Source organism: Myotis daubentonii, chromosome 6, assembly GCF_963259705.1.
Source record: "Myotis daubentonii chromosome 6, mMyoDau2.1, whole genome shotgun sequence".
Taxonomy (NCBI): Eukaryota; Metazoa; Chordata; class Mammalia; order Chiroptera; family Vespertilionidae; genus Myotis; species Myotis daubentonii.
The window spans coordinates 41,638,084-41,782,262 of record NC_081845.1 but is presented as its reverse complement, the minus strand read 5'-3'; the positions used below and the strand labels follow the sequence as shown (position 1 = coordinate 41,782,262).

Here is a 144,179-nt window from a genome sequence, read left to right as displayed (position 1 = left end):
ATGGCTCCACATATTCATTCAACAAAAATTTCTGAGTGCTAAGGTATGCCCTGCACTGTGGGCCTAAAGAAAGGTAATGGAACTGGCTGAGCCAGCATAGGTTGCTGAACATAAACTTTTCTATGAAAGTAGAGTGTTTGTTTCATTGGAATATAATTTGTAGAAACTCCTATCATACCAAGGCTTTTCCTTTGGCTTATACATGGAAAACTTCCAAATCTGTTTTCTATCTCTCCAGTTCTGAATACCCTTATAAACTTTTCTTCTGCATTTCCAACTGCCTGGCGGACGTTTAAACTTTTCTCCTCCTCACCTTTTTCCATTATCATGTTTCAATTCTCCCACCTACTGGAGTGTGAAATCTTAACACAATCCTTGACTCCTCCCTCTACTTTTTCCTTTACATCTAATATTGAGTCTTCTCTCACACTGTTTCTGCCATCTGGCTGTGCCTCCCCATTCCCACTGCACCTTCCAACTTAAGACATTGCATGACTGGCCTACGGCGATGGTTCTCAGTGCTCTTGCTACTCCCAGCCTCTTCCTCAACTAGGCCATTGTGCTCTACAACTGTGTTTTCACCTCCTCACAAACCCCTGTTGCACCTGGCAGGAATAGGCTTAACCAGCCCTACAACCTGAATCCGTTGAGCTGTGTCACACCACCACCCAGTCTCTTAAGTAAAGACTAAGCGGTTTGTGAGCTTACTGAGTGCTTAAAACATTCATTGATGAACAACACAAGTTTTATTGTATTAAGATTATATCTTCTCCATAAGTACAATCATACTATTTAGTTGTAGAAAGAAAATATTTATATAAACATAATATAAAATATAAAAATATATCTTGACAATACAAAAAATAGTATCTTCTGTTTGGTAATTATATTTATATCTTCCATGTTGGTCTGTAGGTTGATTCTGAAAATTGAAAATACATACAATTTTTATAGCATGATTATGTAAATATTTCCTTTCTAGAACTAAATAGTATGATTGGACCTATGGAGAAGATATAAACTTAACATAACAAAACTTGTGTTGTTCATAAATGAATGTACTAAGCACAAAGCTCAAATGGACAATCTACAATTTGTTTAACATCATTGCTTTTTATTTGGACCACATTCTTTTCTGATTTTTTATGATTATTTTAGTACTATAAAAAACAAAACTTCAAGCCCTCCACACATTCCTCCCCTCCAAAAATACTGCTGCCCTAACCCCACCTTTTATTATAAAAGAATTCAGAAAGCATCACTGGAGCTTAAAGTATGCTGGGATTGATAAGCAACTCACCAGAATTCTATAATTCATTACACTTACATGGGTGATGAAGTAAAGGATTCTAAGTTTTTACGTTTTATAAGATTTTGTAATATTAAGTGGGAGAACAAGAACTTATGGGCCAAGTCATGCAACATAGTTATAATGTAAAAGATAAGAATAATCAATCATAAACCATAGATGTTCTTACCACTAAAAAAAAACAATGGTAATTATGTGAGATGATAGGAGTATTAAGTAAACCTTTTATGGTTATTATCATTTCACAATATATGCTTATATCAAATCATCATGTTGTGTACCTTAAACTGACACAATCTTTTATGTCAATTATATCTCAATAAAACTAATAAATAAATAAAATTCAGTCAAAGTGATAAAAAAGAATGATCAATGACATTTCTTATCTTCAATATACTTTATAAGTTATAAATTGTACTTTTACATTTCAAAGGTATTGAAAACTTCCACATTTCTCATATAGTATATATTGTACACCAAAATCTCTTTTGGAAGTGTGTTTATCAACTTCAAATTAGCCTCAGGATAGTGCATATTATTAAGATAACACAAAATGCATCCATTTCTGAGTCTTTTCTATAAGCTCCCTGGCCAGGTATTTTGCAGGCTTGTCAGCTATCCTAGTGATAGCTAAAGAAAGATTTGAGATGAGGAAGGTTAACCTCTCTTTTGTGAGTCACAGCACTGATGTGCTTCGGCCTTAGAACACAGCTAAACTTTTAATCATTGTCTAAGTTAGTTCCTTTTTCTTCTTTTCCTCGATGTATTTAAGCTGAGTTCATTTTGGCACATTGGTTTATTAACACATGGACCCATATATGGTAAATTCATTTCCTCCCAATCCCTTCATACTAAATACTGAAGTTTGGTTAGAGATGAGAAAATGTTGCTACCCACATAAAACACCAAAATCCAGCCCTCTTCCCCGTTGTGAAAAGGGTTCCTGTGTTATTTGGGTGTCCCATCTCCTCTGTGTATCCTGTGCTCAGGAGAGGTAGAAGGGCCCACTCCACATCCCCTGGCTTCCTTTTCCATGGCCAAGGATTAGTCTGGACTTAGGCATGCGGTATAATTCTGGGTACTGTGATGTGTAGGAAATCTTGGAAAGGCTCTCCTTATTAACAGTGAAAATGATAGTTGAGGCTAAACATTTCCTGCTGCTGGATGTCATTGTCCCTATGACGATTCCTGGAGCTGTAGCAGCCACTTTGCAACAATGTGGGATACTAGTTAATAGATCCAGGAGGGCAGAACACAAAGGTACAACGAACTTAAAAGTTCTTGCTCTTGCTGAGCAATGCAGCCAATCTGGAGCTGCTCCTCATTTGAACTTCCTATTATGGGATAACAAATGTTCCTCATTGTTTAAAGCATGTTGAGTGAGGATTTTCTCTTAGCAGATATGCACATCCAAACTGGTACCCATGGATTAGTTCTGTTATCTCCCTTTTTTCCTCCACCCAGCCAACATTTTAAATGTCTAAACATACTTCAATTGGTATTAACAATATTACACAGGTAAACTTTAGCTTTCTTCAGTGATATATTTAAATGTATCCTCGTTTTATACTTTACCTTGGCAACCTATTTTAAAAAACTGAATTTTATCAAAGATGTCTGGTTACTATACCCATGGGCACTCATTATACTCTTAAGGCAGTGGTTCTCAACCTGTGGGTCGCGACCCCTTTGGCGGTCGAACGACCCTTTCACAGGGGTCGCCTAAGACTATTCTGCATATCAGATATTTACATTACGATTCATAACAGTAGAAACATTACAGTTATGAAGTAGAAACGAAAATAATTTTATGGTTGGGTCACAACATGAGGAACTGTATTTAAAGGGCCAGAAGGTTGAGATCCACTGTCTTAAGGTCATGGAAATAGCAGTAAGAGATTACAGTGGTTTTTGATAGCCCAACAAATCTATTTTGACCAAAGACACTTTTCCTGTATTAAAAAGAAACTAAGAAAGAAAAGAAAAAAACTGTGTTATATGTGGAAGATTTCTAATTCTTATTGGAAATTTTTTTATAGACTTTATTATAGCAACTTCTTGGAGCCTGACTGTTGGGCTTTCAAAGTTTAATTTCTTAGCTTTGAGCTAATATTATTTCCTTAATCTCACTAATTCCCTAAGGACGGTGACCATAATGGGAAACTTCATATAAGAAATATTCTATTAAATTTTGAAATGACTAAACTGTATACATAAAAATAAAGTATGAATCCACATTGAATTTATAAAACTTCCTATGCAAATTCCGAATTGTAAGCCATTTTTTCCACCAATACCACCTCCAAATGTCTTCCTGCTTTATGAGCTACTTTATCAAGACAAATGTCAGAATTCATAAAATCAATCACAGCACTTGAAAGGCCTATGTTAATTATAAATGATAACACAAGTCAAGATTAATTACAATTAGGTTTCAAACATTTTGCTTGGCTATGTTAAGTTTCTTTAGTCTGGAACACATTTTTAAAAATTAAATGCTTATGTATGAAAGATGTAATAATATGTCTACTGCAGCTGTGGAGGTAGGGGAAGGAAGCACTACCCAGCACTATGTAAACATTACATATTCACCTCAAAAGTGACAGAAATAAGCAGTTTGAATGCAAATTAGTCTCTGGAATTTTTGGCTCTCAAAAGGAAATGTAAAGGCCATAATCTCTTAAGCGCTTCTGGGCACTAACAATTTTGAAAAATTCTGAGATGAAGCTAAAATGACAGCATTCACTTCTGAAGTTTGCAGCCAATTTTGTCATACACAGAAGTGCTTTACTTATATTTTTCACTTCTGTGTTCTAAGAAAAAGCCTTTAGTTCAAATCAAAGAGAAATTATTAATAAGCCAACCTACCATATTTTTAGTGGCTCTCTAGTTTCTTATAAGGAAAATTACTGGAGATGGGGTTAGAACTTTTAGAGGCAGCTACGAGAATGTAATAGAGAACAATCTTACCCAGTCTGGAAAGCGGGCACAGAATTTCTAGGGTCCAAGAATAATGGACAGTCTAATATGAAAGTGAATAGATACATCCCTTAAGAAAAAAAGTGAAGCCCTTTTCCTTAAGGAAAATTTGAAGGAATTTTTTAAATTGTACTTTAGCTATACAAGAAATAAACATCTAGGGGATCTGGGTGGAGGGTGTACAGAGTTCTTATTTTTCTAATTTTTGAAAAGTCCACAATTATTACAAAATAAAAGGTTTATAATGTTTTATAAATATTACTATTTTGGCATGAGAAACTAATTCAATTGTCTAAAGCACTTTCCTTTCTGACCAGGGTGACACCAGTTAACAAGACCACTGTGCTGGAAAGGCCTCAGTGCATGTCCAGAGCTCAGGCTCTCACCTTGGTTCTCAGCAGTATTTAAGGACATCAATCTCCCTAGACAGATAGATTTTTATTCTCACAGAGCAGAGTTCTACACAGAAGAAAAACCAAAATACTACATGTAGTGTACATCAATTATTTTCCAATAAAACTGGGGGAAAAGGTTCATGAACATAAGCCTGAGTTTGGTTGGTATCTGAAATCTGACTTAAATACATTGTTCTTCTATTTGGTGGTTTATCAATTCCTGTCAAATTACTTCAAAACATTCCTACTTTTAATGTTCCTTAAAAATAAATCACAAAATTATAGGCCTAAAATGCTCTATAATTATAGACTCATAGACTCTCAGAGCTTAAAACAATATTATTAGATCATCCTATACCACCCACAGATATGAAAGCACTTACCCAAAGCCACGTAGTACAAACTAACACATCACATCATACAATCACTTGTCAGCCAGTTGCAGTGTGGGAACCTAGAATGCATCATACAAAAGACATTCTTGTAACAGCTGGACATATTTAAATGTGAAACAGCTACTGAATAATGTTAAAAAATCATTGTTAATTGTCTTTATTATAATAAAGCACTTCCATTGTCTTTGTTCTTAGATGATACATGTTAAGGTATTATGACTTTGGAACTTATCACAAATGTTCAAATGGTACAGTACCAGTGTGTGTGTATGAGTGTTAATGTGTGTGTTATTATATTGAAAGGGCAGGGTAAAGAAGTTGTGGGAAAATGTTAACAATTATTTTATTTAGGTGAAGGGCACATGGGAATTCAGATTTTCTGTATGTTTGAAAATACACAGGACTGTACTTTACCAAAACCCTCAATGACTCTCAGAAAGATTGTATTAAGGACTTCGTTTAGAGATTTACTAACACTTTAAGCAGTTGTTAGAAAAGTTAATTTTTCTTTTTTCTAGAGTATAACAGATTAGAAACAGGAAGTTAAAAGAGAGAAATAGATGTAAGAGACAGTCAAGATCCATTAGACAAACATTTATAAAGCATCTACTAGACTTAGGAGACAGAAATGGCTAAGATATTATCCTGACCCTGAAGGAGCCACAATCCAGCTGGCAACAGAAACATGTAAACAAGTAGCCATAATGGTAACTAAGATACCTAATATAGAGAAAGAATATTAAGAAGTAGATACAACCGTATTTATATCCAGTGAGCAATGAAACTCACAATGATAGTCCCAAGTCATAAGGAAAAGGTCAAAATTTATGGTAAGTCATATACATTTAGAAGGTTAGGGAAATTAACATTATATTTTATAAATATTATTACTAAAATATTATCTAAATGTCTAAAGCTTATAGAGAAATGATTTTACATATTAAAAATATATTTCCCTGAATAGAAAGACTCAATATTCTTAAGATATAAATTCTTCCCAAGTTATGTACAGTCAATGTAATCCCAATCAAAACTCTAGCAAGATATTTTATGTCAACAAACATAAAGTTTATATGAAAAGACAAAAGGCCCAGAATAACTAACACAATATTAAAGAAGAATAAAGTCTAAGGATTGACACAATCTGACTTTAAAATGTATTATAAAGTTACTAGAGGCCTGGTGCATGAGATTTGTGCACTGGGGGGGGGGGGTCCCTCAGCCCGGCCTGCGGGCTCTCTGCAGTCCAGGACCCCTCGCTCCTTACCACCCGCCTGCAGCGGAGGTGGGAGACGCTCCTGCCACCGCCATTGCACTCGCCAGCCATGATCCTGGCTTCCGACTGAGCGGTGCTCCCCCTGTGGGAGTGCACTGACCACCAGGGGGAAGTTCCTGCATTGAGCGTCTGCTTCCTGGTGGTCAGTGTGCTTCACAGTGACCAGTCGTTCTGCTGTTCGGTCTATCTGCATATTAAGGTTTTATTATATAGGATAATTATCAAGGAAGTGTGGGTATTGGTAAGAGAAAAGACAAATGGATCAATGAAACAGAACAGAGAACTCAGAAATAGACCCACACAAATATAGTCAACTAATCTTTGACAAAGGAACAAAGACAAATCAATGAAAAAGGGTAGTCTTTTCAACAATTGGTGTTGTAACAATTAGATATCCACATGTAAAAAAAAAGTTGAGACACTAGCCTTACCTCTTTTATAAAAACTAATTCAAACATAAACTAATATAAAACTTCTATAAGATAACATAGGTGAAAAATCTATGTGACCTGGGTTTGGTGATGAGTTTTATATTGAACAACTAAAGCATAATTCATAAAAGAAAAAAAATTATAACTTGACTTCAAGAAAAATAAAAAACTTCTATGCAAATGAGAATGTTATAATAAAAAGACAAGCTACAGACTGGGAGAAAATATTTATAGAACATATATGATAAAGGACTTGTACCTAAAATATACAAAATGCTTTTTTTTAATTAATGATTTTAGAGAGAGAGGGAAAGAGACAAAGAGAGAGAGAAAGAGAGACTAATTTGTTGTTACACTTATTGATGCATTCATAGGTTGATTTTTATATGTGCCTTGACCAGGGATCAAACCCGCAACCTTGGTTTATCTCAATGATGCTCTAACCAACTGAGCACCTGGCCAAGGCAAAAGTCTTAAAACTCAACAATAAGACGACAAACCCAATTACAAAATGGGCAAAGGATCCAACCAGATACCTAACTAAAGAAGATATACAGGTGGCAAATAAGCATTTATAAACATGTTCAATGTCATATATTATTAGAGAACTGTAAATTAAAACATCAATGGGATACCACAACATACTTATTAAAGAGGCAAAAAAGAAAAACAAAACAATATCAAATGCTGGCATGGATGCTGAGTAACAGGAACTCTCATTCATTGCTGGTGAAAATGCAAAATGGTACAGCCAATTTAGAAGAGAGTTTGGCAGTTTCTTACAAAACTAAACATAGTTTTGATCATACAATCCAATAATCACACTCCTAGGTATTTACCCAAATGACTTAAAAAAAACTAATATCCACACACAAAAAAACTATACACAAATGTTTATAGCAGCTTTATTCATAATTTCTCCAAACTAGAGGCAAACAGACATCCTTCCAAAAGTGAATGGAGAAACAAACTGTGGAATATATGTTATTTGGCAATAAAAATAAATGAGCTATCAAGCCCTAATAAAAATAAATGAGCTATCAAGCCAATATAAAACATGAACGAATCTAAAATGTATATTGCTTAGTAAAAGGAAACCATCTGAAAAACCTACACACTATATGGTTACAACTATATGACACTGGAAAAGTTGAAACTATAGTGGTAATAAAAAGACCAGTATTGCCAAGAGTTCAAGGAGAGGAGTGGGACAGGGAAGAATAGGTGGAACACAGGATTTTTAAGGCAGTAAAACTATTCTGTAGGATACCATAATGATAGATATAAAGCATCATGCATTTGTCAAAACCCATAGAACTATAGAACACAAAAAGTGAAACTTAATGTAATCTATGGACTTCAGTTAATAATAATGCATCAACTATTAACCATATGGTATCAATATTGGTTAACTACAACAAATATACCACACTAATACAAGACATTAATAAGAAGGGAAACGTGAGATTAGAGAGGGAGTATATATGGGAAATCTGTACTATCTGCTCAATTTTATGTAAACCTAAACTACTTTAAAAAAAATGTCTATTAATTTTTTAATTTGTATTTTTGTGTGCGGGTAATACTCATTTTCCCCAAATGCCAAGTATTAAGCTCTATTTTAATAAGCATGTGTTGCTCACAGTTAAGTCTTTATCTATACTAAACTAACTTTTTCTGAATTGTCAGTCACTTTTGGATATGCTCAAATAATGAGCACATAAATTATGAGTAGGCTCTGGGCAGGGTTTCAAAATGTATGGTCTTCAAACTACCTGCACCAGAATCATTTGGATGCTTGTTAAAAATCATATACCTACTAAATCAGAACCTCAAGGGGTGGGCAATCTGCATTTTTAACAAGTTCCCTGGGGACTGTGATACACGACAAGTGTGGAAAGCACCACATTAATAGGGTATAAGGATACTTAAGAAATACTATTTTACTGCTTATAAAAAGCAAACTATTAAAGCACACCAGCTGCCCAGTAATTGAGAACAGGCTTCCCTTCATCTCCCTGGCACAAGATGACAACCAGTGACTCACGTTGCAGTTCCAGGAATTCCGGCCGCAAGGACTAAATTCTCTAGAAGCACTGTATTATATAACACCACGTTTTTATAAGTGCTGGTCGTTCAAGAAAGAAATAACTAGACAGTAAAGACCAAAATGATGCTTATCGCCCTTTTGTATGTTTTACTTGAAGACTTATAGTTTTAATAAAGGGTTAAAAAGAATCTTTCTGATGCTTTATCATTTATTATTTCCAAACTGAATAAATATTATAATAAAATTTTGGATGGCATTGCCAATTTCTTTTATTCTCCAAGAAAACTAATTTATATTAAGTAATTTTGGTCTTGCCCTTTTCAGAAAGATAAAATTTTACTGCATCTACATCAAAGAAGGTCACAGAGCCAGGATACAGGGCAATGCTTCATGACAGTGCCCTAGACAGAACAATGATAGAGTGGGCCCAGGCAATCCTCGCTGTCATCATTTCCTTCAGACTTTCCATCTTGAGTTTTTGTGACCTTGGCAATCCACCTTTAAGCTTCATAGTATTGTTATTACCCCCATTTACCCAGTGGTCAAATGTCAAGCAATCTTAGCCATTCTGAACACAGCAGAGAAATGTGTCTTTCAAATGTATGGCTTACCTTTCTGCATCCTTTTTCCTCTCCCACCAATACTTCAGTTATTGTCTATCTTAAGTGGAAACAATCTGATGTTAGTCATTTATACGTACGATTGAATGCAACACTGCTCATAATCACCTGGACGGTTTGTGAAAACACAAATCACTGGGCTCCACAAACCCCCAAAGTTCCTGAGTCAGTGGGTCTGGTATGAGGCTGGAGAATGTACATTTTTCTTTCTTTGTTTTTTAATTGATGAGAGAGAGAGAGAGAGAGAGAGAGAGAGAGAGAGAGAGAGAGAGAGAGAGAGAGAGATTTATTGTTCTACTTATTTATGCATTCATTGGTTGATTCTTGTATGTGCCCTGCCTCTTCCCACCATATACCCAAGCCCCCTCTGCCACCCTGCCAAACCTATCCTGCGTTTCTGATCTCTGGATCCTTTCCATCTTGGCTCCCTGAGGAGTTACAGCACACTCCTTCCAGGGTTCCCAGGATTCTAGATATGTGATGAATTTCTGGCATCAGTCCTCTTTGCTGCCTCCCCGAGCAAGATTTAGAGAAAGATGTTTACTCTCTTTTTAAAAGAACCAGAATGCCAGACCTAAGGTGAGGAAAGGGCCACACTGGGAATTGGTAGGTGAAAGCGCCCCCTCGATAGATGGCAGGAGAAAAGGTAGCTTTCATACATGAAGTTGACTGTTGAATATTAAGTCCTACTTTTTAAAATGTTCTGATCTTTTCCATAAGTGAAATGCCAACCAAAATAGTTTTTCACTTTCATATGAGAGGCACTCTCTGCTGAAAGATGTTGCATGAGATCAAGATTAAATCCAGAGGAAACCAAGCAACAAGAAAGTGCAGGCGTCCTAGCTGGTTTGGCTCAGTGGATAGAGCATCAGCCTGCAGACTGAGGGGTCCCAGGTTTGATTCTGGTCAAGGGCACATGCTAGAGTTGCGGGCTCGATCCCCAGTGGGGGGCGTGAAGGATGCAGCCAATCAATGATTCCCTCTCATCACTGATGTTTCTATCTCCCTCTCCCTTCCTCTCTGAAATCAATATATTTTTTAAAAAGAGACAGTGGGGGCTACTTTGCCAGCATAGGGTGGCAGACCACATTACAAGAGGGACCCCATCCACAAGCAGCACTTCCCACGGGTCTGTAACTGCTGGTAACTATGGGAACACTGAAGGAAGTATATTGGACTATTATTCTTGCTTCCATGTTACTATTCCTCATGGTGGGACTACTAACAAGGAAATGTCAGCATCATATACTAGGTGTGCCAGTTAATAATGCGGATTTTCAATAGATGAGTTACACATATGTTGACGTATATGTGATTTGATACGTATGCTATTTTGTTGTATTGATAACAAGCTTCAAAACTTCATATGTCAAATTAGCTGAAGGTATTAACATCATAGATATTTTTATGCTTAAAAATGTTGAATTTCATGCCAAAAAAAAGAGCATTTGCAGGAAGTTTTAATACATTACTTTATTTTGAAGAAAAAGTTATATACTTCAGGAAGCTTATGGTGAACATGCTCCATCTCAAGATACTTGTGAATGCTGGTTTAAAAAACTTTAAAAGTGATGATTTTGATGTGAAAGACAAAGAACGTCCAGGACATCCAAAAAAGTTTGAAGACCAACAATTACAAGCATTATTGGATGAAGATGCAGGTCAAACTCAAAAACAACTTGCAGAAAGATTAAACGTTGCTCAAGCAAACAATTTACGATTGTTTACAAGCAATGGGAAAGATTTTAAAGGAAGGAAAATGGGTGTCACGTCAACTGAATGAAAGACAAATGGAAAACCGAAAAGTCATCAGTAAAATGTTGCTTCAACAGCATGAAAAGACTTTTTCTTTTAAATTTCTTTATTGATTAAGGTATTACATATGTGTCCTTATCCCCCCTTTACCCCCTCACTCATGCCCTCACCCCCCGGGTGTCTATGTCCATTGGTTAGGCTTATATGCATGCATACAAGTCCTTTGGTTGATCTCTCCCTCCTTACCCCCACCCTCCCCTACCTTCCCTTTGAGGTTTGACAGTCTGATTGATGCTTCTCTGTCTCTGGATCTGTTTTTATTCATCAGTATATGTCGTTCATTATATTTCATAAATGAGTGAGATCATGTGATATTTATCTTTTTCTGACTGGCTTATTTCACTTAACATAATGCTCTCCAGTTCCATCCATGCTTTTACAAATGGTAAGAATTCCTTCTTTTATACTGCAGTATAGTATTCCGTTGTGTAGATGTACCACAGTTTTCTAATCCACTCATCTGCTGATGGGAATTTAGGCTGTTTCCAAATCTTGCCTATGGTGAATTGTGCTGCTATAAACATGGGGGTGCATATATCCTTTCTGATTGGTGTTTCTAGTTTCTTGGGATATATTCCTAGAAGAGGGATCACTGGGTCAAACGGGAGTTCCATTTTTAGTTTTTTGAGGAAACTCCATACTATTCTCCACAGTGGCTGCACCAGTCTGCATTCCCACCAGCAGTGCACCAGGGTTCCTTTTTCTCCGCAACCTCGCCAGCACTTGTGGTTTGTTGATTTGTTGATGATAGGCATTCTGACAGGTGTGAGATGGTACCGCATTGTCGTTTTGATTTGCATCTCTCGGATGATTAGTGACTTTGAGCATGTTTTCATATGTCTCTTGGCCTTCCTTCTGTCTTCCTTCAAAAAGTATCTATTTTTGCATCGAATTGTGACTGGCCATGAAAAGTGGATTTATTTTGAGAATCCCAAATGCACTAAATCATGGGTTGATCCAGGTCAACCATCAACATCGACTGCAAAGCCAAATCGCTTCGGAAAGAAGACAATGCTCTGCATTTGGTGGGATCAGGAAGGTGTGGTGTATTATGAGCTTCTAAAACCAGGTGAAACCATTAATACTTGTCGCTACCAACAACAAATAATCAATTTGAACCACACTTTGTGAAACGACCAGGATGTGCCAGAAGACATGGCAAAGTAATTTTGCTTCATAATAATGCACCATCACACACTTCAAAACTAAGTTAAAGACACATTAAAAGATCCTGCCTGGCAAGTATTAATCCACCCACCGTATTCACAAGACCTTGCTCCTTCAGATTAGCACTTGTTCCGATCAATGGCACATGCACTTTCCGAACAGCACTTCGAAACGTACGAAGAAATGGAAAATTGGGTCTCTGAATGGTCTGCCTCAAAACAAGAAAAGTTCTATTGGGGCGGTATCCACAAGTTACCTGAAAGATGGGGAAATGTGTAGCTAGTGATGGACATTACTTGTAATACAGCATTTTTGATGTTTCTCTTGAAATTATCATGTTTTCTTTTATTACAAAATCTGCCATTATTAGCCAGTATACCTAGTAAGAGAAGAGTACAGGACTTGGAGTCTGAAAAACTGGATTCTAGCATTTTCTAGCTGTTAGACTTGGTCAACAACCCAGAGCCTCCATTTTCTTATCAATGGAATGGGGGAGGGGAAAATAACAAAAACCAGTAATGATTACCTGTGACTCATCAAATGCATAGGCTTATTGTGGGGGCTAATAAGTAAAAGGAAAAAGTCTATACACACTAACATTAGTTATTTCCCAGGTTGTGAACTCAAAACAAAAGCAGTATGTTAACCCCAAAAGGTCATCTCAGCTCTTCATTCCACAGGTTCTGATGCCTGAGAATTCTCTAACCTTATCACAACTGTGGGAAGATATTCTGGCACTAGGCTGCAGAGATAAAGGGGCTTTCTAGAGTAGGAGTCCATTCGGAGAAACAACAAATCCCACTCAGCAATTAGGGGCACAGACCACTCCACCCCAATCCCGGTTACTTAAGTGAGGCTGACAAAAGAGAAGCCAAGAACCACAGTACAGAGAATTAATGGGAAAAGCTTTAAGAGAAAGACTTAATTGAGGGCTGTCTCTTCTAAACAATCACAAGAAAATACAGATCCAGTCCACCCCAGGAAACCTCAGGGAAAATATCATTTTGATTGTGTGTTTGCATCTTTTACAGAGTATACAAGAGCACTGCTGGGCACTGCAAAGCAGAAGCTAAGCGACCCTGAACTTATATTATGCCGTTATGGGGCTATTATGCTTAGCTAATGTTGAAAAAAGCACACAATTTAAGTGCCGAAGTTAAAATCACAAATTCTGAGCTAAACTACAAGACAGAGTTCCACATGATTTCATTCTATTTTTATTTGACAGGCTATTAATTGCAATCACTGAACAGATTTTCATCTTAGGACAATTAAGGTTTCTCTTGCCACCAAGTCCCAAAGAACATTGTCCTCTCTCTTGGAGAAATTTCTCTGACCAATCGTCCTATCATTTGCCTCACGGGCTTGTTTAAATTGACACTTGAGAGTAAATTTACACCTTCCTTTTTTAGAAAAACAATCCCAGATGAAGGTACCAAATGATCTATCCTATTTGAATTAAAAGTATAAATTCTGCTATGGATTATATAAATGGGAACCCTTGAGGGGGAAGTTCAGATAAAGTGGAAATTATTTTTTTAACCTGTAAATTATTTTCTCATCATATCCATACTGGTTACTTTTAAATATCCTTTTATCTCTTCCTTAAAATCCAGCCAACAAACATATCATTATAAATAGTACCTTTTTAAGGAGACAAAACAGATCACCACTAAATTCTTCTAAAAGGAAGTCACATGACTGAGTTAGAACAATCTCTAGAACAGGCATTTTTTTCTGAACCCTTGAACAAACTAGTAACTTTTAAAATTGTAGCGAATAAGTATTGGAACTTTTAAAAACTAACTTGTATTTAAAATGAATAGTTTTCTTTTGAACACATGTGGTATTGTGATATTTATTGACACTGTCTGCTGCCCACCTTCCAATAACATGGTAAGAACCCACTTCCCCTTCCCTGTGAAATTAGGTGGGGCCAAGTGAATCGCTTGGGCCAATGAAATGCACACCTCACTTCCTGTCAGAAGGCTAAGAGCAACTGTCTGGCCCATTCCCTTGTCCAATCACAGTGTCCCTCTATATAGCCTGGGCTCTGAGTGAAGAAATCATGAATCAAATGAGCCAAAGATGGACACAGGGGGCCAAGTATTGATGGAAAATAAATCTTTGCTGTTTTAAGCCACTGAGTTTTGGGGATCATTTCTATCACAGAAAAATCCAGCTTATCCTGATGCCATATCAGAAAATTTTACCTCAACAATGCACCAGGCCACAGGCCTCTGTACCTGGCAGAAATCAGAGAAGGAGTCACCAGGCAAGATCGCAGAGCGGTTTTGTTCTCAAAAAAAAAAAAAAAAAAAAAAAGATCGGAAACTAGGCTTTCAAAATAGAGACAGTCCAGGTTCAAAATCTGAATCTGATACTTACAATCCTTCATTATACTGGCAAGTTCTCAAATTCTCTGGGCTTCAGTTTCCTTTGCCATAAAATGAAAATACTATTACCTTTCTTAAATGAGAACCTACATGCAAAATACCTCTCACAGCAAATTTTCAATACAGATTAATAATAGCTGCTATTATTATCACTTGTTCTTATAGAAAAGAATCAGTACAAGATGGACAGTACAAGGACAGAATAAACATTTCCACTTGTTCATCTTTGAAAAATGTTATGTTAAGCACTGCCACTTATATTTTCTAATTAAACAAGCCCTGTACAGGAAATACAAATTTAGTACTGACATCTTCTGAATGCACAAAATAATGAATATATAGATGTTAAGTACACATAAAGTCATGATACAGAAGGATTTATTTATTTACTCGATTTATGAAACTCTTATGCAAAAAAAGCCATTAATCTCAATTTTTAAAGTACATGAAACTAGGAGCAAAGTAGTAACAGATAAAGTATGACACAAGAAGAATTAGAATGGCTTTTAAAGCAACATCTGTCTGCTCCCTTCTCATTAAGCCTGTTTTAAAAGGTGAGGTATATTCCTGACCCTAAAAATTAAAATTTCTCACTCCAATCAATCTGGTTTTGTACATTGAGATATATTGCCTTCCTCCACAAGCTAAAAGATTTCATAAACCCCAGGGTAACTAGAGATGAAGTTCTTAATAAAAATTCAATTTGTAGGCTTTGATACTATTTACTTCTTGATTGGAGAGCAACATGTGAGCCTTATCCAATATGGCCAATACCGTCTTCCTCTGGCAAAGGGAGTAAAACTGATTGGATCTTTTCACGGAATAACACATAGGTTGATCTAAATTTTTTGCTCTCACATCTTACATATCGCCTTGCTATTTATTTTCTGTCAAAATAATCCTAGCTTACCAAGCAAAACATACATTTTTATGTAAGAATTTTCAATTTTGTTTAGTAAATGATTCTGTCTATAACAGGTTCTTTCTGCTCACCAAATCTACAGAAAGAAAAAAAGAACAGATAACAGGCCTGTCCATTTGTTTCACCTTAGTCAAAAGTCACTGTGTTTGCTTCTCATTTGTACTAAGAACTCCTTTCCTTATTTTGCACTTTCAAGGGCCATTGATTCTCCTCAATAATCACTTAATTGTACCCCCAGAGCCAGAAGATACATCTACAAGCCACAGCCATGTCAATTACACCAGCCAGTTGGAGGCCCTGACTCTTTGGACTCCATGTATCATGAAGCACTGGCAAGACAAGATAGACCATATGGTCACTGAAATGCATGGTTTTCAGAGCCTAAAGGAAAGTAAATCCTATTATGTTCTCTCCGAATTCATCAGTTCAGGTTATAAATACGTGGACAGAGCCCCTCTTTCCCATGAGGGAGTTGCTGCTGAAAATGGTAAGCATGAACACATGCAGCTCTGCAGTGGCATTCTCAGTAAGCTGTGCCCCCAAATGACCTCTCTGACCAACTGTTAATCATTCAGCTAAACTTAAACTAAAAGACTTCAATCTCATAGCACCGTTTAGGGGAGTTTCATGCAGTACCCATAAGCCAAATAACGTAGGTAGCTATTTCAACATTGAAAACTGCCCTTGCTTCTCTCTGGGGCTAGAAGAGAGGGCACAGAAAAGACTAGATATCTAATTGAAACTGCCCAGAAGCCCCCAAGTGCTTCAGGCTGAGGGTCACAGAGCATGATTAGGGGACTGGCAGAGTAGTCTGCATTTCCTCTGGGCCACGTCCTAGGAATCTGGTTGTAATCATGATTGTTAATGATCAGAACTGGACTTTGGTTGATGATGTATGAAGTGGCATGAGGATGTGGGCTCTTGTGTGCAAATGTACACAGTTCACTGACTTTACCCTCAAATTCCCACACTGCAATCATCAAAACGGTATGGGAGCTGCCCCCGAGATGAATATCCATCCAAAACTGTCAGTTACAAGATAGGCCGAGGAGACTGCAGCCAGAGAAAGGAATTCCAACATGACAGATGTTTGGCTGTTAAAAGTTCAGGAAAAGCAGAGAAAATGAGAAACAGAAGCATGAAGCCAAGGTTAGAGAGGCTTCTTTCCTGGAGGCCTCAACCACAACAGCAGCTGCTCAGAAGGCACCAGTTGCCATAAGGCACCTCTAAAAAGATAATCAGTTAGAGTGTTTTCCCGAAATGCTAAAGGTCAGAAAGCTGTCGACGTTTTGATCCCAGCCTAGCACACCATAGGTCAGAGAGACCTGGCTTAGAAGCCTCTGGGAAGAAATGTTAATCATTTATTTTGAGAGCATGCAGTCCAAATAAAGTGCCTCGTCCTGCTTTAGAACAAGCCTCACTACAGATCTATTTTTTAAAAACAGACAAGCAAAAGCCTAACTCTGGATGGCTACTGAAGATTTTCATCAAGGGGGCTAGTTGGGGAGCAAGAGGTATAAATTACAATACACAACACACAGTAACACTTTCGATAAACCCTCTCTATTCACCTTTGTCCCCCAAGTCCTTCTTCTTGGCACAGTGGCCCCTGTTCCCCTTTTCTGTCTCTTAAAATACTCGAGCATCAGAAAGCTCTACTTCTCAGCAACCTGTCGGCATCTTTCCTCAGAGTGTTTCCGGCCCTTTCTTATGATTGGTCATCAATCCTCCGGGGCTTCTTCAGTTTTAAACTCCACCATGTCCCCAACTGAATCCAGTGGCTCTGCAGGGAAGAATTCTAGCTCCTGGTAAGACTGAAGAGGAAAAGGGTTTATATAAATTGCCTTTTGAATATTCATTTCTTTCTTGTACAAACACACACTGGCACAGACACTTATATACCACAGTTATAGGCTATATGGAGAAGCTAAAGTCATTAAAATATTCACTAATGAACTGATTTTGTTTATTCCACACTCTTCACAAACTCATCTATCCAATCCTGTGCTCTCTGAGGTAAGCATTTTGGTTAGCATCTGGCTGTATTCATTTCATATTACTACACCCTAAGTGCCTTAAAACACCACAAATTTACCCTGTTACAGTTCTGGCGGTCAGAATTTGAAATGAGTCTTGAGGGGCCGATAGTAAGGTGTTGGCAGGGCTTGTGCCTTCTGCACGTTCCAAAACAGAATCCATTCCTTGTCTTTTCTTACTTCCAGAGGCAGCAGGCTTTCCTTGGTTGGTGGCTGCATCACTCCAATATTTGCTTCCATCATCATATTTACCACTCACGCTGATCTCCTGCCTTCTTCTTATAAAGACCTTTGTGATTACATCATTCCTACCCTAATAATCCAGGGTAAAATCTCATGAGCCTTAACTTAAGTGTATCAACGAAGTCCCTTTTGTCATATGAGGTAACATTCAACAAATTCCACAGATTAGGATATGAACGTCATGAGGTAGGGTGAGGGAATTATTCACAATACCAGATGTCACAAACTTTATAAAAATCAGTACAAATTCAATGTACAACAACTGCAAAGTGAAATTGCCAGGCTTGCAAAAGATGAATGAATTCATAAAGTCAACAAAACTTATGGGTGAGAACTGCTAGAATTATGAGCAAAGCCATTGACAAATGGTGATTCAGCAGAGACAGAAGCCCTTGCAACTGAAAAAACAGAAAATCAGCAGGATAACAGCTGGATACAGCAAAGAAAAGAGTTATTGAAATACCACCTGATTAAGAGAGAATATTAGGAAAACTGATGAAACCCTCAAATTTTTGCTGTGATGAAAAATGGGAAATAAATATAATATATAATATAGAATTGTCTTGGAAAAATTGTCTACAAAATGAATCAATAGTGTCCTGATTACTTTCTTGTTCAATCTTTTATAATTATAATTATTATGTTAATTTGATTTTAATAAGAATTATTTTTATAATTTTTAGTTTCATTTTTCAAGAAAAATAAGCAATTTAAGCCTTTTTTCACTCTTTATTATAAAGTTTTGGTCCCTATTCTAAGCAGATCCATTTTAAATAGCTATTTGCTAGTAAAAATTAGTCTTAGAAATAAAGGCAGGGGTGGAGAGAAACCTCTCATGAAGACAGACTGTGCTCCAAAGTGCATGCAAGAGGCCCAAAGCCATACAGCAGCTGCACAGGGAAAGCTGGGAGAGCAGGGCCCTGTGCCACCTTACACAGAGCCCTTCCCCTATCTGAGCCAAATATTTTCCCTCTTATTACAGCCTGTAATTTTTGCTGTGGGGGGGAAATTTCATTAGTCTGGTAAACATCACGCTACAAAGTGATCCCAAAAATCAGAGTGTCACATGGGAAAATATTTCACATTTCTGAAGGAGGGGGAAACAAAAAAAAACAAAACTAACAAAAAGAAGAACCACCATTTATTGAGTGTCTCCAAAGTGCCAAATAGGATAGGGTACATTCTCAATTGTACCACCCTCCATTTATTGAAGAAGCTGAGTTTCTTTTGAATAATTTTCCAGAAATCTCATAGATAGGAAACAGCAAAGTCAGGAGAGAACTGGAGTCTTCCCCACCCTAAAGCTATCTTTACTACACCATGCTTTACTAGATGTACCAGTTAATAATGAGGATTTTTCTCAATCGATGGAGTTACACATATGTTGATATATATGCGATTTGATACGTATGCTATTCTGTTGTATTGATAACAACCTTCAAAACTTCATATGTCAAATTTGCTGAAGGTATTAACATCATAGATATTTTTACACTTAAAAATGTCAATTTCGTGCCAAAAAAAAAAAGAGCATTTGCAGGAAGTTTTAATTCATTACTTTATTTTGAAGAAAAAGTTATATACTTCAGGAAGCTTATGATGAACATTCTCCATCTCAAGATACTTGTGAATGCTGGTTTAAACACTTTAAAAGTGATGATTTTGATGTAAAAGACAAAGAACGTCCAGGACATCCAAAAAAGTTTGAAGACCAACAGTTACAAGCATTATTGGATGAAGATGCATGTCAAACTCAAAAACAACTTGCAGAAAGATTAAACATTGCTCAGCAAACAATTTCCAATCGTTTACAAGCAATGGGAAAGATTTTAAAGGAAGGAAAATGGGTGTCACATCAACTGAACAAAAGACAAATGGAAAACCGAAAAGTCATCAGTAAAATGTTGCTTCAATAGCACTAAAGAAAGTCTTTTTTGCATAAAATTGTGACTGGTGATGAAAAGTGGCTTTATTTTGGGAATCCCAAACGCACAAAATCATGGGTTGATCCAGTTCAACCATCCACATCAACTGCAAGGCCAAACTGCTTTGGAAAGAAGATAATGCTCTGCATTTGGTGGGATCAGGGAGGTGTGGTGCAGTGGTTCTCAACCTTCTGGCCCTTTAAATACAGTTCCTCATGTTGTGACCCAACCATAAAATTATTTTCATTGCTACTTCATAACTGTAATGTTGCTACTGTTATGGATCGTAAATATCTGATATGCAGGATGGTCTTAGGCAACCCCTGTGAAAGGGTCGTTTGACCGCCAAAGGGGTTGCGACCCACAGGTTGAGAACCGCTGTTGTGGTGTATTATGAGCTTCTAAAACCAGGTGAAACCATTAATACTGATCGCTACTGACAACAAATAATCAATTTGAACCACACTTTAATTGTAACACAACCAGAATGTGCCATAAGACACGGCAAAGTAATTTTGCTCCATGATAATGCACCATCACACACTTAAAACCAGTTAAAGACACGTTAAAAGATCTTGCCTGGGAAGTATTAACCCACCGGCTCTATTCACCAGAACTTGCGCCTTCAGATGACCACTTGTTCCAATCAATGGCACACGCACTTTCTGAGCAGCACTTCAAAATGTACGAAGAAGTGGAAAATTGGGTCTCTGAATGGTTTGCCTCAAAACAAGAAAAGTTCTATTGGGACGGTATCCACAAATTACCTGAAAGATGGGGAAATGTGTAGCTAGCGATGGACATTACTTTTAATAAAGCACTTTTGATATTTCTCTTGAAATTATCGTGTTTTCTTTGATTACAAAATCTGCATTATTAACCGGTATACCTAGTAGCATAATTCCATGCCACCACAGGTGCCCCCTTGGTCTCCAGAACCTGCCTCTCCCTGCCATAAAGGGTTAGATAGACTGAGTGTTCTATGACAGAGATCAAGAGTCTAAGGGAGAATACCCAGTCTAGACCCTTTTCAAGTCTTGTCATTTTTGTGACATTGAGGAATAAGGATGTTTGGAATCTCTCAGATCTCTGCTTCCTCTATAAAATGAGAATATAAATACTTGTCCTCATACTTTTGTTGATTTCAAGAAATGCACCTTAAAATTCAGATGAATAGTAAAACTCAATATTAAATTAAAGATATCCATTTCATACTATCCAAAAAAAAGACATCAACAGGAATTTTTGGAATGAAAAAGTTAATTCTAAAGTTAATATGAATAATAAACTTGCAATAATAGTCAAGAATATTCTGAGGAAGGAGAGTAATGAGAAGGTAAGCCCAACAGAGAAGGGGCAATATTATAAAGGTGTACTGATTAAGCAGTAAGGTATTACACCTGAAAAGACAGAACAGTAGAGCAGAACAGAGTCCTAAAATGGACTCAAATACCAACAGGAATTTAAGATATTATATAACTATACTTCTAAATCAGTAGGTAAAAGATGAATTGTCCAATGATGATGTCAGAACAACTGAGTAGCCACCTGGGGAAAAATATACATCTACTTCATACCTTTCACTAAATAAAGTAGGGATGGATAAGGGATTTCAACATACAAAATGAAACCATTATAACTGCTCAAAGAAAATGGGAGAAATTTCACAATCTTAGATTAGGATGGTCTTAACACTACTTTAATATTTTACCATAAAAAATAAGGAATTTTACAACTTTTAATTTCTGCTTGAAAAGAACTAACATAGTGGAGAAAAAAAGCCCACTGTTCTTTCTATTCTTCTTGCATACCTCAGAGTACTTCACTTGCTCTGAAAATGCTTTCTCCTGCTTACAAACAGCAAACAGGAGAAAATATTTACAATGCATATAAAGATTCCAACAAATCAGTAAGAAAATATCAATAACTCAAAAGAAAAAAGGGGGGCAAAAACAGTAAGTCACAGAAAATGAAATACAAATGACTTTCCAACATTTTAGAAGATATTGAACCTTAGAGCAAGTGAGTCTCTAATAATAGTCTGATTCCAGCTTTTAACTGTCAGATTAGAGAAAAACAAAAATTTTATTGTGTATTATATTGGCTACGTGAAGCAATCACTTTCATAGAATACTGGTGGAAATGTAAGTAGAACCACCTCTTTATAGAGAAATTTGGAAATATCTACCAAACATATAAACATACAAAATTTTGACACATAGATTACACTTATAATAAAATTAAATATCTATGAATATTTACATGTACATAATTCTAACCCTAATACATCCTATAAAATACTCTCATTTGTATACAAATCCTATCTAATAAAAGAGAAACATGGTAATTGGCGTACGACCGCTACCCTTCCCATTGGCTAATCAGGGCAATATGCAAATTAACTGCCAGCCAAGATGGCGGCGGGCAGCCAGGCAGCTTGAAACTAACATGAGGCTTGCTTGCTTCAGTGACGGAGGACTCCAATGTTCCCCGCCTGCCGCTGCACGCCTCTGAGCTGCAACTCTAAGCAACTACGTAACAAATATAGAAGCTAAATAAAACCCCAGAAACCTGCTTTAGTCCGCCGGGCTCAGCCAGCCGGATCGCAACATTGTAAGCAAAGGCCAGAAACCTACTTTCAGCAGCGGAGGCCTAAGAGCTGGAGCCAAGCCACAAAGCTAAAGCTGGTCCAGAATAAAAAAAAAGAAAAAGAAAAAAAGGAGCAGTTGGGAGCTTCAGTCACCCCCGGCCTGAAAACAGCCCTCAGCCCCTCACACAGACTGGCCAGGCACCCCAGTGGGGACCCACACCCTGAAGGGTGTGTGACCAGCTGCAAACAGCCATCATCCCCTCACCGAGGCTGGCCAGGCACCCCAATGGGGACCCCCACCCTGAAGGATGTGTGGCCAGCTGCAAATAGCCATCATCCCCTCACCCAGGCTGGCCAGGTACCCCAGTGGGGACCCCCACCCTGATCCAGGACACCCTTCAGGGCAAACCAGCCGGCACCCACCCGTGCACCAGGCCTCTACCCTATATAGTAAAAGGGTAATATGCTTCCCAGCACCGGGATCAGCGGAGCCGCGAGGCCTCCTGGCACCGGGATCAGCGTGACAGGGGGCAGCGCCCAAACCCCCTGATTGGCTCTGCTCTGTGCGTGACAGGGGGTGGCACCGCAACCTCCCCATCAACCCTGCCTTGAGTGTGACGGGGGCAGCACCCCAACTCCCCAATCGGCCCTGCTCTGAGCCCGACCAGGGGCTGCACCTAGGGATTGGGCCTGCCCTCTGCCACCCGGGAGCAGGCCTAAGCCAGCAGGTCGTTATCTCCCAAGGGGTCCCAGACTGCGAGAGGGCACAGGCCAGGCTGAGGGACCCCCCTCCCCCCCGAATGCACAAATTTTTGTGCACCGGGCCTCTAGTAAATATATAAAGGGAAATGAAAATGTAACTTTTTTGTAATAGAAAACAATGAGATAAAAATCAAATACCCTTCTGTTGAGGACTGGTTAAATAAGTGATACCAGTACAATGAAATATTCTGTAGTCATTAATAGGAGTGAGATATGGTATATTACCATTTGTGAGTATTTTAGGGGATAAAGTATAGTTACGTGTGTACATTATAGGATCAAGGATGGGTGAAAACTTGAAATTTTAATCATGCTCATATATTATCTATTCAAGAAATTAAGGAAAAAAATGTTCAAGCAAGGCCTTGAAACATTTGGGCAATTATCTGCGATTTACCATTGCTGGCACCACTAAGCTTTGTTGTTGACATAAATAATGAAAACTGACTATATATAACTTTTTATTGTTCACTGAGCACTCAACTCAGTGGAGTCTGAAATTCAATAGGAGACAGTATAATGTGATGCAAATGCATAGTAAGCATTTGGAGTTAGAAGACCTGTGTCTAGTTTCTAACTCCATGTCTTAAGAGCTATGTGACCTGAAAAAAAGGCACTTATATTTTGAACATTTTCTCAACTATCAATAGAGACAAATACTATGGGTGTCTCTTGTGAGGTTCCAATTGGGGATGATAAAACTAAAAGTGATGTGCAAACTTAATGTGACATAAACAAGCTAGTTAATATCTAATAAGTATCTTAAATTTTTCCTTTTTTTACTTTCTTTTCATTTTATTGTATCTATATGACAAGATGGATGTTAGCTGAACCTATTATGGTAATCATTTCACAATATGTATGAACTAGAGGTCTGGTGCATGAAATTCGTGCACTCAGGAGGGGGGTGTCCCTCAGCCCGCATTGCAAGAGAGTGCAAGCCAGGCCGAGGGACCCTACTGGTGCATGATCAGGGCTGAGGAGGGACGCGGGAGGGTTCCAGGGCATACCCAGCCCATCTCACTCAGTCCTGATCGGCAGGACCCCAGTAGCAAGCTAACCTACCAGTCAGAGCGTCTTCACAGCAACTGGACGACTGGTCGACTGCCCCCTAGTGGTAAGGGCACATCATAGTGAGCGGTTGAGCTGCCTTAGCATATCATTAGCATATTACACTTCGATTGAACAGCCAACTGGATGACCGGACACTTAGCATATTGGGCTTTTATTATATAGGATCAAACTATTATGTTGTATGCCTTAAACTTATACAGTGCTATATGTCAATTACTTTTCAGTAAAACTGAATAATAAATAATACCTGAGTAGTGCTATATAAACTTAAAGTGACATAAACAAGCTAGTTAATATATAATTAATTTTTAGGAATTAAGAAACTTAATTGAGAAGAAGACAATCATTGGAAAATCTTGATGAGACCACATAACAATGAGGATCAAGTAGATGTTCAATGTACCCAATCAGAGGGCGCTATTCATACCTATGTGCAAAAAGGGGTGAGAAGGGGGAGGAGGGTAGTGTGTGTGTGTTTTGGGATGGTGATGGAAGATATATATTTTTTCTTTTTAACTTGAACCCTAACCAAGAAGTTATTCTTCCTTGTCAAGGAATTCATCTGCCCTGGTAGATGCTGAATACAAAGAAATACAACCCAGAGGCAGCTGGCTACAGAGCAGAGAGCTCAATGAAAGGTAGAAAACGGACATGCCATTCAGGTGGGCCAGAAGCATTTTGTCAAGTAAATGTACAAGTCATATTTCCATAGAATTGTTAAAGATATTTTATTTAAAATCTAAATTTGACTAACCACAAATAAAAATTAGAAAAATATCTGCAAATAGTTCTAAGGATCTTAATATAAGGAAGAGGTAATATACATGCAGCAAGAGTGAAGAGAACAATCAGCAGAGCACAGAAAAGTCAAAGAAAGAAGGAATCAGAGGACTCTGGATGTGAGGATTTTAACACACATCTGCAAAGTGTCTGATACTCCTGCCCTTAAAAGGTGGGTTCTGTGTTCCCTCTGCTTGAGCCTGGTCGACCATAGTGACTGGTTCACCAATAGCATATGGTGAGAGTAGCATTATGTGGCTTTCACGGTCAAGGGACCTTTGAAGCCATAGAGGGCCTATGCTTAGAAAGATTCCATGCTCTTCTGTTTCAATCCTGAAATTCCTAAGAATTTTTGAACAAGGGACCCACATTTTCATTTCTCACTGGGTCCCACACATTATGAACCTAGTCCTGCTCCTGAGCCTGGGTATTGGAAGGCAATGCAGCTTCTGCTTGGTTCTCTGGAACACTTGTGGAAGAGCTATAAGCCTCAGGTGCACTGAAGCCAGAAGCCACCAGGCTGAGATGAAACCAACCGTCCCACCCAAGATGATCATGGGTGCTGATCAGAAACAGAAAGATAATAAAATGGCTGCTGATGTGCTAAGTCTTTACATTTTAGGCTGACTTTAACACACACACACACACACACACACACACGTGCACGTGCATGTGTGTGTGTTACCTGGATCACTGAATTATGTCATAAATTCTTAATATTTGGGGAGCTATAAAAGAGAAATGAGTGGGTAAAAAAGAGAAGAGACACTCCCTTTAGACTTTTTTTAGAGCTCTTTCTCTAGCTAGTAACCATTAAACAGGAAAGGGAGATATATGAGGGGAGTGCATGGGCCTGGAACCCAGGAAACAAGCCACAGCCTGCCTGACAAGTCACTGCCAGGGATGAAGCCTCTACCTGGCACCTGGCGAGCCAGGGGGTGCATCAACTCCAACAGCCTAATTGAATGAGGTAAAGAGAGTAAAAAGAGACCATATCTTATTAACCTAACTAATCTCCATTCGGTTTCCATGTCTCCTGAGATCAGCCCTCACACAGCGGAACCCCCTGCAACTCCATCCTCTGCTGGGGTCTGCAGGTCTAAGAGAAAGAGGCCACTGTTCATCAAGGACTCATCCTGAGCCAGACTCTCAACCGACACTAGTTCTAATTCCACAAACAACTCCATGGGGAGGTTTTATTGCCTCCATTCTAGGAGTTAGGAAAGGAAGCTAAGAGTAATGAAGCAACTTTATAAAGCTGACGTTCATTGAGTGCTGATTATGTGTAGGCTCTGCTGCGTGCTCCATATGCATTACCCCACTAAATGCTCATAGCTTCACTCTAAAGCAGGGAATAACGTCATCCTTGTTTTGCAACAGATGTACCTACTTTCAGAGGAGTTGGGTAACTTGCCAAGTGTCACAGAGTGGCCATTGAGAGAGTAGAGACGCTGGGTCAACACCCACCTCAGAACCTTTCTACTTTGGCAACGCCAAAGGCCAGGCTCAGCCCACAGAACAAGACCTTGTTGCCTCTTTGTAAAGCTCCCTCTTCAGGAGAGGGAAGCTGTGCCCTTGACATCAAGCAACCGAAGGACTTGTATGCATGCATATAAGCATAACCAATGGACACAAGACACTGGGGGCGGGGGGTGGTGAGGGCATGTGCCGGGGGGTAGGAGAGGCCGGGGGAAGGTCAATGGGGGGGAAAAAGGAGACATATGTACTACTATCTGTAATACTTTAAATAAAATGAAATTTAAAAAATAAAAATAAAGTATGGTCTTAGGAGGGAGAAGGGGGAATATCTCCCTCAAATCCCTTGGCCCTGTTATGTTTAAACATTGCAGGTTAGGAGATGCACGAAGGCTATTTGATAGCAGATATCACAAAACTCAATGAGTTCATTCTGTGCCCCACAAGGGCTCATCAATGGAGTGTGCCATTCAGACTAACTGTAGCAAATCGTGCAAGACTTGGCAGTGGCTTGGGGAAAGCTCTCTAGAAACATACAGGCTCATCTTGCTTCTACTTGCATGAAATGTCTTTGTATATCTGTAAACCTGACCATTGTTTGGTTCCACTTCTCTCAGAGGAGTGAGGCAGCACCTCTTAAAACAAATGCAATCAGCTACACTGTCCAGGCTGAGCCCTATCACCATTACAAGATAGTGTGGCTCAACAACAGAACTTAAGCCCTTCCTGTCTCTTTAGCTTATAGTCACAAGTTTGTTTTTTTTTATAACTTTCAGAGCTGATTATGCTGTCAGTTCCTAAGGTAGGCAACACCACCCCATAGACACCTCTTCTCCATGTCCTAGATGGGATCTTACACTATCTATTCCCAATCATGGCTTCTTGCTTACTGTGTAAATTGCATTTATCACTCTAAAAAGACGTGAAACATCTTGACTATTTTCTCTTATGTGGGACCTGAAATGCATCGATTTCTGTTGCTACAGCCCTAGGGATTGTTTATTATCTGTCAGTTCTAGTTTACTTAGAAGTTTCCTCTACACAACCTACCTGTCTACAACTAGCTCACAAAAAAAGAGAGAATTAAGAGCCGTATTTCATCCACATGTTGACATTTGCCATCCACCTTCCCAATTCTGCTCAGCATGTTTCTAGTGGAAAGGCCCCTGGCATCCGAGGGCTCTCTCTCTTTCAATGGCAGCAGACAAGCCCTCTAAATGCCTCCAGTTGTTAGAAGAGAACAAAGTTGTCACTTCTTGTGATCAAATTCAGAACTTCCTGTTATTGCTGCCACCATCATGAATGTATGTCACAGAGTAAAGCCATGTGTGCTGTATTCCCAGGAATAAAGTCAGGAATACACTTACTCCCAGACAGGTCCTGGGGAACTGACTACCTCAGAGAAGTAAAGGCAGGTCTACAGCACAGATGGTGGACTTTGCAGATGGAGACATGGTGCTGGCAAAGTCATTTAATTGCTCTTGAAGGGTAGTTTTCTTCTCTGTAAATGGTGATGATAATAGCTTACTGGCAGGGTTCATGTTAAAATTAGAAATAAAAGAAATAAATAAAAATAATAAAATTAAAAATGTCTGAAAAAAACTTATTTTCATGCTTAGCAGATAGGAAGTCCACAGTAAACAGTTGCTGTTATTGTTATGAAAAGAAACTGGTATGATTCTGGCTGGGTAGCATCGTCCCCATACACCAGGGTTGCAGGTTAGATCCCCAGTCAGGGCACATGCAAAAATTAACCAATGAATGCCTAAATAAGTGGAACAACAAATCGATGTTCCCCTCTCTCCCTAAAAATCAATAAATAAAAATTTAAAAAGAATGGACACCTTTCTTTAAAATGTTAGTCTTATTTTTAACAAAGTTACACGTGCACTTTTTTTTTATAATTCTTTATTGCTGAAAGTATATTACATATGTCCCCTTTTCACATGCACATTTTTAATGGTTAGATGGGGCTATCAGTCTTGTTATAAAAACACTACCCCTAATGTATGCCTACTATTTTTTAATGAAATGTATTTCATTTTTTATTTTTCAATTACAGTTTACTCTTATTTTGTATTAGTTTCGGGTATACAGTATAGTGGTTAAAATATAGACTTTACAAAGTGCCCCACCCCATATTTTCAGTACCCAACTGGCACCACACATACTTACTATATTATTATTTACTCTATTCCCTATGCTGTACTTTACATCCCCAAGACTATTTTGCAATTACCACTATGTATTTGTTAATTCCTTCACCTCTTTCTCCCAGTCCACCAACCCCGCTCCCCTCTGCCAACCACCAGTCCACTCTATGAGCCTGTTTCAATTTTGTTTCTACTGAACAGGCAACACCAAACTGTTTCCCAAATTGGTTGGATCTGTTTACAATCTGACAAGTTCATGGTCTCTTTGATTCTGAAAACTCTTGTCCTTCAATACTGGAAAATTGTTTTAATTACTTTTTGGTCTACATTCTGGCTGATTTCTTAACTTTATATTCCCAAATGTCCACTGAATTTTTATTTCTTCTGTTTTCTTATTTTTCTAGATCTCTTCATTTTCTGAATGTTACTTTTTCATAGACACTAGTTTTGTCTATGGCTGCAATATCTTTCTTCATCCCCCTAACTATGTTAATGACTTTCTTTGGTCATATTTTCTTCTTCCTATTGCCTTCCCAGTGCCTATCCCCACACCAACCCCATTCCAACTCCACCCCAGGTGCTATTTTTAGGTTGTTTCAGTCTCTGCCTTATCGAATGTTTTTCTAAAATGTCTGAATATCCCAGGTTATCTGCCTCTAAAAAGTTTATTAGAAGACAGATGTGCATGGGCGAAGCTTAGCAACATGGTTCTTTTGTGTAGTCATCAGTCTAGGCCCGTGGTCGGCAAACTGCGGCTCGCGAGCCACATGCGGCTCTTTGGCCCCTTGAGTGTGGCTCTTCCTAAGCCTTAGGAGTACCCTAATTAAGTTAATAACAATGTACCTACCTATATAGTTTAAGTTTAAAAAATTTGGCTCTCAAAAGAAATTTCAATTGTTGTACTGTTATATTTGGCTCTGTTGACTAATGAGTTTGCCGACCACTGGCCTAGGCTATTTCACTGGCAAACACTCAATGTCAATAGATAAAGATCTTTTCTCCTGGACTGGTCAAACTTTTCAGAGAAGACTCTTTCAGTCTCCTGCACATAGGTGCAGCCTGACTCTGCATGCTGGGACCAGGGGGAGAAGTGGAGGGAGAGTGGAGTCACAACTGTCAGTATGTAAGTATTCACTTTCTCCATGTTGTTAGTATAAATAAACCTGCATAAATAAATCTCCAGTTTCCTGCCAAGGTTGTACAGAGTGGGAGAGAAGTTTTTTAAGATAAGTTTCTATGTTAATTAGGAAAAGCTTCTTTCTCTCTCAAAATAATATAGTTCAGAAGTAGGCAAATGGTCCTGGGTATGTATGCTTGCTCAATGAGATAATCCAAAGATCCAAATGTATTCTATTTATTGCCCCCCTTCTCCTACAAGGTCCTCTTCATCTACATGGTCAAAATTAACTCATCATATGATATCTACATTCCAGCTGACGTGAGGAGAGGAGAGAGAAATTGAAGGGCAATTAGCTTCTTTTCTAAGGACCCAACCTATCATAGCCATTAGCTGGAATTTATTCATGTAGCCATATCTCCCTGCAAGAAAGGCTGAGACATGTAACTGCTAGCTGGGCATGTGCTCAGCTAAAACTGGGTGATGAGGGGGTTCTATTCCAAAGGAGAAAGGGTGATTGGGTTTGGAGATATAGCTTTCTCTGCCAGTCTCTCAAACAGATTTTCAAGCAGTCATCCTGTTCTTGGCCCCACCACCACTTCCTCTTATAGAAGAACCTGTGACACTGATTCTGTGGCTTTCTTGGGGTTTTACAGTGCTAATCAAATCACTTTTTTAACTTTCCCAATTCTGGGTCAGGGTTCAGATTCCTCCAATCTGCTTTGCCATTTGCAACTAATGGATCTGCTCTCCAGCCTCCAGAGTTTCATGGCTGTTGTCTTTCTTCTCCTTATCTCCTTTCCCTTGAAGATTTATTCCTTATTAAAGAAACCTTTCACTCTTATTTTACTGAGTAGGGATTTTTGGAGAGAGTGATGATTAAATATGTGTGCTTGGCCAGTTTTAAACAATTCCAATTTCACCAATTGTGACTTTTAATAGGGAGTAAAAGTGATAGGCATCTGGTTTTGGTCTTTCATTGGTCATTTTCCACTTATTCATTTCTTCATTCTATAAGCATCTATTAAATGTTTGTTATATGGTAATCACTGGAGAGAGAATGGCTTTATCAACCTCATAGCCCAAAGGCAGAAATAGATAATCAAGACTAAGAGGTAAACATGAAATAACACTTAAGAAACAGGAAACAAAGAAAACAAACATTACACTGGAACAGGAAATAAAGAGATAAATGCAAGGCATATATGCTAAACTTGCCTTGTTTGAGGAACTAAAAAGACACTACTGCGACTTTACAGCTTATCTTTACATCTTCTTGCCTTCTGATTTCTAAATAGTTCCCATAAAATTTTTCTTGTTTTTCCTTCCCAACTTATAGCTGGTAGTGTTATAATGAATAGAACATTATCCTTTGACTCAAAAGACAAGGGCTTAAATTCCAACTCTGCCATTTTCCAGCTATGTGACTCAGCCAAGTTATTTAACTTCTCAGAACTTAATTTTCTCTGTTGAAGAGTAAAAAATTATAAAAAGCTTATAGTGAGAATCAAATTAGATAATTTATATAGAAGTATCTGGCATACAGTAGGTACACAGAAATTGTTTGTTGAAAGTAAATCTGAATGTTGAATACATTCTCAGCTATTCAAATTGTATTCTCCCTCAAATAGGCAAAGGACTCATAAATTAGTTTTCTGCTCAGATAATGAGGAAAAAATATGTAAATATTACAAACAAAAACCTTAGGTAAAATCAGAATGGTTGGATCAAATCCATGGCTTCCTCCGCTTAGAATTATATCTGAAGGTGGCATTCATGCCCCTTGACATCTGTTTCAAGGGTAGGGATGTGACATCCCTATTACAAAATTATAGTTAATGGAGTATCTAATGTGTTTTGGGTAATTCATTCTCATTCTCTCCCTCTCTCTCTCTCTCTCTCTCTCTCTCTCTCTCTCTCTCTCTCTCTCTCTCGGATGGACTCTTGGGAAGCATAAGCTCCAATCTGAAGCGCTCTTATTTATTTTCCCATTACTTAATGTCTTTAATATAGTGAAATGCCCCTAAGAGATATTATTTAAACTTAATTCAACAAACCTTTATCATTCACTTCAAAGACACATGATGCTGTGTTAATGTGCTGGGAGGAATACTAACATAATCTTAATATTTGTGGTCTAGAATATAATAAAATACAGATTACTCCAAAGTCTTTTTTTCAGTGATTCATAGGGCACTTTATGATCTTACATTTCAGAGTAATTATTATGAACATCAGTTACAATTCTATATGGACCTGCTTATAAGAAAAGGCTAAACAAGGTCTAAAAGACACAAAATACTGGCAAAAGGGACTTGTTCTCTTCTCTGTGCTCCCATAGCACTCTGTTCTATATGGAACTTGGAGATTTGTGCTGTAGTAGCCCAAATACAGACTGTCCCCACCCCTGCTTCTAAAGTGTTCAGTGGGTAGATCTGCGTCCTGTCCATTTTTGCATCCTCGGTATCTAAAATGCCTCAGGTACATGAGTGTACATTCAATAAATGTGGACATTGGATGGATGGATGGATGGATGGATGGATGGATGGATGGATGGATGGGTTGTGGGTAGATGGACTGATGAATATCTAGAGGTTTTTTCTTTCTAATTACTGCCCTAGAAAATATACACTAGGTAAATGTTGAAATTAAACACTCTAGTAGCACAATGAAGCTTAGCATTTGCGTTGAACAGTGATGCTGCCATTTCTACAGCAGCATGTGTGAGCGTGAATAAAGAGTTAATATCAGATCTGGCTAAGGCAGGCCTGCCTGAGAATGACCTCAGCTACCACTGCCCTGTTTCCTTGGAAACAGTAGAATTAAGATAAATGGAGAACAGTTGTCTCTCCTTGTGTATTGTGTGAAACAAAAACCTGCTTTGGGGGATCTGCGAGTTGACATGCAGATTTCAGGCTTGATGAAAACCATGTATGAGATTTGTGGGGAAGGGGACTGTGGCCTCTCTGTGACAAGGTGACCCCACACACCTTGGCTTTCACACCTTGACCCTGCATGGTTGAGGGGGCAAAAAATGCTGTACTAGGATAGCTGCTGGGCCTCCTCAAGAGTTGATGATACTGTATCACCTTGTTGTCTCCTACCAGGTTTCCTTCCAGAAAGCTCAGTAAGGTTTGGCTGCTTTGGCTTAGTGGATAGAGCCTCAACCAGCGGACTGAGGGGGTCCTGGGTTTGATTCCGCTAAGTCGGGGGCATATGCCCCAGTTGTGGGCTCAATTCCCAGTAAGGGGTGTGGTGGAGGTGGCCAATCAATGATTCTTATCATTGATGTTTCTATCTTTACATCTCTCTTCCTCTCTGAACTCAATAAAAATCTATTTTTATAAATTAAGGGTAATATTAGATTAAAGCCTGTCTGTGTCTCCTGATTGCCAACTCGGACTCATAAGAGCAGCTAACTGTCTCAGTCAGTAGTCTTCATACCTGGCTTTCCTGCTCCCAAATGTCATTCTCAGTACAGAGAAGAGGAAGTTAAAAGAAGAGTGAGGGAGGGAGAGAGAAAGAGAGAGAAGAAAGATCTCCAATACTTTGTTCCCAAGGATGGAAAATAAATTGTTTGTAAATTTGGGATGTCATGAAACCCAGACAAAACCCAAACGGCTCCCAAGAGGTCAGCACTATTGTCCCATCAAAATCAGAATGGAAGGGATTAAAACCAATCCAAGTGACAATGTCTGAAGTAGGCACTGCATAATTTAAACTGCAGCACCAAAGAAAGGCCATTTGGGAAAGGAAGTGCAAAGGAGAAAAAGCAGGATGAAGGTAATTTGATGACTAGGGAAAGGTCAAAGGGGCATATTCACTGAAGGTCCCATTGGATAAGTGAAACAAGAAGGAATAAAAGCGAATGCATGTTCATTGAAATTAAAAACTTTTTTAGGTTGTTCTCTCTGCTAACTTCTTATGGCTTGAAAATTATTTTAAATTCCTGAAAGCAACTCTTTCTTCTCTGAGTAAATGTTTAGATGCTTTGACCTGGGAGTTCTTTGTGTGTTTTCAGCCAGGAAAAGAGTTGTAACAGGGTCTAATATCCCTTGCAGGCATATGTAACATTTTCAAGCACCAAAGAGTCCACAAGCTAATGAAGGCAAAAGAGACCACATAGGTGACCAAAAGCCATGCAAAGACCCTGGCTCAGAGCCCTTGGAACTCACATCCACTAGGCTGACCATTTTCACTATCATTCATTATCATTCTTTTTTTTTAATGTATTGAGAGCCCACCATGTGCAAACAAATTTGGCCCTAAATTTCTTATACTTCTTTAGTCCATGTGTTTAGTTCTAAAGAGAAGTGCACTAGATACCATTACTCTCTATATATTTAAAAACATTTAAACAATCTTTAGTGGGTCGGTCTAAGAAATATTGATGGTTTCAGTTATATCAACATAAAATAAAGGTAGATGTTAAATGGTACATCTTCCTACAATAAAATGATAAGTACAACATATTTAAAATAGACTATACATACTAATCTTGTTTTAAGTAAAATTGCTTATACTCCTACAGCCCTTTAATATGCCCAAGCATTTTGCATAAATTACCCCATCTGATATTCTCAATAACCCGGTGATATAGTAAGGCAGACATTATTATTACTACTATTCAGAGCTCTTGAAAACAAATAGTGGTTTAAAAGTATCCACAGAAACACAAAGTTGTTAAAAGACCTTAACCTACAACCTAGATATTCTGACCTCTAGCAAAATAATCTTTCTATCAAAGAACTTAATAAAAATAATGCAAATTTTTTCAGTTTACTTCTCCAAGACTTCAAAGTTAGTAAAGACAAATAAAAGTTGTTAAGCATTTCCCTTGATTATAAGGTAATTTGTACGCAATTAATTTAAAAATTCAAGCTTTTATAAAACATAGTTATTTTTGTGAAGCTACTGGGTGAGGAATTTATCCTATTTCTTTTTATCCCCCAGGAGAGATTTAGTAGGCAAATACAAGTTTAAAAATTAATATAGCTTAAGCACCAGTTCAAAAAATTTAATTCTATCAATTTGAATACTTTAATTTAGTCAGAATAAAAAATTTTTAAATATCAAAATTGAGACCCACTTCCTTTGGTATTCATCCTAACCATTCAATAAGCTCCATATTTTGTTTCAGAACAAATCTAGTGGGCATTTCAACCCACAAATCTTCAGATTTGCTTTAAATTCTTCTAGAAGATTCATACTTCTATAGGTAGGAAAGGAAATTAATAATTTCTGTAAAGGATAGAAAAACGTATTTATAAAAGGATTTGGGGGCAGGAGCTTTGCAATTAAAAATACCATTTAAACATTCTACTTAAATCCAACCAAACTGGAGTGTCAGCGCAATTCTATTCGTTAATTTTGACATGATTTACTGAGTGTAATCCCCTTAAGTCAGAAGCTGACCTCAACAGCATTCAAGCTTCCTGTGGGATCAAAAGGAATAATAAGAAACATGTTACTACTGTAAAATAAGCAAGTCTGGTGTTGTATGCACGTTTGTTCCTATGTTGTCAAGTAGACAAGCATGCAGCAAATACTCAGCAATAACAAAATAAATGTCCAGAGACCTTTTTTCACCCAACAAGCCGACAACTCAGCAACTTCAAACAGATTTTTTTCCTCTCAGAGCCAATTCACTTGCAGTGTAGGCTGATAAAGCAGTATTAATCTCCTGCTTTAAATCAAGTTTCTGTCACTGGGCTCCATTAATCTCCCCCCTGTTATCAAGTGTCTCCATGGCAGGAAATTATATTTCTAAATTGAATTTTGTTCTGGTTCGATGTAGTAAGAAATATTTTCCAGACTACTAATAGGATGCATAAAGACTGTGACTCTGACAATACTGTTAGATAAATAAAAACTATAAATTAAAACCACCTTCATTCTCGAACCAGCATAATAGCAAAATAGAAAGCACTGATTACCTGAAAAGAGTAATCAAATAAAAGATTTTAAATGAAAAGGTAGCAGATGGTTAACTTTTTAATTTACCTTTTTATAGCAAGTGCCCATAAAGGTAAAAAGAAAAAAAATCAATCCAATGAGTCTCTTTGTGCTAATAAAACACATATTGATTCTTAGTGCATATGCTTACTCTACAAGATGCCTGAACATGGTCCACCACCGGTAATGGGAGCAGAGACTGTTTACGAGCACTTCAGTGGAGACAAATTTACAGGAAAGAAATGTCTTTGAGCTGGATTTATTATGAAAGAACAAAAACTTATAACTATAAGCAACAAAGAGATTTCATTTTATGGGCAGAGATCCTCTCACAGTCGACCAGGACAATTCAGCCAAATGGCAGTTCAGTGACTAGGAGAGGCCTTCAAAATTATAGTCTCCTTTTTTGTCAGTGAACAATACAGTAATTTCAATAAAGTTCAGTTTATTTTCCATTGACATAAATGCTTTGTATTGCCGCCTTTAATGCAGGCGTAGGTTCTCTGACAGTAGCAATTTGGGGAAAATGTTTTCAACATGTTATTGAAAGCGTGGCCCCAAGGTGGTCCACTTAAAACTTCCCATATTTAAAGAAACATTACATGAAAGAAGCTTTTCATCCTGCATCAATGTAAAGAGTTTGTAGGACACATAATTAATTCTACCTGTACCAAGATGCTTGAAGGATAAGCAGGATCTGATAAATGCACAAAGGAATGGGGGGAGGGGAGTTTTGCAGAGAGCAGGGAGATGAATGGATACCAGCATCTCTTTCCCACTAGCCTATGCATCTTGGCCTGAATAGATAAGATATGTGGATCAAATCACTATTCCCTCTTCAACTTCACATTCAGAATATTTCAAACAGAATGATCGTGATAGATTTAAGTCACTGTTATATATACTGTCTTAGAATACCTTTAAAATAATACATAAATATTGTTCAAAACTAGAAAGCCAGCCGAAATTGAATAAATTACTTTCAGGAGAGAAATAAATACAGCCTGCTCTTTTTTATAAATAAAAGCAAGTGGTAAATGGGAAATCAGCATCTGAAAAACATACACCCTCCCCCTTTACCCTTTGACCCGATATTACCTATATGCGTGAGAAAGAAACAGCAGCATCCCAAAGTAGGGGTCATAAGTCACATTCTTGAAGAGCAACCAACTGGGAATGGGACGTTTGAAAAAACTATGAAGCTTCTTTTTAAAATTATTATCATTATATAACATAATTTTGACAGGAGAGCAGACAATAATATGCTCCTGGGAAGAATGGCAGCAAAAGAGGTCATTATTTTTCTATACGCTGCAATTTAACAATGGATTTTACATAACACCACCATATGCCTCTGGACTCACTTTTTATCAGAAAGGCCAGCCATCTCAGCAAGTGTGATGTACATTTCAAGCATTTACACCATGCTCCATTTAATGCCATTTGGTGGGGTTCCACGTGGAATTAATTTGTGATCCTGAAAGCCAGTTAAGGACAGTCTCCATTTTAAACTAAATCCATCTGCCAAAATGTTGCTTCACATATGAAATGCACTTTCTAGTGGCTAATTTTCAGAAGCATCTCATAGCCACCTATTCATATATATAAAAAGTACATTTCAATTGCTATTCATGAAAGGGGAAAAAATCTATATTACCTAAATGGAGTAAAAAAACAGAAGTCACACAAAAGCTCTTCCATCTTTCAGAAGAGATACTCTTATACAGCATTTATTACAGTTCTCCAGCATCAGACATTCTCTTGGGCTGAATGTTCAAGATTCTCATTTTTATCATTTAGTCCCATTTTAAGAGAATTGCCTTATTTGTCAAAACATATTTAAACATCCAGTTCTGTTGGTCCAAAAGCTTCTGGTTCTCAACCTTCTGGCCCTTTAAATACAGTTCCTCATGTTGTGACCCAACCATAAAATTATTTTCGTTGCTACTTCATAACTGTAATGTTGCTACTGTTATGAATCGTAATGTAAATATCTGATATGCAGGATGGTCTTAGGCGACCCCTGTGAAAGGGTCGTTCGACCTCCAAAGGGGTCGCAACCCACAGGTTGAGAACCGCTGGTTTATAGGTAGAAAAGAGAAGTGTCAGGAGCCTACTTCACCTTGCCTCTTCCTGATATCTGAAAAAGATTGACTAACCACACAGAAGAAAATCAGGATGCAATCAGAGGCTTCATTCTTCTGCCATGAGATAGTTTCTCAGGAAGGAAATCATCAGAAAGGTATCAGGAAACTAAGGACTATGGCAGTCATCTGTAAAGAGCTCAAAGTACTGTATTTCAGGAAGCGGAATGTTTAATTAGCTCTTTTTGTGAACAGAAAAATAAAATCTCCAAGTCAGCCAAGGAGAAAAAGATCACAAGAAATATCCTATCTCTAGCTCCCCCAAAATGGCACCCATTCTCAATTTTTTAAAATGTATCTTTAGGCCCTAACCGGTTTGGCTCAGTGGATAGAGCGTCGGCCTGCAGACTGAAAGGTCCCAGGTTTGATTCTGGTCAAGGGCATGTACCTTGATTGCAGGCACATCCGCAGTGGGAGGTGTTTAGGAGGCAGCTGATCGATGTTTCTCTCTCATCGATGTTTCTAACTCTCTATCCCTCTCCCTTCCTCTCTGTAAAAAATTAATAAAATATATATATATATATATAATATATAAAATTAAAAAGGTTAATGAGATATATGACTTACAAAAAATATATATCTTTAGTACCTTCCAACTATAGATTTGAATATACTGAGAGCGCTGCTTTGAGTGATGGTGCTGGATTCGCCCTGGGCAGGTTTCCCAGGCCTTCACCTTGACTGTCAAATTTCCCAGGATGCTTCTTTATGAGAGCCTTACTTCCAAAAGATACCAATCCTTAAAACTTGAGCTGAATAGGAGAATAGATGCTTGATTTTAAAACATTTCATCAAGTTCTATCTGAGCAGAAGGGACAACTCCCAGGGCTAACATAAAGTGTCTTTAAAAATCCAACTTTATAAATGACCAGTTAATCAAGCATGAACGCTTGAGGAGGGAAGAAGGTTCACTGACATGACTTCTTAATACCCATCTCGCTCCAAACAGCCAATATTTATTATGAAAAGACTGAAGCTGATAACATTTTTCTTGTCTGTGTCAGTCTTAAGATCTAGCAAGACCTACAAACTCCTAGAATGTTTTTAACTAAATTCTTCAACATCGCCAATCCACAGAATGCTGAGGACCAAGAAGAACGCAAATAAACAAAAAGAGCAGGAATCCGGACCTTAACAGAGTTTTAAGAGTGTTTAATTCACTGCTGCCATTTAAATTTTTGAAGATTTTCCATAAGTATCCAAATTTCTGGCTTATTTTTAAGTTGGAAGATCCAGCATCACTGAGCCCTCCTTCCATTCTGGCAATAATTGATTGGCACTGAGTAGCTGCTGTTTAATCCCCAGGCCAGATAATCTCCAAAATCCTTCTAGGAACAAAATTCTGAATATCTAAAGATGACTGTAGTTGTTTGCTAAATTTTTCATTCCAATAGCATTAACAAAATAGAATTCATAAGTGTGAAGCTCAGAACACTTCTCTGAAGTTAAAGTGAATTCCAGAATTGTGATTATTTAAAGTGACAGGATGTTTGCTCTTGTACTGAGCAGGATTACCATGGCAACAGCACATCATCAGTAGGGTAAAGCTAACCTGTCCCACCATAATCTAATTCAAACTCACATTCCCTATTAGTGGGTGAATAATCCAATGCTTGGTGAATTCTGCTTCACAGTGAACATGGAAAGATCACAAAGCAACCTCACTATGAACACCTGGCTGCCACCAGCCAGCTATCCCTATGGTAACTTTTCTGACACCTCCTGCTTAAAACCCAAAAGGTCACAAGGATCTGAGGCCCTGTTTCCACTGTCTGTATTCATATACTGAAAATGAAGATCAAGCAAGCCCTTCTGCTTCATGAGTTTCGAATTCATTGAGGTTTCTGTCCTCCTCGAGCTGGCTTTAGGACACCTGCACTATCATTTGACAGGTGTTCCTGCCTAGACTTGGGCAGCGACCTACTGGCCCACAGCGCCGAAGTGCCTGTTGAAGGAGATGTGGGGGAGAAGGGGTGGACTCGTACTCCATCGTGTCAAAGAGATCTGAGACACCAACTTCTGTCAGGTTCCTCTGCTCCAAATGCATGACCTTGAACTGCAGCCTCTGGAAGACCTCTGTCAGGACCTCACAGGTCTTACAGTTGAGCTCCAGAACCTCCTTCCTAAAACTCCACACACACCACCCCTGGAACTTCGGAAAGAGGTGGCCAGGAGCGACGAGGAGTGGCCCCAGGTCCGGTCAGGCCATCCTCAGGAACTCCACACTCAACAAGTGATTGTACCTACCTGACCTCTTCAGCACCTTCAACTCCACCGGCTTCATCAGTAGCTTGTGCTGCTGCTCTGAGCCTCGCAGCAGTGACAGGTGTCTCTGCCAAGTGTACGGAGAGTGACTCTGCGTGACCGCATCAATACCGACCACTGGAGGCTGGGGGATGGGAAAGCCCAACCCTGTGCCCAGCTTGAGTCCTACCTTGACGTGCTGAAGGTGGATGCCATTCACTACCTCTGCCGAAAGGTTGCAGTGGTGGTATTCGTCAAAGAAGCCCCTCACACCACACTCCTCCGGGGGGAGTCCAGCCTGAGGACCCAGGACGCCCACACTCCGAGCCTTAGGGACAGCGCGGCATCCCGACTGGCCTGGTGGGCAGCGCCCAGACGATGCTGAGGCCGCCGCGGAGGCGGGAACCGGCCCGGCAGCTGTCCAGGGGGCCGGCCGGGACCAGGAGGCGGACCAGGGGGCCCGGAGGCCGAGGTGCCGACCACATCCCTGACACAGCGAGCGCCGAGCACGTGCAGTTCCCGTGGGGCCAGGCGCTCCCGCGAGATCTTCTCAGGCGTGGGGGGAGGGGTCCCCGCGCAGAGGATGCCGGACCCTGAGCCCCTGAGGGCAGCGAGGCAGGGAGCCCCCTCAGCAGCCGCAGCGAGGAGGGGTCCAGAGCGGCGCCAGGCGGTGCGTGTGGCTGGAGCCCTCCCTCCTCCACCTGCACCCCTACTGCGCGCCCAGAGCGGCTCCGGCAGGCGGCTTACGGGTGTGGCCACCCCTGGACCTAGGCACGGTTCTGGTTCTGCTACTTCGTCATCAGTGTCCTCAGCCACATGGTCACCGCCTTGGCTGCCTTCCCGGTGCGGCGCTGCCCAGGCGGGTCTTCCCATGCGCCATGCTGCCTCCCCGAGGCCCAGCAAAAGCGTTGGGTGGCGGCCGCCATCGTCACTGAGCTCGCGGTAGTCACCGAGGGCCTGTTCTGGTTCGGTTCTTCCCTGGGCCAGCCACGTGGTGCCGCAGGATCAGGAGAACAGGCCCTGCTTCCCACCTCGGGTGCTTGGCCAAGTACATCTACGCCGGCCTGTCGGCCCACCAGGTCCACTTCCCCTACCCCACCCCCCCAATCCTCACCAAGAGGGGGAGCCCGTCCCTCCCTGCCCATGTGTACAGCGGTTTTCCAATTTAAAAAGTTTTTGTTTCTGCAAACGGACAAAAAAATAGAAATTTAGTTTGGGAAAGGCAGGCTCATGTCCAGTCTCTCAACCTCCTGGAACACATCCTTTCCAAGAGGGAGAGATGTGGGGGTTTCATTTGGGTGATGAAAATGGTCTAAACGTAGATCATCATGATAATTGTACAACTTAACAAATACACTAATAGATGGGCATGGTAACAATGCTTCTTGAGAAGACATTCACTATAAATTCATTAAAATTAAAACTGTATAACCACTGCCTTCTGTAGCTTATGTCCATGTAAGGATTATACCTTCAGAGGGCTTATATCCTAAGAAAGAAGAGAGGAGCCCATGAAGGCAGGCTTCTCATCTCCACTTGAAACAACCCAGTCAACTTCCAGGTTCAAAAAGACCTAGGAGCCTAAATAGAAAAGGAAGCTAGAATGAAAGGGAGGGTATGTATTAGACTTTCCTCTTAAACTAGTTTCAATACTCTATTTGCTGATCCACCAGAGATAGATTGCAGGTCAGCTTAATGTCACCTCAACCTCCATTTTATCTACAGCTCATTCATGCAGGCTGGGAATGTAATTTCAGGCATTAGGCTTAAATTTCACTTAAGTCAGATATTCCCTTTTTTTTAAGATTATTTAAAATTTAGCATACTTATATTTCAGTACCCTTGATGCGGTTGTTTCTTCTATTAAATTCCTGGGCCCATTCTGAAATGGGGAAGGGGATACCTACTAGTACATTCCCAAACACTTGCCATTGTCCAGCTCAGAAGACAACTCCTATGTACTCCAGTTCCAGTGGTGGTCAGTGTTGTATGAATATGGAACCAAGTGGGACTTCAAACATTGTGAGTGACTTAGCAGTGCACTGGGCACAGATAAAGTTGCTTTTAAAAGCAATATATTCTTCCCTCCCTCACATGTGCCTGCGGTCACTTTTGTTTGGCACCTACGCTCCTTCACGTTATTACAAAACCATACCCCGGAGTATTGCTAACTCAGTTTTCCCTTCACTACATGCGATGTAATTTTCACATCAAGGTGTTTCTATAGACTGGACAGAGTTAGAGTTAAGCTTCTTCTAGCCAAAGTGTTTAAATTTGACTAGACAGCAGCAATTGCTTTTTAATCTAAGCAAACTGATCTGTCAAAGGCAATCAACTCAGGGAAGTCACTCCAGGAGGATCCTAATAATCCCAATGAATCACACTGCCCTATATGAAACTCAGCCGCTGAACCTTGACACAGTGTGTCACAAGTACTTAGAGGAATAAGTACATTCAGCTGAACTCTGTGCCGACCCACACACTCTGGCCTCTCGTGCATAAGTTGATGATCACTGCATTTGGTCTGGTGGGGGAAGCACATTGTTGTGTGGTGTGGTGATGTCAATTCATGTTTAATGATGTTACATAACCCACTATCCTCACAAGCATTTATCAACAATGTGCTTGATTCCTCCAATTGTAAATAAAAGTTCGTTGTTCTTTTTAATCACCTCCCATCTGTTTTTGTTGTTGTTAATCCTGAGGATATTTTTTCCATTGCTTTTTAGAGGGAATGGAAGAGTGAGAGAAACATCGATGTGAGAGACATATCTACTGGGCCCCAGCACGGTTTGAGAGAGCCTGGGAATGAACTGCAACCCAGGTAAGTTTCCTTGACTGAAAATCAACCCACCACCCTTCCGTGGGTGGACCCACGCTCTACCACTGAGCAACACTGGCCAGGGCTCACCTATTACCTTTTAAAAAAGGGTTCCCAAACTCTTAATAATGCCCATACCAATGTGGGGCTTTATAGTTAGCAAGATCTTTTAAATACTTTATGTTGTTTAATTATCACAACAACACTGAGAGGTCAGTAGAGATGGAAACATCATTCACATCATTTATAACTTGCAGAACTGAGACTCAAACCTAGATTTGATGGTTTCATATTTTTAAGGTCTTCCCACTGCTGTAAGTCTCATTATTGAAGCTTGTAATTGCTCTAGTGTCAGGATTACAAGGGTTGGTGGAGTAGGGAGGGACAGCAGTGTTGAATGTCCTGCTCCTGAGTTGAGTAGCACTGTCAGAAGAGCCCCACTACCACCCCACAATGAACCCTACCACATTTTAGATAAGAAAACAGAGCAGATAGGGGGGCAGCAACAATGAGCAGAGTATGGTGGTCAGCAGGGCTGAAAATTCTCCCTAAGTGATGGAACAAGTATTCTTTGAGAAAGCCTTCCTCTTATGAACAGTTAGAGGAGAGCGTTAGAGAATAATAACATAATTCAGTCAAGGGCAATAGAAAGAGTAAGTTGGCTAGAAGTTAAGTTTGAAAGAATAATAACAGCAATAAGAATAGCTAATGTGTATTAAGCACTTAATATTTTCCACCATTCTAAGTGCTTTATGTATATTAATTTATTAAATTTTCATCACAACCCTATGAAACAGGTACTGTTTTTCTGATGAGAGAACTGAGGCAACAGGAGGTTCATAAACTTACCTGTGTCCTGCTGGGGTCCAGCCCCAGCGGGTCCAGGGGTCCCCAAAGGTGTGGACAGAGTTGGCGAAGAAGGAATGACACGGAGACAGCGTTCAGTTGATCAGCAGCCTAACCAGGATCTCCAGCCAAGTTCTGGTCTCGATCTCCAGAGAGGTTCTGCTTCGGATCTCCAGCGAGGTTCTGTAGCCATGTTCCCTCGCTAGGTTCTTCAGCCATGTTCTGTCTGAGATCTCCAGCCAGGTTCAGTCACCAGGTTCTAGTCAGGTTCTCTTGCCAATTTCTGTAGTCAGGTTCAGTCCAGGATCTTTTGCCATGTTCTCTCGCTAGGTTCTGAGGCCAGTTTCTGTCCAGGATCTTTTGCCATGTTCTCTCCAGCGAAGTTCTTCTGTCTCTAGAGAATGTTCTGTGTAGGTTCTGTGCCTAGGTTCTGTCTCTCTTGGTTCTAAGTTCTGTGTTCTAAGTTCTGTGTCTTTCTGTCTCTAGATTCTGAGTTCTGTCTCTTGCTGTCTTGTTACATCTGTATTTATACCAGTTGATTCAATCCTATCAATCTCTATTACAAAGGTTAGGGCGTTTCTTATCTCCATTCCAGGGAGTAAAGATTATGTAGCTTAAGCATGATTGTTCGTAGTTAAAGTGATTAATTACCCGCCTGGCACTTAGTTAAGAGGTTTTATTCCCTCCCTAACTTCAGGGGAAAATCCCTACCTGGGGATTCAACCTTTTTCAGAGAGGAGACCTTGGTTAAAACACATAGTGCCAAGAAGGTGAGCAAACATATTAAGAACCGTATGCCATATATGCCAGGTCCCTTGAAACAGCAAGGATTGACTGGCTCCCGGCAGTGTCCATACAGCTAGTAAATGTTAGAACCAAAATTCCAACCTAGGTAAACTGATTCTCCAACATGTGCTCTGATTATTGTGTAGCAATAATGATAAATTTGGAGACTTCCAGAATTGTTAGAAATTTTACTATTTTTTCTGACTTAAAAGTAGTAATGAATATTTCCATTTCAGGCAGTATTATAGCCTAGATAGTCTGACTGACCTTCCCATTGAAAATATCCAAAATTGCTGTATAAAATTAAGGCGGGGGTGGGGGTGGGGGAGACTTCTTTAAACATGTTAATAAGCTGCAAAGTCAGGAAGGAAAGCTGATGTACCTATAATTACATAAAAATTACCCAGACAGCCCTGGCCGGTGTGGCTCAGTTGGTCAGAGCATAGTCCTATGCACCAAAAGGTGGCAGGTTTGATTCCCGGTCAGGACACATACCCAGGTTGGGGGTTCAATACCCCATCAGGTCACAAGTGGAAATGGAAAGCAACTGTTCTCTCTCTCTCTCTCTCTCTCTCTCTCTCTCTCTCTCTCTCCTCCCTCCCTCTCCCTCTCCCTCTCCCTCTCCTCCTTTCTCTCATCCTTTCTGTGAAATCAGTTTTTAAAAATTTCTTTAAGTACCCAGAGAGACGAGCTGAACCCTGAAGTCAGTTTTTACTCTGTCACTGATCCTGATTACCTAGATCTTTGATTTTCATAGGGTCACGAGGTGAAAGTCTAATTGGAGACTTCACTACTCACAGGTTCACTTTGTACATTAGAAATAATAAGAAAAAACTATTTTCTCAGTCCCTAGTGCTAGTAGATGTGGGGGGAAAATCTCTCCTAAGAATTCAAAACCAAAAAACAGACCTTCATTTGGGTTTCTGGTATAAATTTACAGTACTAGAGTGGTAACAAACTAGGTTAAGAGTATGGTAAATGATTCTGGATTGGTAGTACACTTAGATGCCTGGCAGAATCAGAAGCAACCCCACCCCAAAGGGGTTAAAACCTTAAAATCAATTCTCAAAGAATTCCCACAGATAAACTACCAAAGGATAAAAGCTCAGAGCAAAATATCACAAAACACATAAATCACTATTTGTGCTTGAGTGTAGAATTTAGGGCCAGTAGAAACTACAGTCATAAGAATCAGGCCCCAAAATACACCAGATAGTGCAATTATGCAATAGAGAGTGACCAGTATAATCTGGTAGTGTTTTCTTCAGTTGTATCTCTTATTTCTTGCTCTCTGGACCTGGGCTTCTCTGATGTCAGTCGTGATGTCTTCAGAAACTAGCTAGGCACTCAAGCATGCATATCTGTAAGTACAGGGAAGTTGTCATTCCTGGGGCAAGCTTTGATCAATGGTGTAAAGGATAAATGCTCTCGTCTTTCACTCTTTTGGTGGACAGTTGTGAGATGCCAGCTCTTCTAAAGTTCCTGGTGGACTTGAGTTCCAGGTGCCCACAGTGGATCAATTCATAGGACACCTGTGTATTGGCTTTCTTTCTTTCCTTATTTCACTTCCTACTCCTGACAGCAGCTAATAGTGGGAACACTGGAATTCAAATCCATGCAGTCTAACTCTAAGTCTGTATTCCAACCATGATGCTCTACTGCCTTCTTTTGTGTTAAACCACTGCAGTTTAAGGATGGTAGCTTAGTCAGAACAACAGAAGTTGACTAAGATATATGCGACAGATATACTCAGCAAGAGTTGGAAATGGCCTGGATGTAGAACATGAGAGAAAGGGAAGAATAAAGAATGACTTATTGGTTTGTGTCTTAGAACATGAAGGTGGGTGGTGGTCTCCATTTACTGAGACAAGAAATTGGGATAGGGTGACAGATGGCAGGGGGACAATGAGAAAACAAGATATCCTCTCTGGACACGTTTAAGGGTTGAGATTGTTAATAACCATCCAAGCGAAGATGTCAAGCAGGCCACTGCATGTAGAATTTTGGAATTTGAATAAGAAAATCCATTTTGCTTTGTTCATCTATTCCTAAATATACCATATGAGAACACTGTACAGATACCACCTTAAGCACTCCTACTATAAGCTTTTCAAAAAGAACCAGATATTGCCACTATTCTGAGAGAAATGGAGAGCCTCCCTCAAATATGGTTGGTATATGAATAGTCTCCAAATAGAAATTCCCAGATCAGAATTCTCAAGGAATGACCAGAACCTAGAATTAAGCAAGCTAATAATTCACTTATTAAAAATTTGAAAACTCAATGACTGACACACATGAGCCTTATTTAACAGTGAACTTATCATTTTTAACCTTTTCAGTTATTTGTTCAATCAACAGGTTAATCAATTTATTAGTCTTGAAATACAGAGAGCAATTTAATGATTCAATTAGGTCAAATATTGGAAGCAGTTTTGGATACTGTTTCTATTAAAATCTTCTTTCCTGGCTTTTATATTTAATCATATGCTGTGCTGCACAATTTTAAAAACTGTTTCAAATATGCCTTCCATCTGCCCAACTGAATTTTATTTCCTTTGAGGGTAGCGTGTGGGTCACAATCCCTAAACCAGTGTTGAATACATACAAGGCATTTAAGGGAATTTGTTGACTTGATTTGAAGTTTTCTCCACTAAATGTATATTCAACACCACAAAGGAATACTTCCCCTCCATTGCATTCAATGAGACATTTAAGAGAATAATAACATAATTCAGTCAAGGGCAATAGAAAGAGTAGGTACACAAGTATACAGCACTAGTCATTATATTGCTTATGGTTTTAATGGTTTTGCATCATTAGATGCACAACATAATTCCAAGCAAGCACCAAGTATGCTTAAAATTTAACATTTTTATAAAGATAATAAAAGTTAATGATTGTCCATGATCTATGATCTGACAATACATCTGTTCTTTTTCATTTTGAGATGGTAAAATACCCACCCTAGCTTATTGTTGCACAGTGGGAAAGAAGAAATATAGTCCTATTAATCACTCTTAACTATTAGCTTATTAAGTTATAGTTTCCCAAAAGGCTTATCATACATGACTGTTAATAGGCTGCAGGTGTTTTCCTAAAAGAGTCTTTTTATAATGCAGTTATGTCATAAAGAGACAGCATGGAGTCAAGAAAACCCTTATGGACTAAGAATTAGACCATCTATTTTCTAAATTCCAGTTTGGTTAAGGAGCCCTGAAACCTTAAGCCATATACCACCTCATTGGACTCCCAATTTTCTGACCTATGAGATGAAAGGACTGATTATAATAAATTAAACAAATTTGTGCCAAATTGCATTGGAGCATTAAGCAGGTAATCATAAAGTAAGGCCTAAGAATTTCACAAAGGACATTTTAACAGAAATTTTTCCACATTACAATAGCTTCAACCAAAATGTAAAATTGGGATTTCTGTTACTATTGTTAACCTTAAAAGTAAAATTTTGTTGACTAACAACTGTGGAAGTGCACAAGAGCAAGAAGCGTGTTTCACATAAAAAAAAAATCATGACTGATTTATATTGATATGCCGAAATTGTGGTAAAAGCAAGCAAAATTATAATATTAGCTAAATACCTACCCATTCAAAGACAGCTGTTATATTTACATTGTCCAATGAGCTAAAAGGTTGCACTCCAAAGCTTATAAATCCACTTTTGGGAAACAATAAATGGAGTCTAGGGGTTTCTAGTTTAACTGATAAGAGCATAAATGACCCTCGATGTAGCTAAACTATATCTATACATATAAAAGCCTAAGTGACCCTTATGACTGAACAAGAACAACCGGTCACTATGAGCGCACTGACCACCAGGGAGCGACACTCAACGCAGGAGCTGGCCCTTGGTGGTCAGTGCACTCCCACAGCCAACCGCCCATGGTCTCTTCCCCTGGTGGCCAGCCAACCTCCCACAGTCCCGTCCCCCAGGCCAGTCCCCCCCCCCCCCAGCTAAGGCTCACCGGAGAATCTGGGTCTGGGAAGTCTGTAGAAGGAGAGTGACCCTGATACTGATCAAGACAGAGTAGCAGCTCAGAGGGGGCAGAAGGGGCAAAGCAGCAGCCTATCTGCAAAGACGTAAAGTAAGCACCACCACCATCTCTGCCACCGCACCACACCGCTCGCTCTTCTGCACCCCCCCAGCCACTTCTAGCTTGGTCCCGGGCCTTTCCGGGCTCCCAAGAGCAGATTGGCTAGCACTCCTATGGTGGTATACCACCATTGGCCGAAGTCAGCTACCTGTCATGCTTGGGGGCAGAGCCCCAAGAAAATGTGCAGTTGAGGTAGGAGAGACGAACTGTCTGTCTGTCAGCAACTCCACCCTTGGGGAGAGTGAGGCAGCCCCAGCATGGCAGCAAAGTGGAGCTGTATTTCCACCTCAGAGCATAGCTGGTGTTCAGGCCGTTTTGGGGTGCTCTGTCTGTGGTCTTTGCTTGCTGCTACCTCAGCACATCTACATAACTAGATCTGGGCCTGCCGGCGGATCTCCTGCAGTCCCCCCACCCCCCATGCACAAATTCATGCACTGGGCCTCTAGTAATGTAATAACAAATGCTTGAGCTCTGGGTTGTGAGAATGAGGCTATGTCATATAAAAGATTAATTTTCTCCCCTGTTCTTGGGATAAAGACTGAAAATAAGCAATTATCTAAACACCCTTCTACCACCCTTTCTAACTCTTTTACACTCTGATAGGGCACACATCCCTAATTGTGCTGCTGGAACAAGCCTACTCGGTCCCATCTACCCAAAAGGGTTCTGTGTTCCATCAGCCCTTCCTTGAGCCTTCCTACAATAGTAATTCCACAACCATGGAGCAACTTATGAACAATTCGACAAATAACCCAGAAAATGTTACCACTCCTAGACTATCACTAGTGTTAAGAGACCACTTATTATTTATAAAAGCAAACATATTAGGAATACCAGGTATGTGTTAAAAATTTTAGAAATATGGTCAAGTAAATTATGATGCATACATACAATCAAATAGACTATGCAACTTTTTAAAAAATATTTACAAATAAGCTATAATGACAGGAAATGTTTAAAAGATAATGTTGAATAAATAAGGGAGATACTAAATGCTATGTTCTTTGTGAACTGAACTATGGAAAAAAGTGCATTGAGAAAGACTAGAAGGAAAGACAATGGCTAGGGAGTAGAATTATAACTTACTGCTTTTTTCTAGTTAGTACACAAATCCATGAGTACCAAATTTTCCCATATTAAAAAAGTACTTTTATTATTGGGGGGGAGAGGGGGAATTGGAGAGAAAGTGCAAATTCAAGTAAATCTCTAATTCATAGAATTTTAGGAGACATTAACAGTGCTAATTATCACACAATGTGGAAATATAGTAGAGCTTCGTGGGCAAGGGAGCATTCGTTTTTTCACTGTTTGCAAAAGAGTTTAAGGAACTGCCGTAACCGGTTTGGCTCAGTGGATAGAGCATCGGCCTGCAGACTGAAGGGTCCCGGGTTTGATTCTGGTCAAGGGCATGTGCCTTGGTTGTGGGCACATCCCCAGTGGGAGGTGTGCAGGAGGCAGCTGATCGATGTTTCTCTCTCATCGATGTTTCTAGCTCTCTGTCCCTCTCCCTTCCTCTCTGTAAAAAAATCAATAAAATATATTTAAAAAAAATAAAATAAAATAAAATACAATATTGCCAAATTGCCTTCCAAAGTATTTGTACCAATTAACACTCCAGGGGAACATTTTTGGTCAACATAGATTTTTTAAAATTTATTTTTATTGACTTCAGAGAGTAAAGAAAAGAGAGAGAGAAACATCAATGATGAGAGAGAATCATTGATCAGCTGACTCTTGCATGCCCCCCAGTGGGGACTGAGCCCACAAGCTGGGAATGTGCCTTTGACCGGAATTGAACCTGGGACCCTTCAATCTGCAGGGCGACGCTCTATCCACTGAGCCAAACTGCTAGGGCTGCTCAACATTGATATTTAAAAGCAAACTCCAATGCTGTCAATGGCCAGAAAGGTAACATCTATTAGTGAAGCAGGCTGGGATGAAAAAACAGCAAACTGGAGAGCAAATTCGGTCACTGAAAGCAGCAGCTTTCACTCAAGCCCAGTCTCCTAGCAATGCCTTCCAGGAGTCTGTGCTCAATGCTGTTAGATTGTCTGATTTCTCAAAGGCCAAAACCCTGGACTTCTGCATGAACTCTCCAGATTTTTTTAAATGTTGATAACTCATTGAAGTTTTAGAATTGGCATGACTGATAAAACACATGTGAGTGGGAATGCTGGTACACAACCTTGGACGCTTCCCCAGTAAAATCTGAAACCAGCCCACATACACAGAGGGCAAGAATAGAGAAAAAAAAAAGGCAGATCACTCAAGTGGTAGGTGGCAGTTTTAACAAGCACCTACTAGTTCTGAGGCTTGTCTTGGACAGCAGCAAGATGAGTAGATCTTTTTCTATTATTATTTTACTAGTGGCCTGGTGCACAAAATCCATGCACATTAAAAGGGAATTAATTAGAGGAAGTATTTTAATATTGCTATTTTGTTTCCATCTCTCTATCCCAGTCTCTCCCAGTCTCTGTCTTTGTTTTTCTTAGCAGTCCTCCAGGCCTCCCTGCCTCCCTCTCTCCCTCTTCCTCTTTCCCGGCTGGGAGGAGGTGGGGCCAGTGGGGGCAGCTCCACCCTCTGCCCACCCTGGGGCCTCATTCTGAGAGAGGCTCTGAGAGCAAGCTGGGAGGGAGGGAAAGAAAGGGAGAAAAGGGTGTGAGCTGATGAGCGCTGTGTGTGAGTGTGAGTGTGAGTGCCAGGCACTGTCTCTCCTGGTGCCCCCGCGGAGAGGCCTGTGCCACGGGCACCATGGCGACCCAGGACTCACTGCCGCCATGGTGTGGAGAGGAAGAGGGACTTGGGACACCTTTGGAAGGCAGTTTGAAGATACTGGGAGTCTCCAGAGGGGAGGGCACCCTTCTCCATCCCTGCCTGTGGCTTTGGCTCCCCTGCTCACTTCTGAGCACCACACGTGAGGTGGGGAGGGATTGGTGAAACATTTCAGTTCCTGGCCCCCACAGGCCTCCCTTCCATCCAGGCCTCTTCAGGCCCCGTCTGTTTTGTTTCCATCTCTCCATCCCAGTCTCTGTCTCTCTGTTTTTCACAGCAGTCCTCCAGGCCTCCCTGCCTCCCTCTCTCCCTCTCTCTCTCTTCCTCTATCCTGGCTGGGAGGGGGCAGGGCCATTGGGGGCAGCTCCACCCTCTGCCCACCCTCTCTTCAGGCCCCGTCTGTTTTGTTTCCATCTCTCCATCCCAGTCTCTGTCTCTCTGTTTTTCACAGCAGTCCTCCAGGCCTCCCTGCCTCCCTCTCTCCCTCTCTCTCTCTTCCTCTATCCTGGCTGGGAGGGGGCAGGGCCAGTGGGGGCAGCTCCACCCTCTGCCCACCCTCTCTTCAGGCCCAGTCTGTTTTGTTTCCATCTCTCCATCCCAGTCTCTCCTGGGGCCTCATTCTCAGAGAGGCTCCAAGAGCGAGCTGGGAGGGAGAAAATAAAGGGATAAAAGGCTGTGAGCTGGTGGGCGCTGTGTGTGTTTGTGCGTGTGTGCCGCTGTGAGTGTGAGTGCCGGTCCCGCCTCCCCTGGCCCCGTCCCAGCTGCCACAAGTCTCCACCCACCTGAGCCTGCTGCCTAGGCATTAGGTCGAGCCTTCAGTCATTTTGGATGCAATGGACCCTGACTCTTTATTTATACATACATACATACATATATATATATATATATATACTAGAGGCCTGGTGCACAAAAATTTGTGCACTCGGGGTTGGGAGAGGAGGTCCCTCAGCCTGGCCTGTGCCCTCTCACAGTCTGGGACCCATCAGGAGATAAGGACCTGCTGGTTTAGGCCTGCTCCCGGGTGGCAGAGGGCAGGCCTAATCCTAGGTGTAACCTCTGGTCGGGCTCAGAGCAGGGCCCATTGGGGAGTTGGGGCCCCGCCTCCTGTCATGCACAGAGCAGGGCGGATTGGGAGGTTGCGATGCCACCCTCAGTCATGCTCAGGGTAGGGCCGATTGGGGGGTTGGGGCACCACCCCCTGTCACACTCAAGGAAGGGTCCATAGGGAGGTTGCAGCGCCACACCTGTCATGCACAGAGCAGGGCCGATCAGAGGGTTGGGACTCCGCACCCTGTCACACTGATCCCGGTGCTGGGAAGCCTCGCTGCTCCACTGATCCCAGGGCCAGAACGCCTCTCGGCTCCCCTGATCCCTGGCCCGGAGGCCTCTCAGCTCCGCTGATCACCGGGGCTGGGAGGCCTCTCGGCTGATCACCGGGGCTGGGAGGCCTCTCGGCTGATCACCGGGCCGGGAGGCCTCTGGACTCCGCTGATCACCGGGGCTGGGAGGCCTATGGACTCCACTGATCACCGGGCCGGGAGGCCTCTCGGCTGATCACCAGGCCGGGAGGCCTCTCGACTCCGCTGATCACCGGGGCTGGGAGGCCTCTTGACTCCGCTGATCACCGGGGCTGGGAGCCCTCTCGGACCCGCTGATCACTAGGGCCGGGAGGCCTCTCGACTCCGCTGATCACCGGGGCTGGGAGGCCTCTCGACTCCGCTGATCACCGGGGCTGGGAGGCCTCTCGGCTCCGCTGATCACTGGGGCCGGGAGGCCTCTCTGCCCTGCTGCTTCAGGGCTGTTTGGCTTCGCTCTGCTTGGAGCCTGAGTATGCAAATTAACCGCCATCTTTTAGCTTCTATAATTGAAACATTGTATCTTTTGGAGTTGTTGCTTCAGGAGCTCAGAGCCCCGCAGCTGCGGGGATCCTTGACTTTCTCCATCGCTGGGGCAACCAAGCCTCCTATTCTCAGCTGCCTGGCTGCCAGCCGCCATCTTGGCTGACAGTTAATTTGCATATCTCGCTGATTAGCCAATGAAAAAGGTATCGGTTGTACGCCAATTACCATTTTTCTCTTTTATTAGTATAGGATATATATATATATATATATATAAAATCTATATAGACTAGAGGCCTAGTGCATGAAATTCGTGCACAGCAGGGGGGTGTCCCTTAGCCTGGCCTGCACCCTCTCCAATCTGGGACCCCTCACGGGATGTCCGACTGCCGGTTTAGGCCCAACTAAACCGGCAGTCGGACATCCCTCTTGCAATCCAGGACTGCTGGCTCCCAACTGCTCTCCTGCCTGCCTGCCTGCCTGATTGCCCCCGTCTCTGCTTCCTGGCCTGATCACCCCCTAACTGGTCCTCTGCTGGCCTGGCTACCCCTAACTGGCCCCCTGCCAGCCTGGCCACTCCCTAACTGCCCCCCTGCTGGCCTGGCCACCTGCAAACTGACCCCTGCCGGCCTGGCCGCCACCAAACTGCCCCCCTTCTCGCCTGGTCGCCCCATAACTGTCCCCCTGCCGGCCTGGCCGCCACCAAACTGCCCCCCTGCTGGCCTGGTCCCCCCCTAATTACTCCTCTGCTGGCCTGGTCACCCCCTAACTGCCCCCTACCAGCCCAGTCATCCCCTAACTGTCCAGAAGATGTCCGGTCAACCCAGTCTAATTAGTATATTTTCCTTCTATTAGTATAGATTATTTTGAGAGAATCAATTTGTTGTTCCACTTATTTACCCATTCATTGGTTGCTTCTTACATGTGCCCTGACTAGGGATCAAAACTACAACCTTGGTGTATTGGGATGACACTCTAACCAACTAAGCTACCTGGCCAGGCCAAGACAAGTAGATTCTTGCACCCACCTGTCAAATTCTAAGTTTATATAGAGGCCTTAACTGGGCTCAGTCACATATACCTTACAGATGGTCTCAACACATTTCTCTCTCAGGCTATGTCCTTGAAAATGGCTCCACTGTGGGAATGGTGGGTAGAACATACATTCCAAGGACAGGGGAGGAAGTGAGGATTGCCCAGGTCCAGTTCTAAGCTCACCTGGTGGTTAAGTCATCTCCATTACTTCCTCAAACAGGGAATCATCGGTTGGCCCTCCAACTTGTGACCTACACTTTAAAACTCTCACTCCCACACGGAATAGGCTGTATTCAACATACTGTTTTAAAGCTGCATTTCCTTAGATTATATTACATTTTGGCTTTTTTGATGAATTAGAAGATGGATTTTATTAACTACACTAGGGGCCCGGTGCACGAAATTCGTGCACTCGGTGTGTGTGTGGGGGGTGTCCCTCAGCCCAGACTGCTCCCTCTCACATACTGGGAGCTCTCAGGCGTTGACCCCCATCACCCTCCAATCGCAGGATCGGCCCCTTGCCCAGGCCTGGCGCCTCCGCCAGAGGTGTCAGGCTTGGACAGGGGACCCCCATCTCCCCGCGATCACTGGCTCTGGCCCCCGCCCAGGCCTGAGGCCTCTGGCCAAGGAATCATGCCTGGGCAGGGGACCCCCATCTCCCTCTGATCGCTTGTTCCACCCCCCGCCCAAGCCTGACACCTCTGACCCAGGCTTCAGGCCTGGGCAAGGGGACCATCATATCCCCCCAATCCCCAGCTCCGCCCCCCGCCCAGGCCTGATGCCTCGGCCAGAGGAGTTGACCCTCATCACCCTCCGATCACCAATCACCAGATCGGCCCCTTGACCAGGCCTGAGGCATCTGGCAGAGGTGTCAGGCCTGGGCAGGGGACCCCCAGCTCCCCGCGGTTGCAGGCTCCGCCCCTGCCCCTGCAGGATGCCTCTGGCTGAGGCGTCCGGCCCGGGCAGCGGGGACCCGCAGCTGCAGCGGCCCCGCGATCGTGGGCTCCGCTTTAGGCCCAGGCAAGGGACCCCTAGCTCCCGGGACTGCCAATTTCGACCGTGCCCAGCTCCCATCGCTGGCTCCACCCCTACTTCCTGCTATCGCTGGCCAGGGCGGCAAAGGCGCCTGATTCTCCAATCATGGCTGAGGGGCAGGGCAAAGGCGGCCCCAGGGCCGCCGTTGCCCTGCCCCCCAGCTCTTAGCTCCCCCCTGGGTTTCCGATCACTGTCAGTGGCAGGGGGCTTCTTCCTGCTTTCCCTTTCGCCTCCCTGCATTGTGCCTACATATGCAAATTAACCGCCATCTTGTTGGCAGTTAACTGCCAATCTTAGTTGGCAGTTAACTGCCAATCATAGTTGGCAGTTAACTGCCAATCATAGTTGGTAGTTAACTGCCAATCATAGTTGGCAGTTAATTTGCATATAGCCCTGATTAGCCAATGAAAAGGGTATCGTCGTACGCCAATTACCATTTTTCTCTTTTATTAGATAGGATGGGCACTATCCACTCAAACTATTTGAATGACTAAACTTTCACCCGGAAGTTTTCATTAATGTTTCCTATAATATGCTCCCTTGACTTACATTTGTTTTACTTTAGAATTCTATGTTTCTGTTTTCCTCCTTATATGGAACTACCAAATATTCTAAGACTTAAAGAGTCATTTTCCTATTATGTAATCTTCTTTTATCCAAAGGGAAAGAAATTTCTAATCATTTTTCTATGTCACCTTCCACTCAACATATCCATCTACTCACAGAAGAAATTGTGGAATAAATGTAAAGACTTGCTGCCTCCAGGTTAAATAATATTTTTAATCCATGTAAAATATTTTCATATTAACTACATTCTTATAGTTTAAAATTAAAGACAATGTGAAAGAATAAACCCTAAATTTTCTAGGTTTACATAAAAATATTCATATTCATGGATAAAACACCATGACATTTTTAATGTTTTGTTATCTCTTGTACATAAATAGTTGCAAAAGGACCAATCTGACAAAGCCAATGGATTGCATAATTATAAACAGAAATTTAGAGACAGACTCATAGATAGAGAGCAGGCTGACATCTGTCGGGAAAGGGGTTGTTGGCTGGGGGATAGTGGAGGGATTGAGCAAAATAGAAAAAAATAAGGAAAAACTCACTGACATGGACAACAGTATGGTGATTGCGGGGGAGGGGAGGTGGAGGAGGATATGGGGGGGTATAAATGGTGATGATGGAGACTTGACTTGGGGTGGTGAACACACAATACAGTGGTATAGAATTGTGCACCTGAAACCTGTGTAATTTTGTTAACCAGGGTCATCCCAATACATTCAATAAAAAAGAAAACAATTTTGTAGCATAAAACAAAAAAATAAAACAAATTAATGTTTGTAAACATGAAAAATTAGCAATGTAATATTAAACTCAGTTACTTACTTGAAAAGATAGAAGTTAATGACCACTTTTACAAATAAATTTTGAAAACCAAAATTTAAAAATTATTAGCTTCATTTATTATAAAGCATATGACTCTTAATTTTAGAGCTAATAATTTTTAAATAATTCCTAATTTTTAGTCATCTATTGAGATTTTTTAATATAAAAAACCACAATAACAAAAAAGGACCAAAAAGCGCATAATAGAGAAACTTTATAAATTAGCAAAGCTTTCAATGTATATGTCTATATACATATATACATAATAAATATTTGTCTGTATTGACATATACATTGTCAATATTTGTCAGTGACAAATATACCAGGTGCTCATGAGGAAATATGCACAGGTATGTATATCCACGGATATGCTATTGGAGAGTCTACTTTTGGTTTCCAGATGCAAAGTCCTAAGCATTACAAATCCCTCCATTAGCACTTCTAACTATGTGCATGTTCCTACTTCCTCCTAAAAGGTATGCTGTAATTCCTCAAGTGTGTCTTTTCAAAATAAAAACTGATTAGATCACCCTAAAATTTAAAAACTAACAGTCTACATTAGGCATATTCACTGGAACTCAACATTTTAATCATAAAAAGCAAATTTAAGAAAAACTTACATATTTAAATAGTAATCTGCACATCAGATTATTTAAGTGTGTCATCAGAATTCACTGATAAAATAAAAAATGATAAAGTATTATATTTTAGGTTTACCTAAAATATAAATTAAGGCATAAGAAAAACTATGAGACCACAATATATATGGAAAACTGACCATTGAAAAGTGCAAATAATTCATACAATATAGTATAAACTTTAATATATAAATTAGATATCATTTCATCAGCTGTTTGTTAGTCACATCAGTCTAAACTTTACATAGTAAAATATTAAAAAGCTAGAAAACATCATTGCAATATAGATTCAATATGGGAAAATACATATTTGTGGCTTTATACACAATTTCAATTAATCCATTCTATACAATAGTTTTTCAAAATATAAATGGCACTTTACATGCGATAGGACATACCAGGTTGGATGTCCTACTATACTTTAATATACAGAAAAGTAAAGAGAAAACATCCTTTAAACAAGACAGTTACATAGCAGAGGTGGAATGTAGAACAAGATTTTGCCTCAATACAATCTTGAATAAGATAAAAGAAATATAAGGACAGTTTCTACTACTTTCAGTTAGCATTCTTTAAAATAAAGGCTACTGTGATTTTTCTATTTTCTAAGTGTATCACAAACTGAGAAAACATAGAAGGGAAAAGGGGCAGGGGAGAAAACCTGATCCTTGATGAATTTTAAACAGCCCTGCCCATGAACTGCCTTGAGGCTGCTTTCCTGTTGACATTTCCTAAATTACTTCTGCCACTTGGACTGTGCATCAGCAGTCAGATGAGCTTTCCAGACTCCACTATGCCATTGTGTAGCCATAGCTGCCACAATGCAGTGCCACAAGAAGTCTGTCCTTGAGTATTTCTTTACTTGGGTATTCAGGTAACTTGAGCATGTTGATGCTTTAAAAGTAAAATATACCACCATTAAATAGAAAAACTGTAAAATTTCTAATTGTTTTGTCTAGCAATGAAAACTATGAAAATTAACATAAAACCACCCTCTCAAATTTGCATTCAAATTGGAAAACCCTGAAGTAGTATTTAAAAGATAAAAACAAAAGCAAAAAAAAAAACCCCTGCTGCATTGTAGTTTTCATTAGTCTGCAAATGTAGTGGAAGAAAATAAGTTCCTTTCAGCCAAAAATAAGCAAGAACAATTTAATTTGAAATGATGGTGTAATTTAGTGACACTATGACAACTTAACTTTAATGCTGGTTGAACAATATTCACTTAAATTATAGTTTCCTCAAACATATTCCTTACCAAAAAAGGGGAAAGCAAGGAACTATGTAGCTATTTATTTGTCAGTGATTCCAAAATGCTGATAGAGATCACTGTTGAGATTTATTTCCTCTTCTTGTAGCAATGCAGTAGTTAGACTTTTTTGATCACTCAAAATTAATCAAAACTTCAAAATGCATTTAAATAAAAAAATTTAACATACCATGTGCTTGAAGTCGGTAGAAGATTTGGAGTATATGGCACAGCAGCGATTGTAAAGTTTTGCAATCCACTTCCACCCATGATATTAGCAAATCCACCATGTGGGACCCTGGAACTAACAGTTCATATCTTAATATGTTGCAATCATCAAAGGAAAATCTTTATTATTGATATATTTCCTAAGTTAGGGTAAGAATGTATTCAACTCTAGGTCACCAACAAAATAATCCTTTTGAATCTGCAGCACTCCAACTTATTACTAAAAGTCACCATGTGGCCAGTTATCCAGCTTCCATGGAGACACCCCTCCACATTTCAATAAGCTGTACTATGCTTTCAATTAGCCACAGCACATAGCTCTACTATTCATTTAGCATACTGTTAGGGGCAGAAATAGAATATAGTGGGGATCAGCTACAATTATAACAAACATTAATCATGCTCTGTTAACCATGATGGTTCTGTTCTGATTAGAGAAAGCACATTCTAACCTGGCTGAGAGTTGTACACCTTGGGACATACCATTGGAATGCAGTCTGTCCTCCTAGTGAGAACTGCCTATCATTAGGGAAAGATTTACAACCTCATGGCACCTAGTCCTGGAGGCACTTGCTCTTTACAACCCCCCAGGCCCCTATTACCTGTAATCTGGTCCCAGGGCATCCAGTAACTCCCCCGCAGCCCACGTGACTTGTAACCTGTACTGATTATCCCATGCCCACTTTCCTATACCTGTAATGCCTACTTCCCATGTAATCTTATCCTTCTACCCAATATAAGCAGCTGGCTTATGGTAGGGTACAGAACAGATTTTTGTGGATGACCTGTTGCTCTCCCATACTGCCGGCATTATTGTAACGAACGCTCATATGTGATTCAACCCTGTCTCTGCTTAACTGGCTGAAGTAGTGACAGGCAGCCCGGACCCCTTGGTTGTCCGGTTACAATACTGCATGTACAATTATTTTATTTCATGTGTGTCTCTACTAAACTGGGACTGATTTGAGGGCCCAAGTATGTTATATCTGTATTTGTATCCCTGGGGTTAGCAAAATGATTGGCATCTAGTAGACATTCACTAAGTATCTGCTGAATAAATAAATGTTTGCTTAATTAATTAAAGCAACAGAGGATCTTACATATAATCCAAATAATTTCCCATTTGAAAAGTATCTGGGGTCAAAAGGATTTTGTTTTGTTTTTCACAGTGGAAATACTATAAAATTCTTCACATTTCTCTTTCCAAAGATTCACAATATCAGATGTTGTTTTTTAATGTCACCTAACATAGTCAAACCACAGGAAGGCTAACACAATATGTATAACCACAACCAGAAAATTTAATCTTGTGTTCATGGCTGTAGAGGATGTAATTACAACTTCTCAAATTCTATTGTTTACATTTGAAAGAAAATTAGTATTTCAAATTAGCCTTTATATATATAAATATATAAATATACACACACACACACACACACACACACATCATGATTAAACAACCTGATCCTGGAATAAACTTTGTTGTTTTTAAAATGAGATGTTCTAGTGCTTTTTGGATAAATTAGAATGATGGTAAGCATTTAACATATAGGTGTAAATGCATACTCAAAGACAGTAGACTAATATTAAAAATGTTTTCTAACATGATTCATAGTACAAACCATAATTCAGTTCATTTAAAAACACTGTTGAAACTTGAATAACCAAAACAGCTTGAAAAAGAAGAACAAGATCAGAGGGCTTACACTTCCTGATTTCAAAACTTAAACTACAAAGCTACAATAATCAAAACAGTGTGGAATTGGCATAACGACAGATGATATAAACCAATGAAATAAAATAGAGAACCCCAAAATAAGACTTCACATATATGGCCAAATGATTTTCAACAAGTGTGCTAAAAATATTCAATGGGAAAAAGTCAGTCTTTTCAATAAACTGTGCTGAGAAAACTAACCAGTTTTAATCTACCACAGAAAAAAACGAAGTTGGGCCCTTATTTAACACCACTTACAAAAATTAACTCAAAATGAATCAAAGACCTAAACTTCAGAGCTAAAATTACAAAATATTTATAAGAAAATATAGGGAGAAAGCTTCATGACACTGCGTTTGCTAATGACTGCTTGGATGTGACACCAAAAGCACAGGCAACAAAAGACAAGTACATAAATTGGACTTCATCAAAGTTAAAAACTTATATGCCAAAGGATACCAGGAATAGAGTAAAAAGGTAACACAAAATAGGTGAAAATATTTTCAAATCATAAATCATAAGGAATTGACATCCAAAAAATATACAAAACAGCAACAAAACCCAATTAAAAATAAGGAAAGGACTTGAATAGACAGTTCTCCAAAGAAGATACATAAATGGCCTATAAGCAGATGAAAAAGACGCTTAATCAAATCATTTGTCATTAGGGAAATGAAATCAAAACCACAATGAGGTAACTTCTTCATACACATTAGGATGACTATTAATAAAACAAAAACCACCAACCCCTACCTCAAAAAAAAAGAAAAAAGAAAAGAAAAGACCAAGTATTGGAAAGGACAGGCAGAAATTAAAACCCTTAGGCATTATTGGTGAGAATGTAAAATGGTGCAGCCACTGTGGAAAACAGCCTGGCAGGTTCTAAAAAAATGAAACATAGAATTATAGTATATATCCAAAAGAACTGAAAGCAGAGAATCAATGAGATATTTGAACATCCATGTTCACAGCAATATCACTCACAAGAGCCAAAATGTGGATGCAACCCAAGTGACCTCCATGGGTGAAAAGATAAGCAAAATGTGGTATATATACACAGTGAAATATTATTTAGTCTTCAAAAGGAAACTCTGACATTTGCTAATACAGATGAACCTTGAGGACATTATGGTAAGTGAAATAAGCCAGTCACAAAAAGACAAACAATGTATGGTTCCACTTAGATGAGGTACCTAGAAGATTCAAATCCGTAACAACAGATAGGAGAACTGTGGTTGTCAGGGGCTAGGAGAGTAGGAATGGACAGTTAGTGTTTATTGGGTACACTATTAACTGAGGAAGATAAAAATTTGGGAGATGGATGGTGGTGATGGTTGCACAATGTAAATGTACTTAACGTCACAGAAGTGTACACTTAAAAATGCAAGCCCGACAGTGTTGCTCAGTGGTTGAGCATCAACCCATGAACCAAGAGGTCACTGGCTGGATTCCAGTCAGGGCACATACCCAGGTTGCAGGCTCGATCCCCTGTAGGGGCATGTAGGAGGCAGCCAATGGATGATGTTGCTCTCTCATCAATGTTTCTCTCTTTAGCCCTCTCCTTTCCTCTCTCTCTAAAAATCAATAAAAACACATTTAAAACTGGTAAATGTTATGTATTTTTTTAGCACACACACTATAAAAAACTGTTAAAAATGAACCAAATTGAAATTATGGATATGTATGTACTCCCAGGGGGAAAAATTAGCAATCACTATATATGAATCTCTGAAAACAGCCATTTTCTTTTCTAGCTGGGAAGCAGTTTGGTTGCTATTAAATGTTTTCCTGATGAAATGCCTGAGCTTACCTTCAAGGTCTAAGTGAATAATAAAAGTATGCGTGGGTCTTACTAATAAAATGCTAATGCATGAGCAATTCCTACTTAGGGCAAAAGAATATCTGAAGAAGACATGAATATGTCAACTGAAATAAAATTCAACTTAAGTTAATCTATGCATATTAACTTTTGCCTAAAAAAATTAACAAAGGCAACCAAAAATGAAAAGGGATAAAAAAAAACCAAACTGTTCTCAATTTCCTATAGAGGCAGAATTTAAAAAACAGGCATAACACTGTATCAGGACAAGATGAGAAAAAGAGCCTTGACACTTTCTTACACAAATTGTAACAGTATTTCATTATCAGGGTAATTAAGCTAATGTTTTCATATACCTAAACTTTGAAAAGTAAGCTTTAAAAAAACCCAAAGATTTTATAATTTTGTTAGAATAAAAGGAACAGACCCTCTCTCATTCCCTGCTAATCTGAAAACTGATATCTTTCTGAAGGATAAATGAGCAATATGTATCAAGGTTATAAAAATGAATGTACTTTCTATATAAAAATTTCCCTTCTAAGAATTTATCCTATATAAATAATGTAGGATTTTGGCCCACCAAGTATGTAGCACAAAAATTCCTTATTTCTGCAGCCTTATTCATAAATGAGGAAATTTGGAAATAAAGGACAATATCAATTGAAGGAGGTCCATAAATTGAAGAGTTAGGCAGCCATTTAAAAATTATATCTATAAATGGAATAATGTTTAGTGATATATTGCAAAATTCAAGTTATAAAACTGGGACAATGTCTTAAAAAGCAAAAATTTATATATGTGAGAAACATTCTGGAAGAATAACGACAATGTTAACAGTGATTATCTCCAGTGATTGAGCTTAGAGTGACTTTTTAAAATTTGAATAGCCTAACCTTCCTATACAGAAAATGTAATTTTTATTAAATTATTTTCATTAAGTTACGCAATCACAGGGTATTTCTTGGCAAGAAGAAGCCACCAAAAAAGCAAAACCCCAAAAACTTAACAAGGTTTTCTTTCATAGCTTTAGTCTACAATCTGATTATTTTATTCTTTAAAATTAGATATATGGTGGGACTCCAACTATTTTCCTAATCATATAGTTAAAAGACTAAGAAAATAAAGTAAAATGTTAATAGCATTATCTATGTGGTGGAATTACTTAATAGGATTTTCATTTTGTTCTAGCTATATTCTCCATTTTCTAAACTTTTATAATGCTTATATACTAGTTTAAAAATAAGACAATAGTGTGCCTGGCCAGTGTTGCTCAATGGTTGAGCACTGACTCAAGAACCAGGAGATCATGGTTTGATTCTGGTCAGGACACATGCCTGGGTGGTGGGCTTGATCCCCAGTAGGGGACATATGTGAGGTGGTCAATCCAAGATTCTATCTCATCATTGATGTTTCTGTCTCTCTCCCCCTCTCCCTTCCTCTCTCTGAAATCAATAAAAACATATTTTTAAAAAATAAGACAACAGTGAATCTTAAATTACATACATATATTTTATATAGATACACACTCAAAATTATGTTTTTAAAAAAGCAAAAAATACTCTGGCTGGGTAGCACAGTTGGTTGGGGCATCGTCCCATATAACAAAAGACTGTGGGCTAGATTCCCAGTCACTTCAAAAATCTATACTAATAAAAGCCTAGGTGGCCCTTGCGCCCTCACATCATCACAAGATGGCCACCACAAGATGGCCAGCAGGGGAGGGCAGTTGGGGGTGACCAAGCCAGCAGGGGAGGGCAGTTGGGGGCAACCAGGCTGCCAGGGGAAGGTAGCTGGAGGCCATCGGGCTGGCAGGAAAGGGCAGTTAGGGGCCATCGGGCTGGCAGGGGAGGGCAGTTGGGGGCGACCAGGCCGGCAGGGGAGGGAAGGTAGGGGCAACCAGGCCTGCACAGGAGGCTAGTTGGGGGCGACCAGGCCTGCAAGGGAGGGCAGTTGGGAGTGATCGGGCCACCAGAGGCGGGCATTTCGGGGCCATCGGGCCGGCAGGGGAGGGCAGTTTGGGGCAATTGGGCTGGCAGGGGACCAGTCAGGCATTAATTAGGCCAGCAGGGGAGCGGTTAGGGGGCGATCAGACTGGCAGGCAGAAACGGTTAGGGGCAATCAGGCAGGCAGAGAGGCGAGTGGTTAGGAGCCAGCAGTCCCAGATTGTGAGAAGGTGCAGGCTGGGCTGAGGACACCACCCGCCTGCACAAATTCATGCACCGGGCCTCTAGTAAATAAATAATAAGGCAGAGAAAAAAGGTAAATACATCAAATTGTTTATAGTAGTTACTGCTGGCAGAGTGTGATTTTTTTTTATTATTCTAATTTTCTGTGTGCCAACTTTCCCAGGAGAACTATGCACATTTGTAATAGAACAACTGAACTATATTTTAATAAATAGAAGGAAACAGATAAAATTCTATGTTATAAAGAATGAAAATCGAACCTTTTTTTTACATCTTTCAGAAATATAACTTAAAAGAAGTTTTCTAATCTATGATATTTCACTGGTTGCAAAAGAAGACTTCTCAAAGTGTGGTATCATAATTATTCTTAGGACATGGATCTTAACATTTAAAGTAAAGTTTTATAAGAATTGGAGAAAAACCGCTGTGTATGGGTATTATATGTGTTGTGGTGTGCATGTGTGTGTGTGTGTGTGTGTGTGTGTGTGTGTGTGTGTTGCCCAGCACACACAAATATTAAAAATCTGGCCAAAACCGGTTTGGCTCAGTGGATAGAGCGTCAGCCTGCGGACTGAGAGGTCCCAGGTTCGATTCCGGTCAAGGGCATGTACCTGGGTTGCGGGCACATCCCTGGTGGGGGATGTGCAGGAGGCAGCTGATCGATGTTTCTAACTCTCTCTATCTCTCTCCTTTCCTCTCTGTGAAAAATCAATAAAATATATTTAAAAAAAAAATCTGGCTACTACTATTGACCAATCTGCAGAATTTTAAACAGATATTTATTGACCACTACTATATATGTTTTATTTTAAATGCTTAAATAAATCTTTAATATCATAAAAGTGGAAAGGGAGGTAAAAAACTGACAATTCAGAGTAATAATTCATGTTGGTTGTTTATCTCTAAGCCATTAGAAATAGAATACATTAAATTACTTTCCCATTATCATAAAAACACTTCCTACCTGCCAGTAACAAACTGCAGGAGAAGAACTCTCTCCTCTGGAGTAATATCTTCCACAACTTCCCAGAACCACTGACAAAATGAGAACAAAAAACTTAGCTCACATTTCAGAGCAATCGTAGACTTAATACCAAGAAGTATGCAGCATTCATAAAGCACATTTGATTCTAAGGAACTCATTTATCAAAAATTATTTCATACCAGCTTTCATATGCAATTCCCATAAGAGGAATTTAGGGGAAAACTTTACTTCGTTAATTAATGTAGGTTTTCATCCAATAGTGCTGAAAAGCTTACAAAATCAAATGGTAAAACTTAACTTCATTCTAAGCTCTAGAGAAATTTTACCTGAATAACTGGATCTTGTCTTTCATAGCCACTTGTGTATTCTGTATTTTTTATCCAATCACTCACATCAATTTCTGGCATGCCAGAAAGCAGTAGCTCCTTTGGGGAAGAAGGAAAATATTTCATTATTCTTCTTTGGGGGAAAAAAAACACAAACCTATTACATTTAAAGAGTAGATTTGCCTTAATTAGAAACTAATTCCATGTAAAAGCGATTTATTTTTGTGACAGTGTCTGCATGTCATCAATAACAAGTACTACATGGGGGAGAACCCTTGATACCAATGATCTCAAATATGTGAGCTGTGCAGATGTCTCTACATTGATACAACTTAATTAAAACATAAGGAGACAATACTTTGTTTATAGATAAACACTTATGCAGCAACAGCTTATATGTGCAATACTTTTATGAACATTATGGTTATCTTTATTTTATGAATTTGTTAAATTATATAAAGAACCATTTTCTCAATATGAAGGTAACAACAACAAACACCTGAATAAATCCTGGATTAAGTAAAGGAAAACATCATCAAAAATCCTAATCATTAGGAAAAGGAAAGTAATAAAATAAAAATGTATTTAAAAAAAAACATTCAGGCCTTTGCAGAACTATTCTGGAATAATTCAGATCTTTAATGTCAACTTTCCCCAAGGTGAGAAAAAAAATGCAATTTCCTAATGACTTTGGTAGCCTCCTTTTTCCCAGAAAGACCATCAAATAAACAAAATAGCAATCAAATAACTAAAAAATGAAATAAAGAATGGCAAAAGTATTTACCATTATGTTTTCCAAGAGAAAAGAAAACATGAAAAAGAGCTTGTCCACACCTCTGAATCACAGTTGGGCTTATTTACAGAGACAGGTGAGGCAATAACCAGCCTACACTTAACTAAACCACGGACAAGCTGGAATAGCAGGATGTGTTATTACAGAGACATCAATGCAATGTGGTTCAAAATCACGTTTCCTACAGCAACTACTCGTAAATATATACCAGACTAGTACAGAGTGTACTTTGAAGGTTAATGAAAGTTAGTATAAGGTGGTGTCTGAGAACTCTTGGGTGTTTCTGAGATCTATTCGAGGAGTCTGCAAGGTTCTCTCTTTTCCAACTTATTTAAGGCTGGATTTTCTCCATACAGTTCAACCAAACAACATATCATAGCAGATAATGTGCAGATTCAGATATGAGTACCCATTGTCTTCTATTAAGCCAGACATTAAACTTGCAAAAATATAAAATAATGCCACTCTTCCCATTATTTTTGTTTCATTCTGGAAAATAGTTTTCAATTTTAAAATTTTTTGTTAATAGGCAATAAATTATTTTTATATGAATTAATAAATTATTTTACATTTCTGTTTTAACTTCAAATACAATAAACATCAATTAATATAACTCAAAACAAAAAGGCTTTTGTCGTAAGGAGGTCCTAAGACCTTTTGTTTGAGAACTGCTAGTTACGTTCTCCTTGTGATGGTATTATAAAATAACTTGACTAGCCCTAGCCAGTTCGGCTCAGTGATAGAGCATCAGCCTGCAGACCAAAGGGTCCCGGGTTTGATTCGGTCAAAGGCACATGCCCAGGTTTGTGGGCTCGGTCCCCAGTGGGGGACTGTAGGAGGCAGCCAACGCATGATTCTCTCTCATCATGGATGTTTCTATCTCTCTCTCCCTCTCCCTTCCCCTCTGAAATCAATAAAAATATTAAAAAATATATACTTTGTCTAAATAGAGGTGTTCTGTTAGTATCCATTTACCAGCCACAAATAGAGTCTCCACTTTTCTTTGCACTGTTCTGTGCCCTAGGAGGCTGATCCTGGCACACTAGCTCTCTTGTCTGCTGGCTTCAGGTTGGGTTCCGCCACAGAACAGGCAGAGGCCTGGAAGTGAGAGCACTTTCCGCTCCCTCGCCGCTTTAGCACCTCTTTCCAGTAGCCATGTCTCCTCATCACAGGGCTTCTTACAATAACTCCCCCACCTGTCTCTTCAATTCCAGAGGTGATAAAGACTTTCCACTGCTGCTAGTCTCTGGATGTCTCACCAAGTCTTATTTATTCTTAACACTGCCTGCACCTCTATAATGGTCCCTTTGTTAATGCTCCTTTATTTAAACCATCTGGGGAAATTGGGTTTTGTGGCAGGCCCTTGAAACAGACCTGTCAAAGGGCGGGAGAATGAATTTTACGCATGTCTTAAATATGAGCTTAATCTTCTTTCCTTCTAAGCTAAAGTAAGCTTTTAATAATATTAAGTATGCTTTCATTGCCAATAATTATGAATAAAAATGACTGAGGCTTTATTATCTTAAGATTTTGAGCTATTTCATGAAAATCATGTTATAACTTTTTATGAAGAGAATGAAAGATCTTTATTATCCTATTTAACACTGTACTTCCCAAATAATCTTACCATCTAAATCAGTTCAACTTAGTTTTGAGGCCAGAGTCTAAAACACACCAGGAATCCTAACCTAACTTCTAATATAAGCACAACTGAAAATTTATCAGTAGCAGATCTAAATGTGAAAGACAAAGGAATAAAGTTTTTAGAAGAAATTATAGGAAAATACCTTCATGATCTTGGAAAAAGAAACAATTTCTTAAAAGGACACAAGAAGCTCCATTCATTTAAAAAAAAATAAAAAAGGTAAACTAAACTGTGCTAAAACTAAAAACTTTATTAACTAAGACGCCAGAGTGGAATACATATTTCTAACAAAGACTCCTATAAAGAATATATAGCTCTGGCCGGGTGGTTCAGTGGATAGAGCGTCGGCCTCAGGACTGAAGGGTCCCAGGTTCGACTCCGGTCAAGGGCATGTACCTTGGTTGCAGGCACATCCCCAGTGGGGGGCGTGCAGGAGGCAGCTGGTCGATGCTTCTCTCTCATCGATGTTTCTAGCTCTCTATCCCTCTCCCTTCCTCTCTGTGAAAAATCAATAAAATATATATTAAAAATATATATATACTAGAGGCCTGGTGCCCTCTCGCAGTTTGGGACCCCTCGGGAGATAACGACCTGCTGGCTTAGGCCTGCTCCCGGGTGGCAGAGGGCAGGCCCAATCCCTAGGTGCAGCCCCTGGTCGGGCACAGAGCAGGGCTGATTGGGGAGTTGGGCGCCGCCCCTGTCATGCACAGAGTAGGGCGGATCGGGAGGTTGCGATGCCACCCTCTATCACCCACAGAGCAGTGCCGATCAGGGGGTTGGGGCGCCGCCACTGTCACACTCAGGGCAGGGCCGATGGGGAAGTTATGGCTCTACCCCATCACACACAGAACAGGGCCCGTGGGGGGGGGGGGGGGTTGGGGCGCCGCCACTGTCACACTCAGGGCAGGGCCGATGGGGAGGTTATGGCTCTACCCCGTCACACGTAGAGCAGGGCCCGTTGGGGGGGGGGGTTGGGGCACCGCACCCTGTCACACACAGAGCTGGGCAGATCAGGGGGTTGGGGCGCCTTCCCCTGTCACAAACAGAGCAGGGCGGATAGGCAGGCTGTGGCCCCACCCCCTGTCACACACAGAGCCACAGGGCGATCAGGGGGTTTGGGCGCTGCCCCCTGTCACGCTTATCCCAGTGCCAGGAGGCCTCGCGGCTCCGCTGATCCTGGTGCTGGGAGGCATATTACCCTTTTACTATATAGGATAGAGGCCTGATGCATGTGTGGGGGCCGGCTGGTTTGCCCTGAAGGGTGTCCTGGATCAGGGTGGGGGTCCCCACTGGGGTGCCTGGCCAGCCTGGATGAGGGGATGATGGCTGTTTGCAGCTGGTCACACACCCTTCAGGGTGGGGGTCCCCCCTGGGGTGCCTGGCCAGCCTCGGTGAGGGGATGATGGCTGTTTGCAGCTGGTCACACACCCTTCAGGGTGGGGGTCCCCCCTGGGGTGCCTGGCCATTCTGGGTGAGGGGCTGAGGCTGTTTTCAGGCTGGCGGGTGACTGAAGCTCCCAACTGCTCCTTTTTTTCTTTTTTTTTTATTCTGGGCCAGCTTTAGCTCTGATTCCAGCTCTGAGGCCTCGGCTGCTGAAAACAGGTATCTGGTTTGTTTGTGTTCTATAATTGAAACACTGTATCAACTCCAGCTCTGAGATCCCTGTGGGCTGAAAGCAGGTTTCTGGGGTTTTGTTTAGCTTCTATATTTGTAACTATGTTTCAAACTGCAAGCTCAGAGGCCGGCAAGGCAGGCAGGGAACGTTGGTTTCCTCCGTCACTGAAGCAAGCAAGCCTCATGTTAGTTTCAAGCTGCCTGGCTGCCGGCCGCCATCTTGGCTGGCAGTTAATTTGCATATCACCCTGATTAGCCAATGGGAAGGGTAGCGGACGTACGCTAATTATCATGTTTCTCTTTTATTAGATAGGATATAAAGAATCCTAGGGATCAGTAACAAAGAAAATAGAAAACACAATAGAAAAAATGGACAAATTACTTTAATACTTCAAAACCAGAGTACACAAACAGGTAATAAACCTATCAAACACACTCAACTTCATTGATCATTAGGGAAATGCAAATTAAAATCATGATGAAATACCACTACCAATCCACCAAAATGGTAAAAATGCAAAATCAAGTTATCAAATGCCTGTGAAGAATGGGAACACCCAGAACTTCCAGACCTGGTGGTGAGAGTGTAACCTGACACACCACTTTGGAAAACTATTTGCTAGTATCTATTGTAATAAATACCCACCATATATGGCAGCAATTCTACTCCAAGGTATATAACACAGAGACTGCATGCATATTTCTCCTAAAGACATGTACTAGAATGTATGTAGCAGCACTATTTTAAATAGTCTAAAACTAAAAAGTACTTACCAAATGTTTAAGAGGAGAAAAGATAAAACAGTATCCTGACACAATGAAATACCTACCATACAGCAATGAAAATGAACAAATTACACTGCATGCAACGACAATATAACTCTCACAAACAAAAAGCCCAGCCAAAGAGGTCAGATATATTCTAGGTGATTATTTCATTTATATTAAATTAAAACACGGGCAACCTAACCTATGATATTATAAGTTAGGAGAGTGGTTGCCCATGACTGGGGATAGTTAGTGAAAGGGGACATGAAAGGGGCATCTGGGGCACTAGGATCTGTCAATTTCTTAATCTGGGTGCTGTTTTCATGGGTGTAGTCAGCTTACGAAAATGTTTCAAACTATACATTTATAATGCATGTATTTTTCTCTATGTATACTGTTATTCAGTAAGTTTCACAGAATTTATAAGTATCAGTAAATTATGAGGCAAAGTTTTTGTCAATGGTTTATGTTGTTGCTATTGGTTTTTTACACCATAGGTCCAAGAAATAATGTAATTCCCTGTTTAACAGTTCATAAGTACTCCATTTTTAAATGCTAAAAGTAACTTTTATGGTTATGCTAAAACTAGACAAGTCTATGCTAAACAAAACCATTAATCCTAAACCTAAAAACAGAAGCAAAAAAACTCAAAACTGGGTTTTTTGTGTTTTTTCTTTTTCTTTTTTTTTGATTTGAGAAATGGATTTGTTGGGGATCCAACCTTGGCGTTATCAGGACAATGCTCTAACAACTGAGCTACCTGGCCTGGGCCTCAAAACTGATATTTAATGAAACTAAATCACAAGGGACTTCAAAATTAATTAGCAAATTCTGTCCACTACTTTACTAAGATACACCATGAGTGAAAAAAATTGAGAATACTGGTATATGTGTAAAATTAAAGGTATATACCATTGCACTTATTCATATATTAAAATGAAGGACATAGGGTAAAACTAATTTTATGAAACAGAATAAAACCAAAGGATACTTTCCATTGACCTAAAATTTAATTTTCCAAATTATACTTTTTAAAAATGATACTCTATTTACAATACTGTGTTTTATTAAGGAGTTAGAAACGTAGAGAGTTTGGAAACAATTTATTACCAAAAATAAAAGAGAAAAGGGAAATAAGGGAAAATGCAGACATAAATCATAGAAAAGCAGAAATCCCATTGGATCACAGTAAAAGGCAGACAAATTAAATATAATAAAACATTCATTAGAGAATGGGGGCTAGCAAAAAGAGTGGCCTTCACAGAGTTTTGAAATGGAAAATTATAAAATTATATATATGATGAAATAAGCTGAAAAGAAAACCCAAATATAACAAGAAAAAACTTAATCAAGTCTTCTCTTTGGAAGTATGAGAAGTTTGTATTGGTATTCTTTTTTACCACAGATGACCAAAAAAAAATTCAGAAATATGGAATTTTGCTTTTGGGACGACTGACCCTCAGCTTCTTCCATGTACAGTAGTACTTTGGAAACAATATTCCATTTTTATCACCACTGCATTCCATTTCACATTAAGGAATTGCTAATATGGTTATTAAGCTTAAGAGAAGCACAATCACAAATGTTGTAACAAATCTCTAAACATGAATACTAAACCATATGTCTTATACATTATTCCAGGCACCTCAGTACTCCAAAATTATTTTGAGTTACATCGACTGGAGTTTTGTATTGTTGTGTTGCGATAAAGGAGCTGATGGTTTTCCTTACCAACTCAAATTCATCAAACAGCTGTATGAGGGAAGGTGGAATGAACATGTGAAAGCCTTGGAGAAAAGCATTGATCTGAGGTTGAATGGCTCTTGTCATTCGAAGTTCTGTAACAAGCTGAACATACTCCTCCTATTAAAAAAGATAGTTTTCATGATGACTTTTTTTTTAATTCCACATACTTAAGATAATTTTGATATAGTCACTTCTCATTTAAGAGGTAAAGATTCAGCCGAACCGGTTTGGCTCAGTGGATAGAGCGTCGGCCTGTGGACTGAGGGGTCCCAGGTTCGATTCTGGTCAAGGGCATGTACCTTGGTTGCGGGCACATCCCCAGTGGGGGGCGTGCAGGAGGCAGCTGATCGATCTCTCTCATTGATGTTTCTAACTCTGTCCCTCTCCCTTCTTCTCTGTGAAAAATCAATAAAACATATTTTTTTTAAAAAGAGGTAAAGATTTAGAATTAAGTTGGCACCAATATTCATACACCTCAGTAAACCAGCACCCTACCATTCACTAAACTGTTTTCTCACACCCTGTCTGTAACAGCAGTGCTATCAAGATCAGTGGTCCCACTTCTGGGAATATATCCTAAGAATCCCTGAACACCAAGCAAAAAGAATAGATGCACCCCTATGTTCATAGCAGCATTATTTACAATAGCTAAAATCTAGAAATAGCCCAAGTGCCCATCAGTAGATAAGTGGATAAAAAAGCTGTGGCACATTTACACAATGGAATACAATGTGGCCTTGTGAGTAAAAAGTAATCTATACTAATAATAGATAAATATGTAAATTGACCATCCCTCCATGACACCCACAGCCAACACCCACAGCCAATCAGGAGTATGCAAATTAACCCAACAAAGATGGCAGGCCTGCGCAGAGCGGCCGGGGTTGGGGCGGGATGCCCGCTGTGTAGCCGGGGTGACGCGGCAGGCCTCCCCGGGACCTCACCCGCCCCAAGCCAATGGCCAGCGCGCATGCGTGCCGGCGCCGAGCAGCTGGGGTCCCAGGGACACCACTGGAGTGTCTGGTCCTGTCAGCCCGACCTGGGGGTGGCTAGAGTTCCCAGTCCTTTTGGTTTCTGCAGTCTCTGGACCGGAAGTAGAAACCAAAAGTGCAGGGAGCACCAGGAATTCTGGGAATCGTGGTTCTGGTGGCAGCCCCTGGACGGGAAGCGGAATCCCAGAGCGTGGGGAGCACCAGGAATGCTGGGAATTGTAGTTCTGGTGGCATAGGCATTGTGGGATCTCCTAGACATTAGAGCAGTGGTTCTCAACCTGTGGGTCGCGACCCCTTTGGCAGTCGAATGACCCTTTCACAGGGGTCGCCTAAGACCATCCTGCATATCAGATATTTACATTACGATTCATAACAGTAGCAACATTACAGTTATGAAGTAGCAATGAAAATAATTTTATGGTTGGGTCACAACATGAGGAACTGTATTTAAACGACCAGAAGGTTGAGAAACGCTGCACTAGAGCAAAGTGAGCCTGGAGCAAGTTACTGTTGCGGTGGGGGATGGAGGGAAAGCAAAGGTGGGAGACATAAATAAAGTCAGAGTGTCAAGGAAAAATTAAAAGGAAGATATCCTGCAACTTCTAGGAAATCTCCACCAATGGAGCAAAGAAGAAAAAAAGACCTTTATTATTCTGTGAGCATCAAACCAAACTGGGTTGGGGTCTCAGACAATTCGCTCATATGATTGCAAAGACAGACAGAAACTCCAGGATTGGAGAGGGCTCCCCTGAGGGCTCCCATATTGGAGAGGGTGCAGGTCGGGCTGAGGGAACGACCCCTCCCCGATGCCCCCACCCCATCGTGCACGAATTTTGTGCACCGGGCCCCTAGTATATTGTATATAATCCTCACTTCCCAGGAACAAATACTCTAAACACAAAGGGGATAAAACCTATTTTGGGACCAACCCTTTATTATTTATTTATTGGGGGGGGGCACTAACATGATGCTCAGCCCCCAAAAAAATCACAGGCACTGAGTCAGCAAGTTACTAGTATATACTGGCTATGAATTCTCTGTGTATCTCAGAGCTACAGAAGTGTCAGTGAATTCCTCACAGCTCTCTCCAAACCCCACCTGGCTTCTACTTTCTGGCACAGGGAAAGGTGCCAAAGCTGCCATTTATCCATTCTTACCCCCAATCCCACTCCCTACTTCCCAAAGGCTTTTCCCACTATATAAGAATTAATCGAGCCGAAACCGGTTTGGCTCAGTGGATAGAGCGTCGGCCTGTGGACTGAAGGGTCCCAGGTTCGATTCCGGTCAAGGGCATGTACCTGGGTTGCGGGCACATCCCCAGTGGGAGGTGTGCAGGAGGCAGCTGATCGATGTTTCTCTCTCATCGATGTTTCTGACTCTCTATCTCTCTCCCTTCCTCTCTGTAAAAAAAAATCAATAAAAATATATTAAAAAAAAAGAATTAATTGGTTACTACAAATTACATACAGTTACTAGAGGAAGACAGAAACATGTATCAAACAATCAAATAGAAACACAGAACTAAATTTCAGGGTTCAATCAAGAAATAATATATAATAACACACTTCTAAGTGATAACCAGCAGTGAATTCAGCATCAGCACATGATTATCTCAATATTTATGAATGCTCTAAAACTGCTTATTGGACACTACAATTTTTCTACTCCATCCATTCATTAATTATATGTTTAAGATGTTATATAAGATCTTATCTTCCCTTAACAAGAATAGCTTTTATTCAAGAGGTTTTGTTTTTACAATCAAAATACTACTCAATAGTTACTGCTCAAGACCTTACTAAATTATGAAGCTTGAAAGTAAAAGATTTGTGAATTGCTCAAGTACACTTATTTTAATTTGCCATTTTAGTCCATATTTATCAGAATAGTACACATCTCTTATTTATCAATTAATTCTTATTGTTTCCCCATACATTTTATTTTTAGAAATTTGTTTTCAGAAGTATACTAATCTTTGCTCACATGTTACCTTCTATTTCACCCAATAGATTTATTTCTATAACTCTGGTTCATAGTTATTCAATATCAATATGTGAACATCAGCTTCTTCAGATACCAGTCTCCATATTAAGGTAATTTAAATGTGAAAACAAACAAAAAAATCCTGGCCAGGTGGGTCAGTTGGCTGGAGCATCCATCCAGTCAGGCACATATGGAAGGCAACTGATCAATGTTTCTCTCTCTCCCTTCCTTTCTCTATAAATAAATACATACATACATACATACATACACACATACATACATGTCCTTGGGTGAGGATTAAAAAATAAATAAAAAATGTGAACTTGGTCTGAAAAATGGATCTTGGTCTAAATTATTTCTCCATAAAATAATGAAATCCTAGCCATCACAAATCCTCCTGGGTATAGTAAAATAAGTTTTCCAGGTAGTTGAAAGATAATTGTGTTTAACAGTTAAAATCTACAGAAAACAGAAAAAAATCTAAATCCAACTGCTTCTAAAATAGTTGTTCTGCCTCCTTAAACAGCACATCTTCAAATAGAGTAACACCATTAACGTTTTCTTGATGACACAATTATTACTATGAACATTCCCTATTATTATGCACTAACATTTTGACTGCTCATACTGTGCTACAGAAACATACTGGCTGCATTCCCACTACATATGAAGGCAGCCAAGTGATGCACCTCCACACTTTATCCCCTCATAACTACATCAAATACCCATATGCCTTAAAGAAACAGTGGACACACAGATGATAATCAGTCTACAAAATACTGGCATAAAGAGTTGCATGATAAGCCCGGCCGGCATGGCTCAGTGGTTTGAGCGTCAACCTATGAACCAGGAGGTCATGGTTCGATTCCCGATCAGGGCACATGCACTGGTTGCGAGCTCGATCCCCAGTAGGGGGTGTACAAGAGGCAGCTGATCAATGATTCTCTCTCATCATTGATGTTTCTATTTCTCTCTCTCTCTCCCTTCCTCTCTGAAATCAATAAAAATATTTTTAAAAAGAAAAAAGAGTTGCATGATCAAACATTAAATATATACCAAACCTGATATCTCATTTTTTCTAAGGTATTAAAAGAGATGATATAACTTGGAGGGGCAGGTAAACTTTTATCCCCAACAGATGGCATATTTGCTCCCACGTGAGTTTTTTGCTAATTCTTTGAGGGCATAAAGTAATGCCAGATGCCATAGATGTAACTCGAAAAATTAACTATAAACAAGAATCTGAGTTAGTGCTGTACTAAAATAGTTATGCTAACATACAGAAAGTTTTCAACTTAGAAAGCCTCAGCATGGAGATAAGAACAACAAAAAGCCCTAACAACTTTTTTCTAGCTTAACCTCTGAGCCTGATAACGGATACAACATAGCTAAGAAAAAAGTAACTGCAAAGGGAAAAATACCACTAAGATTAAGGAGATGCAACATCTGACCTTAAGTTCCAGTTAAGTTATAGGTCTAGTTACAGAAACATTTTGTTTTAATAATCTCCTAGTCTTCTGAATGTGTGGAATGAATAATATCACCTTTCAGAAATGTTTTTTAAAATCTAACTTCTTTTCAGGCTTTGGACCTAAATTATGTCTTTTTATTAGGGGTGATAGTGATGTTGAAACTTAAAATATTTTTAAAGCTATTTTTCTTCTTGAAAATCTTTTCTACTATTCCTAGGAAAATATTTAAATAAACCATATTTATATAAATAAAAATTAATTTTAATAGTGAAACCAAGATGTTCCTTCTAAGTAGACTGATAAATTTGGCCATACTTGTAAAACTGTCTGGAATAATAATTTTTTTGCAATTAACAGTTTCAATGCCATTATTATTCTCATAATTCAAATAACTGTTTGAATATAATCCCTTGATAATAAAAGCTTCCTTCCTGGGCTTCTCCAATTGATTAGTATTGCTCTGGTATGTAAGAGTTCTCACTAAAAACTTCTCCACCTAGAACTCAAAAGAATACCAGGTAAGAGTAAGTAGGTAAAAGAAAAAGAGAGGCACTGGAATATTTTTCAATCATTTTTTCTTTACCAGTATATTCTTATTTTTAAGGTCACATATTAGTTACAAAGATTGATAGTCTGGTAAAAATCCTATTACTTCAGTTTACCTGAAAAACGTTTAGTCATTGAAAATAGTGATTCCTCAGGTTACCGTTTCATAGAGTTGGTAAAATTTTAGAATATACTAACTAAAAAGCAAGGGAACATACGTTCTTCTTGTAAACAGGAAAATACTAAAGATAATTTAAAATCCAATCAAATAATACACACAAATATTCAATATGGAGAACTTCAGACTCAAACTGTTTTAAAAGTTTTGAATAGTAAAATGATTTCTCATAGTATACTTTTCTGAAGATGAAAATAAGGAATCCACTTTAAATCAATAATCTATATGCACAAACCTGTATTTTATGTGTGCATCAAATGTGTCTGTGTGTGAAATAAATCAAGTGAAACTGGCAATAAAATACAAGGTATTAACCGTATGAAAATAAGTGGAGGAAAACATACTAAATTTGTATTTGCAACTTTGTTCATATTCACTAACTTAGTAAGGGAGACGCTAGCAGTTATACAATCATACAGAACTTGATTTAAATTGAGGGCTCACCACTTACTAATTTTGAGCCCTTAGAGTCCAGGGGTGGGCAAACTTTTTGACTCGAGGGCCACAATGGGTTCTTAAACTGGACCGGAGGGCCGGAACAAAAGCATGGATGGAGTGTTTGTGTGAACTAATATAAATTCAAAGTAAACATCATTACATAAAAGGGTACGGTCTTTTTTTTCAATAGTTTTATTCATTTCAAATGGGCCGGATCCGGCCCGCGGGCCGTAGCTTGCCCACAGCTGCCTTAGACAGTTATTTAACGTCTAAAGAAATATATAGTGTGGATAAAAAGGGGCCACATGCTAACCTGACTAGCTCAGGGAAGGCCTGCGTGGCAGCCTTACAAACTCAAGAAAATTAAAGTAACCACAAAGGATGGTCTGAAATTAAAAATTTTTTAACTAAAAAACAATTTATGGTGGTCATGCATGTACTAGGCTGGTATCTTCCCTGACAAAGGCCAATCTTTACCTTAACTGAGCCTGTCTATTGTCTTTTTGCATCCATGATAACATCATTGGAATGTCAAAGTAATTTTCCTTTTTCTGAACCCCTCAAAGTTCAGACACCACTCTGGAGACTACAAGTCCCCTCATTGTTATTGAGTTGTCAAGTGTTAACTATCCTGCACCCACCTAAATAAAAAAAGCATGTGTCTATCATTTTACTTTTTATCCAATCCCAGAGGTCCACCCCTTTTTGCTTTGCTTACTCCCACCTCCCTAATCTATCACCAATAGATTTCACGTAACCCACTTACATCACCTCTTTTGACTGTAATGTATAAAATAAGGTGCAAAACTGCCATTCTCCAGAGCATTATCTCAATCTGCTGAGATTCTGCTTCCTGGTGTCAACAGTTTGGCTCAAATAAACTCACAAAAATTCTTCACAAGTTTGAATGTTTCTTACATTAACAATAATGTGATAGTTACAAGCTCAGGCTTGAAATTTATAGACTGCCTGGGTTCAAATCCTAGGTACAACACTTATTAACCACGTGATCTGGAGGAAAGCTACTTAAACCCTTTACCCTTCAGTCTCCTGACCTGTAGAAAAGGATATCTACACCTCACAGGACTATTTAAGTTAATACACATGAAGTACTTTGAACAGTGCCTAACACATAAGCACCTGATAAATGTCAGATGCTTTTAATATTAAAGCTGTTTCCACATTCAATAAATAGAAATAACTATCTCAAAAAGCTGTTATCCTATATAATAAAAGCCTAATATGCAAATCGACCAAACGGTGGAACAATCGGACGGCAGGGGGCAGGGCTGGCAAGTGGGTGGTGCCAGGCCAGCAAAGGCAGGTGCCAGTGAGCAGAGGGAGTGGACGGCGATCAGGGGGTGGTGGTGACCAGTGGCAGTGGAGCGATGGGGGGCAGGACTGGCCCCTCACCAGCCAGCACCAGCCTGATTGGCCCGCTGGTCGCCTCCCGCAGAGGGAGGCCAGACTACGGCTTAGGCCTGCTACATCCCCTAAGGCAGCGGTTCTCAATCTGTGGGTCACCAACCTGTGGGTCGCAACCCCTTTGGGGGTCGAACGACCCTTTCACAGGGGTCGCCTAAGACCATCAGAAAACACATATATAATTACATATTGTTTTTGTGATTAATCACTATGCTTTAATTATGTTCAATTTGTAACAATGTAAATACATCCTGCATATCAGATATTTACATTACAATTCATAACTAGCAAAATTACAGTTATGAAGTAGCAACAAAAATAATTTTATGGTTGGGGTCACCACAACATGAGCAACTGTATTAAAGCATTGTGGCATTAGGAAGGTTGAGAACCACTGCCTTAAGGACCAGACTGTGAGAGGGCACAGGCAGGGCTGAGGGACCCCCCAGAGTGCACGAATTTTCGTGCACTGGGCCTCTAGTGCAAATGCACAAAGAACACATCTTAAATACATGAAATATATACCAAGTACTCAATAAGCAGTACCTATTATCACTAGAAAGCAACACTGATGGTAATGAGATTGATGAAGAGGAGGACAGCAACAACAACAGTCATTCTGGGGGCCAATCCACAAAAGCAGTAGTCGTCTTTGAGTTGTTCTCTTTTCACCTTCCCAAACAATTACTAAGTTTCATAAATTCTATATCTTTGAAAGCTATCTTTTTCCCCATCCTCAGTGGCACTGGCATAAAATCCCCCATGCATGCTCCACAGACCACTGCCACAACAACCTACCAGCTGATCTGTACTAGTCCATTTCAATCCATTCCTCACACGCCAAACTGAGTTTATTTGATCATGTGACTCCCCACTATAGCATCTTCAATCATCCCACAGCCTTTAGAATAATGTTCACATTTCTGATTGTGAATTAAAGTCTTTCAGAATTTGGCCCTTTCTACCTCCCTCAGCTAATCTTTTTCCACTCACTTACTTTGCAACCTAAGCTAAGATGTACAACTCTCACCTATCTGTGGTTCCCCAAACATATGCTAGGTCAACTCTGTGCCTTCTTTTAAGCCTAGAACACTTCCTTCTCCCCTTCCTTACTCCCATTCTGACCACTTAATGGTTCTCCTCTGTAATCCAACTCCCATGGCACCTCCTCCATTCCCTGACATCCTGTCCCATCCCACCCCCATGTTTTCCCCTTTTAGCCAGAATGAACTTGAGGATTAGTATTGTAAAAGTGTTCTTAACATTTAAAACCCAAGTAGCTTACTCTTCAGTTCTAACAGCTAGATCAATTTAAGCTACAGGTATGTTTGTAAAGATTTTTAATATTTAAAAATTAATCAGCCTGTTTATTGAATAAGTATTAAGCATCATCAATTAGATACAAAATTATACTTGACCCTTACTGGTCATATTCACTTCTAACAGCTAAAACTTAAGGTTTGGGCCAAAAATGTCACTTTTAATTCCAGACTTCATGGTTCTACAATTTCAGCTTTTCATCAAGAATTTAAAAGTTAAAGTTAAAAAAAGTAAAAGCAAAACTAAAATAAAAATACTATTTAAATGTAAATATTCAGCCATTTTCAAACAGGAAAACAAGGTTCTTTGTTTTTACCCTTTAGAATTTAAAACAAAACAGATACAAAATAAATTTCAAAGAGCATTATAGTTCCAATGTGGAACTGGGATATATTCTTTTGCCTTACATTAATTGTATTTTTTAATTTACTGCTTTTCAAAAAAGGGTATTTTCATCTGTTTGGTTTTACTCTATAGTTCCCATGCCTTTCAATAAAACTTAGGAATAAATGACTCCCCCATGTGGAGATCAGCTTACATAGACTTTCTCTTACTAACAAGCTTGACAAGTCATTTAGCTTCAATATGATTATAAATTTTGAAGATGAGCATGACAATTATAACTTTTTACCTATAAAGGTAAGTAGATAAAAGGCTGACCCTAAAGTGACACAAAGGTTCATGACAGAAATGTATGTTAAAGAATAATACCTGTAAAAAACATGCTTTGAAAATTTTATTTGTAAATTGAATACTTTAGCAATTTTAAAGTGAGTGGTCAATTTAAGCTATAGGTATGTTTCTAAAGATTTTTAATATTTAAAAATTAATCAGGTTGTTTATTGAATAAGCATTAAGTGTTTAAGCATCAACAATTAGATATAAAATTATATTTGACTCTTATTGTAGGTAATATCAGAGGCTCAATTTATTGTGAAAAATGTTTATATCCCAAAATTGAAAGCTGAGAATTTACATATTAATGATTGAGATCCTGCTTTTAGCTCTATTACCAAACTAATTATTGAAAAAGCTTAGCCTGTAATCAACCAATTAGTTAATATAGTTAAGTAAAAATGTACTAAACTCAGAAACAAAAGTTTCAAGCTCTTTAATATTATTATTTTTTTTTAATATATTTTATTGATTTTTTACAGAGAGGAAGGGAGAGAGACAGAGAGTTAGAAACATCGATGAGAGAGAAACATCGATCAGCTGCCTCCTGCACACCTCCCACTGGGGATGTGCCCGCAACCAAGGTACATGCCCTTGACCGGAATCGAACCTGGGACCCTTCAGTCCGCAGGCCGACGCTCTATCCACTGAGCCAAACCGGTTTGGTAAGCTCTTTAATATTATAATAGTATTCCAGCCTCAGAGTAGAATCAAGATAAAGGGTATACCTTCAGTGTGAGTATATTCTCATTTGCTATTATTTTTTTAATATCTTCCTTCTTTCTAGAGTTCCACAAAAAACACAAATGTAAAAGAATTAATAAAATATGAATCTAAACAAAAATCAGTCATAGTGGGAGGGAAGCTGTTAGGAGAAACAAGTTATAAATACAGCTATCTATCATGCAATTGTTAGTGGATCTTTCTACTTTGTCATATAAAAAATATCTGAGAGGAGAGACAAATACACTCATCATCAGATACGATATTCACAGGTAGGAATCATGTTTGAGATTCTCTCATGAAAAGCAATCACTTGATTATAATAAAGATTCTATGACTTTATCTCCCATAATTGAGAGTATGTCTCCATTGTAAAATAAAGGAACAAATTCACTGCAAGGTGGACAATCTAATAATTAGAAGGATTAAAAAAAATTTTCATTCACTAGAAAGTTCATATAGATTTTAAAAACTAATTTAAGCACTTTACTATTTTAAGTTTCTAGAGCTTCATATGACTCATTATATTAAAAGTCAAGAAGTTCCTCCTTAACATGATTAATTTTGCAAATAGTATGAAGAATATTAGACTTGAAACTAGGAGACAGGAGACCTGGGTTTTGGCCCCGGCTTTAGGCTTCAGTATCCTCATGTGTAAAATGAGAGGGTAAATAAAAAAATTTAAGTATAAATATTGAAAACCCAGCTACTGATTTTATTTTCCAAAATTAAACTTCATGTTTTTTATATGAACAGTATCTAAGTTTCAAAAATGAAAATTATATAGCATAATATAAGTTTCCAATTTCCTGTGTATATCTGAAACTTTTAAGCCTATTTTTTATAGAAAACTATCCAATAACAACTAACTTTTGTAGTGTGCTTTTAGGTTTACAAAATATTAGTAACAATTCTCTATGGGAGGTAGTATTATCCCGATTTTACAGAACGGAAAACTGAGGCTCAGAGTTTAGCTAAAACATGGCCAAGTCTTTTGGTTTTTAAATTAAAAAAAAAAAAATGATATTTTACTAAATTGCTAGTCTAAAAAATGGTTTGATAAACATTATTTTTGTAGGTAGGTGATTCTAAAGGTGTCTTAGAATTATAACTCAACTACAGGAAAGGAAAAAGGTTTTAGTCTTATTTAACCATAAGTTTGGTTAATTAAAATATTTTTCTTCTATAAAATGTCATTAACTCTAACAGTAAAAAAATTTTTAGCTAATACCAGGAGACTTTACAATAATTAGCCAGGAGACTTTAGAATATCAGGACCAAGTTACAAACAGTGGCTAAGGTAAAAATTCAAATACTTACTTTGTTATTTTGTGTCACCAGAATACTTCCACCCCCAGGTTTCAAAGGTACCTCTTCCATTGCTCCAAACACATCAGTCTCAACAGAAAAAGTCAGTTCTAGACCCAGATCACTAATATCATTATCTAAAATCCACTGCAAATTCTTGGCATATTCTGGATCAATAGATGCCACATCTTGGTAATTTACAGGAATACCTAAAAATATAAACATACAGCAGTTATATTCTACATGTTTCTGCCTTTCCTTATCTGTTTAATGGTAAAATACTGCCCTCTATAGATACTATGTAAAACTGCAAAATATAATCAAATTCACAGCATGATTTAAATGGATGCTAATTCTTGAATTTGAGGCTTAATTGAAGCTTAGTTTCTCCCACATTTTTACAATGTAATCTTTCTTTAAAAGCACTATTCAGGAAATTATTATAAACTTCAAAAAGTGCCAATTCTCTTAAGTATATTCATGTCAAAATACATTCTTAGTATAAATATACATACACTGAAATGAAAAAAAAATTGTAGGTGTTTTTTTCTTTCCCTCAGGCCCTCATTTAAATGCCTTACATACACAGATAGTCTCTAAGCAAAATAAAAATGTTCTCATTCAAAATGGCATCATTTATCAAATTATATTTACTTAAAGACTATATTTATTTATAGCCTTTAAGTAAATATTTCCTATATTTACTTATAGGAAAAACACTTTAGTCCTAACTGGTTTGGCTCAATGGATAGAGCATCGGCCTGCGGACTGAAGGGTCCCGGGATCGATTCTGGTCAAGGGCATGTACCTGGGTTGTGGGCACATCCCCAGTTGGGGGTGTGCAGGAGGCAGCTGATGGATGTTTCTCTCTCATCGATGTTTCTAACTATCTATCCCTCTCCCTTCCTCTCTGTAAAAAATCAATAAAATATATTTAAAAAGAAAAAAAAAACCACTTTAAATAAATAAATTAGAGCCATACCAAGAATGTGCTTATAGAACGATCTTGTGAAGTAAATGTTGACCAGCTGCCTATGGTTCAAAGCTAATCCCAAGATTTGTCCAGCAAAACGGAAATAGTTCAGGTGATCAGGATTTACATAGGAGTTGCTATTAGGCTGAAAAGTTGTTCCTATTAAAATAAATACAAAATAATGTATTTTAAAGAATCTATATGCAGAAGAGACATCATTTTAATGCAGATAAATTTGTTCATACAAAACTTCAGCAAAGCTAAAGTTATGTATTAATTTCCACAGGAATGTTCTTTGTGAAATATATAACAGGCAGTGAAACTAGAAGTACAAAAGACATTAATTCACACATGTACATCACAGTACATCTTTGTGCAGAGAGAAAAATTTTAAAGTACTTTTAACCTGCACTTTTAAGTATTTTAATTGGAAGATGTGTCAGAGAGATCCTGGAAATAATATATTAAAAGATCACATACATACACACACACACTCACGGTTCCTTGGACAGTGTGGATAAATAACTGCTAGGCTGTGAATTAAGGCAGACATTGTCTCATTCAGGCCCAGTGCAGTAGGTATTTACTACTTTTTGCTCCTTAAGGAACACAGCACTATAAGAAAATAACTATTCTTAAGTAATAGAACTACTAATCAATGAACTTGATGCCTTTTACCAATTCTCAGAAAATCACCAAAAGTCCACAAGTCAACCAATTCATCCTCATGGCAAATAATCAAGGTTAAATAAGTATCTCTGAGGTATAAAAGTAAAAATGGCAAGGGCAATAGTTACCCATTACTGTCAAAATCTAGAGCAATGGAGTATATGACTCCACCTATATGAAAAAGATCTGGAAATAAGACAGTGGTGACAGATACACAACACTATGAATGCACATAGTGCCAATGAATTATAACACTTCAAGATTATTAAAATGGTAAATTTTGTCACAATAAAAAACGCCTCAAAAATATCTAGTGCAATGAAAAAACCTAATACCAAGACCTCAACTTTAAGTAACCCTTCTTCCCTGTTTTTCTGTGATAATCACTAACTTGGATTATAAATCCTCTTATCATTCAACAAGTATTTATTGAGCTTGTGCTACCTAAAATAAATAATGGATAAAATTAATGAAACTGCATCAAAGGAAAATAAAGAAACAATGAAAAAGTACTAGAGAGTGAAAAGTTTGGTCATTTAGTATACATAATACTTTGGCAATAATTCCCTCTGTGCTTCGTTGGTCTTTATCAGAGTTGATTTATCAGAGTTGGCATTGGACTAAATTGCCATGACCAATTTACTGAGATATAAGGTACAAATTTGGAAGCTTATGGCTGAATGATTTAAAAGAGCCACATGAAGCTAATCATCCACTTTTAAATACCTTTAGAGAATCATAATGTAAGACTGGGTATTAAAAGTCAAGGCAAAGTTCTGTGGGATGAAGAAACACTTTAAGGATAAACATAGCCATAATTTCAAAAAATACAATATTCTGAGAATAATCACAAACGTTTTTTATGTATTAAAAGAGTGAATGCTTAGGGTTATTGATGAACCAGTAAAGATTTTTGATGAACTGAACTTTCCCCCCCCCCCCCCTTGGTCTGTACAATTCCTTCTCTAAGTACTTTCTGGGAAGTCTGGGTTATTAAAAAGAATAGAAGAGAAATCAAAAGAAAAAAAATGGGGGGAAATATTCAGGAAACAAATAATAGTTTTTAACTTGAAAGCTAGTTAAAACATAATATAAATTCTGTTATGTTTTAAGTTCAAAATAAAAGTAACTGTGATACTCCCAGTTATTTTCATTGCTTCAAAAAATTGTATTATACAATTTATCCTTTGATTCCCGTAGTAGCATAAAAAGGGGCAGAGCCTAACACCAAAGGCCAAACTCTTGGCCACTATAGCATATTACTTGTCTAATGTTAAGTATCTTAACTTAATTAGAAAGCAAGTTTTAAAGACATTATTATAGACATTAGGTCTATTCAAACATTTCCCACATTTAGGAAATTTTAATTCTTAAATGTAATTCCCTTCTTGTCAACTATACATAAGAACAATTTCATCTAGATTTTAATCTGCTCATACTATGAACCCGAAAGAACACTCATATGGCTTACAAAAAGGACAAATCACAATTTTTACAGTCTATGTGCTTCAATATATGCTCTACTATAAATTTGTAGTACGAGGAAGTACCTCGACTAATGATTTCACACCAAATCTGTTTTTCAGGTATGGAACGGTATACAAGACTCAGAATAAAGGGCTATAAAGAAAAGAAATGCATCTAAAATACAATGTTTTAGCCTGGCTAGTGTGGCTCAGTGGTTGAGCATCAACCTATGAACCAGGAGGTCAAGGTTCAATTCCCAGTCGGGGCACATGCCAGAGTTATGGGCTCAATTCCCAGTGTGGGGCATGCAGGAGGCAGCCAATCAATGATTCTCTCTCATCACTGATGTTTCTAACTCTCTCTCTCCTTCTCCCTTCCTCTCTGGAATCAATAAAAATATATTTTAAAAAATAAAAATAAGCCGAAACCGGTTTGGCTCAGTGGATAGAGCGTCGGCCTGCAGACTGAAAGGTCCCAGGTTCGATTCCGGTCAAGGGCATATACCTGGGTTGCGGGCACATCCCCAGTAGGAGATGTGCAGGAGGCAGCTGATCGATGTTTCTCTCCCATCGATGTTTCTAACTCTCTATCTCTCTCCCTTCCTCTCTGTAAAAAATCAATAAAATACATATATTAAAAAATAAAAAATAAAAAATAAATAAAAATAAAATAAAATACAATGTTTTAATGCTAAATCTTACATCAAAGATTAGGCCTAAATAATGAAATTTAATGCCACATTAGTCTTGTCAAATTCAACAAATTCATCTCATAGCAAACAATCAAAGGAAACAGAGTTAAAGCAGGCAGCCCCATATCCTATATAACCCTATATAATAAAAGCTTAACGGCAAGAACGATCAGTCGCTATGAAGTGCACTGACCACCAGACCACAGGCCCCAGGCCAGCCAAGGCGGGTACAATCGGGGGCCCACTGATCACCCCACCAGTTGCTCCACAGAGGGAGGCAACCGGCAGCGGTGGAAGTGTGGGGTGGGGTCGGTGAGTGGGCAGCGCCAGGCCAGCCAAGGTGGGTGCAAACAGGGGGGCCCCAATCACCCTGCCAGTCATCCCACAGATCGGCCCTGATCGCCGGCCTGGCCTAGGGACCTTACCCATGCACAAATTTCGTGCACCAGGCTTCTAGTTTCTAAATAATTTCAAATACACCAAGTATATCTGAGGAGCCCATCACACAGCTGGATATCTACAGCTGCCTCGCACCACTGCAGCCCTCCTCCACTTGCCTCTCTTAGAGTCATTCTTCTTATTCGAAGAAGATGTGCTACTCATTTGGTTGGATGCAATCAGGAACTACAAGTAATGAAGCACTCTACCCTTATAAAAAAAAATTTAAACAATGGGAAAGAAAAAGTTTTTAGGGGAAAAAAGCAACTGTACATAGCATTTAAAAACTGAAATCCTACCTTCACTTGGATATGTGTCTATGAAGTTACAAAACTCTTAATTATACCTCACACAAATGAGGCAGTACACTAATCATTTCCATTTAGCCTACAACGTCAAATTCAGTTCTGTGTCACAAGTACCATTTCAACAAACAGAGTTTTTTATCTGTATTAAATGGTTAAATAAGAACTTCTTAGTTGTCAGGTCTTGACATTTTAAAAAGACTGAAAATTAAGTTACTATACATAAGTAAACTGTAAGTTAAGATTTGATATCATGATTTCCAGACTTTGTTTGTTATAACCAATAAATTTTAAGGCTTGGAAACTTAAATTGGATTAGCAAATTTTAATTTTTCCAAATAAGTACTTGTATTATTTTCACATCATCTACTATCACTATTTCACTAAAGGAAATTTAAACTCAAAAAAAGTAGACTAAAAGACAATCCTTAAAGTGAATAAATTTAGTTCTAGTTTATAAAGAGCTAATGAAGTTTCTTGGGGGCAGCACTAGTACTTGAGACAAGCATTGGAGAATCAACTGTTGCGGTGGTTCTCAACCTTCCTAATGCCGCGACCCTTTAATACAGTTCCTTATGTTGTGGTGACCCCCAACCATAAAATTATTTTCGTTGCTACTTCATAACTGTAATTTTGCTACTGTTATGAATCGTAATGTAAATATCTGATATGCAGGATGTATTTTCATTGTTCACAACCCACAGGTTGAGAACCGCTGGGAGGAAAGACTGCTAGACTGAGTCAGTTTCCAATTCATTAATTGTGCCAACATAGACAAAAACTCTTAATTTTAGTTTTCTTTTCTATGAAATGGGAATACCCAACCTATATTATAGGGCTACTATGGGAATCAAAGAATAAAATACACGGAAGTAGTTTGAAAAGTGACAAGTCACAGAAAGAGTCATGGAAGCTGTACAACTTACCATCAGCTGACTGGGTAAACAATGCATAATCAGGATTGACTATCTCATTAGACAGAATATCAAACCATTCACGCACAACGCCTTGACCCTAAGTTCAAGAAAATAAAATTAAGTATCAACATAAATATATAAGATGGGGAAGTTTTTTGTAAACAATAAAATTAAAAGCATATTAAATTTCTTCAATTACCAATTAAATATTAAATTTTATTCAAGTGTATTTTAATCTTTTATATACATTGATCTTCATCACTTAGGTTTATACCCACCATGCCTTCTTCTCCATGGAACCGTACAGCAATTCCCTGCTTTAGCTTTGCACAATTTGCTTTTGACACGACTTCACAGCTACTCCTAAAAATGGAATCTAAATATGCAGCACTGGTTAATTGTACATATTAAAATTTACAATAGCTAGTGTTTGGGGCCTCACAGGCACAGCATTTCTTTTGTAAGCATACCTCTGTGAACCAGCAGGATGTCATTCTCACTCACTGGTCTATGCACCATGTCTGAATCTGCTTGTCCTGAATGCAAATGTTCATAAAACCATTCACAGCGATCTTTAAATGGCTGCCCCAACAAATAACAGTAAAATATGTTAGTGTTTCAGTCACCTATTAAATTTACTTAACTAGCATGCTAAATACCCTTGCTACAAGTAATCATCCTTAGACCTTTATTTATACCAAGTAGTTCTAGATAACATCCTGACATTTCAACGACTATTTACAAAAAGGCAGAGCATGGCTGAAATACTTTGACTATCTAAAGGGTGTTAAAATTCCTTGCATTTCTGCCCAGCTGGTGTGGCTCTGTGGTTGAGCATGGACCTATGGACCAAGAGATCATGGTTCAATTCCCAGTCAGGGCACATGCTCGAGGTTGTGGGCTCCATCCCCAGTAGGGGGTGTGCAGGAGGCAGCCAATCAATGATTCTCTCTCATCATTGATGTTTCTATCTCTCTCCCTCCCTCTCCCTTCCTCCCTGAAATCAATAAAAATATATTTAAAAATAAATTTTTAAAAATGCCTTGCCTTTTCAACAGAAAAGACTTGACAAATTAGGTTATATCTAAGAACTTAATGTCATATATGTAATTAAATATATTTACTCTCATTTTCTTTTAAACACAACAAGGCTTATAAAAAATGAATTTTCACATCCAGAAAAATTATGTCACATGTTCCATTTAATTTTTCATGAAAATAATCTGTTACAGCTAACTTTATTCTTATTTCTACTATAATCTCTGAATACATGCAGCAACCAAAAAATAATTTGTAACCCCCTTCTTTCCTTCTTCCTTCCCTTCCTCCACCCTAAAAATTAAAGAATACAACCTCTTAAACAGTAAAGAAAGTCTCTACCTTTTGTTCATTTGCCAGATATGCAACTGCATGTGATTTGCAATTTTTTTATGATTACTCAGAAAGTATTGCTGAGTAGCCAGCACGTGCCAACACTGCAGGTAACATAAGAGCTATAAAAATCTCAAATTCTTTGCTAAAATTGTTTAATGTAGTTAAAGAAATGAAACTAGCATTAGAACAATACATATATACTAAGTTCTAAGATTAGCTAACATTTATTAAAGCACCTATAAGTTTTAAGCACATTAGATGTATTTTGACATGTAATCCTCACAACACTATGAGGCAAAGGGACTCTTACTGTCCCCATTTCACAGAAGAAAAAATGCAGCATCCAGAGGTTAACTTGTAGAAATACTTAACACCCAAAATGCTCAGAGAGGTGTTATTCTTATTATCACTCATAATAATGTTAAAATTATTGTTAATAAGATTTAAAATTACGTTAACTGTCCTTGCCATTATAAGATATTAAATATTAAATTATACCTTTTATCTATAAAATGTGAACCAAGAAATAAAAGCAAATGACAATTTTTTAAAGTAATTCAAATGGAACATAAAAAAATATAAAGTTCTACCTTTAAAAGCTAATAAGATATCTGTAAGATCAAAGCATCCACATATATATACACATACCTACAAAGCCAAAAGGGCAGATTTTTGTATGTAAACTTTCTCAGTACCTGAATTTCCATAAAATAATTCACAAAACAAGACTGATTACAGAGGTTCCTCTTATTAGCATTTGTACAGCAGTACAAAATGTTTCTCCCTTTAACTACAAGCCACCTGAAAACCACCAACAGAACAAGAAGTCAATCCCTTAGCAGAGATCCTTTTTGTTTTTAACTGTGTTTTGGGACAGCCTCCAAGTTACATAAAATTTCTAAGTACAGTAGAATACAAAGTATTTCTTTTTCCTGTTGTGAGAGTAAGCTGCCAACATGATGTCCAGTCAAGTCTAAAAACTTCAGTGTGCATTTCTCACAAACAAGAGAATTCTTCTACATACCAGAAAACAACTGTCAGAATCAGAAAATTAACAGACACATTACTACAGAGTATCTAATCCTTAGACCTAATTCAAGTTTTGTTCTTTTCCTAATAATGTCCGTTATAGTGCAATACCTCAAGAATTTTATTTAGTCCTGTTTCATTCTGGTAGTTTCATTGTTTTCTTAATTTTCATGACCTCAATTCTTTTAAAGATTGCAGGTCACTTATTTTGTTTGTATGTCTGATGTTTTCTCATGATTAAATGCAGGGTGTGCATCTTTGGCAGGAATATTAAAGAAGTGATGCCATGTTCTTCTCTGTGCGCCACGTCAGCTGGCACACTGATCGTTCTGCTTTGGTCACTGCCAAATGTGCCCACTGTAAACTTTTTTGTTTGTTTATTTTTATTTTAATCCTCATCTGAGGACATGTTTATTAATTTTAGGGAGAGAGAGAGAGAGAGAGAGAGAGAGAGAGAGACAGAGAGACATCGATTGGCTGCCTCCCATATTCACTCCAACTAGGGATCGAACCCGCAATCTAGGTATGTGTCCTGACCGGGAATTAAATCCACAACCTATTGGTGTACAGGATGACACTCCAATCAACTGAGCCACCCAGCCTGGGTGATAAAGGCCTTTTTTAAATCTTTGTAATTTTTAAGTATTCCATGGGGACATACTTTGAGACAGTAAAAATATCCCTCACATCATCAAACTTTCCATGTATTCATTAATTTTTTCAATACAGACTCATGAGTTGGTTGTATTTATAATATTTTGCCATCAGTATTTATTTTGATGGCCAGATTGTTCCAGATTTGGACAGTGGAGTACATTCAAGCTGGTTCTGAGTCATTATTAATTCTGAGTCATAATTCTTTAAAAAATTTTCTTGCACGTAAGATGTTGCAGGCTCATCTGTACTTTCACTGATCCAGCCCTGGAATTAGCCATTTCTCCAATGAGTCCTGATTCATTAAGAACGGTATTCAGAGACCAAGAACTGGGTGCTGGGTTAGCTATATCTATCTATCTACATTAAAAATTGTAAGCTCACACTGCCATCTCCAATTCCACTCCAAAGGCATATGGTTCATTCTATTTTCTTCCATTTTGAAACTCCTTTCTGCAACAATGAGAAACAAAGCTCCCACTATATTCACTATACTTACTTATTTGAACAACCTGTATATAGCTTACATGAACCGTTTGTTCACTGCATGCATGCCCTGTACCCCACTTGGGCTTTGTCAAACTACTGAGCCACTGTCACCACCCTCCACACTGGACATTCTCCATACGCCACTGCAACTCACATACTCCATGCTGAGGCCCTCTTCTACACAGACACCCTTCAATACCACGCCCAAGCTCCAAACACCATAAGAGGAACACCACAATGTTTGAGGGCACCTTCCTCACTCTGGTCAGGCAACAAAATACTCTGTGAGTCAAAGAGGTGGGTAAGGTGGATAGCTGATGCAGATGCTTTTTGACTGAATTGTTCAGAAAGGGAAGGGATAAAGGAAGTGAAAAGCAAAGACAATATTAAAAAATAGCACACTACCTCTTTCAAAACTAAGTTTCTTTCACCCATAATCTCATTTGCCCTAGAATGGAGTCACACAATATAGGTTAAGAAAATGAACTTAAGAACCAGACAGACTTTTAAATTCTGGTTCTCCCACTTGGTGCTGAATAACTTAACGTACTTAACCTCTTTAGTTAAGAGTACCCATCTCACATGATTGTTATAAAAATAAAATAACCCACATAAAAAAAATGTATGGTACCTGGCCTGAAGTTAGCATTCAATAAATGTAAGTTATTATTACTACCTTCTCTTTTACATTACCATTCATTATTAAACAGATGTCAAAGGATACTAATAGACATTTGTATAATTTTGTCAGATTTAGTTCTTAGCTTTCTTTAAGTTCTGAAAGAATCAGTGTCCCTAAAGACATTTAAACACACCTGTAGTATTTATCCTATGATTACTAACCAAACCACAGCCTGCAGTCTATCCTACACTTCTGACAAAGTGTTTCCTCAAATTTTGCCAGGGTCATGTCATTCTCCTAAGGCAGTGATGGCGAATCTTTTGAGCTCGGCGTGTCAGCATTTTGAAAAACCCTAACTTAACTCTGGTGCTGTGTCACATATAGAAATTTTTTGATATTTGCAACCATAGTAAAACAAAAATTTATATTTTTGATATTTATTTTATATATTTAAATGACATTTAACAAAGAAAAATCAACCAAAAAAATGAGTTCACGTGTCACCTCTGCCACGCGTGTCATAAGTTCGCCATCACTGTCCTAAGGCAAAGCTATCACTGGCTCCTGCCACCCTAGCAAACAAAGATTATTTAATATAGCAGTCGAGGTTTAACAAAGGATGACCTAAATCTGCCTTTCCATAATTGTATCTCATTCCTCACCTACACAAATTTTCTGCTTCTCCCACCTACATGTCCATATCTTAACTAGAATGTTCATCTTCCCCATTTATTCTCTTCAAATTTTGCATGTTTTTCAAGGTCCACTTTAAAAACCATCTCCTCTTTGAACTTCCTCTGGATTATAGCAGCCAGAAGCAAGTGTTTCATCCCTTAAATGCCTGAAGAACCAGGTGATACTGTAATTACTATCATATAGGTACATTTATTATCTCCTCTGCTAGAATCAATTAAGATCCTCTAGGAGAAAGGGTACATGTCTTCTACCTCCAAAACAACTACCATTAATTGAACATATATGCCAGTCACTATTTAATACTCTTAATAGTTCTATGAGGTTTATCTCTATTTTACAGATGAAGAAACCAAGACTCAAGGAGGCTGGAGCTGTACCCAAAGTCACATGAGCTGTTAAGTAGTAAAACAAGCTTTTTTCTAACACATTACATGAAACATGAGATATGTGGAATGAACCCTGGCAGGGGAAAGGTTATCAGGTCAAATAAATTTGGAGGATTAACAAAGTTAGATCACTCTTTTCAGTAGAGGGCTTCTCAAAGCCTTTAATATGATGCTGATAAACTTCATAAATCTCCAACAGGGCACATTTCCCAAAGTATTTGGGGATAAAATCTTTTTCTCAAGGACCATGAGCTTAATAGGGCTAATGTTCCATGAAGCTCATTTCAGGAAATGTGGCAACGTGTTCTGTTGTCTTTGAATAGCCACTGCACATAGGACCTCAATACACATTTCTTGAAGAAAAATTACTCCTCATACTAAACAAATATACTAATGTAATTTCATATATTAAAGTAAAGAATAAGGTAATTTTAATCCTTTATAGCAGGAGGTCTCACGTATAATAATTACTTCACTAAACAGTACTCAAATTTAGAAAGTCAATTTTCATTAAACAGATTAAAAACAAGATTAAGAGAAATTTATACCTGTGCTTTTATGATATGCATAAATCTTGACATCAACTCAGGACATTCAAGGAGAAAGTGAAAGTGGTCAAATATAATTTTGGGATTTCTGAAAGAAAAATACATTTTGTTTAAATGAACAGAAACTATGACTAGCATTAAGTGAAATGCAGATTCAGATATATGGATATTGAAACAGAAGAGCAACACACCTACAATACTTTCACTTGTCACTGAACATTATTTTAATAGTTTAACAGAAGTAACATTTTTTCTGTAGAGATGAAAACATAAGTAAAGAAAGAAAAGGCTACAAGTGCAGTCCATGAGTCCAAGAAAGCCTTACCTGTTAACAAAGCATTTTAAGACTTCATCGTGTTTGCAGACAAATTCAATGAAACGGGGTGAAGTCATTCTGTGGGGAGTAAAAAACAAATCAGAACACACAGACAAAAGTTGATGATACAGCAAATTTGAAAACTATGTATTGAACTGGACTGGCTTCTAGACAAAAATTGGGTTTGGATAGTCTTTACAAATTAAGAAATTGAGGCATGTCTACCCAATCTATAAAATGAAAAAATATAAAATTTTCATTAGCATATAAACAAGTGACTTTTTTGAAACCTCGAAATGTTAATAAGCATCTCTGGTCTATACATTTCAAATACATAATAAAGTGATCCTATACAAAGTGGCATTCAGCATTCCTCATGCTAATAACTTATAGAATGCCTATCAAATAATTCTAGATTGGTATGAATATCCTAAAACGAGATCAGAATAGAACTTAAAATCAACAAATTACCAGCTGTTTTTACTGAAATTACAAAGAATAAAATAAAAAATCATAGCATTTCTTCATCTATCAGAGAAGTAATAAGCATGCCATGTAAGCCTTGACAGTTGGGTTTCCCGGTTTGTAATGCAGGCGCCTGACTTAAGTTTTGGTTGCCAAGGCTTCTGCTTCAAAGAGGCATACACTTCAAAGATGGCTATCTTTAATAAACACATTGACAGCCACCCAACTAGATAAGAGCCAGGCCACCTCCCCACATTGAGGCTCCTTTGTTTTAGAGATCTTGGTTGACTTGGATAACTGACCATTTAGGCCACTTGTTTTTTTCTCTTCCCACACTTTAAATTCCCACTCTTACGTTTTAAATTCACCAATAAAGACTGAGCACCAGAAAACCCCCACCTTCGACCCCCCAAAAAGCAGAACACCAGGCCCATACCCATACCGCTTTTGCACTAGCTCTCTAGTGGGCCACGCTCTTGCTCTCGCTCTCTCCCTGTGACCTCGCTGTGTGGCCCCAGGTGTGCCATGTAATTTCCAGACCTTGTAAGTAATAAACTTTTTTTTTTTCAAAGTTTCCTGATGGTTATTGCTGAAGGGCGCCTTGCAATCATAATAAGAACCACAAGGGCTAGACCAGCCACCAGATTGGTTATTGATAGGCTGAGACCTGCACAAAAAACAAAGCAGAAACCCTCTTACCCTGGAGGCATCTGACAAGAACAGCACATGTAAAAAGCTTGAATGACAGCACTTAGCCGGTTAGCTGTCATAGAAATAACATCCTGACAGTCTGCACCGGCTTCCTGTTTCCCTCCTAGAGCATCTGGTTTAGATTCCCTGGTACCAGTGGATAGATTTTCATAGCTCCCAGGTCCTGGAGGTTCAAATGGAGGAATGGAAGTACCATCTTGATCTTGGCCTTTTTGTTTTAGTAAAATAGAAGTGATATCCGTTGAGTCCTTTTTGTTTTTCATCAGTTCTGTAGCTATTAAAACTAACCATTCATCTAATGAGTGCCAAAGCAATTCAAGAGGCTAAGAGAAAAAGAAAAGTTTTTTAAAAAATATATCATTCTAAAAAAAATAAAAATAAAATAAATAAATTAATTAATTAATTAAATTAAATAAAAAATATATCATTCTGAAGCTCCAGCCAAACAAATATTATCAAAGAGAAAATTTACTCTAGATACTACTATTTTTCCTGGTTAATGTAACAGCAATGCCTATAGGCAAGTAACAAAATTTATGAATGTCATATAAATGACAATTTCTCCATTTATAATGAAAACTTAATTTGCATTTATGCATTCCTTGGAATAAAAAGGGAAAACTAAAACCTAACAAAAAATATATAAGCAATCTTCTTTTAAAAATTTGTATTTAGTTTTAAAAGCATACATGCATATTCCAATGGGTTCTTATTTTCATTCCTTTACGCAGCAGTTCTCAACCTGTGGGTCGCGCCATCAGAAAACACATATAGCATATCAGATATTTACATTACGATTCATAACAGTAGCAAAATTACAGTTATGAAGTAGCAACAAAAATAATTTTATGGTTGGAGGTCACCACAATATGAAGAACTATATTAAAGGGTCGCGGCATTAGGAAGGTTGAGAACCACTATAAAGGTTATAGAGATATAATTGGCATAAATATTGTATAACTTTAAGGTATAAAATGTGATGATTTGATACATGTATACATTGCAAAATGTTTATCATAATTTTATTTTTTTACTCTTATATGACCACAGAATGCTGTAAACCAAATCATGTATTTTGGAAAGACACACCCTTACAATACTTCAACTAAAATAAATAATATTACTTTTAAAGACCACTGTGGGAAGAGATTATGCAATCATATTTGGAACCTTAGAAAATGTTTAAAGAACCTGTTCTGCCAGAAAATTATTTCCAGCTATTATCTAACAAATCCCTCTGCTACATCTTTAGCCTTCCTCCAGGTTTCCATAACATTCTCTTTTTGAAAATATTTCATTTATTGAATTTACAAACAATTAAATCACCCTTAAGTCTCCACTTTAAAAGTTAAACCAAAAAGCAGAAAACACAATAAAATAAAACACCCACTACCATTAACAAAAACCTAATTCACTCATTCAGCAAGCATTTAATTAGTAGGCACTTGGTAAACAGGTAAGCAAAAGGCGAAACTAATTATAGGCTGAAATGAGCACCCCCCTCCCCACAAAGAGCCTTTCCATGATTAGGCACAGACTGCAGCTGGAAGACTCAGTGTCCCTGAGCTGCTTAAACAACAGGCAAAAGAACTGGCTGCCACAAATACTGACATAATACCTTCAATGAAATGTCTTTTTTTTTTTTCTTTCAATCCTCACCGGAAGATATGTTTCTTGATTTGAGAGGGAGAGAAGAAGAGAGGAATAGAGAGAAACATCGATGGGTTGTTTCCTACACTTGCCCTGACCTGGGGTCAAACCTGCAATCTGGGCATATACCCTGATCAGGAATCAAACTCACAACCTTTTGGTGTACAGGATGATTCTCCAACCAATTGAGCCACCCACCCAGGGCATCACTGAAAATGTTTTTAATTCTAATCATGATTCAAGTTTGAGTCAATAGTTTCAGTTCATGAGCAAAACATTTAACCTGCTATAAAAGATGAAAAGAACTTATGTCAACAAAACTATTTAGCTTTACATCAGAAAATGAACTTCTAAAACAGAAAGAACAGGTGGTAATGATGTAAAACTGTTTGAAACAAAAGGAAAAAGGAATAATAAGCCTCTAAATGAGAACTGCTAAAACCTAGAAAATCAACCATTGGATGGAGATGAGCCTAAGGCAGGAAATGATTCCTGCTGCTCAAGCAGACGAGAGCACTGAGCCTGAACCTATCACAATCTTATTTTCAAATACAGACAATGTGCAAAAATGAAAGACAAAATTTGAATAATCCAGAATACTAAAAAAACTAGAAAGTTTTCAATAAAGGAACACAGCGTAGACTTAAGAGAAAAAGAGGGAAAAAGAGTAGTTAAATCATCTTAGGCCTTTCTTTTCTCTCTTTACTAGCTTTTCATTTTTCATTCACACATGCACTAAAACAAAATCCCAACCTTGAGGTAGTTTTACTTAGGGAGCTAACCCTTTAAAGATTTGTGCAGAAAATTCCTTCCTCAACCACAAAAGAATGCTATGAAAATAACTTTTAATTTCTAACTGTGGTATCAGCCACAGACAAAAAGATTATAATACATTTTAAAAATTAAAAGTAAACCATATCTGTGATGCTTTCTCTACTCATACATAATGATAAAAACATTAGACAAAATACAAAGCACTGTACAGATCAACTGCTACTGAAAAATGAGTTAATGACTATGGAAAATATGAGCCGGCTTCTTGGCACTGTGGAAATATTGCTTCATTTCAAATTATTAAGTGATCTTCACCACAGAATTACATTCTCCCTACAGTAATAATGACAATCATATATAATTTTTAAAACATTTGTATATGTAATCCCAACTTGCAGAAAAATTAGAAATTTTTCAAGATCCACGGGCCAAAGTGAGATACAAATCTGACAGGAAAGCAATACTAACTTTACTAAGTCCATTAATAGTATCTTGGATTCTTGTTAGTCTGACTATTCTCATCTTGATAATGTCAAATGCCACAACACAAAAGATAAGATTTTATAGTTAAAAGTTTCTCAATCTTTCTTGGCTTCCAATTTTTCCCAATTATACTTCTATGATACTGTTAATAGTCACAGCTTACTATTCACAATAGCATATCAAGATTGAGGAACCCTAAAATCTCTGGCCCATGCTCACCCTTCTTCTAAACCAGAACTGCCTCCTCCTACAGATGCTCCGAGAGTTCCATGGCACTAGGAAAAAATCTCTTAAACTAAAAAACTAGGTAAGTGTTCAGACAAATTTAAAGGACTTCTAAGATAAATGAGAAAACTAATAACAGGATGTTAAATAATTTCACCTACTAAAAACACACGGCCTATAAACCTATTCATTTTAATGGAAAACCTGTTAGTTAATTTTAATAGAGGGACATGGTACCTAGTTAATGAAATAGAAAGTGGGGATCAATTGCTACCTTAGAAAAATGTAGTAAAAATTAAAATGATATTTCCAACTTAACATTACAGCAACTCGGCAAATGTTTAAAGATTTTTACAACTTGAATCATCCCACAATGAAGAGATCTTATACACATAAATGACAATGTAACTTCTATTTTTATTCTTAAAGTGGAGAGCTAAGTTTTATAATAAAAATGTTTTAACAAAGTGGCAGATCAAAATTTAAGACAAAATAAGTGATCAGAGGCAAAAGTAGTTGTCAATAATGCAGAAAATAATGACTTAAAAAAGAAATAAAAATACCAACAAAAAATAGATAAATATATATATAATTGACACATACAATAAAAATAGAGAGTCTGGATTCCATGGTGAAAAAAACTAAAAGAAAAACAGTAATATCTTTTTCTACTCAGTTATATATGTACTGACTGGGTACATATAAAAACTAACAAGCATTTAATGCCTACAGAGAAGATATTCAGCACATACTTATTTTCTGATATCAGCAAATAGATGGCAAATTCAAATTTTAACCAAAAAAATCAGAAAATAGTGAATATAATGGTGACCATATCTATACATGATTTGATTTTTCTATTCATAATTGTAAATGAGTAGCAAGAATGAGTAGAAAATAAAATCAGGGGTAGATTCAGTAACTAACAGCATGAGCACATTAAGAACAATTTCATTTAAATTGAATGCTTCAGCAGTAAAACTCACTTAAAGCAGCATTGGAAAAACTATGAATCAATAATTTAGATTAGATTTTTACACAGACAATAAATTATCACTCCTAATATTCAAGGAAGTGGTGGTATGTGAAAAGCCAAAATTTGAATTACAATAAGATGCATAACTTCCTTCTTCCAGGAGGTGGCACAATAGGGAAAGAAAAAAGAAGAGGGAAAAAAAGTGAGATCTCTTTCCAATACTAATTTAAAAAAAGGGAGGCAAGGGAGAGAGAGAGAGATCTCTCTAGCTCCTGAAGCAGACAAATAGATGTAGAGATACTTATACATACCTTCCTAAAAGCTATCAGACCTATTCTAAGTTTTAAGGAATCTACTAGTGTCAAAATGCTTACAAACCACTTATTTGTGTCTGCCAAAATTTTCCATGTAAGGATCATTTAGCAGAACTCATTAATTTAACTTCAGATTTTTACAGACAGTGAAGCTGTCAATCATAACTCGTTTTGGAGAAAGTGGCACATAAAAGCGGTATATCAGTTTTTGGATAGAGAACCTATATTTATACTCAACACACTGTTGAAAAAAATATGTCTTTATGAACCCAAAAGCAAATTTTATACTATGAAAATTTCCTAAGATAAAATAACTTTAAAAAAATAACATGGAAAGTTATTAAATTACACATTTATCCAAAATCTGAGTTACCTGAAAATATAATGCCATAAAAAAGCATTAATAATAGCAATTTCAGCCATGTTCCTTTTGTTTACTTCATAAAATTATCATTTAACACGAGTAGCAACACTGCCTTGGGTTTTATATGGAATCATTCTTCCAAGGATTCCATCCATAAATGTGCTTATATAACAGGAGCAACTGAAGCAATACAAAATGTTTAACAAAATACATATCTCAATGATTCTTCCTTGAAGTGATCCCAAGAATTAACTGTTGGTACCCAGTAACTGAAAGTAAATTTACTTTGAAAACATATACACACATAATAATAAAATCTAAATAAAAACTCAACAGTTTCTTTCCTTCTGAATAAGTAATATTTTTTAAAAAACATAATGGATGCATATGCCACCTTAAAAGATTAAAAATTAGATTTGGTCATGTTTAACATTAAATATCTTTACCCTTAGAATAAAACACTAAAGGAATTAAAAGTTTACTTGTAAGAAAAATATAAAAGCTCACCAATTAAGACTTGCTGTTGATTAAACAGAGATGAAAGGAGGAAGGTGTGTCCTAACTTAAAAAGTGATACAGGTATGAACCAAACTTACGTCCTGTGTATGAGGTTTCTGATTAATGAAAGCATGCTTTGTCAAATTCATCTCTTTTACGTCTATCTTCATAACAACGTCATATATTTTTCTGACCTTGAACACCTGGCTTCTTGGTGTTTTATTCCCGTTGTAGCCCATATCGATTCCATTACTGGGAGAGGAAGGACCAATTCGAAAGACATGACAAAATATCCTCACAATCCTTAAAAGGCTCTTCATTTGAGCATCATAATTACTAGACAGGCTAAAAAAAAATTAAAATATGAAAAGATTAGATGGAATAAAACAAATTACATTTTAAAATACCTATTTTAAAACATTTTCATGAATTGGCCATCTGTTTCATAATTTAACCAGTAAAATTCCTTTCCTGTCTTAACAGAGAACAGAATGTTTTAACAGGAAGATACCAAATATATATTACTTCAATTGCATATAAACAAATTATTAATTTTTAAGTCACCAGAATATAACCAATGGTCAAAGCATAAAATATATAAATATTTGTTTTAAGTACCTAATCTGGAGTTATCTTAAGGTAAGAAGTATTTTCTTACAATGGAATCTTAAAATTATCAACTATTAATATAGCCTAATAATTTTATATTACTTTACCTAGTTTAAACTTCTTCCAAGCTAATTGGTCTAAAAAAATGCTATTTTTTCACTTTCCAACCGGTGAAATCTCTCTTTTGTATGATACAAGAAAATTATAAAACCCAAACTTCACCATACTCTTCTCAGTTGATCATAAAATAATTTCTTTTCAAGCCACTAGGTCTCAATATAAAAGTTTCAAAATTAGTTTCCTAACTTAAAGCACTACCTACCACCTTAGGTTTTTATGAGAGTACACCTCCAGTCAGTGTCTTACTTAGCAAAGGTTGTGATTTCTCTGTTCATTTACACATTGTTAACTATCGTTACCTCAATCACAAATATATAGGAAGATAACTCATTTAATGAAATAAAATATGTGTGAAAAGGCCCTCAGGAAATATTTATTATGTTTATCAAATACTCCTAGAATCAGTTAGACAAAAGGCTATTCATTTTTCAAAAGTGCGCTAAATAACATCTCAATTATCACTAATTAATATATATTTATTTTCTTAATTAAAATTTCTATTAAAGTAAATGGCCGAAATTACATCACCTTGGGGTTAAGAAACACAAAATGATTCACAAATGAATAAATGAAAGGCAAACTGCAAAAATACCATTAAACATAATATAATATTAAATATCAATTGTAATTTAAATTTTTTTAATTTTAATATTATTAAACATAAATTGGAAGGGGGAAATAATTTGTATTTAAGATTCTCTTAAGAATCTACCTTGGTAGCTGTGAGATAATAGTAAATATATCTATTGGTCTCTGCCCCCAGTTCCTGGGGAGTTCCTAAAACCCTTATAATTTCCTAAGTGGTTGGGGCACTAGGAGCATCTTTTGTTCTAATAGTTGGTCTCTGATGTCAATTCCTAACACAGAAACCCTAAATCTCTTGGAATTTCCTGGGTGAGAGCACTGTCTGTTGTTCTACTGAGGTGACTCTTGGTGGGCTGTGGGATAGAATGGAAGCTGGTCACAAGAAAGGCCAAGCCATGATTAGAATTTTCAGCCCCCCTCACCCCAAACCCATCCTCCAGAGAGAAGAGAGGGGCTGGATGTAATGTTAATGTTTCACATGCCTATGTGACAAAGCCTCCATAAAAAGCCAAAACATATGGGGTTTAAGAAGCATCCAGGTTGGTGAACACATCCATGTACCAGAAGGATGATGTAAGTCAACTCCATGGGGACAGAAGCTCCTGTGCTCAGGACTCTCCCAGACCTTGCCCTAAGTATCTCTTTATCTAGCTATTCATCTCTATCCTTTCTCATAGCCTTTAATAAATCAGCAAATGTGTTTCCTTGAATTTGTGAGCTGTTCTAGGAAATAATCCAATCCCAGGGGGGAAGGTCATCAGAACCTCAGCTTTGCAGTCAAGTCAAACGGAAGTTATGGGGACCTACTACTTGGGATTAACATCTTAAGTGGGGGAGGGGAGCCTTGTGGGACTGAGCCCTTAACCTTGGGAACTGATGCTATCACCAGGTAGACAGTGTCAAAATTGATTTAAATTGTAGGACATCCAGCCCCATTAGTGTGGCTTTGTGGTTGGGTGTCAACCCAGGAACCAAGAGGTCACCAGTTTGATTCCCAGTCAGGGCACATGCAGGCTTAATCCCAGCAGAGGGCATGCAGGAGGCAGCCAATAGATGATGTTTCTCTCTCATCGATGTTCTTATCTCTCCATCCCTCTCCCTTCTTCTCTAAAAATCAATAAACACATATTTAAAAATAATAATAAATCCATTGTAGGACACCCAGCTGGTGCTGCAGAACTGCTTCGTGTAGATAATAAGTGTTGTGAGTATGGTAGTGATAGGAGAATAAAGGAGAAACACAGAAGGAAACTAGTGTACTCAAAACAGTAGCAATTCACTAATAATCCCAACAAACGCCATGACATATTCTATAAAGCATTTTAAGAGTAGTATTTAAGTACAGACAGTACAGTTTAGCAAAGTAGCTTTAAAACTTGTACTGGCACTAGATCGCTTTTTCCTACCCTGCTTCCCCTGTTTCACTAACCTTGTTGCTTTTAAGAGCTAGATTGAAATCTAGAATCTGCTTTTTATAAGCAAGTGTATGAATCCTGCATCTTCTATGTATTAGCTTGGCATATCAGTGAACTTCACAATTTTCTTATAGGTAACACAGAGATAACAATATCTAAATTAGAAGGTTACTATGAGGTTTAAGTAAAACAATGCATGTGAATGTTCCTTAGCTTAGTACCTACTTAATAAGTTGTAAAGATGAACTTAAAATAAAAACATACACATATACATAAAAACATAAATGTTTTCTGATTACTGAAGAAGAAATGGGACAAAGATTTAGATAGAAAAAACAAATAAATTTTCTAATGTAGGAAAATAGGTTAAAGGTATTATGGGGGTATTTAAAACAATCATCATTATCTCTAGCATTTTCCATTTATATCATCAAGACTATTATCACCGTCATCTCCTCTATATGTGCCTGGCACTTCAAAGCACCTTACTATTTCATTCTTACTACAATTCATTAAGACATTTGCTATCATTTTCCAAAAAGGAAATAAAATCCTGATTGGACTGTAAATTAAACATAGGGAGAGATCTTGTCTGTATTTTTCACGAGCACCTAGAAGATGGTCTGGTGGATAGTAGGCACTGAAAAATAAGTATTAGATGGCCCTGGCCAGTGTGGCTCAGTTGGTTGGGCATCATCCATGCACTAGAGGTCACTGGTTCAATTCCTGGTCAGAGCACATGCCTGGGTTTTGGGCTCCATCCCCAGTAGGGGGGTGTGCAGGAGGCAGCTGATTGATGTTTCTTTTTTTTTTTTTTTTAATATATTTTATTGATTTTTTTACAGAGAGGAAGGGAGAGGGACAAAGAGTTAGAAACATCAATGACAGAGAAACACCGATCAGCTGCCTCCTGCACACCCCCTACTGGGGATGTGCCCGTAACCAAGGTACATGCCCTTGGCTGGAATCGAACCCGGGACCCTTCAGTCAGCAGGCTGACGCTCTATCCATTGAGGCAAACCAGTTAGGGCATGATTAATGTTTCTTTCATTGATGTTTCTCTCTCTCCCTCTCCCTTCCTCTCTCTCTAAAATCAATAAAAACAGATTTTGAAAAAAATTAAGTATTAGACAAATGGGTAGATGATGGGGAAACTATGAAAAGTTACTTGCTGAGATCACAGTAAATGGTGATGTCTGGATTTACGCCTGAGTCTGGTGTAAATGCTTTTATTTAGTATGCCTGAATCTTAGGAAGTCCTCATCCAATAAATGGATTAATGGAAATGACTAAATAAAAAGAGAGCATTATGTCAAGCTGGAATTCAATGACTCTTACAGAGTCTAAAGTAGTCTCAGAGATAAAAATAGATTTTAAAAATTATCAACTGGTATACTGAATGAAAGTACTGAAGAAACACTTAACGGCTGAAAGAACACAAGAAGGTGACCTAGCAAAGATCCTTTTGAGTAAATAGTAGAGAATGTGATTCTGGTCTGAAGTATATGGAAAGTGTGAAGAAAGACAGAAGAAAAGGGTAACATAATGGATTTCAAAATGTAGCTGACTTATAGAAGCAAAATGTAGCTGGGAGGAAGAAGTCTGGTTGCAACTAACCGAGGTCAGAGAAGACCATGACCTATTAAGACTATTAATGTATTAAGAATAGAAGTGAAAAGAATATTACAAAGTGGAAATTATCCAAATTAGAAGTGGACTAAATTTGTAAGCTACAAAATAACACATTAACCATTCCTAAATGGCTGTTTATTCCTAATTGGAGTAGCTAACAACATACAAAGAAGTGTAGTTATAGGAAAATGTAATATATATAAATGCAAAAACTATAAAGGCATTAACTCCATAGACTGAGAACCACATAATTTTTGGAAGGAATAAAGGACTGGAAAGGGGGAGAGTTCAAGGAGAAAATTTTATAAGGAATCATTAGGGAGCACTGAGAGGTTAAACACTGGCGTATACCCAGTTTTACATATTAGTTATCAAGATTCCTCAATTGCTTTCTTGATTCTTCTTACTGCACATTTTACTTACATGACTGTTCTAAGCAATCATGTTGTAAAATTCTAGACACATATGTCCAAATCCACTTAAGTCCCTAGTTTTACCTCTTTATGGAAACTAAAGTCTCCTTAGTAAAAGTTGATTGCTCTGGTTCTTTAAAACAAAACACACGAGGATGTGTCAGCAAATTTTTAGAACATCTTACCACTGACAAAAGGCATCCAACAAAATAAACTATTCCCAGAAATGCCTAAAAGCTGACAGATATTGTTACTATTGATCTGTTTATATTTTGAAACACTTACCTAAGCAGTTTATGACCATTTGTTGTGGCAACCTCAGCAAGGCTTGTTAAAATCTTTAGGTACTGGCTTTCACTTTGCTGAGACAAATGTTCTAGAACTTGCCGTAACTAAATTTTTTACAAATAAAAAATGCAATTATATAAACTTTATCAAGAAATTAAGTACCTATTAGTTTAATAAGTATCCCCAAGCCAATTAGCTGAAATCAAGTCCTTTACAGTTATTTTGCCTTGCATAAATTCACAAGCTAATATAGAGATAAGATGACCTAAAATCTTTGCTCAAAATCACCAAGAAAGCAATAAAAAAATAGAAACAGAAATCACCAAGTTTATTTATAGAAATTTAATTCTAAAATTTAAAAGCAATATAAATGCTGCAATTTTTCAAAGAATAGAGCTATTCTAAATACAGAGCTCAGTAAAGTAGTGATTACCAATCATAACATGATATTCCTTAGATTTTTTTCCTCTAACTATGGGGAATATTCTAGTTATCTTTAGGAGAAACCAAAGACCCAGGGGAAAGAAGATTCATAGGGCCAAATATTAGCACAAAGTTTATTAATTATTATATAATTCATAATTATCCTATAATGAAGATAAATTTATTACAAATATTAAAATATTCATTATAATAAATTATTATAATATATACATAATTACATTATTCATATATTTGTAATATACATTATAAATAACAATATAAATATTTATAATAATATGATTAAGAAACACATTTGTAAATTGCCATATATGTTAAGCATGCATAAAGCTTGTTCATTTACAGGCTACTAGCACAATTACATTACCATGTTTTCTCGGAGATCTTCATTCTGTGTCATTTGAATAATTGTCTGGAAAAGCCTAGGGTGATACTGAATTAATACTTCACAGGTCTCTCCATATCCACCCTAAAAAATATATTTAAAATTATCTAGCTTTAAAAACAAAGTTCCTAAAGGAAAATGTATAGACAACCCAGATAAGGAGCTTGGTTCACACTTCAGAAGTCAGTCAATCACAAGTCCAGACCACCTACACTCTGACTAAACAGCTGTAAGTCAGAAGTTCCTCAACTCCTCTTTGAGTTTGGTAATTTTTGATAATTTGCTAGAAGAGCTCACAGAATCCAGGGAAACACTTTACTATTACCTGTTCATTATATAGAGTACAACTCAGGAGTAGCCAAATAGAAGAGATTCATAGGGCAAGGTATATGGGAAGGAGCACAGAGCTTCCATGCCCTCTCTGGGCATGTCATCCTCCCAGCACTTTAACATATTCACCAACCCAGAAACTCTCTGAGAACCTCACTGATTAGGGTGTTTAGGAAAGTTCCTTTATATAGGCATGATTGATTAAATTATTGATCATCAGTGACTGATTTCAAGCTCCAGGTCCTCTCCCCTCCCCAAAACAGGAGAAGAAGCTGCCCTCTAATCCCATGGTTGGCTCCTCTGGCAACCAGCCCACATCCTGAAGCTATCTAAGGGCTTTCAGCCACCAGTCATCTCATTAATATAAAAAAAGACATTCTTACATTCTGGAGAACCCAAGGGTCTTAGAAGCTCATGTGTCATAAACACCAATATATATTTCTTATATCACTGTTCCTTTTAAAGAGCATATTCTTTACAGAATAAAAATCTTTGTACCCACACTCTCATTTGAGAAAAAACGTTATTTTATCAGTTTCCTTCTATTATAAAATAAGGGGCTAAGAATATATATTAACAACATACTTGTACACATAAATCCAGAGGGGTTACTCCATTTTTATCTGGCAGGTATTTGGCTCCTCGTAATAGAAGAATCTGTGCTGTGTCTCTCTGACCATGACTGTACAGAAAAAGAAACAAGTTAAAAGTATAATTTTTTTAATTTAAAGTCTTTCTCTATGAATTATGGACAGTTAATATGAATCAACGAGGATTAAGAATTTTTAAGAATTGAGAGGAAGATCTGAACTACATCGTCAACAATCAGGAAAACATTTCTCAATGTTAAGTCATACTTTCACTATGTAGGTAAGAAAATGACCTATTAAATATGAGTATTGAACTTGAGACATATTACCTATAATAAATCATAATATTTTGGGACAAATAACTGCTACTGAAGACTATGCTTTGGTTTCTTTCTTCCAGTCACTTCCTTCTCAACTCTAACCAGTTTTGCTTAAAAATCTTTGTTCAAAGAGATCCAATGTTTGCTAGGTTAAAACTTAGTGATGCCACCCTACCTGGTTTGCTCAGTAGTTAGAACATTGGCCTACAGACTGAAGAGTCACAAGTTCTATTCTGGTCAAGGCTTGTTTGCAGGCTTGATCCCTTGCACCAGGGCACATGCAGGAGACAACCAATCTATGTGTTTCTCTCACATCGATGTTTTTCTGTCTCTACCCCTCTCTAAAAAATCAATGGAAAAAATATCCTTGGGTAAGGATTAACAACAACAACAAAAAACTTAGTGATGCCCTCGCCAGGTGGCTCAATTGGTTGGAGCATCATCCCATACAGCAAAAGGTCATGGGTTCGATTCCTGGTAAGGGCACATACCTAGGGCACAATCTCTGGTAGGGACACATACGGGAGGCAACCAATTGATATTTCTCTCTCACATTGATGTTTCTCTCTCTCTCTCTCTCTCCTCCCCCCGCCTTCCTCTCTCTCTTAAAATATCAATAAAAACACATCCTTGGGTAAGAATTAAAAAAACAAAAACAACTTAATGATGGGGCCCTGACAGGGTAGCTCAATTGGGTAGAACATCATCCTGATACACCAACGTTGCAGGTTCATTCTCCGGTCAGCAACCAATACATAAATAAGTGGAACAATAAATCTCTCTCTCTCTCAAATCAATGAATAAAAATAAATAAATAAAACTTGATGAGAATATAATACTAGCAGAAAGTACTTCTAAAAAATTCTTTAACCATATCCCTATGCTTAGACTAACTATATAAATAGCCCAGTTCTGTACAATACTAATCTATCTATATATATAAAAGGCTAAGTGACCGTCCAACTGTCTGACTGGTAGCTATGATGCATATTGACCACCAGGGGGCAGACACTCAATATGGGAGCTGCTGAGCTGCAGTGACTTGGCAGCAGTGGTTCTCGAGTGACCCACCCCGGAACCAGAAAGGAGGGAGCCTAATTCTGGGGTGCTGTGGGGTGCATCACTCGAGAACTGCCCTCTCGCAATTTGAAACCCCCTCAGGGGATGTTGGAGAGTAGGTTTCAGCCCAATCCCCACAGGCCAGGTGAAGGGACCCACCATTGCACGAATCCATGCACCAGGCCTCTAGTATACTTATATTTTACTATTATACATGGCATTGTTCTATATAAGATACTTTCAGACATGTAATTATAGTGATTCATTCAAGACATTTACTAAGCATTTCAGCAGAAAGCACTGTACTACACATTGACTATAAAGTGGTGAATAAAATAGGCAAAATTCTTGCTTTCACTGAGCTTTCGGTCTAGTAGGGGAGATACACTGTAAACAAGCAAATATGCCATATATATGATAGAAAATTTGGGGAGAGGCTTACTTGGATTGGTGAGGAATTGCCTTTCTACAAAGTAACAGTTAAGCAGTGACATGAAGGAGTCAGCCATATAGGAAGCCTAGGAGCCCTAGCTGGTTTGGCTCGGTAGATAGAGTGTCAGCCTGTGGACTCAAGGGTCCCAGATTCGATTCCGGTCAAGGTCACATGCCCAGTTGCGGGCTCGATCCCCAGTGGGGGGCGTGCAGGAGGCAGCCAATCAATGAGTCTCTCTCATCATTGATGTTTCTATCTCTCCCTCTTCCTTCCTCTCTGAAATCAATAAAAATATATTTAAAAAAGGAAAAAAACGAAGCCTAGGGAAGACATTTTCAGGAAAAACAAATAGCATGTAGACTAGCCTGCTGGAAAGAGTCAGCTGAGTTTGGGGAACTCAAAGAGAACCAGTGCAACCAAAGCAGAGTGAGCCAAGTAGGGGTCAGACCATGCAGGTCTCACGGGTGAATGCAGATTAGATTTTATTTGAAATATAACAAAGAGGCACTGAAAAGTTTTAAATACAGGGTTTAAACACAAAGTGACAAGACTAATTCATTTTTTAAAGGTCACTTTGGCAACTGAGGAAAGAACAGTGGAAGAGAAAGAAGAATCAGAAAAACCACTTATGAGACTACTGCAGTACTCTAGATAAGAGGTAACAACTCTAACCAAAGTGGTTTCAGTGAGTTTGAATAAAGAGATTCAGAAGATATTCTGAAGGTGGAATTTATAGAACTGACTAATTCCAAGTGGAGGGTCAGAGAAAGAAAGATATAAAAAACAATGACCTGCCCTGACTGGTTTGGCTCAGTGGATGGAGCGTCAGCCTGCGGACTGAAAGGTCCTGGGTTCGATTCTGGTCAAGGGTATGTACTTTGGTTGCGGGCACATCCCCAGTGGGGAGTGTGCAGGAGGCAGCTGATCGATGTTTCTCTCTCATCGATGTTTCTAACTCTCTATCCCTCTCCCTTCCTCTCTGTAAAAAATCAATAAAATATATTTTTAAAAAAACAAAAAACAAAAAAACGATGACCTAGTTTCTGGTTTAAACTGAAAGGATATGGGTTCCGATGACTGAGATTAGAAAAACTGGAGGAGGTTTGAAAAGGAAAATCAGAAACCTGTATTTTGGACATGGTGACATTTGACATTTTATGAAACTTTCAAATGATGGTGTAAATCAGGCAAGTGGACATTTCAAATCTGAACCTTCAAAGAAAGGTCTTATCTAGAAACAACCCCTCAAGATAGAATATGATTTCACGGAATCAAACAATGATATTATTCATAAACTCAAAATACTATGGAAGTAACTGGTTTTCTTAAGAATAATTTTAGAAAATAACTAAATTCAGATAAGATCTAGTCTAGAGATCCAAAGTCCTTGTATTATAATTCAAAGTTGTTCGATGATGATTTGAATCAGTCTGATCAAAGTAACATCAAAAATCCTAAAGAGAAGCTAAACAAGAAGAAAAGCAGGTCTTTCAGTCTAAAATAAATATCCAATAAAATGTTATAAAACAAAAACAAAAAATAAAGAAAAGAAGAGCTTTTTGGAGAGCTCTATATTTGAATTTAAGAGCCTAAATAAATATAATAATTCATATAATCTAAACCAAAGGGAAGAATCACTAGTGTATTGTGAACTGTTCCTAACTGCTAACTACATTAATATAACATTGTGTGCGTGCGTGTTTGTGTGTGTGTGTGTGTGTGTGTGCATGGGGGGGGGGAAAGGTGTATGTGTATAATTATTATATTGCTACCTCCATAAGGACTGAGGTATATTTATTACTGTATCACTAATGCTATAATAATGGATGGCAAATAGCGAGTGCTAACTAAATGTTGCTAATTATATAAATGAATCAATGAACAAAATAAGTGCTTTAAGAAAATGAACCAAGACATAGTACAAAAATAACTTAGTGCAGAATTTAATATCTAACAATAATGATTCAAGCCCTAACCGGTTTGGCTCAGTGGATAGAGCGTCAGCCTGCGGACTCAGGGGTCCCAGGTTCGATTCCGGTCAGGGGCATGTGCCTTGGTTGTCGGCACATCCCTAGTGGGGAGTGTGCAGGAGGCAGCTGATCGATGTTTCTAACTCTCTATCTCTCGCCCTTCCTCTCTGTAAAAAATCAATAAAAAAAACATTAAAAAAAAATAATGATTCAAAAGAAATTTTTTTAAATTTACAAATCCAGAGAAAGCAAATACAGAACTGTGGACCAAGACATACTTTAATAGCTTATCCCATTGGAATTGACCTGGAACTTAATAAAGACAACTAGGAAAATTAGTGGATTATGTCTTTTCTCATTAGTTAATAAGTAATTAATATAAAATTGAATAATCAAAGATATCAAAAGCTCCACTTACACCATATAAAAACACTGGCAATATAATAGAAAATATTTTTCCTCATGCGGTTAAGTAACAACCATAATGCTATATACTTCATCTTAAAAGACAGCATAGTATTAATGAAAAAAACAAGAGAGCCTTAGAAAATATACAGAAATGTTTGTGTTTGGAAATATAAAATCTCATACCTGCAAGCAAAATACAATGGAGTGGCTCCTGATACATTTGGCCTGTTAATATCAGCACCACTGTCTAGCAAGCATTGCACTGTCTAGGGAGGAAAAAAAAACAAAACAATTAAAAGTAGACCAGAAAAGTCAAACAAAGACACAATTATCACAATTTCAATCCATATAAGAAAAATTCTTGCCACAACTTGAAGCTTTAAAGAATGAGTAGGAACATGACAATTATGATGGCTGAACAAATTCAATTTTTGATAAGCTCTCTGGGTCTCTCAGGCACTATACAATATATGTGGAATTGTCAATGCAATATAAACTGTGCTAACCTGGGAAAGCTCTAAACAACTGACACATGTAGCTACCAAGGACTTTAAATTTGGCTAATATAACTGAGGAACTAAATTTTAATTTTATTTTAAACAGCCATATATGGCTAGTAAATTGAACAGTGCTGCTCTAAATATTTGAATTTAAAAAACATGTTTTTTTTGCCTCTAAAAAGAAAAACATAGGTACCAGCCCAGCCGGTTTGGCTCAGTGGTTGAGCATCGACCCCCGCACCAAGAGGTCACCAGTTCGATTCCTGGTCAGGGCACATGCCTGGGTTGCGGGCTTGATCCCCAATAGGGGCATGCAGAAGGCAGCCAAAGATGTTTCGCTCTCATTGATATTTCTATCTCCCTCTCCCTCTTTCTTCCTCTCTCTCTAAAAATCAATAAAAACATATTTTAAAAAATAGGAACCAGAGCTATAAATCTCTCAAAGTCAAAGAGCATAACTGGTAAAGTACAAAATGCTAAAAAGCTAAGTTTTTTGTTGCTAACAGCAGCCAATACTGACTCAGTTTTTCTGATCACCATTCAAATGTACTCTGTCCTCTAAGCTTTTCTTGTGCAACCATCTGACTAATATTAACAAAAAGTAAGCTAATATAAAATCTTAAGAATACATATCTTTTGATTAGGGATTGGGCAAGGCTCGCCTGAAAACCTTATAAAACAGAGTCTGGTTATATTCCTATGATCCTCATTTGAATTTCTCCTGCAAAAAAAAAAAAATGCACAAAAAACTTGAAAGTTTTTGGAATTAGACTGTATAATATTACTTCTGGGTTGAACACACATGTTCATCTTTCATGCTGCTCTAAAACCTAGTGCAATGGTAGTAAAATAATAAGACTATAGCTCTGGCCGGTGTGTTCAGTGGTTAGAGCCTGCCCACCAAAGGGTCTCGGCTTCAATTCCCGGTCAAGGACACGTACCTGAGTTGTAGGTTCCATCCCTGCCTGGTTGGGGTGCATACAGGAGGCAATCAATCAATGTGTCTATCTCACATCAATGTTTCTCTCTTCCTCTCCCTTCCTCTCTCTCTAAAATCAATCGAAAGAAACACACAAAGAAGGCTCACCAAGTACCCAGTCTAATATATTAAAAGGCTTTCAAAAGGTTCCATCAAAGTGAAATTTCACAATACTGAGGAAATTTGATTCCAGAGATAATGAGAAATCAGACTGGCATTAACAGCAACACTGGAATCTAAAAGATAAAATGCCTTGAAAATTGCAAGTTAAATGACTTCCAACATAGAATTCTTTAGCTAGCCACACTATCATTCAAATACACAATTTTAAATTAAAACACACACACACAAAATATGTTCACCTATATGCTAGTAAGATTTCAAAAAAATTTACCTCCAATGTACCTTTCTCAAGAAGCTACTGGAGCATATTCTCCTCCAAAACAAGGGACTACACTAAAATATAGTAAGATGTGGAATCCAGAGTACTGGAGATCAAACACAGGAGAGAACAAGCAATTTCCAGGTTTAGAGAAGAAGAATAAAACTGATATTATCTAATGAATCTGTCTTTGTAGAAAACAGTCCTGAGATACCTCTCAGCTCATATTTTTGTAGAAGTATATAGGAAGAATTATTGATTAATAAAAAGAAAATTGAGCAAAGTCAATTTTAAGAAAACTAGTCCCCTAGGTAGAAAATGTTGTTATAGTTCACTACTTGACTCAGCAATAAACAATATTTACCCAACTATATATACAACTAATACTGTCTAAGCAAAATCTGTGATATAATTAATGTTAGAAATTGGGGAAAAGAGGGAATGGGAAGAGGATTTAAATGAGCTAAACCCTCATGCACCATAACAAGAATTGATCCAGAGATATTTAAAAGTCATGAATTGAGAAAGACCAGAGGAAGCATGTTCTTTGGAAATAGATATCGTAAGAAAAGGTGAAAGAGTTGAATATTGTTGCCTGGTGATCATGACTTGACAAAGAAGACTGATGATTTAATGGACTATTATTATTACAAAGGTTTTGATAAAAATATTTTAAAATCTACTATTCACATCTTGCTCTTTGAATTTACATCTATCCCAAGAGAAATTCTAAAATCCATATAATCTATGTAATATAATAGAAATATTACGTAAAACTTTATAATCAGCTATAGAATTCCTTTAAACTGGGCACAGTGGTTTAGTACCGCTTTCAAAGAGAAGAAGAAGAAGCATTTGGGTCATTTTATAAGATAAGGCCTATTTAAGCCTTTTGATCATGGTTTATCCCTTTTTTATTTTTGACCTAGAAGTTCTCTGTATAATCCCCAAAATGGGTGATGGATAGCCATAATACTGTTTTACTATGACAGAAGTTACAGACAATAAACTCTCAAAAAGCTCAGAAGAGATGAAAGCAAATATATCAAATATATATAATATGCAATTAAAACCTAGCAATCCAGAGAGAAGCTGAAATAAAGTAATTATTAATAAAACAAATTAAACATCCATAAAAATTATGTTAAAACTAATTAATGATATAATAATATTAATCACCTTAACATGTGCCTGGACACTACTAATAAGCATTTATAATTTCATTTATTTATTTTTTAAATTTCCTCATTGATTAAGGTTATCATTTCATTTAATAGATCCTGTGAGGAAGTCAATATTCTCTCCACTTTTGCAAGCAGGAAACTGAGTCTCAAAGGGGTCAAATAATGTGTACCCAACACACAAATAAATAGGGAAGCAGGAATTAAAACCTAAGCCCAGGTTCATAACCATTATGCTATTTATCAAAAAGCAGAAGTTTTAATTTTTCTGAATTCAGATTACTAAATAGATTATGACTAATTTGGCATATCTTCATAAGCTACATTAATCATAGATGACCTAATAATTCCCTATTGGATAACTGCCTAGCCAACTATTGGTGTTTACTTTTTAAATGATGCTAAAACCATATTCTTTTTATAATATTTCTCTATTTTTATTTATATTGTAGAGCTTAACAACTTAGCCATTAGACTAACATTAGTCAAACCTGGGTTTTCGAGTGGCTCCCATCTTAAACAATTTGGTTCTCAACCAAGTTGTTCAAGGGGAGAGAGACGGGGGTGTCTTGGTTGTTGAAAAGCTTCTCTCAGGCTACAAAGGAGAGAAAGCACTAGTATGAGTAGTTTAGCACTAACATCTCAGGAAATAATGCTATGAATATTTTTGTGGATTTTGGTTTTTGGGGTTTTGTTTTTTTGTGTTGTCTTATTTGCTTCTGTTGCTAGTGAAATGGGTGATTAGCACAATTTTAAAACATAAAGAGGCCATCAAGAGTGCTAATATTGCTAATGGTGTGAAAGAAATGATCACTGGCAATTGAAGAAGTAGAAAAACCAGTAATCCCACTTCTAGGAATATATTCCAAGAAAACAGAAACACCAATCAGAAATGATATATGTACCGTTATGTTCATAGCAGCACAATTTACAATAGCTAAGATTTGGAAACAGCCTAAGTGCCCATCAGCAGATGAGTGGATTAAAAACTGTGGTACATCTACACAATGGAATACTACACTGCGGTAAAAAAGAAGGAAATCTTACCATTTGCAATAGCATGGATAGAACTGGAGAGCATTGTGCTAAGTGAAATAAGCCAGTCAGAGAAAGATAAATACCACATGATCTCACTCATTTGTGGAATATAATGAACAACATAAACTGATGAACAAAAACAGATTCAGAGTCAGAGAAGCATCGATCAGACCATCAAACCTCAGAAGAAAGGTAGGGGGCCGTGGGGGTAAGGGGGAAAGATCAACCAAAGGACCTGTATGCATGCATAAAAGTCTAACCAATGGACAGAGACACAAGGGGATGGGGGCATGAGCCGGGGGCGGGGGGGGGGGGAGTTGAGGGGGGGCACAATCGGGGCATAAGAACACATATGTAATACCTTAATGAATAAAGAAAAAAAAGAAACTTTAATGAATAAAAAAAAAAATCACCTTGCAGCACTGAAATGAGTGAAAAGTCATCAATATTTGTTATTAAAAAGTTTACAGATTTCTTTTTGTAAAAGCTCTGAAATAGGAGAAGAACGTCTAATGCAGAATTCAATTATCAATTAAATGGCTTAATGGGACAAGGAGCAAGAAAGTCACAAAGACCCTAAATCACTGTTTTTTTGTTAATCCTCATACGAGGATATTTTTTCCACTGGTTTTTTTAGAGAGAGTGAAAGGGGGGTGGGGGGAAGAGAGAAAGACATTGATGTGAGAGAGACACATCAATTGGCAAAGCTGCAATCCGGGTACGTGCCCTTGAGACCAGGAATTGAACCTCAAACCCTTCGGTGCATGGGCCAATGTTCTAACCACTGAGCAATGCCCATGGCCAGGACCTAAATCACAGTTTAAAAAAAATTTTCCAGTCTATATACACAAAGGATAAAATAACTTCGTAACTAGTAAAACTCAGGTAGATGAAACTATTTATTAAATAAATACATAAAAGCATTTGAAGAAACAATACTACTTAAAAATTTTAAGCTATATAGAAGTATAAGGCAAAAACATAATCAAAGAGAATAAATTATAGATTCAACTACTAAAACCCCTAGGGATTCTCAAAAGCAAAGATGTCCAGCAATACAAACAAATCAAACATGATCTTTTATAAGAATCAGCACTATAAATATTCATTTCACTTAAAGGTACAAAAGAAAAAAGTGACACTCAGAAATGGAAAGAAAAAGGCAGGAAAAAAGATCAAAATGGTACTGCATTTGACTAGTACATCCATCTTTCAACAAAAATTTCAATGTCTATTATGTACTAGGTACAACTCTAGATGCTGGAGTGACAGCAATGAATAAAAGGGACAAAAATCTCTGCCTTTATGAAGCTTGCATTCTAGTGGAAAAGGAAGACCAAGAGACAAATGAAATAAACAAAATATGTATTCTGCTAGATGGTGATAAAAACCTATCCAGAGAAATGAATAGAATTCAAATGACAGATTTGAATTTATTTTATCAAATTTCTCACTCCTAAACCCTTTATACACAAATATTTCTGTAAAAAATTGTACTGTGTCTGCTTAACGGAATATAAGCCATTAATTAAAAAAAAATAATTGTGATTTACAATGTTCGTAAGTTCTGTTTTCAAAATTTTATGCCTTTTCATTTACTTGCAAAAAATTAAGCTCAGCAGCTTACAATTTAATAACTGTAAACAGGTAAAAGTATATCGACATAAATATTTGTGACTGTAGCTGAATACCTATATTTTTCAAGTTATCACAACACATTTTAAGCACTACAGTGAAATCATTTTATGTGACTAATTTAGATCACCAGAATATGCTTTTAAAGTAATTCAAAACTTGAAGTCCCCCTCCTCCCCTTAAAAAACAAAAACAATTATTCTGATTCCTAGGTAATCTACTATGGAGGGGTCTTCTTCCTCACAGAATAAGAGAGTGCTGGGAAAGAACCCTGAAAGGCAAGCACTGAAAGGGGATTTTCATATGGCTCTCACGAAATTCTTAAGCAGAAACAACACATTTTCAACAGAATTCATGACCTTTCAAGTGATAAAACAATATCCTGAGCTGAAAACTAATGTTTAAAGCTAATGTTTGGGTCAATCACAAAAGTCATTTAATTGAAGGCAGTGACTAACGAAGACCACCTGTGCCCAATACACTGATAAATTACAAAGAAATCCAAAGCAGCTCTACTTTATCAATGTCAACACTCTAAACAACACTAATCAAAATAAAAAGGAATAGATATTCAATATTAAAACTATAAGTAAAATCTATTATGGTACTATCATTTGCTAAAAGACCAAACAACAAAAAAGCAAGCATCTTTGTTTTATCTTCTATTAAAAAGAATTGTGATTATTAACTAATGTCACTTCAATAAATTTAATTACATTTTAAAAATTCTGAACATTAGAAAAATACTCTGATGAAATGACTTAATAGCAATGCACAAATAAGTTAAGCACTAAGAAAAACGGCCAACTCACTAATCAGTGGCTGGTTTATATAAATCTTCTCTAGAAATCTGTTCACATAAAACTATAGAAACTTTGAACTCTTATGTAACATCTAGAAAAAAATCAATTATTATCCAGTTCTGTGAGAAAAACCAGAGTAAAGAGAGCTTTTTATTATTTACTCACATTGCCTAGAAGTGATAAAGTAGAATTCTAACATTAAAATAAAAAAAAATTACTCTAAACCTAAAAATACAAAAAAAAGAAAGAAAGAAATGTTGGAGTATCTACCTTTGTGCCTCAAGGCAGATCCAATTAATGTTTTTGCAAAGCTTTCAGTTAAGCGTGGTCTATAATCTCTGGATGAAAAGCTTGGGAGCTGGCTTAAGATAGCAAGAGAGCTGACTGAACATAGGTGAGCACTGTTCCTTAACAAGCCTACAATTTCAGCAAAAAATGCAGTCAGTTCTATCAAAGATAGTCTATAATCCCATAATTAGTATCATACAACTAATTAACAAATGACCTAAGAAAGTTGTGTCAAATAGCTTAAATCTAAGCAGGATTCAGCTACCGTTTTAAGTTTGTGAAGCTTCAGATTAAGCTATATAAATTTAGAAATATAAAATTTATTCTGATAAAAGTAACATTTATTGTACAAATAAATTGAAATTCGTTTCTAAACTAATCCTGCTGTGTACTCTAACTTATATAAATTGAGAATGAACCATCTGAAAGTTTTCTAGGGTTTCTAAATCCAAAGTATTCCAGAAATCAGAAAGCAACTATTTGTGGCAACTCAACACATTAATAAATTTAATTAATAACAAAGAAAAAATTACCAAAATATTCATTCAACTTATGGCCAAATAAATTGGAGTCAATTATACACCATGTAGAATAATATGAGGCTTTACTCCTCTTTCTAAAAATGAGATTAAAACTCAAAAAACACAATAGCTTTTTGCACAAGCTAAGTCAATTAAGGACCCAGATAGTGCTCTCTATACTTTGCTTGAAGAATCCCATCATCCATATTAATAATGACAGTAATAGTACCACAACTATTAGTGCTCTTAAGTGTTTTCCAACGTGTTCACAATGCTTTTCTTAATGATGTGATCAGTAAACAGAATGTACCTTAGAATGTACATAAGGCATGGGAACAAAGAGTTGCCAAAGACTATATATAATAAGCCAGCTGAATAATCAAACTCTGAAATGATATGTCAAAATCAGTATCAAAAAACAAACCATAATTTTAGTATCATATAGCTAATAAACAATTTACCTAAGGAAAGTTATAGATAATTGCATTATTCAGAAATTGTTATGATCATTTCTTTGACCTGATCACTTATAAACAGGAATAGAAGTAGTTTAAAATTTAGTGCTGTTATGTTGCAACGACAAATAAAAGATCGGAAGGTACTCTTCAACTGCCGAAACCACTTCTTTCCAACAAGAGGATGATGAGACCTTTACTGCTAATGAAATTGATGCATCTATTTGAAATCATAGCAAAGATTACTCGATTTCTTAGTTATGACAAAAATGAATATTCCAAATCTTTTAACTTTAAAAAAGTAATGTAAATCTGTAATTCTTAGCCTGACAGCAAAAATGTAGTCTTCAATTACAAATTCTACAAAGCTTTAGAGCTCTCAGCCAGTTAAATTTTATCATGTCCCTTTGAGATTTACTCTAAAATGAGATTAGATTGAAACTTCAGAGGACTTCTTTGTTATAGCTGTTTCTATAATTTGAAAGAAATTATATGCTTTTAAAAATGTTTTAAAATAGAGTTTCTTTCCCCCTCTAAAGTTTCCTATTTCATTTTATAAAAAAATACATAATCAATATGCAAGCTTTTCAGCTTAAACATAAACTGAAATCTTGAACCTGTATCTACATGGACACCAGTGTTGAATACCTGTTAATGATTTGATGTAAGAACTGGCTACTTTGAGACAATAAAAAGGCCATTTTCACTTGCCACTAAAATAAGTCCCAATTGTGATACCTGACAAAGCATTTTAGACTCAGTAGTCAACTTATGGAAAGATACACAGAGTTTAAAAAATCAGTAATCCCTATCCAGTAATAACTTATCATATCTTATAACCCAATAAATCATATTCAGCTCTAGATAAAAGGATATGCTTATCCATGGAACTGTGAACACAGACCAGAAATACATGAGTAATTATGAGACACAGGTAATATTAGTACAACTGTCAACACAGATTTTTAGAAATACAATTCAGCCTGGAGGCTAGAAGGTAAGCTAATTTTTCAAGATCCTTTCTTGCCCTAATTGAAGAAGGATTAAAGATGAATACAATGATTCCAAAAACAGTTTTAAATATTATCCGTATATGATCCTTCCAGATAACTACAATTGATCAACTATGACAGAATGGAATCTCACACACTAATACAATCAACCACCAGTCAACATGGTTTTTTGTACACTTCCTCCTCTACTATATCTGCGAAATCTCACCCTGTAAAACTCATCACCACAGTAAAGTCAGGCTCCCTATAAATCTTCTGAGAATATAATTCTCCAAAGGCATTTGGCTATGAGGAATTCTCCCTTACTTTACCACACCTGCTTTAAGTTCAAACCATATGGAATATATTATACTTATACTACCTACCTTTCAATAACTTCAGAAGGCAATTCTAAATTTCTAATGCAGCCTCTAATGCACGTTTTGAAATAAGATTTTCTATGCAATTCTTGCTTCTTCACTGATTCAAGGAAGCTAAAATGAGATTTTGTAGATCATTCCTAATCTGAATTCCAGTTTTTTCCTACACAAGTTCCTGAACAACAGGTAGGGTTTGCAATCTTAGTACATGGCACTCCACTTACCTGTTATAAAGATAAATTTCAAAAAAATAAAGTACAGTCCAGTATAGAAAACAGAGGGAGAGAGAGAGAGAGAGAGAGAGAGAGAGAGAGAGAGAGAGAGAGACTAGGCCACTCAAGAGTAGAATATTTCAGATCATTTTTTATCATACAAAATATGTTTTAAATTTAATAGTGTGGACTCTGAGACAATGAGAAGAAATGTTCCTTGAAAATACTGGGTTACTTTTCAGATAATAAAAGACAAAAAAATTAAAAACGAACAATGATGTTCAGAAAAATTCCATGTAATCAAAAGAATCCTACATCCCTCCTTTTATCTAACTCTTAAATAAGACAATGTCAACCTTGGCCTCACAATCTTAAAGAAGTGAAATATTCTGTGAACTGAAGTCATACATAAAGCATCTAAAACGTAGGATCCTATATCCTGAACCGGGTTAGGAAAAAAGTGTTTTGTTTGCAGAGAAGGAAACCAATGACTCCACTAAGAATTCTCCCACAAAAAGATAAGACTCAAAGAATATACAAAAAAATAAATATAAACAAGCAAATTTTGTAGCTTTAAAGTTGTATAGGGTTGGTCTTTGTTGTTACTTTTACAGTTACCAAGTAAATAAGCAACATTCTATTGTCAATAATAGTAAATGCGTGTGTGTGTGTGTGTGTGTGTGTGTGTGTGTGTGTGTGTGTGTGTGGCAGGGGTGGGGGAGGAAACAACAGGAAAGTAACCAGGAAATTATAGCAAAGCAAATATTCATTTATAATCGTAAGCTAACAACCTTTATATAAGGCAGCAAAGTCTCCTAATGAGAGAAAACTATTAGAAATTTTAAAAGCCAAATGTTTATACATAGAATTAACAGAAAACTATTGCTATAAAACAAATGCATGATTTTAGAAACCTAAAGTCTGAAAGAAAACAACTGTCATTCTAGTGCTTGCATCATATTCTGAGATAGTAGACAAATATGATAACCCAAGTTAAATGATTTAAGAAATGTCAGTATTCACTTTCTTTATATCTAATCCCAATCATTGAGGCTTAGTAATAAAAAATAAAAGAAAATATGAAAAACTTAGTTGGTAAAACTGAGAACAAAACATAATTGTTAAAATTATATATGAACATACTACATTTAAATTTTTAATATATTCAGCTATTTAAAAATCTATGAATCAGAAATGAAGTTAAAATCCAAATTATAAATATTATAAACAGATTTTAAAAGACTATTTTCTATTCCTTTTTCCACATAAAATATATTAACCAAAAGTCTGTATGATGCAGAAAATGTTATAACAAGATTTTGCTATGATGCTTCATGTTTCCAATTATGTATGCACAGTGAGAAATTTTTCATGATTCAAAGTTTTCAAAAATAAACACATGCAACTTAAAGTTCTCGCAGCTGAATTTACCGTCTTGTGACCATTCTGGCAGGCCACATGCAGCGCTGTCTGCCCCATTGCGTCCTCAACATCGACGTCACTGACGTGCTGTACAAGGTCATGGAGTAGCTCTGTCCGCCCATTCACAGCCAGCCAGTGTATCTGTGCAGTCAGTTAGTTACTTAGCATTTATGCAGGAGTGTTTCACATAAAAACAGCAGATAGATGCTATTACTTCCCAACTGTGAGCATAATACACACTAAAGACTAAAATTAAAACTTAAGCCTATAAATATTTTTCTATATTTTTACAGGGGGAAAAATATGCATCAAGATATAAGTTACACCACCATGTATTTCAAAATCAAGCACTTCATGGTTCAAAGTAATTAAGTTTAGACTTAGGATCACCAAATAGTCTGCTTCTTAGATGATCCCGAACTCTACGAATAGGTTTTCTCTATAGAAAAGGTACTGAATAATTTTCCTTCCCCAGAAGCAAACATAAATTAAAAAGTAATTAACAAAGTGGGTGCCATATTCTTTACTTCAGTTGGTTAGAGCATCTACTCCATACTCCAAGGTTTTGTATTCTATTCCTGGTGAGGGCACATACAAGAATCAACCAATGAATGTATAAATAAGTAGAACAACAAAGAATTGTTTCTTCCTCCCTCTCTCTCTCTCTCTCTCTCTCTCTCTCTAAAAAGCAATCAATATAATTTTTTACAAATCCAATTAGAAAATGGACAAATGATATGAACTATCATTTCATATAAGAGGATGAACAAATGGTAAAAAACGCATATAAAAAGATGTTCAACAATATCAGCACTTAGGCAAAAGCAAAGGAAAACTACAAGAGATATAATTACCCTATCTAATAAAAGAGAAACATGGTAATTGGCATACAACCGCTACCCTTCCCATTGGCTAATCAGGGCGATATGCAAATTAACTGCCAGCCAAGATGGCGGCCGGCAGCCAGGCAGCTTGAAACTAACATGAGGCTTGCTTGCTTCAGTAACGGAGGAAACCTGCCTTGCCGGCCTCTGAGCCTGCAGTTTGAAACATTTTAACAAATACAGAAGCTAAACAAAACCCCAGAAACCTGCTTTCAGCGAGCTGGGATCTAAGAGCTGGAGTTATACATTGTTTCGATTATAGAACCGAAACAAACCAGATACCTGCTTTCAGCAGCGGAGGCCTAAGAACTGGAGCCTCAGAGCTAAAGCTGGCCCAGAATTAAAAAAAAAAAAAAAAAAAAAAAAAAGGAGCGGTTGGGAGCTTCAGCCCTCAGCCCCTCACCCAGACTGCCCAGGCACCCCAGTGGGGACCCCTACCCTGATCCAGGACACCCTTCAGGGCAAACCAGCTGGCCCCCACATGTGCACCAGGCCTCTACCCTATATAGTAAAAGGGTAATATGCCTCCCAGCACTGGGATCAGTGGAGCCGCGAGGCCTCCCGGCACTGGGATCAGCGTGACAGGGGGCAGTGCCCAAACCCCCTGATCGCCCTGCGGCTCTGTGTGTGACAGGGGGTGGGGCCACAACCTCCCTATCGGCCCTGCTCTGTTCGTGACAGGGGAAGGCGCCCCAACCCCCTGATCAGCCCTGCTCTGTGCCTGATAAGGGGGAGCTCCCCAACCCCCTGATCGCCCTGCAGCTCTGTGACAGGGGACAGCGCCCCAACCCCCTGATCGGCCCTGCTCTGTATGTGACAGGGTGCGGCACTCCAACCCCCCCCCCCCCCCACGGGCCCTGCTCTGTGTGTGACGGGGTAGAGCCATAACCTCCCCATCGGCCCTGCCCTGAGTGTGACAGGGTGCGGCACCCCAACCCCCTGATCCACCCTGCTCTGTGTGTGACAGGGGGCGGTGCCCCAAATCCCCTATCGGCCCTACTCTGTGAGTAACAGGGGGGAGCTCCCCAACCCCCTGATTGGCCCTGCTCTGTGCGTGACAGGGGGAGCTCCCCAACCCCCTGATGGGCCCTGCTCTGTGCGTGACAGCGGGGAGCTCCCCAACCCCCTGATCGGCCCTGCTCTGTGCATGACAGGGTACGGAGCCCCAACCCCCCTGATGGGCCCTGCTCTGTGCTGACAGGGGATGGCGCCGCAACCTCCTCATCGACCCTGCCTTGAGTGTGACAGGGGGCGGTGCCCCAACCCCCCAATCGGCCCTACCCTGAGCGTGACTGAGGGTGGCATCGCAACCTCCCAATCCGCCCTGCTCTGTGCATGACAGGGGCGGCACCCCAACTCCCCAATCGGCCCTGCTCTGAGCCCGACCAGGGGCTGCACCTAGGGATTGGGCCTGCCCTCTGCCACCCGGGAGCAGGCCTAAGCCAGCAGGTCGTTATCTCCCGAGGGGTCCCAGACTGCGAGAGGGCACAGGCCGGGCTGACGGACCCCCCAAGTGCACAAATTTTTGTGCACCTGGCCTCTAGTCCTAAATAATAAAAGCCTAATATGTTAAATGTCCGGTCGTTCGGTCAGCCGTTCAACCAATCAAAGCATAATATGCTAATTATATGCTAAGGCCACTCAACTGCTTGCTATGACGTGCACTGACCACCAGGGGCAGATGCTCCAACTGGTAGGTTAGCTTGCTACTGGGGTCCAGCCAAACAGGACTGAGCTAGGCAGGCCGGACATGCCCTGAAGCCCTCCTGTGGTCCCTCCCCGCTGGCCAACCACCCGCGTCCCTCCCCAACCCCAATCGTGCACTGGTAGGGCCCCTCCACCTGGCCTGTACCCCCTCACCATCTTGGACCCCTTGGGGGATGTTGGAGAGGCAGTTTCGGCCCAATCCCGCAGGCCAGGCCAAGGGACCCCACTGGTGCACAAATTCATGCACTGGGCCTCTAGTACCTTTCATAATTGCTAAAATTAAAAAAAAAAACAACAACATTAACAATATCAAATGCTAGTGAGGATGCTGAAAAACTAGATTCCTGGTAGGTGGTAAATGATACACTCTGGAAAAGTAAGGCAGTGCATTTGAAAACTAAACATGAAAATGCCATACAACCCAGCAACTGCATTCCTGAGCATTTATTCCAGAGAAATGAAAATGTATGTTCACCCCAAAAACCTATACACTTATGTTTATGCTAATGGCAGCATTACTTGCAATAGCTCCAAACAGGAAATGACCCAGTTGTCCTTCAAGAGGTGAATGATTAAACAAACAGTGGTATATCTACACCAAGGAATACTAGTCAGTAATATAAAAGAACAAACTATTGATACACACAAAAATCTAAATCAATCTCCAAGGAATATGATGAGTATACAAAAGCCAATCCCAAAAAGTTCCACACATTATGATTCCATGTCTATATTCTTGAAACAACATTTCAGAAAAGAAAAAGATTAGTGGTTGCCAGGGGTTAGAAATGGGAGTTAAGGGGGAGAAAGGTGTGATTAGAAAAGAAGAGCAACACACAAGGCATCTTTGTGGAATTGGAAATGTTCAGGATGTTGACTACAGTAGTGGACCCATGGATCTACACAGGTAATAAAACTGTATAAAACTTAATATATGTACATACATACACACAGGTAAAACTGGGTAGAAGTAAGCAAGTAAAACAGGAAATGAGTAAGACTGTATCCATGCCAATACCCTGGTCATGATATTATATTATACTATGGTTCTGTAAAATGTGATCAATGAGAAACTGGGCAAAATATACAGGGGGGGTTTCTGTATCTTACAACTGCATATGAATCTATAATTACCTCAATTTTTTAAATGCAATTTTTAACTACATGAAAAATAAAATGCTTTATAAAACAGAAAAGTAACAATAGAAAACAACTTAACCTAACTATGAATAGTTTTTACACAATCAAAAACTAAAACATTGAAAAATGACATAACAAAAATTGTGACTCTATTGTAAGGGTCTGAGGGAATGTGCTTGTACATGAAGGGATATGGAAGGGAGGCTGAAAAAGAGAGCAATAATCTTATTGTTCAGAAAATCAATAAGTGAAGCCTAAAACTGAAAAATTCAAAAGGTAGCAATATTAGCATGTCATCCAGATACAGGGAAAACAAAATGTTTAAATCCATTAAAAATAGTTGGGAGGAGCTCACTATGGAATGAGAATTTTGGAGGTTGGGAGGAAGATCAAGAGAACGTTTTATTTTGGGGGGACAAGGGTGTCATAAGGTGTATGTGTATTTACTTGAGGCGTAATACCATACAAATTCACCTATTTTAAGTAAACAACCTCTAGACTTGTAGTATTTTCAGAGTTGTGTGATCACCACCACCATCAATTTTAGAATACTTTCATTTCCCCAAAAAGAAAACCTGTACCCATTAGCAGTCACTGCCCATTTCCTCCACTTCCTAATATAGGTAAATATAGATAGATATAAGTATGAATAAAATAGATAGATTAAAAGTCACCCTGACTGCCAGTTGGGTGAAAAGAGTCACCACTGACTTCAGCATTTCCTACTGACGTTCTTTTGCTTCTCACTGAACTTTACCTTAGAGCAGTGGTTCTCAACCTCCTGGCCCTTTAAATACAGTTCCTTATGTTATGACCCAACCATAAAATTATTCTCGTTGCTATTTCATAACTGTCATGTTGCTACTGTTACGAATTGTAATGATATATCTGATATGCAGGATGGTCTTAGGCGACCACACAGGAGTCGTTCGACCACCAAAGGGGTCGTGACCCACAGGTTGAGAACCGCTGCCTTAGAGGCAATGAATTCTTTGATAGTAGTTGTGGGATGGTATTAATGACAAACCAAGCAAATATTCCAAGACTACTATTGCATCATTTTTGTAATTGTGCTGAATTCAGAATAAAGCAACTCAAGTCTAAATACTTCACCAGTAACAGCAATACATATAAGACAGGAAAAAGCCTAAGGGTGATGAATGATAGAGCCTTTGCAGACACCAATATTTTGAGTTGGCTTTTTTTGTTTGTTTGTTTACTCCTAGCCCCACCCCATCCTTGACAATGTATCTTGGCAATATTCACGATGGTTGAGTATAAAATGTATTCTACTCAAAACAAGTGGTGGAAGAGTGATTTTTAAGGTAAAAGTGGAAAGGGCTGGCACTCTACCAGGGGATGCTCTTGAGCAGATCATTTAAGAGCACATAGAAACACAGAAACTGAAGATCTGTAAAGTGATATCCTTAAACATACATGCCACAAGCCTTTGGAAGTATTCATGAAGCTCCAGGGGTATCTGAATGCCACATTAAGCTCATTGCTCTAATGCAGGGGTGGGCAAACTTTTTGACTCGAGGGCCACAATGGGTTCTTAAACTGGACCGGAGGGCCGGAACAAAAGCATGGATGGAGTGTTTGTGTGAACTAATATAAATTCAAAGTAAACATCTACACTAATAAAAGATAAACATGGTAATTGGCGTACGACCGCTACCCTTTTCATTGGCTAATCAGGGAGATATGCAAATTAACTGTCAGCCAAGATGGCGGCCGGCAGCCAGGCAGCTTAAAACTAACATGAGGCTTGCTTGCCTCCGTCCCACCTGCGGCTGCAGGCCTCTGAGCGGGCAGTTTAAGAAACATTGTAACAAATACCGCCGGACTTCAGCCAGCAGATTCGCAACATTGTAAGCAAAGGCCAGAAACCTACTTTCAGCTGCGGAGGCCTAAGAGCTGGAGCCAAGCCTCAAGGTAAAGCTGGCCCAGAATAAAAAAAAAAAAGAAAAAAAGGAGCGGTTGGGAACTTCAGTCACTCCCAGCCTGAAAACAGCCCTCAGCCCCCCACCCAGACTGGCCAGGCACCCCAGTGAGGACCCCCACCCTGATCCAGGATACCCTTCAGGGCAAACCAGTGGGCCCCACCCATGCACCAGGCCTCTACCCTATATAGTAAAAGGGTAATATGCCTCCCAGCACCGGGATCAGCGTGACAGGGGGCAGCGCCCAAACCCCCTGATCGCCCTGCGGCTCTGTGTGTGACAGGGGGCGGGGCCCCAACCCCCTGAGCAGCCCTGCTCTGTGCCTGATAGGGGGGAGCTCCCCCCCACCACGGGCCCTGCTCTGTGTGTGATGGGGTAGAGTCATAACCTCCCCATCGGCCCTGCCCTGAGTGTGAGAGTGGCGGTGCCCCAACCCCCTGATCAGCCCTGCTCTGTGGGTGATAGAGGGCGGTGCCCCAACCCCCTGATGGGCCCTGCTCTGTGTGTGACGGGGGCAGCGGCCCAACCCCCTGATGGCCCTGCTCTGTGCGTGACAGGGGGTGGCGCCGCAACCTCCCCATCGACCCTGCCTTGAGTGTGACAGGGGACGGTGCCCCAACCCCCCAATTGGCCCTACCCTGAGCGTGACTGAGGGTGGAATCACAACCTCCCAATCTGCCCTGCTCTGTGCATACGGGGCGGCGCCCCAACTCCCCAAACGGCCCTGCTCTGAGCCCGACCAGGGGCTGCACCTAGGGATTGGGCCTGCCCTCTGCCACCCGGGAGCAGGCCTAAGCCAGCAGGTCGTTATCTCCTGAGGGGTCCCAGACTGCGAGAGGGCACAGGTCGGGCTGAAGGACCCCCCCCTCCCCACGAGTGCACAAATTTTTGTGCACTGGGCCTCTAGTCATTACATAAAAGTGTACGGTCTTTTTTTTTTTTTTTTTTTTTTTTTTAGTTTTATTCATTTCAAACGGGCCGGATCCGGCCCGCGGGCCGTAGTTTGCCCACGGCTGCTCTAATGTATCATGCTCTCTTTCATTTCCAAGCCTTCACCAATCTATTCCACAGAGCTAGAACTCTTTTAACACTCTTTTAGCCACCACTTTTAACACTCCACTGTTTAATTGTCCCTTGGCCTCAGCTCACATGCTCCTAGGTAAGGATGGATCCCCCTCCATTTCTTCCATAGCTCTCCTCCTATGTTGACATTACAATGCGTCACCAACACCTGCTGACTTTCGTGTTTGGAGATGACAAGGTCTGAGTCAGAAATATTCACAACTCTATCCCCACACCAGCAAAGTGCCTACCTAGCATATAGTTAAGTATTGTCCTTTGAAAGAACAAATGAAGAAACATGAGTCTTTTGTGAGGTTGACCAACCTAGAAAGCACGCAGTCAACGATTGTCTCCTTTTGTAGAAACAATCCTGGGGCTCTTGGCTCCCTACTGAAGGTTCCGTCATCTCAGCAGTGCTTGGCTTTACTCCCCTGCATGTTTGGTGACAAGTACTCAATTCTGTAGCAGCACATTTCCACCATCCCAGCTTCCTTCAGCCAATGAGGTCAATGAACCCAACTGTTGAATTAATTCCACCATGGTGGTCTGGGACAAGGCAGGAACATGCTTGGCAGCCAGAATAGTATCCAAGCAAAGGAGACACACCACACCCACAGGAGAGAACACCGAGGTTGATCCCAGGCAGAAAAAGAATAGAGACTTTTTCTATAATAGCCTGGTATAATCAAATGACCCTTTAAATATGCACATGAATAGTTTTTAGATTAAAATTTGATGTTTAAAAATGTCCTACTCTACTTCCTTTAAAGTTTAGGAGTGGAAGAAATTAGCAGATAAAAGCTAATGCGATAAACATTATGGGAATATTGGACACCTTATCTTACCTATATTAGACAGTGCTCTAAGGACAGATAGTTTTATAACCCTCTGTGATACCTAGCACATCATTAAGCTCTATTGAGATATAATTAACAAATAAAATTATAAAATATTTAAAGTATACAGTGTGATGATTTCATATACATTGTAAAAGGATTCCCACCTTACAGTTAGTTAATATCTCTATCACCTCACAAATAGGGAGGTAAAACTTAACATCTTCTATCATGACTTTCAAACAATTTCTCAATAATCACAAAATTCTTCTTTATCTCTACTTATAAAATGAATAATGCTTCATTAAATAATGAGAATTTGATTAAAATTTTTTATTTCAGCAATCTCTTCAAATATCCTATACCATCTCTCTATAATATCTATGTGGATCAAAGTATAACAAGTGCCTGGCATATGTGGCTCAATGGTTGAGCATCAACCTATGAACCAGGAGGTCATAGTTCAATTTCTAGTCAGGGCACATGCCCAAGTTTCAGGCTCAATCTCCAGTAGGGGCCACTGAAAGTCATTGAAAATGGATGACAAAAGCTAGGGGAATAAGACTTCAAAACAAATGAAAAGGCATACACTCAAACAGGAGAAAAAAGAAGAAATATGGTGGACCATATCTTCTCTTAATAAATATAGCTGAGAACTATATCTCAAATCATTCTTCATCTTCTTAATTATCACAAAGAAGTAACTTGCAGAAACACTTGTACTGCACTTTGCAATACTATCATCTTCAATGATATTTCTAAAAAGCATTTTAAAAATCTCAAGAAATTCTTAGCACTTACTGCTGTAAGGCCTTCATTATTACAAATGTTCACATCAGCACTGTATTCTAATAATTTACTCATGCATTTCTTCTGCCTAAAAAGAAAGAAAGTCACAAATAACTGATACTAGAAATACAAACAAGTAACAATTATTATGCTAAAATATTAACTACACTCAACATTAGTTGAGTGTAGTTAATATTTAAGTATCAATCCATATCTGCAATATTTAAATAAACACTATAACAGTTTAAATAATATACAAAATTGTTTCTATGACTCAAAGATAACAGGATAAAGAAAAGGCACACTAAGATTTTCATGTCTTTGGGACAGTCATCATTCAAAATGCTGAGAAATTTCTAGTGTTGACTGAATATCTGAAATAGTAATTTTCATTAGCAATCCTTTCTAATAAAGAGGGTATATGCTAATTGACCCTCACACCATCGCAAAGATGGTGGCACACACAGCCAATAAGGAGGGAATATGCTAATTGACTGTCCCGCCCTCAAAGATGGCAGCGCCCACAGCCACAAGATGGCCGGCAGGGGAGGGAAGTTGGGGGGAACTGGGCCGGCAGGGGAGGGCAGTTGAGGGCGACTGGGCTGGCAAGGGAGTGGTTAGGCATCTATCAGGCTGGCAGGGGAGTGGTTAGGGGGTGATCAGGCTGGCAGGCAGAAGCGGTTAGGGGCAATGAGGCAGGCAGGCAGGCAAGTGGTTGGGAACAAGCAGTCCTGGATTGTGAGAGGGATGTCCCAGATTGGAGAGGGTGCGCTGGGCTGAGGGACACCCGCCCCCCGTGCACGAATTTCGTGTACTAGGCCTCTAGTATAACATAAGCCTAATGAAAGAGGAATGAATATAGATAGCAAAAGCATGTCTCAATGTTGTATCCTACATTCATGATTATAAATATTAAAAGTTAATACTAACATGAATTATAAAAACATAAGCACAAAATTAATAAAATACATGTATATGCATCCCCCTACTTACTTCATTGTTTTTCATTTTTATTGTAGTAAAATACACATAACATAAATTATAGCATATTGACCATTTTTAAGCATACAGTTCAGTGGTATTAAGTACATTCATATTGTGCAACCATCACCATCCTCTTTTCATCTTGAAAACTTGAGAACTCTTTTCATCTTGAAAACTGAAATCCATTAAACAATAACTCCCCATCTCCTCTCCCCTCACAACCACCACGGTACTTTCTGTCTCTAAAATTTGGGCTTATATAAGTCCCTCATAAAAATGGAATCAGACAGGTGTTTGCCTCTTTGTGACTGGCCTAATTTCACTTAGCATAATGTCCACGAGATTTATCCACGTTTTAGCATATGTCAGAATTTCCTTCCTTTTTAAGACTGAATAATATTCCAAAATATGTACAGACCACATTTTCCTTATCTGTTCATCTGTCAATGGATACATATTTAGGTTGTTTACATATTAGCTATTGTGAACAGCTATGAACATGGGTACAGAAATATTTCTTCAAGACCCTGCTTTCAATGTTATTGGGTATATATCCAGAAGTGGGATTGTTGGATTATATGGTATTTCTAATTTTTTGTGGAACCACCAAAATGTTTTTCAGAGCACCTGTACCATTTTACATTCCCAACAGTGGACAGAGTTCCAATTTCTCCACATCCTCATCAAAACTTGTTACTTTCTGCTTTGTTTTGTTGTTTTTCTTTGATAGTCATACTAATAAGTGTGATGACAACTCATTATAATTTTGTTTTGCATTTCCCTAATGATTAGTGACAGTGAGTACCTTTTCATGTGCTTAGTAGCCATCTGTATATCTTTGGAGAAATGCCTATTCAAGTCCTTTGCCCCTTTTGAACTGTCTACTCATTTTGTTTTGCTCACAATGATTCATCTTAGCCTGATTCATTACTAGTTACTATTCAGTATTCATCTCAATGTCCCCTTCATTAAATAATAAAATGAAAATTCATGCTTTGGAAATAAAGTGATACACACATATGTGTATATATAATATCCATTTCATATGTTGTGTATATGTGTGTGTGTTTGTGTGTGTGTGTGTGTATATATATATATATATATATATATATATATATATATTTATATATATGCTTTGATTAAGGAAATATGATATAGTCCATAGCATAAAAGTTTACTATCTAGTTGAATAAATAATTATATGCATAAAAATACATAACAGTGTATGTGTACTATATGATATATACTATACTATGTATATATAGTATTAATAAATGAGTATAGTCTTCACATAGATAGTATATGGCATACAGAGTATTTAGTACATACAATATATATATGTGTATATATCACTACTCAATTAGATCATAAATTTCTTCATGCCATGTATTATATCATATTTCTTTAATCAACTCAATACTAAGCATAGCTAGTCATTCTCAATAAAACTTCATAGATTATTATTAATCTTACAAATCAACAGCTACAAATTTTATTGGCTGAACAAATCTTTTATAAGAAAAGAACCAAGCTGCCCTGACTCAGTAGCTGAGTGTCGAGCTATGAACCAGGAAGTCACAGTTCGATTGTACAACTTAAGAGGTGCTCAATGAATGTTTGCTAAGCAACCTGAGTACTTGTTAATTCCTGCAGCTGCTTATGTTTTCAGACATAGTTTTTGCTATAATTTTTTTTTAAAAAATATATTTATTGATTTCAGAGAGGGAGAAGGAGAGAGAGATAGAAACATCAATGATGAGAGAGAATCATTGATTGGTTGCCTCCTGCACACCCCCCACTGGGGATGGAGCCTGCAACCCAGATATGTGCCCTTAGCCGGAATCAAACCCGGGACCCCTCAGTCCGCAGGCTGACGCTCTATCCACTGAGCCAAGCCAGCCAGGGCGCTATAATTTCTTTATGAGTTCAAATTTGTATAGATTGAAGCATAGGTCATAGGGAAATTTTTAATAAATAATAAAAAAAAGTTAAGTACAAAAGGCATCCAAATTGATGTTATGTCAGGGTTACGAACTCTTCTTATTCCTTTTCTCCTCACTGACCTGCCATGTGAATAATGCAGTATTGCTCATATTTCTTCCTCTTTAAAATGTAATGGTCTCGCCCTAGCTAGTTTGGCTCAGTGGATAGAGTATCAGCCTGCGGATTGAAGGGTCCAGGGTTCGATTCTGGTCAAGGACACATGCCCGGGTTGCAGGCTTGACCCCCAGTAGGGGGCGTGCAGGAGGCAGCCGATCAATGATTCTCTCTCATCACTGATGTTTCTATCTCTCTCCCTCTTCCCTTTCTAAAATCAATAAAAATATATTTTTTAAAAAATGTAATGGTCTCGCCAGCCAGTGTTGCTCAGTGGTTGAGTGTCAACCCATGAAACAAGAGGTCACCCGTTCAATTCCTGGTCAGGGTACATGCCCCGATTGCAGGCTTGACACCTAGAAGGGGGCTTACAGGAGAAAGCCGATGGATGATTCTCTCTCATCACTGATGTTTCTCTCTCTCTCTATCTCCCTTCCTCTCTGAAATTAATAAAAACATATTTTTTTAAAAATGTAATGGTCTCCAACTTAAATGTTCTCACCCCTCCGCAAAAAAGAAAGATAAATATATGAGTTGTGAGATGATGGTGAATGAATGTGTTAATTAACTAGATGGAAGGAATTCTTTCACAATGTACAGATATATCAAATCATTACAATGTATACTTTAAATATCTTGTTATTTTGTCAATTATACCTCAACAAAGGTGGGGGGGGGGAGTAACAGTCTCCTAAATGACTAAGTCTTCCTACTACAATTTTGGCCCTGCTGTGCACCAATCTGTCCTTTCATTCACAATTGTTGAGACAGAGTACTGAGATATTTTCTATATGTAACTTTTTCACAGACCTTTATTGTTATCCTACTAGAACTAGGGATAAGGTATCTAGACCTGAGATTAATTCAGCAAGTAAATAAATAATCTACTCAACGATTTAGGGGGTGCCCTCCTACAACATACCTAATGTGGCCAAGTATTAAAAAAGCAATAAGCTGTTCCCTAAACTAGTTCATGTGCCAAATCAGAAAATGGGGAAGACCAGGTAGGGTCAAAGGACTACATGCCTTTTCCACTCCAACCTCGACACCCCTGAAGTTCTTGTTCTTTGGGTTTCACTTTAATCCTTGTATGCAAAAATTTGTCTCAGATTGATGCAGTAGACAATTTTAGCCCCATATCCCTACCTAGAATCCCAGTTCAAAACAGAAAACAAAAATATTTTCAAGAGCAAACAAAAGAAGAGACACATAGAAATATACTTTTCATTTTAGTTACAACGAAATGACTCTTTAATAAATAATGTGCTTGCTAGCCCTCTTTTAAATTTTTAATTAAATCAGCATTTTTCCATTATGAAAGTATTATTTCCAAAATGTGAATATAATTTTTGCCTTTTCCTGGTAAAGAAGTTTTATAGCATTAGAAAAATGTTTATAAGGTCCTCAAACTCACAATCAAAAACTACTTATTTTCATTTTGAACATAATTCCTATCATTTTTGCCTGGTTTCTCAGTCCAACAGAATTTTAAGAAGTAAAAAATAGTGGTAGATGCAGACAGAAATGTGACATCTAAAATTTTTTACAAAAAAGGGGAGAAACCCATAAAAAGTATAGTAGGATTTAAAAACAGTACACAATAACATAATGATGTTCATAATGATGACCAGAGTTACCAGGAAAAGGCAAAAATTATATTCACATTTTGGAAATAATACTTTCAAAATGGAAAAATGCTGATTTAATTAAAAATTTAAAAGAGGGCTAGCAAGCACATTATTTATTAAAGAGTCATTTCGTTGTAACTAAAATGAAAAGCAGTTTTGGCACTGACAGGAGTAATCAAGAAAGCTTACTCCATGCCCTAACCAGTGTGCTCAGTTGGTTGGGCATGGTCCCACGAACTGGGCTCATGAAGGAGGCAACATTCGATGTGCGGCTCTTACATCAACATTTTTCTCTCTCTTCCACTTCCTTCCTCTCTCTCTAAAAATCAATAAAAATATTTTGAAGAAACAAAAAAAAACTTCATCCTTAAAAATAAAATAAAAAAACAAAGCTTACTCTATCTAGTATAGCTCATTCTCAAATAGTTACTATGAATAAACTGGATATAATAATATTTACTCTGGCCCTGGCCAGGTAGCTCAGTTGGTTAGAACATCAACTGGATACGCCAAAGATGCAGGTTTGATCTACAGGCAGGGTACATACAAGAAACAACCAATAGATGCATAAATAAGTGGAACAAAAAATCATTGTTTCTCTCTCTGTGTCTCTGTCCCTCGCTCCCTTCCTCTCTCGCTCTAAAACCAATAAAAAAAAAAACCCACAACATTTAATCTGCATTTAATTCCATAAATAAAATTAACTAAATAAGCAATTTGGAAAATACAACATGGAATAAATTGTGACAAGAGATTAGCAGGAAAAAGGATATCAAAACAATAAAGGCAAAAATTTTTCCTTTCAGAAAATAAAATGTCACTATAAACCAGCGATTCTCAACCTGTGACCATAATTACATATTGTTTTTGTGATTAATCACTATGCTTTATGTTCAATTTGTAACAATGAAATTGGGGGTCACCACAACATGGGGAACTGTATTAAAGGGTTGTGGCATTAGGAAGGTTGAGAACCACTGCTATAAACCAAGTAAAAATGAACTTCAACAGATATATTTTCAAGAAGAAAAATATCGGTAAACAATTTCAAAAATCTACACTAATAAAAGAGAAAAATGGTAATTGGCGTACGACGATACCCTTTTCATTGGCTAATCAGGGCTATATGCAAATTAACTGCCAACTATGATTGGCAGTTAACTGCCAACTAAGATTGGCAGTTAACTGCCAACTAAGATTGGCAGTTAACTGCCAACTAAGATTGGCAGTTAACTGCCAACAAGATGGCGGCTAATTTGCATATGTAGGCACAATGCAGGGAGGCGAAAGGGAAAGCAGGAAGAAGCCCCCTGCCACTGACAGTGATCGGAAACCCAGGGGGGAGCTAAGAGCTGGGGGGCAGGGCAAAGGCGGCCCTGGGGCCGCCTTTGCCCTGCCCACCAGCCATGATCGGAGAATCAGGTGCCTTTTCCGCCCTGGCCAGTGGTAGCAGGAAGTAGGGGTGGAGCCAGCGATGGGAGCTGGGCACGGTCGAAGCTGGCAGTCCCAGGAGCTAGGGGTCCCTTGCATGGGCCTAAAGCGGAGCCCACGATCGCGGGGCCGCTGCAGCTGCGGGTCTCCGCTGCCCGGGCCGGACGCCTCAGCCAGAGGCGTTAGTCCTGGGCAGGGGCAGAGCCTGCAACCGCGGGGAGCTGGGGGTCCCCTGCCCAGGCCTGACACCTCTGCCGGAGGCCTCAGGCCTGGTCAAGCGGCCGATCTGGTGATTGGTGATCGGAGGGTGATGAGGGTCAACTCCTCTGGCCGAGGCATCAGGCCTGGGCGGGGGGCTGAGCCGGGGATTGGGGGGATAAGATGGTCCCCTTGGCCAGGCCTGAAGCCTGGGTCAGAGACATCAGGCTTGGGCGGGGGGTGGAGCAAGCGATCAGAGTGAGATGGGGGCCTGGGCTGGGGGCAGAACCAGTGATGGGGGGAAATGAGGGTCCCCTGCCCAGGCCTGACACCTCTGTCAGAGGCGTCAGGCCTGGGCAAGGGGCTGATCCTACGATTGGAGGGTGATGGGGGGTCAACGCCTGAGGGCTCCCAGTATGTGAGAGGGGGCAGGCTGGGCTGAGGGACACTCCCACCGCCCCCACCCAGTGCACGAATTTCGTGCACCGGGCCCCTAGTATTTAAATATGATAGTTATTTAACAATTGGATATAATGACCCAAGACCCTCTTACCAAGACCAATACGGGGGGAAAAATCAAATCAATGTAGAGTGCCTTGAATAAAAATAAGACAACTTAATCTACTTAAGAAAACGAAATATTTACCCATTTCTAGCTGCCAAATGAAGTGGTGTACAGCCTGAAATATCTTGATAGTTAGGATTTGCTCCTTTCTTTAACAGCAGAACCAAGCATTCCACAGATCCACAACTAAAACAATATTAAAAATAGATCAGATACATTCAACACAGCCAAGTTGATATAGCTTAATTAAAGAACAAAAAGCTTTAAACACATTATTTTTGAGGTCCATATTAACCTAAAAGATGACTTCTGTCACAAATAATAAATATCCTCTACTTTAAAATACAGGATGGGGCAAAAGTAGGTTTACAGTTGTTCCTATGGAAAATAATACAATAACTAATAAATAATAACACAAGAATAAACTCTGTTTCATGTACTCACAACTGAAAACCTGTTTTTGCCCACCTCTGTATAAGGCCAATGACCATGTGTAGTTAGCATATAAAATCTCATTGGTTGGATAAAAGAAAAATTTCGATGAATGAGAGTCTTAAGATATTTCTAAAAAAGACAACCCAGTGCCTAACATACTTTGCTTTGATCTAGAACAAGCGAAGACCGTGGATGTGAGACTAGAGTCCAATCCCGAGGTTAACAATATATTTAGGTAAAGAATGTAAGCGTAGCATACTATGCCCTTAACATATGAAGAACCATTCAGATGTCTGTACTCATTGCTCTCCATAACTACCCTGGGCCAACACTGATTCAGATCCTGCTACTACTGATCATTACTCTGGACCAGAGTTCAATTCAAAATAGCTTTAATCTTACTTTGCTGCAATGTGAAGCAAGCTTCTTTTCACACGTCCAAATGCATAATTAACATCAAACTTTGAATTTGATAGTAGTTCGGAAACAGATCTACACAAAAGAATATTAAAAGAGTTGATACATTTTTAAAAAGTTTTAAAAAACAAAGATCTAGAGTTAATAGCTCTTTAGTTACTCTTATCAATATATTTTAAAAATTCTATCAAACATAAACCAAAAAAATGGGCACTGTTTTCTAAGTGTAGCATGGCATCCAAAAACCAACTGCTCTGACATATAAACTATTGTTGAATGTTTCCTTGTCTGCACTCTGTGTAATCTGTTCTGAGGCTATCCAAGTAGTCCTCAGCTCCCCTTACAATGTTTTTTTAAGAAACATAACTTCCTTTTCAGAATATATATATATATATATATATATATATATATATATATATACACACACACACATATATGTGTGTATATATATATGTATATATATATATATATACATACATATATATGTTTTTATTGATTTCAGAGAGGAAAGGAGAGGGAGAGAGATAGAAACATCAATGATGGAGAATCATCTAACAGCTGCCCCCTGCATTCCCCCTACTGGGGATGGAGTCCAGGGCATGACCAAATCTAACCATGACCTCCTGGTTTATAGGTCAACACTGAACCACTGAGTTACACTGGCCGGGCTCCCCTAGAATACTGAGAAATAAAGAGAGTAGGGCTGGCTGCTCCCCTTGCAGAAACCTGAGCCCATCTATATTAATTTTGTCCAAATAAGAAAATCAAAGACAAAAAACACATTTTAATAATATCAGATAGGAGGTTTAAAGCAAAAAACTTGTTTCAAAATATAGTTTTCCTTCACTTTCTTCTCACTACACCAAATTACCTAATGGCTAACTATAGCAGAGCTGTCTGCTGCAAGTGTAAACACCTCATTCCACAGTCAGATAACTGTACCTTATATGACCAACCAAATACCTGACTTAATATCTGACTATTCATTTAGAAAATCTCTTACCATAGGATCTCAGAAAATCTTTTTTCTTAATTCACAGACAGAATATTATAACAGGTTAAATAACTTGTCCCAGGACAACATCTATGAGCAAACTGTGTGTGTGCATGCACATGTGCATATGTACATGTGTGTATACTAGTACACGACATTTAGACAAATTTATACCTCTCAAAAAGTATAAATTTGTAAAATAGGAACTCACCTGTGTTGATCAGCCATAACCATTGGCATTAATGTATAAACAGCAGTTTCATTATCTGAGTAAAACAAAACAAAACAAAACAAAACAAAACAAAACAAAAAAGAATTCATTTATCTCAGACTTTATCCAAAGGGTAATACCTAAAACTATCTTAAAATTTTCTTAACTCCACATAAAAAGTGAGGAGAAGAGATAAAAAGTTAAGGTTAGTGAAGAATACCACAGGTATTGCAAAATTTGCAATACATAATTTCTTATCCTCTCTAATGCTCATTCCCTCTACATCACCACAAAACTTCTTAGCTTCTAGATCTGAGGGAAAAATTAGAGCCCTAACAATTTCTGTAGCTTTAACCACTAAAATTTCTTTTAGTTCCAAAGAGGTGTTTATTGACTTCATGTTTTATCATACTTACATGTGCTTTGGGGAAACTTATCCTACCTAATAATAGACAAACATGGTAATTGACCATACTTTTGCTACGCCTCCCATTGGCTAATCAGCGAGATATGCTGATCTTTGTTGGTGGTTAATTTGCATACATAGGCGTGAAGCAGTGGAGCAAAGACTGAAGGTGGCTCCAGCCAGGGCAGCGAAGACTGAAGGCAGCTCCAGCCAGAGCAAAGGCCTGGGTCCTGGGTGCCGGAGGAAAACCGGTGCCAGCAGCCAGGGGAAGGGAAGGCCTATTGCATGAATCTTTTCGTGCAACAGGCCTCTAGTCCTTATAATAAAAGGGTAATATGCAAATCGACCAGACTGCAGAACACTGGTCACTATGGCATGCACTGACCACCAGGGGGGGATGCTCAATGCAGGAGCTGCCCCCTGGTGGGTCAGTGCGCTCCCACAGGGGGAGCTCTGCTCAACCAGAAGCAGAGTGCCAGAAGCAGGGTGAACGCAGTGCGTGGCAGGAGCCTCTCCCACCCTCTGAGGCAATGCTAAGGAGCAGTCAGCCTAGGGCAGTGGTCGGCAAACTCATTAGTCAACAGAGCCAAATATCAACAGTACTTCTTCAAAACAGGAAGTTTCAATCGCACTGTACGCACGTCCACACGTGGTATTTTGTGGAAGAGCCACACTCAAGGGGCCAAAGAGCCGCATGTGGCTCGCGAGCCGCAGTTTGCCGACCACAGACCTAGGGTAAGGAGCAGCAAGCAGGGAGCCAGGGCTCCTGGACTGCGAGAGGGATGTCTGACTGCTGACTTAGGCCTGGAGAGCAGGGCTAATCAAGCAGACATCCCCTCAGGTGTCCAGGACTGAGAGGGCACAGGCCGGGCTGAGGCCACCCACCCCCCTAGTGCATGAATTTTCGTGCACCGGACCTCTAGTAAGTATGTATGGATTTTAAAGCTATATATGCTAAATAAGTTTAAATACATTAAACATACATGCTTGCTTCTTGCCAATATTATAACAAAAGGAAATATTTTAGAAGCTTTTATGAAACAGTATTAAAATTTTACTTATTACTTTTAATTATTCACATCTTCATTTATATCTTTTATAGAAAAAAATTCACACAAACATGATCCAAAAGAAAATATTAATGATGCCATATTATACTTATGTAAGTTTCGGCGAGTTATTTACAAAGAAGTAACTCTGACAACTCCCATTTAGCCCTTAAAACGTTAATACCACCCTGGCCAGTTTTGCTCGTGGGTAGAGCGTCAGTCCACAGTATGAAGGGTCCAGGGTTCCATTCTGGTCAAGGGCACGTATCTGGTTTACAGGCTCGATCCCTGGCCCCGGTCGGGCCTCGCGGGAGGCAACCAATGGATGTCTCTTTCACATCCATGTTTTTCTTTCTTTCTCTTTCTCTCTCTCTCTCTCTCTCTCTCTCTCCCTCCCTCCCTCCCTCCCTCCCTCCCTCCCTCCCTCCCTCTCCTCCTCGCCGTTCTTCTCCCTCTCCCTTCCACTCTCTCTAAAATTCCTAAACTACAGGGATCACGCCTTATTTCTTTGTAGAAGCTCCCCAGCCCCCAACTATGTGTGACGAATAAAAAATGGAAATGGCCCTAACCGGTTTGGCTCAGTGGATAGAGCGTTGGCCTTTGGACTGAAGGGTCCCAGGTTGATTCTGATCAAGGGCATGTACCTTGGTTGCGGGCACATCCCCAGTAGGAGGTGTGCAGGAGGCAGCTGATCGATGCATCGATGTTTCTCACTCATCGATGTTTCTCTCTCATCGATGTTTCTAACTCTCTACCCCTCTCCCTTCCTCTCTGTAAAAAATCAATAAAATATATTAAAAACAAAAACTTTAAAAAAAAGAATGAAAACGGAAAGGCATATTAAAGAAAAGTGTAAATATGTCTACTAGTACATAGAGTATTTTAAGAGTACAAGTTTGGCATGTGCCACCTTATTTATCTTTTGTCAAAATACAACAGTGCTCCACGCTTTCAAACAGTAAAGGCTGCCAAACCGCCCTCGCAGCCTCAAGTAAACAGCACTGTCCGGGGAGCATCTCTGCCTCCCCAGCCGGCAGCGGCAGCGAGATGACCACAGCCTAATGTTTCTGGGACCCGGGTCCCCGCCATCCGCTTGGAGATCCGGTCTCTTCTGCTTCCTCCACCTGTAGGACCCGCACAGCCCAGCGCTTCCCGCAAACCCCACCGCCGCGGCGGGCGCCCGGCGCTCGGGGGTCCCAGTCCGGCCCCTCCCAGCTCAGAAAGCAAACGTGGGCGTTTTGTCAGCTTTCGGTGAGTTTCCCACCGACCTCTCCAGGCCCGCGCTCCGCCCCCGCTCCCGCCCCGGCCGCCCCCCGCTCCCAGCCGCGCTGCCCCGCTCACCGTCGGGCAGCTCCACGGTGCGAGCGCGGCGCAGCGAGCGAGTCAGGCGGTTGAGTTGCTCCATCGCTCTCTCCATCCTCGGGGCGCCCTCCGCGCTCCTCCAGCCGCTCCGGCGGTCTCCGTGCCCTGCGCCCTACATCCCGCCCCGCCCCGTCCTGTGGGCGGAGGCGCCGGCTTGCCCTGGCCAGCGCCCGGGACTGAGAGGACTGCGCGGGGCCGCGTTCTCCGTCCGGACCGCGGGGGCAGCCGGACAGACCACCGAGGGAACACCCAGCACCGTCGCCTCTAGTGCTCTTCCGGCCGCCTCGGCCCTTCCCTCCTCGACTCGCACAGCCTTCTGGGAACCGTAGTTCCGAGTCCGGCGACTCGACCCGGGCGGAGCCACGCTGGGTGTGCGGGTGACTCCTCACTCTGGCCCCGCAGAAACCCGGGCGGTGTGTGCGGAAAGCAATGCCGTGCCTGGGCGTGCCCCAACTTCCTGGAGAGACTTTCGGGGTGTCACCGCGCCTGCTGCTCTGGTTCTCCAAAGTTGTACGCGAGCCGCTGCCTTGACCTTCAATTCTATCTATCACTT

General features: G+C 38.7%; 1 protein-coding gene across 11 annotated transcripts; it reads right to left on the bottom strand.

The window, feature by feature from the left end:
• Positions 1-57,461: 57,461 nt before the first annotated feature.
• Positions 57,462-143,954, bottom strand: HACE1 (HECT domain and ankyrin repeat containing E3 ubiquitin protein ligase 1). Of its 11 annotated transcripts, none has more exons than XM_059700837.1 (24): positions 143,606-143,952; positions 140,810-140,864; positions 139,590-139,679; positions 138,834-138,938; positions 131,862-131,937; positions 123,498-123,629; positions 112,884-112,966; positions 108,506-108,602; positions 107,573-107,674; positions 106,762-106,868; positions 101,801-102,047; positions 96,407-96,741; positions 95,252-95,320; positions 94,927-95,014; positions 89,599-89,710; positions 89,407-89,504; positions 89,138-89,225; positions 84,651-84,800; positions 83,681-83,877; positions 72,594-72,725; positions 66,043-66,141; positions 65,696-65,766; positions 58,972-59,099; positions 57,462-58,426 (listed from the first exon to the last, which is right to left on the bottom strand). In XM_059700837.1, the coding sequence occupies exons 1-24, from the start codon at positions 143,679-143,681 to the stop codon at positions 58,269-58,271; spliced, it is 2,895 nt and encodes a 964-aa protein (XP_059556820.1). In that variant the 5' UTR covers positions 143,682-143,952; the 3' UTR covers positions 57,462-58,268. The 11 variants fall into 11 exon arrangements, 9 of the variants coding, with proteins under 9 accessions (XP_059556820.1, XP_059556821.1, XP_059556822.1 ...); XM_059700838.1 differs by having other exon boundaries at positions 58,972-59,085; positions 143,606-143,951; XM_059700839.1 differs by having other exon boundaries at positions 101,897-102,047; positions 143,606-143,951.
• Between the last annotated feature and the right edge of the window lie 225 nt (positions 143,955-144,179).

What these genes read in the sequence shown, in the direction of transcription:
- HACE1 (XM_059700837.1), bottom strand. Translation starts at nt 143,681, where the DNA reads ATGGAGAGAGCGATGGAGCAACTCAACCGCCTGACTCGCTCGCTGCGC. An exon ending in TTGCTTCACATTGCAGCAAA is followed by an intron (nt 138,939 to 139,589) that starts GTAAGATTAAAG and finishes ATATTGTTTTAG; the next exon opens with TTGTGGATCTGTGGAATGCT. An exon ending in TGTTTGATGAATTTGAGTTG is followed by an intron (nt 66,142 to 72,593) that starts GTAAGGAAAACC and finishes TCTTCCCCAAAG; the next exon opens with GAGCTACTGCTTTCTGGCAT.